We start from the raw sequence: 144,179 nt of genomic DNA on the forward strand, positions 1-144,179 counted from the left end.
TGGGATGGAGTCCCACATCGGGCTCCTCGCTCAGCCGGGAGCCTGCTTCTCCCTCTGCCTGCCACTCTCTCTGCTTGTGCTCTCTCTCTCTCTCTCTCCCTCTGACAAATAAATAAATAAAATCTTAAAAAAAAGAATTGTATAACTTTTGTGTTGATTATATATATAATATTTGTATTATTTACATGTGTAATACATAATTACATATACATTAGTATATATAATTAACACAAAAGTTATATGTCTTTCTCTATACACATGTATGTGGGTTATTAAGTCAGCTGTAATACATATTTCTTCCTGTGGTTGCATAAAAAATGTACAGTAATAGTGTAACTAGTTTACTACATCTTTTCATACAAGGTAGTACTTCAGGTGGACTTGGGAAATAAAATGAACCTATCCTATTTCACAGTTTTGCTTGGGGTTGTACAGGGTGAGTGAAAGGATAGTAAGTTCTAGAATAACCTGAATTTTCTTTTTCCTGTAAATAACAATAACAGTGTAGGAAATTCGTGAAACATCCTAAGAAATCATCACGTCTCTACACAAGGCTAAGGATGAGTCGGTGGCAGAATTACAAACTTAATTCTCAATCTGTTTGCCTTCTGTCAGTTTTAGACAGATAACTTTTTTTTAAATCGTTGTTTCAAGAAGTATCAATATACATGCATAGTATCAGTCCCGTCATCTGAAGTTCTTTATATAAGCAGGTGGTTTTGGACCTTGCCTACAGCAATAGCCTTTGATCATTTAGGGGCTACTGATGTACCCCAGGCAGCTCCAGTTAAACAGTTATTTGTAGTCATTTAGATATACACCTTTATACTATATCTTTAATCTTTTTGCACTTATAATAGACTCACAGTATGAGAATATTTGAAAAGATTTTTCCCCCACAGTTATACTTCACCTTTTTCTTTCTGGGGACATATGTAGTGTTTTTTTTTTTTTTTTTTTTTTTTTCCTGTATGAATGTAATTGAGATTATACATAAACATGAATATTTGTTAAATACAATTATAGACAAACCTAGTAAAATTATTTGAGATGGTTTCTACTAGAAGCTTAATGCAGCTGTTTCTATTCGGATTTAACTTTTGAACCTAAAATCTGGAGTTCTTAGGCATCCCGGAATGATAAAGATCTCTATTTCCCTCCATATATGGTTTATGAAAGATGGAACATAGGATATGAAGTGGTTAAGGAGGAGGAGAACACAAAACCAAAGGACTGGTTGGTTTGGTCGCCACTCTGTTTTCACATTAAGGCTCATATATTCCCAATTTGTAGAGATGGATAGCTACAGACCCAGTCATGCCACAACAATTTCCCAAGGAGTATCTTGAGTGTGGGGCAGATCTCAAGCACACCGCTGATTCTGGTGGGGGGAAGCAGGATGAGTTCACCGAGAAACTTCTAGTCTGGTGGCTGCATGAATTAGGAGAAAAACGTATCAGTTTTGGACACAAAGAGAACTGTTCTTGAATCCTGGCTCTGCCATTTATTCTAGCTACAACTGTAGGCTAATTATTTAGCTTTTCTACAAATTAATTTCTTCCTTGTAAAACCAGAATGATGATACTTTATCAGTCAGGAACGTTTATTGTCACTGACAGAGCTCAGATTGGCTTAAATAGAGATAGAGGTCGTTTGTTTGTTTGTTTGTTTGGCTCACCTAATAGAAAACCCAGAGGCATACCAAGCGTCAGAGGGGCTGTTTGATTTAAGGTCCTGTGTCTTCAAGGTTCCAGCTCCCTTTCTCTGCATTTCCCAGTTTTGCTGTTATCTTCTTTTGAGTTGGGACATCATACAAATTGTATTAATAGTAGCAAAAGTGAAAAGTGACTGGAAAACACATGGGTTACACAGTCGCACACTAAACAAAACAGAAAAGAGGACAGGTGAAAAAATCGTTCCCACAGAAGAGTAGAAAATGAACTAGAACTCTCCTATCAAAGGCTCTTCTTGCAATAAATTTGATCACATGACAGCCTCTGAACCAATCACAGTGGCCACATGAGTGGGGTAAGCTGTTAGGGTCCAACCCAGAAACGGAAGGTCAGGCTATCCTGCAAATAATTTCTGGCTGAGAAGTGGTTCTCCAAAAGAAATGCAGGTTTTGTTTAGAGAAAAATGCTGGGGAGGCCAGCATCTGCTAGCTACCACTTGACTACCCCACATCCCATGTGTTCTTCCCATGAAGGTACGCTGAGGACTATATCAAATGTTCCTGTCCCATCTCCCCTCCAAGTAGGCCATCCAAAGCCACATCCCTGAGTGGAAAAGAGTTAACAAAATGGGGGTGCCTGGGTGGCTCAGTCGGTTAAGCCTCTGCCTTCGGCTCAGGTCAGGTCCTGCAATCGAACCCTGTGTTGGGCTCCCTGCTCAGCCAGGGGTCTGCTTCTCCCTCTCCCTCTGCCCCTCCTCCCTACTTGGGTTCTCTCTTTCTCTCAAATAAATAAATAAATCTTAAAAAAAAAAAGTAACTCACACAATGGGCTTGGTTGTTCAATACTAGCATATCTTCAGGAGGATCTGCTGTGTGACTGACCCTTGGCCAACTCCTGGGAACAACCCCTGGGGATGTTACCTCTGTTACTAATGAATATAGTTGGTTGTTTTGCATACCTGGGGCACCCAGCCAGGCTATACCAACTTGGTAAGACAGACTGTGCAGACTTTTGGTGGACACCAGTTTCCTTCCAGGGGTCTTAGTTTCAGAAATCAAGGCTGGCCATGCAGGTAAATGAGCCCACATACCCAGGCCGCAATGAAAGTCCTATACTCAGGAGGGTCTCCTTGGTCAGAAGCACTGCTTGTGCCCCAGTTCTTTCTTGGAGGAACAGCGCATCCTGTGTGATTCCTTGAAAGAGAGCTTTAGGAACTTGTGCCTAGTTCCTGATTCACTCCTGACAGACTCCACTCAAATGCCTTTTCCCCCTTGCCGATCCTGCTTTGTATCTTTTTGCTCTAAGAAATATTAGTCCTGGATTTTGTAAGTCCTAGGGAATCCTTGAAAGTGTGAAACAATCACATTGCAGCATCCAGATCCAAAACTATAAACACTGTAGTTTGTTGACTGTTGCTACTGTAGGTCGTGGGCCATATTCTTGGCTTGTTCAAATCTAACTTCCTGTATGTGATCTGAGCAAATTTAACTTGGGAGTTTAGCTTTTTACAGTGCAATCAATATACAATGGGGGATAACAGATACAAATATATATTAATCAACGGTCTGTAATACACGTGTTTTCTGCTGGACCTGCATAACATAGACACCTTGACTGGGGAGTAGAGAAAATCCCAATCAGCCAATCTGGTGCTTCTATACCTCCTGGGAGGTATCTCTGTTATCCATCTCACTGCGATCACCTCTTGGGTAGGATTTGAGTGGTATTTACCTTTAGGGCTTCACACTGCACACTTTCTCTGGGTGTAGGCCTGAGAATTGCCTTGGGGGTAGAGCCATCAACATCCTTAATTTCTCATTAATTGATTGAAGGTTTTGTCCTCAAACTATTTCCTTAATACTTTAATTGAATTTTAAGCAGACTTTAAACTCCTTTTATTGAACTTCAAAGGATAGTAAACAAAACCAAGGATGTTACTAGATAATGGTCTTTGAGTGTATAACTTGGCCTGAGAAATCTATTTCCCAGAAATAGGTGTTGGTTAATGGCCTCTGCCTTCTCTTTTTGGGAGCAATTCAGAGCAATAGATTGATGTTTGGGGGGTTGGGGAGTCACTCATCTGCATCTTTGCAATGAGAGGGGATGGTCCCCTTTGCATGTAGTAAGGAACAAGAGTTTTCTTGGGAGATGCCTAAGCAATAAGATTTGCCTCAGTTTCAGTCTTATCACTTGGTAACAGCTCTTCTCCATGATTTTTACTGCCACTGACTTTGCATGGGCTGATCATTAATTTTTTTTTTTTTTCTACCCATGCAAAGTCAACTTCCAGTTAATTTTGATTGCTTGGAGCAAACCAAAAGGATCATTCAGAGAACAGTGAATCTTTTTTTTTTTTTGGACCAGATTATTCTCTTTTCTATCGGTCCTTATGGAAGAGTACTTTGGTCTCCTCATCAATGAAATAGAGATAAAATTGTAGCTGTGTTATTAGGTAGGATGTAATGGGAAGTTTCTTGTATTAGAGGGCTGAAAGCCATCAGTGGAAGGGAGTATGGGGAAGGGACAAAGGCAGGGAAGGAATAGGTTTTGTTTTGCAGAACCAGCAGTTCCTGCCATAAAGCCCTTTAGGCGTTTCACTTGATAGCCCCTTATGTGAGCCAGTTTCAGCTGGTTTGGAGCTGAGGACCTGCACAGAAACCCCCTGAATGGTCCTGAAGTTACCTTTAGCTCATTATAATACTAAGGTCAGGGCTTTCCACCATTTTTTTGAACATACGATATATGCACTAGCATGTTGACATGCTAGGCATGCACAACTGAACCAAAGTACCTAAGTAATAGAATATGTATAAGTTCCTTAATATGTATACAAGTTCTTGGGGCATCTGGGTGACTCAGTCATTGAGCATCTGACTCTTCATTTCAGCTCAGGTTGTGATCTTGGGGTCTGAGATTGAGCCCCGCATCAGGCTCTGTGCTCAGTGGGGAGTCTGCTTAAGATTCTCTCCCTCTCCCTCTGCGCCCACCCCCCGCTCGTTCTCTCTCTCTCTCTCTCTCAAATGAATAAATAAATCTTAAAAAAAATGTATGCAAGTTCCCTGTCCTCAACCCCAATACACTGAATGGCACAGCCTCCGGGGGAGATAGTATTTTGAGAGCTATCTCCCTGTCTCTTTACTTGTAACAAGTAATAAGTGTTGCTTTCAACACTTCCTTGGGTTGTGTTCAATTTAATGCACCCCAAGAAGCGAACCCTTGGAATTTGGTTACAGTGTCATCAGTTATTATGAATAGTTAAATGAGCAAATACAAGTAAACTGTTAGAAAAATGCCTGGTGTAAAATAGTTGATACATGATGGCAAAAAAAAGCCATAGGAGGCAGCCAACACACTGACGAGGGAGCAGAAGGCTATCGGAGGACAAAGCACGAGCTGACACCCTGCTACCCGCCCCCCCCAACTCCTGGGTGAGATTATGTGTCACCTTCTTCCAGGAAGCTCCCTACTATCTTAATGTTAATGCCTGGGTGGAGGGAAAAACAACCTCACTTGACAATGGCAAGGCCTCAGGTATCCTGTAGGTCCTCTTTAGCATATGAAAGTTCTTTTGAAAACCTCCCTTTTTCCTTACCTACCCAACCCCATAATATATAATCAGTTGCTCCTCACAACTCCAGTGCAGCTCTTTCTGCCCATGGGTCCTGTCCTCGTGCTTTAATAAAACCACCATTTTGCACCAAAGACGTCTCAAGAATTCTTTCCTGGTTTTCAGCTCTGGACGTCCCCCCTGACCAAACCTCACCTATATTCCAAAACCACGTCAACACTAATATCTTGAAAATTTCCTACTGAATCCTTTAATGCTCCAGCCTCATTGGATACATAGTCTGAGCCTAAAGCTACAACTGCCACCAGTTTTCATACAACAAAGGGTGCCAGTTTCTCAACTCCAGATAATGGAATCCTCATTACTTTTCTCCTTCCTTCAGGTTAGCCAATTCTGTATGTTAATTCTCTTTTGATACCCCATTCCTGGTTCTAAACTCTATGTGACTAAGAATCACTTGCAAAAGATGGAAAATACAAATCAAAATGGCTTAACCAAAAATAAAGAGCTGAGGACTCTGTTAGCTAACAGAGAAGTTCAAGGAACACAAAAGACATTGCTTGATCTAGAGGTTCCTGATATCATCAGAGCTTCAGGTATATATTTCTCTATGAATTCCTTGGCTCTACTCTTCTTCATTAATCAGTGTCATTTTTAGGTTGTCTTCCGTCCAGTTAAGATAGTTAAATGGCTAGGAGAAGTTAGAGCCTCACCTCTACTCACCACACTATCCAGAATATAGACCCATTCTGGTTACTCCTGTTAAGAGGATAAACTAAAGTATATTAAAACTTTTAAGAGTTTAGTTGAGCAAAAATCAGTTTGAATTAGGCAGCACCAGGTGCCTGGGTGGCTCAGTCGTTGAGCATCTGCCTTCGGCTCGGGTCATGATCCCAGGGTCCTGGGATCAAGCCCCGCATCGGGCTCCCTGCTCAGCGGGGAGCCTGCTTCTCTCTCTCCCTCTGCCCTTCCCCCTGTTTGTTCTCTCTCACTGACAAATAAATAAAATCTTTTTTTTTAAAAAAAGTAGTTTAACATTCTCAAAAAGAAGGGAGGCTCCTTATGAGGACATAAGCTCTTCACTTACCCAAATATTTTGGAAGACAAAAGATTCCATCTATCTCGTTGACTGCGTGGGACAGCTATTATATACTGAATGCAAAAGCTCCATTCTCATTTGTGTATAATATACTTTTCTTTGTTTCTGAGACTGAGGAGCTTAAGACAGTTTCTAGACTCCCTTTCAGATGACATATTTCTGCCAACAGAGGTACCAATGTAAGATTTGAAAGGTGGAAAGAAGCCAGGCTCCACTTTTGGTTTCAGCTGGTTCTGTAGGTAAAGCACAATTGTGGAGATTTTGTTTGTTTGCTTTTTCTTCATCAATGTTATTGGAGTTCCCAGTGCCCAATTTTTGTCTCATGAGTGTCAAGAGGCATGGAAATGGGGCTTGAATTTTAGCTGAGGCGATGTGATCTTGGGGCCAACAGCCTGGATCTTGGAGGAAACAATGATAGTGGAGTTAGCAGTTCAAGGCGCCATTTTCTGATCAAGCAGGTTTCTGGTAACAGGGAAAGCAACTGCCTTATTAGGGCCGTTCTTCTTTGGTGTTCTGGGAATCATTTCTAAAGACTGAGACTTCGTCTGGCTTCTTTAGCTCCTTCAATGATTTTGTGAGCACCCTGCCGTAAATGCCTTTGTGCTTAAGCTGTCTAGAATACTTTCTGTTGTCTGCACCTGAATCAGTGCCCTCCTATATTTTAAGTGACTAGAACAATAGTTGGCACGTTGTATACAAACAAAAATTAATTATTACCTGGCTGATATTTCCCCCAGACACCTCTACCCCCAAATTTCTTGTTTTTTATTGAGTGAAATTAGTCCCAGCAAGATACCAGTTATGGACTGAAATATTAGGATCAGGGTGATAGGCTAAGCTAGAGCACTGGATTTGAGGATGGAGTATAGTAAAGCATATGGCTGAGACTGAAGGAACAAAAATTCCCTAATATAATCTAGTTGTTATTTTTGGAGAGCAGGAAATAGCACCTGGGGAGGCAAACAATGACTATGTAGTAGAGAGGCCTACTTTTAAAGAATTGTGTGCATTCTAGAAGATGATGCTTGTTTATTGCAGCTAATTTTATTTGTGGGACAAAAATACCACATATGGGATACTGGGAGCCACAGTAAAAAGGAATTGTTTGAGACAATGCTATATACACCCCCTCTTCCCCCATTAGCCACTTACCCCTTCTTCAGTAGTATCAGAATCACAATTTTTAGTCTGGGGACATTGCTGTCCAAGTTAAAGATATACATATGTATATATATATATATATATATATATTTTTTTTTTTTTTTTTTTAAAGATTTTATTTATTTATTTGACAGAGAGAGACAACGAGAGAGGGAACACAAGCAGGGGGAGTGGGAGAGGGAGAAGGAGGCTTCCCGCCAAGCAGGGAGCCCTATGCGAGGCTCAATCCCAGGACCCTGGGATCATGACCTGAGTCGAAGACAGACACCCAAGGACTGAGCCACCCAGGTGTCCCAAAGATATATTTTCTAACTCTCTAGCTGCTAGGTATAAATAGGTGACTAAGTTACAGCCAGTGAGAGGTAAGCAAGTTTTGCATGTGACTTCTAAGAGATTTCCTTACTAGGGAAGAGGCAAACATCATTTTGGCCCTTCCACTTTTTCACTTTGCTGGCCTATAACACATGTGATATTTGGAGTTCTGGCAGCTATTTGGGACCATGAGGTAACCTTCATGGTGTAATGAAAGAAGAGAGTCTTGATCTCATTATAACTAATGATCCACCATAGCAATTTGGGGTAGCTGATTTCCAAAATCATTTTGTGAGGGCTAGGAAAACTATTTTGTTGAAACCAGTGCTGTTTTAAAGGCTTTCTGTCTTACACAGATGAATCTAATCATATCTAATACAGATATCGTCAAGTCTTAAGGGACAGGGATGTGACTTTAAATTCTGTAAGAGAAGGCACCTTATAGACTTATAAAAGAAAACAGAAAAGGAAAAATTGGACAAAATCAGAGGATAAGAGGCAAAGAATGCAGGGCAGGGGAGGGGGTTGGGAGGATGGGTTAGCCTGGTGATGGGTATTGAGGAGGGCACGTTCTGCATGGAGCACTGGGTGTTATGCACAAACAATGAATCATGGAACACTATATCTAAAACTAATGATGTAATGTATGGGGATTAACATAACAATAAAAAAATTAAAAAAAAAAAAGAATGCAGGGCAATTTTATCACAGTGTCAAACATTAATATTGTCTTTTTGCTAACATTTATCTTTAAAACGTTCTATACAGCATCTGAATTTTCTTCCATTTTGTGAGTATAATATATTGTGATCTAGACTACTAGAGCAATCAGACCATTCAGTAATCAGACCACTCACTTTGGACCTTAAATCAAAAGCAAATGGTGCCAGGCAGGGAGAACAGTAGAAACTCCTTGAATGTGGGGCTCATGGGTGGCTCAGTCGTTTAAGCATCTGCCTTCAGCTCCAGTCATGATCTCGGGGTCTTGGGATCGAGCCTCACATGGGGCTCCCTGTTCAGGGAGTCTGCTTCTCTCTCTCCCTCTGACCCTCCCGCTTGCTAGTGCATGCGCACGTGCTCTCTCTCTCTCTCAAATAAATAAAATCTTAAAACAAACAAACAAACAACAACAACAACAAGACAACTCCTTGGATGTGACAGTGAAAAGTGGTGTCACACAGCATCCAGCGTCTACAGTGTGGGAGAGTGAGATGTGGGATTGAGAAATTAGGGGCGTCCTTTTTGCCGAAGTTCTCTGGTTGGATTTTGGCTGTAGTTATTAACAAATGGAAACCTCATTTAAAATGCAGTCGGGAGGTCAGCACGGGGAGCTCTCATGCCCGACCGCTTGTGGTCGATGCAGACACAACAGAAAGAGACCACATCTTGCCAGTTGAGATACTTTAGCTACTACCTTACTTAGCTACTACCTTACTATCCCAGCAGGAGGAAGAAGCTTTTCTTTTGCCCTGGCAACAGCCCAGCCAATAAGAGACTATCACAACTCAGTCAGCGAAAAACCACTATACTTTGGACTCCCAGTTTACTCCAATGGACTTTTTGTTTATAACGGCCTCCCCAGTTTCCCCCCTTTCCTCTTTAGAAAAGCCTTCCTCTCCTTTGTTCTCTGAACTTGCCTATTGTTTTGCCTTAGCTTGCTTGTCTTGTGTTGCAATTCTTTGGTCTTCCTGAGTAAACCCCTTTTTGCTGGTAACATAACTGGGGGTTTTACTTTTAAGGTTAACAGTTCTGGCTATGTTGTTGCTACTTGATTCTTTTTCTCCAGTCTTCCTTTCCTGCAGTTTGGCTTTCCATGGTTTCAGTTACCTGCAGTCAAGTACAGGCTGGAAGCAGATGATCCTCCTTCTGATGTATTGTCGGACGGTCAGTAGTAGTCTAATGCGTCGCAATGCCTGGGTCACTCACCTCACTTCATCGCATCATGTGGACATTTTATTTATTTATTTGATTTTGTTTTTAAAAGATTTTATTTATTTATTAGAGAGAGAGAGAGAGAGCAGGGAGAGGGACAGAGGGACAAGCAGACTCCGGCTGGGCAGGGAGCCTGATGCGGGGCTCCATCCCTGACACCCAGATCATGACCAGAGCCAGAGTCAGATGCTCATCTGACTGACTGCCCCCCACATGGGCATTTTATCATCTCACATCATCCCAAGAAGTGTGAATACAGTCCAATAAGGTATTTTCAGAGACAGAGACTGCATTCACATAACTTTCACTGAGTATGTGTTACAGTTGTCCTATTTCATTATTCATTATTGTCATTAATCTCTTACTGTATCTAATTTATAAGTTAAACTTTATCATAGGCATGTATGTATAGGAAAAAACAGTATATATAGGGTTCAGTACTATTTGCAGTTTCAGGCATCCACTGGGGGTCTTGGAACATATCCCCCATGGATAAGGGGAGACTACTATAATTCAAATCTGGGAGCTCCTAACATCTTTTTAAAAATCCTTTTATTTGCTTACATTAGCCAGAGTCAGTTTATATTAATTGCTAAAGTGAACTCCATCTGATACTTATCTTCTAATAATCATGCAGTATATAATACTGCAAAGACAAGCTTTGATTTAAATAAGAAATTTCAACCTGTCAAAAAAAAAAAAAAAAAAAGAAATTTCAACCTGTCTTTTTTCTGAATTGATTTTAAATAACATCCATATGTTTCTCCAGGGGCAAGAAGTCTTAGGAGCCTCTTTGATTAGTCTTTTTGCCATTCTAAATTCATGTTTCAAAACCAATTCATTTAAACTTGAAAAAGATGAATTTGGATTGAAATAATTAACCCATATGTTTCAAATGAATTTTGAATTTACCAAGAATCAGACTCCTTAAATCCACACTTAATAAATACTCATCTAAACCTGTTACAAATGTGACTTTATTTAATGTGTGTTAAAGTAATGCAGAATGAATGGGACAGGGACGCCTGGGTGGCTCAGTCGTTAAGCGTCTGCCTTCGGCTCAGGTCATGATCCCAGGGTCCTGGGATCGAGCCCCACATCAGGCTCCCTGCTCCGCAGGAAGCCTGCTTCTCCCTCTCCCACTCCCCTGCTTGTGTTCCTGCTCTCGCTCGCTCTCTCTCTGTCAAATAAATAAATAAAAATCTTAAAAAAAAAAGAATGAATGGGACATAGTTTCTGTGTTCAATGAGGTCAATCTTCCCAAGATTTTGTCCATTTTTCAAGGAAACTTATATTAAGTGCCTGGCTCATAGTAGTTCCTTAATAAACATGTATTAATGATTGAATTTGGTAAGAATAATAGGATTACTTTCATGGGATTCTGTTTATGTAAGATTCTTGCACCTTAGAAAGATAGAAATAATTTAGCAGCAGGAGGGTTGATAGTAGTAGAAAATGGTATATGAGCTTTATATTATTATGCTGATTCAATGAGGGCTAGTAGATAATTTAAACAAAGCACAATTCTGCTTTCTGTTTGCACTTTACTTAACATTTCAGTGTTCGTTTCCAAGCACACAACAGTTTCTTTTCACTGCTCTAATCATTGAGCATTTTCTAAATAGGCATATGGACAAATTACCTTATCAGGTGTGCTTTCAGAATTTGCACCAAACATACTGTATTTCATCCCTTGAAGTACAATGCTTCCTGATGGGGTAACAAAGGAGATATCATTATTTATTTAATTTTACGCTTAATATCCCTCTGCCGCTGATGGTTTGTTATGTGGATTAAAATTTGCCCTTCTTTTCTTTGAGAGACATAGGTTACCCGTGGGTATAATAAATATCCTAAGATAGTAACAAAATAAAATTCGGGAATCACTGGCTTCAGAATTTTGTTACTGAGCAATCACCCGCTTTTTACATTTTTTGTTTTATCTTTTATTCTTTTTAACAAAACGTCCTTCATTCCCTTCGCTCCCCCATTGCCAAGGAAAAATCTGTAGTTTTAGACTGGGAGCTTCTCAAGGTCAGGGCTGATGGCATTTTTTTTCAGTAACCTTGTCTGGGATATATATGTAACATAATAGTCACTCAACAGAAGTCTACTGTGAAAATATAACAGATGGAGATGGACTCAGCTTTTTACTGTGTGAGATAGTGCACTTAAATGGAAAAAGCACAAACTTTGGGGTCAGAAGCATAGTTTCAAATTATTCCTCTATTCCTCATGTAATAAATTATGCTACTTTATTACTTATGTAATGAGTAATATTATTGGTTCTTATACTCTCTGCGTCTTCAGGAAAAAAAAAGATGGGTTATTGGAGGAGTAAAGCAGAGTAATTGTATAACTGATTTCGTTCAGTGCCAACTATATGATAGACACCAGTAATGTTGCCCCTCCCCTCCTTTTTTACTGGCATTGATACTGGGGAGTGTAAAGCATATCATTTTACTTTAGTAGTGAAAGCACTGGGTAAATAGTTAAGAAAACAGTTCTGGTATTCATTTTTATCTTGAGTAAGTTTGTATAAGATCTCTAAGACCTATCTCTGGGTCTTAGTTTCTTCCATCTTAAAATGAAAATAACCTCTATCAAAGGGTAGAAGGTAATAAAATAAACCAGAGAAAAGGCCTTAAAAATTTTAATAAATATACACTCAGTGGTATTACTAGTTTTTGTTTCTTTTAATTGTGCATAGTACAACATATTGCCATTTGTTACAATTAAAAATATATATTTGTTATTTGGTACAGGTACTTACTCTGAGGCTAAGACCATGTTACTAGAATGTCCCCAGGGGCTCACAGAAAATGTTGATTTAGACATAGTGATTACATTGAAAAGTAATCTTAAGGAAGAATGTACTGTGGTTAAAGAAGAAATTTTAAAGATGATTTGAACTAGAAGAGTTTGGACAGATTGAAAAGAGTGAAGACAGGTGGTGAGGAATGGGTTTTGGAATATCAGATGTGAAATGACAAGGACAGGAACAGAGATTTAACTGTGGGGGGAAAAAGTACTAGAAACATATAACTAATTTTCCAAAGGAAAACTGTTCAACTTGTCTTTGTGTGTAGAATTTTGCAATATGGTCTTTTATACACAGCTAACCCCTGATTAATAAAGCAGGGAGCAACTTGTTTATTTTTTCTTCATCTGGTAAGAAACCTGTTGTCTTATTTTGCTCCATTGCAGTCAAGCTCTCAAAGTTCTCCCAATTCTTCAGTGCCATTCTGCAAGAAATTGTTTTTTACTAAGTGCTTCATACAAGAAAAAAATATGTAAATGTTTGAAGAGGAATTTTATCTGCAAGAAGATCATTAACAACCCTCCATTAGAATTTACATTTAGAAATAAAAATTCAGGCAGAGAAATATTCAAGGCTAACTACAAGTTCCAATTTGTGGGGTCTACATCCTCAGCACATAAGTATCTGCCATCCGCATTGCCGTTTTTTAGAGGAAAATGCAGGCTATTAGGATTATCAGAAGCACTCTCGTTAAATCATGTGGATCATTTTGAAAAATGGACAGTAGCTTCTTGGTTTCTGCTGGGAACTCCTTCTGCCCACCTCTTCCTGGTTGGACTTGTTAAGGGTTTTTCTAAAGGCCCAAATTTCCTGGTCATGATCTGTCTGAGAGATATTGGCCATTCTCATGCCCCTAAGCTTTACTGAAGACTGCCGAATCATTGATGCTAATCTGAACTTTCACAGTTTCGTCTCCTATTCATCTGCCAACTAGATACCTCTACCTGGATGCCTTATGGGTGTTTCAATCTCAGCACTCCTAAATTGTTTCCTCTTATAACTTTTCCTTCCCCCTGTAGTCTCTCTATCTTATTTGATAGTGTTATTTTCTATCCAGCAGCCATACAGGAAATAGGGAAGTCGCTACAGATCCCACCCTTCTTATATACCATACCATAGATGTCACGAAATCTTACCAGTTTCCCCACCTAAACAGTGCTGCAATAGGTTCTCTTCTCTTTGTCCTTGTAACACTCTTTGGGTTAACCCTTAATCTCTTGTGTAATAGATTTCTACCTCCTCTGCCTGCCTCCAGGCTTATCCTGCTGTGATTAATTCTTCATTCTGACACCAGAGTGATCTCTTTAAAACTCAAATTTGACTGTGTCACCTATTGGTATATAACCCTTTGAAGGAGTCCTAACTCTTACAGGGTAAAATATCAAACTCTTTAATGTAGCATATAAGCAACTCCGTAATTTGGCACCAGCCTACTTCATCTCCCACCCTTTCTCCTATTGTCCCTTGTCTGGAATGCAGTTGCTACCCTCTTAACCCACTTGTCTTTGTGGAATTCCTGCTAATGGTAGGAGAGTCAGTTCAGGTCCCCTTCTTTAGGAAGTCTTTCTGGACTCTCCTACTTGCTCTCATTGTGATCCTCAGATAATGCCTTCTGAGCTTTTGTCGTAGTTTTGCATCTGTCTGTCATTGTCCTCACTGTGTTGCATTTTGATTATCTCTCTGTAACAGCTTCCAGGCTATATTGTGGGTGACTTGAGGACAGGAACCATAGATTGTTCTTCTTTGTATTCAACACAGAGAGTTTGTACAGAATAGTAACAAAAAGTATTTTTTCAATGAATGAATGAATATATAGAAGTTCAATGAAATTATAAAAAGAGGAATAACATTTTTTAAAACATTTCATCTACATCTTACTATTTGTTCTTCCTCAGTTTTACTAATAATGTGGCCAATAAGTCACAGTGAACAAAATCATAGGCTAAGAGGGAAAGGAAAGCTACTGGGCCTTCTAAGTCGAAGAGTCATTTCCTTGCATTCCTCTCTGTTTCTAGATCTAAGATCCAATTGGATCTCTAAAATTTAAGCCTGAGTAAGAGTAATTTGAAAGATAATGTATGTTTTTCTTAACTTCCCATTTTAATAATTTTACTACCATTTATTTTATTTTTTAAGGATTTTATTTAATGAGAGAGAGAGGCGAGAGAGAGAGCACAAGCAGGGAGAGCAGTGGAGAGGGAGAAGCAGGCTCCCCGCTGAGCAGGGAGCCTGACACGGGGCTTGATCCCAGGACCCCAGGATCATGACCTGAGCTGAAGGCAGCCACTTAACTGACTGAGCCACCCAGGAGTCCCATTTTACTACCATTTAAACAGTTCAAAATCACTGTAAAAATCTACATAAAATATTTAGGTCATAATCATTTGAATACCATTCTGATCTACTCTGTGGATGTGAGGATGGATGGCCTTATTGCCTTTCTATATTTTTTGCTTTGGTTTATTTTTTTTTTCCTCCAGAGAGTTAATTTGTTGTACTTAATCCCACACTTAATAATAAAACTAAGTTTAAGTCCTCTATGTAAGCATAATATATTTTAATGAAATAAACTCAAATATTAAAATAGGTAGTCAGATGCCACCTTCTGGCTCTTGAAGAAAAGGAGAAAGAAAATCAATACTTGTACACAGATTGGTATATTGAAGGTGACTGTCAGTTGCTTCAGGTTGATTTGTTTCCCGCCCTTAAACACATACGGTGCATCATGCTGAATCTTCAGGCTGTGTCAGCCAACACATAGTATAGCAATGGTAAGGAAGAAACACAAAATGCATGACTTTGATCTTCAAAGTTACCTAATTTCCCTTTGCTCAAAAGCAGTTGTTAGAGCTCCAGAGTTAAAAAGTCTTCTAAAGAAATGTAAATGGCCACCTGTGCAACTTTAGTCTCAGGCATAAATCTAGAGACCCAGGAAATATTGTCTCCATAAATCCAAGTAGCAACAAAGTCCACAGAGAGAAAAGAGAATCATGTTCCTTTGGTGACTACAAATTAAGCTAGTGGATTCCCCCAACTTCCAAGGGGTGGAAAGACTCTTTTACTTTCCTTCTTCTTTTCTAACTCTGGGTTCCGCAAACCCCTACCTTCAGGAAGGAGGTCAAAAGTGAATTCTATGAGGTGATAGAATAGCTACTTTTTAAAACTATGCTTTATGTATTCTCATCAGATTGATAATATGGCTGAACCATTAATAGAGTTTGTTAGTAAAATGGGTTTTTGATGATTGGGGAACAACTGTGATACCAGGTTTTTTGTTTTTTGTTTTTTTTTGCCTGTGTCTGTAGTTGTTGTAAGTTGATTTTCTGGAAAAATAAAATAAAACTCAGGACACGTAGGATCTTGCTGGAGACAGCTGGAGGGAACTTTTCTAAGAATTTGGAAACCAATTTCAAAGAGCCCTCAGGTGCTTTACTATTGAATGGTGGAAATATAAAGTCAATAGCCCTTTGTTTAGCAAGTCATCTTCATGAATTTCTGAGTATGCAAACCTGAGCCCAAACATTATTTGGGGTGAGGGATGGAGAGCTGAACTGCCCTTCACAAGAAATGAGCCAGAACAGTGAGCTGGAGACTATCTTGTAGAGATTGGAAAAGGACATAGAAAGTTACCAAAGTTGGCCATGATCAATGAGAAATTACTCATGGTAGGAAATGCCCAGTAGAGTGTGGAATTGTATCTGATAACTAATGTTAAGATTTTTAAAATATTGTTTATGTAATTTTCACACTTTGTTGCCAAAAATCGTTGGTAAATTAGGCTCTACAAGTACAGTCTTGTATTAGGCCTATTTGAGAAAAATGAAAGAAACCAGGAGAATGTTGTACGTGATTTGAAGTAATGCATAAGAGGAACAAGATAAAGTGAAACTAAACTTTTGACTGACACAAGAAAAAGAAGCCAGTGGTAACCAGAAAAAAGAAAATCAAGAATGCCCTTAGAAATTAACTAGTTGGGTTAAAGTCTTTTTTTTTTTTTTTTTTTTAAGATTTTATTCATTTATTTGACAGAGAGAGAGAGAGAAAGCAAGCAGGGGAAGCAGCAGGCAGAGGGAGAGGGAGAAGCAGACTCCTGGCTGAGCTGGGAGCCCAATGCGGGGCTCTATGCGGGGTTTCATGCGGGGCTCCATGTGGGGCTCTATCCCAGAACCCTGGGATCATGACCTGAGCTGAAGGCAGATGCCTAACTGCCTAACCAGCTGAAACACCCAGGCGCCCCTGGGTTAAAGTCTTTTTGTTGAAAAGTTAAATGGCAGGTAAGCTCAGAAGGTGGGAGAACTTTCAGTTTTGGGTAACTTTATGGAAGCCTATTGTCTCACATAAATAAATTCTTACAAACATTTCATGTAATGAGTGAATTCTATGGCATTCACAATAGTAACATTGAATGAAGCCTAGACAAATGAAAAATATTATCCACTTTGATTTGTAGTTTCCTCTATGTCGTATAAGTTCTTTGAGCATAACTATTTTACTTTTAAATTTTAAAATCCTGCATTTTTGTTTCTGACATTACTTTTGAATGGAATGTAATAGAATTATGCATTGATGCAAATCAATGGCTTACAAACATTTCCACTTGCAGAGTTAGTTTTCTCACAAAACCTTAAATGGGAAAAAATAAATTAAAAAAAAAAGATAAGCAAATAGAAATACTATGGCTGAAGTAAAGGGTAGGTGTCAAGTTACGGGTGAAATTGCATCAAATAGTCCTGCAGGGTGAGAGGAAAGAATAACTAATAACTTCTGGTGTGTCCTGGTCCTCTCCAAGCCCACCTTGTCATCCTATGGTTTTAAATGTGCTCAGAATAATAACCTCTTCAGAAAACTTTTGACATAATTAACCATGATCTTGTATCTCTTTTGTATTTGCTTTCTGGAATGTTAAAAAATTATTTTGCCACTTGTCTTTCTCTTAATAGACTTTCTTTACTCAATTTACTTTGTACCCTTGGTCTTTATTGCTCCTGTCGGGGAGGAAGACCTTCTTCTGCCCTTCCAGGTCCTTCTAGCTGGACTTAGAATCAAATTGTCATGAGACAGATTAACAGGAGAAAATAAAACTTAATAGTGTATATATGGGGAATCCACCACAGACATGAAATTTTAAAGACCATGAGGCAACATGAAGCTTATATGAGCTAAAGAGAGGTGTAGGGTCTAAGGATACAAAGGGGAGGAAGGCCATTGGTAGAAGGTGAAAGGAGATGTTTTGAAAAACAAAGTCTGCCCTATTATGCAGTTAAGTTTCTTAGGTAAAGGGGAATCTCTGTTAATAGCCCTCTTCCTGATACAGGCTCTTCTTTCCGAAGGAAATTTAGGCAATTGAGGACCAGGATGAGAGCTTTTCCTGCATCTGCTGGGTTCTGATTACTTTTAACTCAAAATAACATTCATGCCAAAGTGGCCCATCTTGTGGCAGCCTGCCCTTGGCCCCTCTACCTCTTACTCAAACTTTAATGATTCCCAAGTTGTAATGGAACCAGCATTGTCTGTCTTCCGCTATTCTTTTTTGAATCTTCCCCTTGTTTCTTTCTGTATGTTCTTCAGTTTGTCTGTACCATGTCCCCCATTCTCATTTTACTCTGCTTCCTCAATTCCTATAACTTACTCAAAATTCCTTTGCCATTTTCTTCTCCTATAATGACAAACTAACTTCCCATAGTTGCTCCATGAGGGAACGTTATTCATTTAATGAGCACTTTTGAAGAACTTCTTATGTGCTCAACCCAGTTTCAAGCAATACAGAAGTTACCTGAAAAATCATGTCATGGAAATAAACGAAATGAGTTAAGTCTAAATATAGAAAAAGAAAATCTGAGCTACATTTCCAACATAGAACCCTTCACTGAAGCCTAAAGTTTGCAGAGATTCGAGGTAAACTACATGCCAGTGTAGACTAGAGTTAGATTAGGAAAGATTCACAGAGTTAGAAAGAATACTTGACGACTGAATCAGCATAGTTTACCAAGAGCAAAATGTGGTAGTCTATCTCATTTCAAATTTTTGTCAGGTTTACTGGAATGAGGAATCCAAAAAATGATGTAAGCATAATGTACTTGGAATTTTGAAAGTATTTTACAAAACACCTGACAATTTTCATATGGATTAGATAAAATATGAAATGTATATGAGTATAACTAGATGGGCTTATTGAATGACAGAAGCCAAGGGATATGGATGATGGGTTTATATAACACATAGGGAAAATTCCATGGCTAGACCCTAAACTTCTCCCCTCTTCTCTTTTGTATTTATCATTTTAGTTATTGACTCAGATGGACATATGTAAAGCAAGCTCATTAGACGTGAAGATAATGCAAAGCTAGGAAGGTCTCCCTACCCCAAAGGTATGAAAATCCTGGAATAATGAATCAGATGCAAAAAAAAAACCCAGAACAAAACAAAAAAGCCACGAATATTGATTATTATAGTGGTCTGCACTGTTAACTTTAGAGCCACTGCCCAGATAAAGGATGAGAGTGAAGGGCTCAGCGGCAGCAAAATGTAAAAAGACGGGGCTTCACATTCCATTGAATTCAGGATGAATCAGCAGTGTAATGGGACTGCCAAAACAGTTAATTCTGCTTGTAGGTATGGACTGAGTTGTGTCCCCCAAAATTCATATGATGAAACCCAAACCCCCAGTGTGGTGGTATTTGGAGATGTGACCTTTGGGAAATTAGGTTTAGATGAGGTCATGAGGGTGGGGCTCTCATGATAGGATTAGTACCCTTGTAAGAAGAGAGACCAGAATGCTTGCTCTTTCTTTCTGCCCACCACCTGAGGACAGAGTGAGAAGTGCCTTCTGCAAGCCAGGAAGATAGCGCTCACCAGAACCCAAGTGTTGTTGGCACCCTGATCTTGGACTTCCAGCCTCCAGAACTCTGAGAAAGTGAACTTCTGTTATTTAAGCCACCCAATCTGTGGTATTTTTTTCATGGCACCCTGAACTGATAAATACATGTATCTTGCATGAATAGGATTCCTTGATCTTTTAAAAAATATATTTTTTGAAAGCCTCTGATTACATTCAATCAGTTCATTTTATTTTAAATATAATTTCAGTTGTTCTTGGCACATGATGTCCTTTTGAGATTAAGCCCCTCAGAAGAGATGCGGTTACTAATTCTATGGCAAGCTTGCCCTCAAACTTATTTTCCAGAGAGGAGAACGTATATTTTTAAAGGGCCACAAGTCAAATCAAATAATTTGATCTAAATATACAGGTCTAATGTGTCCTAGGAAACACAATTATGCTATTTATAGCTAATGAAACTTATATTCTAAGCCATGAAAATGAACATAGACACATCTTAAGTAGCCACAATAAAATAAGTATTGGGAACTGGAAGTTGAGGATAGAGTTGCATATGGAAAAATTAGGGAGGTTTACATGGATGCAGGGTCAATAATATGGTTCGAGTTTGGGACTTACATGTTAAAAATTCAAATTTTTTGTTTGATATACACACTTGGACTATGACTAATTTATAACACCCAGTGAACTAAATAAGTTGAAGAACTTAGTCTGAAATCTATTATCATATTCACTTCTTTAACACTTGTGAAAATGTCGCTGATGGCACTCCATTTAATTTCTGTGAATTCCCTTTTTTAGTACTTTAGTAAGGAAGTGTGAAAGAAAACATGATCAAATTAACGCTGAAACATTTCCATAGGCTAGGAAAAAATCTGCCTAGAAACCAGGCCTCGAGGAGGAACAAGCAGTCCGAAGTGAACTCTTGGTTACTGTTGAGTGTTTTTGTTTTTCTGAATGTGGGCCTGTGAAGAGGTGAGAAGCAGCACTGAGCCGTGGTGTCTCAGGAAATCCTTTGCCTCCCGCTATCTTGGAGCTTGAGTGTGGTAAATTGCTAGAGGTGATATACAACATATGGAAGAGGAAGGGATGTGATGAGACAGACATAATTAATCTGTCTTTCTCATTTCTCTGCTATTTTCCCACTCCTTCCTATTTATAAATATTGTCAAATTTCATCTACTTCCCCTCTCTTTCCTTCTGCATTTGATAACATTGACTTCTAATCCTTATTAATTCTGATTTAATTTTCAAACTTAGTTTGCTTTTGTGGAAAGAGGAAAGGAAACAAACTGGCTCACTAAAGCCCACTAAAGCCATGAAATAGTATAAAGAGGAAGGAAGAGTAAGAAGTAGACAGTGCTCGAGTAAGCTAAAGAGATAAATGGAAAGGAAGGGAAAAGCAAGGGATAAATGGAAAGGAAAGGAAAAGCATCAAGGTAATGAGATTTCTCATCAGACTTAATCTCCAGCTGTGTTTTGCAGTGCCCATTCAAGATTTTAAGAATAAATGTATAAGTGGGCATTTTATAGTATATGAAGACATGCACAAGAAAGTTTCCTTTGGCACATTCTCTGAAACCTCTATTCCACCATTGAGAATTTGACCTGAAGAGCACTGACCCACAAGACAGGTGACCTATAGGATTTCTACAAAGACTCACATAAGAGAGGTGGGAGGTTAATTTCCCCAGTACTTTAGAGAACCTCTGGTCATTGGCCACATAAAACCAATAGTGTAGGCAATGTTGGATCTCCTTACCCTAAATGCAAAATCTTTCTGTGCCTGACTCATTTTATACTTAAAACACATGTGCCATATATTCTTTAAGGAAAGCCAAGAAAGGAAAAACATTTAGTTTTTATGTAATAGGAACATAGGGGCTAATTTCTTAAAAGATAGTTTTAGACTTGGAGAAAAATTGCAAAGAATTCCCAAATATGCTCTACCGAGATTCCCCAAATGAAAACATTTTACCACATTTGCTTTATTATTTTCTGTCTCCCTAAACACACACACACACACACACACACACACACACACACACACACAGACACCACACTTCTTCCCTGAAATGTTCAAGAGTAATTTGTAGACAGGTTACTGTCTGCAACCTCGGAGCCTCTTCACTCATTAGGATGTAACTTCTGCTCAGGTTTATTCACATGACAAGGTTATTTAACGTACATGACAAATTGACAAATGAAATTTATAAGCAATTATTTTGTAAATAAGCTCTCAGGTACATTTCTATTGTGAAGTCCAAGTATACTTTATGTTTTTGTTTTATTCTAAATAAGCAAATAACAATGTTTGCATAGTAACTATCTGGAGAAATTTAGAAGGTACAGAATGTGATTTAAGACCATTTCTTGAATGCCTACCATAAGTGAGACACTTTACAAGAGGTGTGTGTGTCTATCAACAATGTGTCTAACAATAATGTCTTTTTTTCTTAATGACAGTGTCTTAAGGAAGGTATTATTATCCTCATTTCGCTTTTAAAGAAACGGTACCTTGAAGAAATTAAGTAACTTGCATATAGTTACACAACTAATAAATGCTGGAACTTTAATTTCCAGAAAGCATCTTTTCTTAATAGAGTAAATTTTATAAAAAATAAAGCCTACTTTATTGTTAATCTTTATCTCCCAAAAAATGAAGCCAGTCAATAGCAAAATTTAACATAAGTCTCTTCTTGAAGATGGCTTGGGATGAACTTTAATTTCCATCAGTAATTCATTACTAATTTGTATTAACTGATGCTTGGAGAAGTTAATGTCTCAAGGTCACACACTGTCTGGATGCTGGAGTTGGTAGAATATTCTGGAGAAATGGTCTCAGCTCATCATGTTTCTAGAGCAATTAAAAAATGGCTTTCTCATTTTGCATAATAAATGTGTATTCATGATTTCAAAATCACATTTTTAAAAAGATTTTATTTATTTATTTGAGAGAGAGAGAGAGCACCTGTGTACACAGAAGGGAGGAGGAAGGAGGTAAGAGGGAGGAGGAGGGAGGTAGGAGGAAGATGGAAGGAGGGAGGAGGGAGGAGGGGCAGAGGGAGAGGGAGAAGCAGACTCCCCGCTGAGCAGGGAGCTTGCCACAGCGCTAGATCCCAGGACCTGAGATCATGACCTGAGCTGAAGGCAGACACTTAACTGACTGAGCCACTCAGGCGCCCCACTGAGATCACATTTTGAGTCAGCTTTGAAAATTTGTATCTTTTTTTCTGGAAAATTAACTGTGATTTTGGTATTTTAAATTTCATTTAGCATAATAATTTTATATTTTCTTAGAAAAATTAGAGAATTTTTAATTATTTCTCTGGATCTGTTGTATGTTCTTTTTCTTTATTTCTTTTGTTTATGAACTTGGAACTTCTACTTTAAAAACAATCTATGTTGTTCGTCTTTTCTAAGAAACAGCTCTTGAATTTATTTATCACTCTACATTTTTCTTTTCCTAATTTTTTTTTTTGCTTTTATCTTATTTTTCTAGCTTCTTGAATTCAACTTCACCAATTAGGTTTTAGCTGCCAAAACCAATGTTTTTTCTTAGTTCCCATGCTACTTGATCTCTCTGTAGTATTTAATGTTTTTGGACAGAACTTTCTTCTTAAAATAATCTGCTCCCATAGATATTTTAACTCCATGGTTCTTTTTTTCCCCTTAACTTCTCAGTCTACTTTTTGTTTTCATCATTAGCTCATCTTCCTATTTTTCAAATGAAAATCCCTCCAAATGTAGCTCTTGGTTCTGAACTCTTATGTCTACTCTTGAGATTACAAAAACTTCTTGGACTTCAACCACCATTTTCAGGAAAATGATCTTTAACAATTTTACTGAAATATAACTTACACATCCAAAGGTTCATTCATTGTAAATGTACAGTTCAGTGATTTTTCGTAAATTGATAGAGTTGTGCAACCATTGCCACAATCCAGTATTTGAACATGTCCACCACCCCAAAAAGTGCTCTCTTGCCCATCTGGTGTTAATTTCTGCTCCCATCCACAGTTCAAGGCAAAGACTGACCTGCTTTCTATTTCTATAAACTTACCTTTTTTGGACATTTCATATAAATGGAATCAGGCAACAGGTAGTCTTTTGTGTTTGGCTTCATTCACTTAGCATAATGGTTTTGAGGTTCCTCCATGTATGGATAGTTTGTTCCTTTTTTTTATTGCGTAGTAGTACATTACATAGGTGCCCCATATTTTGTTTATCCACTAATAGTCTATGGACATTGTGATTTTTCCAATTTTGGCTTATTGTGAATAAAGCAGCTATGAGCACTCAAATCTTTGTGTGGGCATATGTTTTCATTTTTCTTGGGAGGCTTTCTAAGTGTGGAATGGTAAGTTTTTGTTGTGCTTTCAAAGAAACCTCCAAACTGTACCCCAGAGTGGCTGTTCTACTTTACATTCCCACCAGCAGCATAGGAGAGATCCAGTTTGTCTACAGCTTTGCCAATACAGAGTTTTTTTATGTCTTTTTTATTGTAGTCATCCCAGTGGGTGTGAAGTATCTTATTTTGCTTTTATATATATAATTTTTTAACTTAGTACCCTCAGTCCTGGCCTGCTCTTAATGATCTAGGTACATATTTCCAGCAACTTGCTACTATTTCCATTGGATATTTCACAATCACATTCATTTTAACATGGGAGAAACTAAATCTCTCTCTTGACTCCTAATATTGGTTTACTTTTAGAGGTCTATATTCTTTAACAATAGTAGCATTGTTTTCTCTCCCAGTTTTAAAGATTTCAAATCATCCTCTATGCGTCTTCTCTTGAGCTCCTCATATTTAATCAGCCAGCACATTCTACAAATTATTTCTTTTCTTTTTTTGAGAGAGAGTGAGATAGCTGGGGCCAGTGTGTGGGGGAATATCTTAGCAAGCTCTATGCCCAGCGCAGAGCCGGATGCAAGGCTCCATCTCACCACCCTGAGATCATGATCTGAGCCAAAATCAAGAGTCAGATGCTTAACTGACTGAGCCACCCGAGCACCCCTACAAATTATTTGTTAATATCATATATAACATTTTCTCCCTCTTTTCATTACCTTAATTCCAGTCTAAATTATTTCTAAATAATTATGTAAAACATTTTGCTCATTGTATTTCCACTGCTCTCTATTTTGGAACTATCAAGATGTAGTAGTTTTTATTTTATTGTATTTTTTGGCCACATCCCCTTAGGGACTCAAAATTATTTAATGCCCTTGTACTCTCTTTCATAGTGTGTTACTTCTTAGTGTTGACTCCGTAGGGCTCCAACCCAGCTTTTTCATCTGAAGAAATTCCTCAGCTCCAGTTACACGGAGACTCCTATGAACATGTCTGTGCATTTCAACCTGGAGGCTTTAGTAATAACTGCATCCCACCATCTAACTCGGAATTACCTTTCTTTGCCTGTCTCCCTTTTCACCAATCCTTAGCAACAAAATTGAAGTCTCATTTTCTGAGTGAAGACTTTACCAACTGCCCGTGCTTATATAAGCTAATCCAGTGTGGTCTTCCATTTATTTATTTTTTGAATACTTTGAGAACTTACTGGGAGCCAGGCTTTGTGCTGGGTGCTGAAATGCAAAGTGGATATATTACTTTTACTCAAGGAGAGTAATTCAGTGTGATGAAGCAGTATATAAAGAAGCAATTACAAGTAATATATTGCTATAGCAATTGAGCTGTGGACAGGATATTTTAATCCAAAACAAGGAGAGGCAAAAAGCCCATCTTGAGTTAGGCTGAGTGTGGGTGATAGTTGAACTGAATCTTGAATGATGATGAAGGTGATGAGGATGGGGGCAGGAAATTCTAGAAATGGAGGTAAAGGCATAGAGGTAAGAAGTAGCCCAGTGTGATTGGAAGTTGCCAGCAGAAAGGGTGTATGGACACATGTGGCATTGGGCAGAGATCAGTGAGAATGAATCTAGAGAAGAATTCAGAGACCAAGGCGTGAGAGGTCTTGTTTCTCGTGCTAACAATTCAGACTCTATGCTGTGGATAGTGTGACCCTACAGGACTTTAAATAGGGGGATGAAATGGTCAGTCTTGTGTTGTATGCTGTTCATTTTGAAAACTATGTGAGGGACGACTTTGATCAGGACCAGACCGTTGGAAGGGGGCTAGACTGGTGTCATGTCAGTGATGAGATAGTGAATGCTTAAGCTGATGGTGGTAATGGTTATAAAGAGAACAGGATGACTATGATAAACATTTTGTAGATATAATTGGCTGGATGTAGTAGATGTTTGAATGTGGCAGGGAGAGTGATAGAAAGAGTTGAGAGTAACTCCCAGATTACTGGCTTTGGTTATTAGATGATGACGTCATCATCAAATGACGTCAAATGAGCATATTTTGGATACCACTCATGGATCACTTAATACTTTGTAGCGCACCTTTTAATGGATATGATGGTTATCTTCCTATACCACTGATCAAAGTATTTGAGAAGAGAATCTAGCTTCTGTATATTTTGCAGAAATGAAAATGACAATGGCTTTATTATTTTTTTCTCTGTAAAAAAAAGTGCCTGTTCATTAACGTTCAAAACGTTAATAAATCGGGAGAAAAGTAAAAAAACAAAAAAAAACCCAAACCATTTCAGTATCATCTCAAAAATATTGCCACCTAACACTGGAAATAGAACTAGGATTCAGTGTAAAAGTGTTAAAACTTTCTCTTTTAACTCATCATATTATCAGGTACATATTTGTATGCTTGATTTATATAATGAATTTTAATTTTGCCTATAGCATGTTATTACACAGATGAACTATATACTTGAATCAGTGTTATCTTGGGGAATAAGTAGGATGCTTCCAACTTCTCAATAGAACAATCAATGCTGAAAATAGCCTTCCATATACATTTAGACTTTATTGTTAGTCTCATTTCTCCATTCCCTAAGAATAAAGTCTCCAAATACTGCATAACATAAGGATTCTTTCTGACCTGAACTGTGACTTTGTCTCCAGTCTTGTCTCCAGCTAGTTCTCAAGGTGCATCACTTTGTGGCAGAACCAACCTGTTTGCAACTCAAAATAAATCATGCTATGTCATGACTTTAAGCCTTTGACATCTTCTCTCTGCTAGGAACACCCTCACTCTAGTGAATTTCTCCCCTAGAAGTCTAAAGATCAGCTCAAAGTTATCTTTTCTTAATTCTCTTACAGAGAGTTGACCATCTTCTGATTTCTGCTGTGCACATTCCTATCAAATTTCCTACCACCCTGTATTGTAAATTTTGGTTTACGTGTCTGTGTTCCACACTAGAATATAAACTTTTTGCATTTAGGGACTGTATTTTAATTAGTTTCTAATCCCAGATTTTGGCACTGTTTTAGCACATAGTTAAGGCTCACTTTATGATTATTTAATTCAATTGACGTTGAGACATTTTCAATGGTCTAGTAGCTTAGATGACCAAACCTAATTTAAAGATTGAGGAATTTAGAAATCCTCCTGAAAGCAATAGTGCTCCTCCAAAAACCTTAATTTTATTCACATTGTTTGAATTTTTTAAAAAGATTTTTTATTTATTCACTTGAGAGAGAGAGAGCGAGTGTGAGAGCATGAGCAGGGGGTAGGGTCAGAGGGAGAGGGAGAAGCAGACTCCCCACTGGGCAGGGAGACTGACACAGGCTCTATCCCAGAACCGTGGAATCATGACCTGAGCAGAAGGCAGATGCTTAACCGACTGAGCCACCCAGGCGCCCCTGTTTGAATTTTTTGATATGGAGCATAGTTTAACTCTATAGACTTTATTATAATCTAAAGTAAGATCAGGTGTAACCTAAGAGAGTTTTGAAAAATCTCTTGATGCTCCTCATGTTTAGTTTGAAGGAAGAGAAAAAAAAGCATTTCAGTGACTCTTTGTTAATTATCTCAAGAAGGAGCAAGCAAATCACTGCAGAAGTGGGGAACATTTTTTCCCCCATTTTGGCACCAAAGTAGGGATGAGTGAGAAGCAGGAGTCAGTAGTCAATTATATAAATAATTAAAGAACAATGTTGTATGCACCCATGATTGCATTTTCAAAATTTTGCCCATGTGTAGATATATTCCTTAATTTTCTTGGAAGCAATAAAAAATTCTTAAATGTCGGGGCACCTGGGTGGCTCAGTCGTTAAGCGTCTGCCTTCGACTCAGGTCATGATCCCAGGGTCCTGGGATCGAGTCCCACATCCGGCTCCCCGCTCAGCGGGAAGCCTGCTTCTCCCCCTGCTTGTGTTCCTGCTCTCGCTATCTCTCTCTCTGTCAAATAAATAAATAAAATCTAAAAAAAAAAAAAATTCTTAAATGTCTTTTTAATATAAATTAAAACTTCTGTTTCTTTTTAAAATGTGTACCAATTTTCTGTAACAATCTCCAACACAGGAATCTCTATGCAAGTTAAAATTTCTCTTAAACTAATATCATAGCCAGTGCCTTCTAAGAGAGGTCTGTAGCTCGCAGAGATATTTTTATTTTGTAATTCCTAATTAATGAGACACAGATACTTGAGATGGTATCTTAAAGTCTTGATTTGTAATGCTCTTCATTCAGTCCTTAGAAAAGTCCTTGGAAAATAATTAACTGTAATCCAACTAGTTCTGTGTGTTTTAGTCAGGACACTTTTTGACTGCAAGTTACAGTGAGCAGATTTTTGGCTCACATAAATGGAAAATTCAGGGGGTGCAGCTGGAATCAGCTCTGTCTAGATCAAGCTATTCAGAGGATGTCTTCAAAGCTCACACTGTGTCTGTCTTTAGAATAAATCCTCTTCACAAGTGAGCCAATGGCCACTATCTTTGGCAAACATATAAAGATTTCACTGGGCTTAGTTTGGCTCACTTGTTTGGTTGACTGGGTTATTGTGATGGGTCAGAATGGAGTCATCCCTGCGCCTGGAGTGGGAGAAGGATCAGGCTTGCCTGAGCCATGTGGAGTGGGCTTTCCACAGACAAAAAGTTCTCTAGTACCAGACAAAGTGGGGGAGGTGTCCTGGAGAGACAAAACCAAGAGGTGACCACTATAATAATTTTTGTCACTATAGGAAGTTGAAGTATAGAATGAATGCCACGTTTTTTTCCTGGCAAATGAAATACTGGTAATTTGTAACATTACATATCCAACTATTTGGCCTTACTTTTTAGTACCTAGGAATGTGGAGTTTAGGGGAACACAGTTGAGCCTGAACTCCTAGATTTACTCTTATATTTGCCACTTTCACTTCCATATTTGCCAAATTACATATCCAGGAAGATTCTAAGAGCTGACCTTGACACATATTCCCAGAGAATCTACATTAAACGTGCTTTTGAAATACAAGATTCTCAGAAAGTGAACAGGGTATCTTTTAATGGGCCATCTATAAAACCATTTCTGAATGATAGAAGAAACTTTGTGAAACATAAAGATTTTCTATAAATTTTATCAGAATGGAAAGTATAATGTGTTCTCTGACCAGCTTCTTGGTAATATAAATGGGATAATAAATGGGAGCATGAATTTTTTGGGTTTGAGCTCTATAAAATAACTTTTATAATATGAACCTACAATGATGTAATTTAAAAGTTATCTGTTTTTCGTTGACCCCTTTACTGTATTCTCCTTTATTCACAGTCTCCCAATTTTCACCTCCCTGAAGCTAAATAATTGGTGAAATAAATCTAATTAGTATTTATTGCTGTTTGTCTAGTATAAAAAAAATCTATTCCCTAGGTTTTGAGGGATAATCCAAATGACAATGGAATATGGTGACAATCATTAGGAATTAAAGATACCACTTTAAAAATTTTAGTTTTTCTTAGAGTTCACTTTAATTACTAAATTTTGATATATTAAGCTAGATATTTTATTTTCAGAATAAAATTTTACAACACTATGTTTATGAGTATATCTTATATCAGTATATCGTCATCATCATCATCAGTATCAACCACATTTGTTTTGCACACTGAATATTTAAAATATGCTTAAAACATTATACTAATTTCATCCTTTATAAGAAACTGCATAAAGTGGTGAATAAAACAAAAAAAAAAGTTAAGGCTGGGTTGAGCCTTAGCCATTCCATTTGTTTATAGCCTCACAATATTTTTATAAATATTGAATAGGATAACCTATCTAAAAGCGACTAGCTCGCAGAGAGGAATTTTTGTAGATGTGCAAAATAATTTTCTTCCCCCTTCCAATTTTTATTTTCCTTTCCTTTTTCTTGTTCTTTTCTCTTTTTATCTTTTCCATCCCTCCTTTCTTTTCCATTTTTTTTCCTCCTTCCTTATAATTTCTTGCTTCTGAAGGGGAGCACAATTTGTCACCCCAAAATATATATCTTTCTTATAAGGATTATCTTGAGCTGGTCATTATTCTAATTTTTCATTATTTTTTAAATTGAAATGTAGTTGACATTGAGCTGGTTATATTTAAGAAACAGCACACACTGGAGTAAAAGTTACTCTTTTGTAAAAGACATTTACATTTTTAAGGAAAATCCCCATTTGTAAGTGTGTCCTTTCTGTATCAAGAAAGAAGGATGGGGACGCCTGGGTGGCTCAGTCAGTAAGCGGCTGCCTTTGGCTTAGGTCATGATCCCAGAGTCCTGGGATCGAGTCCCACATGGGGCTCCTTGCCTGCCAGGGAGCTTGCTTCCCCCTCTGCCTGCTACTCCCCCTGCTTGTGCTGGTTCTTTCTCTCTCTCTCTGACAAATGAATAAATAAAATCTTAAAAAAAAAAAAAGAAGAGAAGGATGACTCAAAATCTCTAGAAACTCTTATCAATGGAGAAGGCAGAGACTTAAATCTGCATAACAACCTACCTTCATTTACTGTGCTTTACCTGAAAACCTCCCATAAATGGTTATCCACCCCCAAATATCTTCATCTTTAGCTGGAAATTTAAGGTGGTGGCTTAGGCCATTTGGGGGAATAATTCAGTTTCCCTGGGTCTTTCCCATGTATAAGGGAGGTATATGTGTTATGAAACCTCTGTTTTTCTCCTGTCTTTTATTACATGGGGGCTATCAGCTAAGAACCTACAAGGGTAGAGGGAACATTATTTTTCTTCCCCCATATTTCTCTCAGATTATCCTTCTCTGTCTTGTTCTTAAGCTCCACGTAGTTCCTTTGAGAGCTTCAAGCTCATATCCTTCAAGGTTTAAGTCCAGTAGGTAAGGCAGTATCTCTGTGGAAGTTCTTCCCACACATTCAAGGATTCACCAGGACTACCTTGGCATCTACTCCTAAATCAGTGTTTCAAGAGATTTGGTGTACTGATTGATATGCACTGGGTCATGTAGTGCATGAGTAGAAATGTGTGGAGAGAGAATGAAATAGAGTATTTTCCTTAAAGGAAACTTTGGGTCCTTCTGCCAGAAGAAAATTATTGGATGCTGGATAATCAAAACCCAACAACCGTTCACTACATTTTTTTCCTTTAAGGAGCTCACAATTTAGTTGAAGAGACAAAATATCTAATGTATTATATATATAATGAAAATAATGTAACTGAACTTAAGTTTGTATGCCCAATACACAGCAAAGGCAATCACTGAGACATGAAGTTAAGTAGTAAGGAAAAGGTTTACTCGAGATGCAGCCAAACAAGAGACTGGAGGGCAGGTCACAAATCCACCTCCCTGAAGGGCTGAGGTTAGGATTATTTAAAGATAAGGGATTTTTTTTTTTTTTTTTTTTTTTTTTGACAGAGAGAGACACAGTGAGAGAGGGAACAGAAGCAGGGGGAGTGAGAGAGGGTGAGGGAGAAGCAGGCTTTCCATGGAGCAGGGAGCCCAATGCGGGGCTTGATCCCAGGACCCTGGGATCATGACCTGAGCTGAAATCAAAAGCTGGAGGCTCAACAGACTGAGCCACCCAGGAGCCCCAAGATAAGGGATTTAAAGATAAGTATGTCATGGGATATATAGGTTGAATGAAATATGCTGATTGGATGTAGAGAAAAGAGGGATGTCTTCCTTCTGAGCATGCACATTCAAGAATCATGTCTCCTCATGGGACACGTACAAAAATTGGCAATGTAAGCATGACAAATGGGGGGAGATCTCAGTGTGTGTCATCGCAGAGGTTACTCTCATTCATCTTGGTCCCTTCTGCATAGTTGAAAACATTCTCTGTGGTTTGCTTCAGTCCTAGCTAGCCTGCAAAACAGGCTCATAAATCAACCAGGTTAGCCAGAGTTTTCTTAAGGTAGAATGGTCGAGCACTTGTTAATGTATCGGTTTCAATGACTAATAAAAAATGTCAAGTAGAATTGCTGATAAATAAATTTATCTTTATGATGATTTCTGTAGAGCAGGCAATATCTGTAATGGTTATGAACGCAGTGTAGAGCCAGAGACCCTGGGTTTGATTCCATACCCCACCACTTGATAAGCTTAAATTCTTTAATGAATTTTACATTTATTCTAGTAATAGTATCTACCTTATATGGCTATGGATTAATGCCTGTAAAGCACATATAGAACCTTGCTGACATATAATAAGTAAATATAAGTGTTAGCCACTATTCTTATTATTTGAAAGGACATCTGTTTCAGTTGGAGTAAGACTAAGATAGATAAGCTGAGGGAAGTAGGAAGATCATTTCAAGTAGAAACAACCAGGTGACTAAAAGCATGAGGTAAGGTGCATCCATGTTTAAGGAACAAGTATCCACAGAGATCACAATATAAAAACATAAGAATGCACCCTCAGAATCTTTGCAAAGTGACTTTCTCACCCTAGTCCCTTTCCTTGGTATCTTTTCACTTTATGTTCTTGTTTCTTTAGATCACTTCCTTCCTCATCTTTTAAGACCCATACTACATTTTACCTCTTCTAAGTAGGGATGTCTTATTGAAGTGAGGTCATTATCTAAAATTGTTGCCAGCCTAGTCACCCAGATTTTGAATCAAAGATGTAATATCACCACAGGTCAAGTTGCAATCCTTCCACCACTTCATTAGTTCTCTCTTCCCAAGGGTTCTGATGACTCTGTGTTTAGGTCCATAGATATTCCTGAGTACTCATCTTGCTTGACGTCTTTGAATTATGTTATCTTGCTAATCACCCAGTCACTTTCTCTCAGAGATGTTCCTTTCTCAATGTCATGGTGAAATGACCTGTTGAGGTGTTGCTCCTGTATTGATGGTCATTCCTTCATAGTCTACTTTCATGAGCCTCCTCTTGTGCTCTTATATTAGTGCTCTTTAAGTTCTTTCCTGGGCCACTTTCTTTTACCACTCTACATAGTCACTCACTTTCTCCTGTGATTCCAAATATAACACATGGGCTAATGGCTCTCAGATCTATATTTCCAATACAGTTTTCTCTCCTGAGACAAAAATCTATGAAGACATCTGCCAACATCTCCTATCTGATGGGATATAAATATAATGGGAATATATAATATAATGGGATATAATGGGAAATAAAAATCATAGTAAACCTAAAATGGGACTATTTATCTTCCTAACAAACCTATCTGTCTTCCTGTGCTCATTACCATCTCCCCAGATGTCTGATCTCAAATTGGGTCTTCATCCTTACCTTCTCTGTATTACTAAACTTCTAAATGTCTTGGGTCTATTCACTTAACTTCCCTAGAGCCACAACCTTATCCTGACTATCTTCATCCCCCCTAATCCCCACTCCATTCTTGTAATTGCCTCCAAAATGGTCATTCTGACTCCAGGCTTATTCTTCTCTAACCTTATCCACAGCTTTTTTTTTTTTTTTTGTCTTCCTAGTGACCAAATTTGGTTAGACCATGCCCCTCTGTGAGGTTATTCAATTTTGGATTTTGCCTTTGAGCAAACTCCAAAATATTACAGGCTTCTTGATTTCATCTTTAGTCTCATTTTATATTACTTCCTCTATCTTGCCCTGTTTTTAGCTACTAAATCCCTTTTTTGCCCTCTAGGCTTCTATGCATGTTGTTCTCTCTCTAGATTATTTTTCTTCCCTTCTTTGGTTAAATCATTCTCTCTTTGACCCTCTCTAATCCTTTGTTTCCATTTCACTAAACACACTGGATTTTCCACATGCTTCTGGTACTGATTCATTTTTGTCCCCTGCGAGAGCTCTTTGTCTTCTAAGACCAAACACTTTGTTGTCCTGTCCTGGAATAATCAATAGAGACCTGAGGATTTCCCAACTAGTGGTCTTCATCATCCTCCCCATTCAACCTTCATCCTCTTTGGTACTCTCCATTTCAAATGATGAGCTTTCATCACCTTAGCTGTCCATGTTAAATTCTGGGAATTAGCCTTGATTCCTTCTTCTCTGTTTCACGCATAGTCAATGAATCTCCAGATTTTCCCGAAATTACTATCTAAGTATTTCTCAGGTGTCATCGTGTTTCCCTCCATTGCTGCTCCCGCTGTGTTTAGATCCTCATCATTTCTGATAACAATGACAAGAATAGCTAACGTTCATTTTTATGGGATGGTGCTCTTCAATGTTTTACATGCATTATTTTAGTTAATTCTCACAGAAAATTCCTTTGAAATAGAGACTACTATTTTTATCTTTATGTAGATCAGAAACTGGAGGGTCAGAGAAGTTTGGTAACTTGTCTGAAGTCACACAGCTCCACAGGATTCATGCATTCTTATAGGGGCTCTAAAATACAATGACAAAGAGTCCTTTGTTTTGTAATGGTTACTCTGAAAATCAGATACTTGTATATAAAATCTTCCTTGAATTTTGTCAGAATATGTCACATGGCCTACTTAAAATCCTGTGTTCTAGATTGAATCATTAAAAACTTTTTCTGTGACTCTTTCCTGCTGACATTGATGTTGCCTTTCAAAGGTCAAAAGAGTAGTAATCAGACACAGTTACTAAAGGCAGAACACTCTCTTGTCTCTCTTCCCTTTCTACAGTGGCGTGAGCTTCCTTAGAGCTTTGAATCCCCAAACTCTGGAAGGGTTTCAGCAGGCTTAATATTTTGTTTTTCAGCCCACCTAAAGGAGAACTCAAACAGTGCCTCCACTCCATAACCATGCTCTCATTTTCCACCTTATCCTCGCTAGCTCATTAGATGTCCACTGCTCGCCTCCCAAGCAGCTTTCCTAATTATGTCGGTGGCGCACAGCTTGTCTTCTTAAAGACTGTGTTTTTCACTCTGTTCATGCCATTTCACTGGAGAGGAAATCTGCATCTGAGCTCCTATGAAAGCCATAAGGTCACCACGTGAAAACTTGGAGGGCAAAAAAATGTTGTCACTAATGAGATCTCCGGCATTTGGAAAGTTCACAGGGTCCTTTGTACAACACTGAAGAATCCCTCTGTTTCCTCTGGTGTTGTTTCATGCTAATTTCAGACACCAGCCAGTATAAGGCATCTCAACTCAAACTTCAGTTCACAGTGGAGCCCCTTTCATCCTTTTTTGCAGCAAGGCAGTTAGATTTATCTTGTTGATCTGCAGAAAAAAAAGGAATAAAGAAACACAGTCACATGAATATAACAGATGGAACAAATTGAAGGGTTTGCTCCTGCCACTTTCTTCCTTATTAAAAGGAGAAGGGAAAATTGTTTTTCAATGGGGCACCGATTATTATGATTATTTAATGTTTGAAAATTATGTGACATTCTAGAAACTCTAAGAGTTGCTGATAGAGGCTGAATAACAGTTATACCAGATTAATTCTATCATGGTTACAGGGTTTTTGTCACCACTCTGCCATTGATTTTTGACTCTTGACTCCTCTGGTTATGTCCAGTGAAGGAGCAGAAAGCCAAATCTACCCATTCCCCTCTTTGTGACTTTTTTGATTCTGCTACACGGAGAAAGTCCCGGGGATGGCATAAAGGAAATAATTGACTCTCTGACCTCCTCCTGTGTGCTGTGGTGCCACTGCATCTTATTTAAACTGTGACATTTGATTAGTGTATTGATATGCTCAGGAAATTGTGGGATTGCACTCCCATAGAGTCACCTCATTATACTCCCCACTGTCTTAGTTTTCTAACACTGTGCGATTCTACCGCTAGGAATATGCCTTCACTGTACAGGAAAGAGAGAACACTAGTATACTTCATGATAGAATGGATTCTAACCCCCCAGCTCCAAGTGTTTGAATTACAGAATCAAAGAAATTCTAGCAAAATTATCTAGTCAAATCCCCCAACTTCAAGCTGCAGAGTAGCTAAGAGTCTTGCTCTTGCTTTTTCTTCATTAGTGTTTTTTTTTTTAAGTGTTTTTGTATTGAGAAGTGACTTATAAAATTAAATTTGCCAGTCTTACAAGTAGGAAATGAACATTAATACTATTATGTCCCCTAGGCCATCACATAAGGTGGTCAGCGAAGGGTCCTTTGTGACTTGAGAAGTTGTTGTATAGAGCACAAACTACCAAGTCCACTGTGCTGTGTTATTTTTATTTACTTATTTATTTTTTTAGAGAGGGAGAGAGAGGGGGTGGGGGAGGATGGGAGAAGGTCAGAGGGAGAGGGAGAGAGAATCTTAAGCAGGCTCCACACCCAGCCTGGAGCCCACTGAGGGGCTCGATCTCACAACCCTGAGATCATAACCCGAGCCAAAGTCAAGAGTTGGATGCCCAACCAACTGAGCCACCCAGACACCCCCTATGCTGTGTTATGATTTTGCAGTCATGTTGGTTTAAAACACCAGATCATCTATTTTTCAACTTGTTGGTGTCATCCTACAGAAGAGGTCTTAGTATAAAACCATTTGTGGAATTTTAGCATATAAAGGGTATATTAAATAATAGCTTGAAAAAAATGGTGATTTTTACTTAGCGATTATGATTTTGTCTAGTTTTTCATTTAATTATGTCATTTCAAGGGGAGCCTGGGTGGCTCACCCAGTTAAGCGTTGAACTCTTGATTTTGGCTTAGGTCACCATCTTAGGGTGGTGAGATTGAGCCCCACGTCAAGCTCCATGCTCAGCAGGCAGTCTGCTTGAGATTCTCTCCCTCTGCCTCTTCCCCCACTCGTGCTTCTTTTTCTCTCTCTAAAATAAATAAATAACTCTTTAAAAAATTATGTCATTTCACTACTATTGCAAGGTTAAATGATACAGGTTGCACTTTCTCCTCCTTGTACCTAACTACCTGACTTCTCACATTTTAGGTGCAGCATTACATGCTACTTCTTTGGGAAAACCTTCTCTGACTGGACCCTGATCTCCACCTTGTCCTGCTTATACCATTTTACACTCATCACATATTGTGCTTTCCTTTGTAGCCCCCATCAAAAGTGTAATTATATACAGACTTGCAAATTTACTGTCTGTCAGTAATTTAACGTCTGTCAGTCCCAGGAAACTCTGAGCATAACCAGAGTGGAGCCATGTTTATCTTGTTTGATAGTGTGGAGCAAACAATGTGTACATATAAACACTGAATTTATAAATGATTTCCAAAGATGTACTTAACATTTGACCCAATGCTTTATTTATTTATTTATTTAAAGATTTTATTTATTTATTTGTCAGAGAGTGAGAGAGAGAGAGAGAGACAACACAAGCAAGGGAAGGGGCAGGCAGAGGGCGAAGCAGGCTCCCCGCTGAGCAAGGACCCCGATGCGGGGTTCCATCCCAGGACCCTGGGATCATGACCTGAGCCAAAGGCAGACACTTAACTGACTGAGCCACCCGGGCATCCTGACCCAATGCTTCAATCATAATTGTAACAAGAAACTCTTTCACTCAATTCTAAAAATTTGGAGGGATAATGCAAAGGCTCCCTTAGAGAAGAAAAAGGTCATCTACAAAGGAACAAGAAACAAGAATGAGATTAACAACTGATTTATTAATGGACACCTGAGAAACTAGAAATAAATGGTACAATATTTTTTTAATTTTTATGTAAATGGTACAATATTTTTAAAGTTCTGCAGCAAAAATATTTTAAAGCTAGAATCCTATACCCAGCTAAAATTGCATTCAATTTTGAGGGTAAAAAAAGACATTTTTGGTTATTGATGAATTCAGGTAGTTTATCATTTGCAGATTTTTTCTACAAAGATCGTTGAAGGATATATTTTACTAATCCCAAATAACTATACACACACATACACACACAGAGTATGTCTTTCCCCTATGCCAACACATTTATTCCAAAATAAAAAGTTACACCAGAAAATAAAATCCAAGATCTATATCTGGAAGGTGTTTGAGCCAGACATGGGCAGCTATTGACATACTTGAGGATGGCGGGGAGGTATTACCCTGATGTTGATAATATTTTAATGAATTTGTTCAAAATGTAGTGGTAACCATTGTAACACATAAAGGAGGAAAATTTCTATACCAATTAAGAAGAAAGAAAAATCTGTCAATGTAACCGTAAAAAGAAAGAGTGGGGGAAAACAATAGAAAAACATAGGATAAAGGTGTCAAGATAAGTTCAAATATATTGGTAATTAAAATATTGAAAAGAAGACACAAAGGAGAAGGTGGTCATCTTGTTTTCCTATATTGACATCATTCTTTAATGGTGGAGGAACCGGTTTGAATTGACTTAAGCAGTTTGAATTTTTCCATTCACCACTTCCTCTCCCTTCCTAAACTGCTAGCCTATTATTCTAATTTTAAAATACTGATGGCATCAAAACTGAGGCTTTTGAATAACAAATCACCCTCTCTAATCATGAGTTAGTCCTTCGTTTAGAAAGGTACGGGGCAGCTTTTTTTTTTCCTAGATACTCACACGTTAACAATTTTTTTTTTTTAAGAGAGAGAGCAAGCTGAGAGCAAGTGGGGGGGTAGGGTGGGGCAGGGCAGAGGGAGAGGGAGAGAGAGAATAGTAAGCAGGAGCAGACTGCATGCTCAGCACTGAGCCCAATGTGGGGTTGGATCTCACAACCCTGAGATCATGACCTGAGCCGAAATCAGAGTTGGACGCTTAACCAACTGAGCCACCCAGGTGCCCCATGTAACCAATAACAGTGAATCATTAATTTACCATATAGATCATTTAGGGTGAAAGAATTCATTGTTGAATAGTACTAGGGCTAATTAAGGATGTTGATTACCACCTGTGTCAGTAGGCTACAGTTAAAAAAAAAATGAGGCACAGAAGTCCAAAACACTGACTATCTATAAATGAATGTTTCAGAAGTGGAAAGTATTAGGATCAGAGTTATGATAGAGATATATGATCCTGAGAGCAATACTTTGGAAGATTTTAAAAATAAAAAGATATAATTAAAGAATGGCTAGGGAGTCTGTATTTGAGATTATTTAACACTTAGTGAAAGTGTTAAGAAAATAATTTTTTGAGCCCGAGTTTCAAGATGATTTTAGAATTTAGTTTTTGAGTTTATGAGAAGTAAAGACAAATTCTTTCTATAGCACTTCTTTCTCATTTGACCTTCTGATCCATACAGAACACACACAAACTATTAAAACCACAAAATTTACAAAATATGAGATATTTCTGTAACTTTAAAAAATATAAATTAGAAAATTCTTCTCTACAATTCCTTTGCCTTTGCATTACATGGTGAAGTGTTCAGATTTTGCCAGATTAGTCGGCTGAAATAGGAATGCTGATTTATTTGAATGGACATGCGGCAACATTGTTTTGTAAGAGAGCAAGTTCTAGAGAGCTTTACATCTCCAAATGGAATGAAGTACAAAACTTAGTCAATTTTGGGATGATTTGAATGATATTCACACGCCCTGTCTTCTGCATGTTTTGTAGTGTATCTGCTACCTTTCTGAAAAAAAAGGAAGGGAAGGTTCGGTGTTTTTCTTGGTATATTTGAACTGGTTTCCTCTCTCAAATAAACCCAGCAGGTAACAGTTGATAAAGATGGAGAACCAAGTTTTAATTACTGTCAATAGCATCGCCTTCTCCACTTTGCCAAATGCTGCATGTTTCCGGCAGGCCACTCAGAGATTCTTCTCTTGGAGGCCTGCTTCTGCCTCGATCAGTGTGCATTCCCTTTGATATTCCCACAGTGTGTACTATGTACCCCGGAACACACATTGCTCAGGGTAATACGTCTCTAATGCGCTGAAATCAATGGGAACACAGCCTTTTTTGCCTGACAGTGTTGTCAGGGTGTATTATCTGGTTTAGGCTGTGGCTTCAGTTCATAGCAGTCGTCAGTTGAATTTCCCTTTCTGAAGCTGAGCAAAGTGTGGTAATGTCACAGCCACGGGCGACTGCCGTTCATAGGATGGTTACCGGAGAAGCAGAGCCTCCTGGCTTGTCACACTGTATATATCTCAGGGTCTTCTCTGCCTTCCTAGTCAGAGGTTTCCAAGAATGTTGCCTGGAGCAGTCATGGGATGCAAAAGAGAGAGATTTTTGTTCTGCACTTAGCAACATTACCACACTTCACACTCAGTTTCTGATAAGGGAAAATTTAACTGACTTGCTCTGAACTCCATCTATCAGATAATACACTCTGACAGGGCTGTGGATAAAGGCTAGAAAACCCACTAATTTATATTTCATTGTCTCTGCACTTGGCTTAATCTGTTATCTTTTGCTAGGTGTTACAAAGATGACAAGGAGAACTGAACTGAAAGGGGAGAGGGGAACCCTGACCCCACAGGGGAGGCAGGAAGGCACACCAGATAATTCAGCCTCCTATGGTAAGAAGCTGTATGCCGGGGGATAACCTTGGAGTCTGTGTCGAAGATTAGAAGAGACAGGGCAATCTTGTACAGGTGAAGAGTGGAGGGGCCATTTCTAGCATCTGCAGCTTCTTACCGTGCCTCGGAAAACAAAATAAGGATAACGGGAGTTATCTTGGTGCTCACGTACTTCCTAGCCCTGGTCTCCGGTGGTACACTTGAGAGCCGGAAGAAAATGACCTAGGCAGCACTTAGCCGTTGGTACTGAAAAAGACCCTTTTAAGTACTGAGGTATGTTCATTAGAACCAATGACCTGGGAGGGGTATATCTAAGGCTTAATTAATTCAGGGACAACTCTGCTTTCCTCCAGTGTAGAGGATGGCTAGTTGTCATAAACACTCCTGGTGATGGAAGAGTGGGGCTTCATGTCCAATGTCTCTACAGGAATGTAGCAGTTCAATTTGGAAGTTCTTTACCATAAGGATAAACCCACATTGGAATTGTCCTAGCTTTGAAAAGGAATTATACAACACAGATATTATAAAATAGAGATAATAAGTTTAAGGGACTCTCTGGAATTACGCTGAAGGATATTCCAGGCATTTGTTAATATTTATTTGTCAGGAACGAGGTCAGACGTTGGGAATCTGAACATTCGTACGACTTTCTTGGAGACTTTCCTTTTCTCTTTAAAAGAGAGCCATGCAGGCGTCTTTGAGAGACAGTCTCCTGATTCTCTTTTTGGTCTATGTTGATAAGATAGGAGGGTGGGTAAATGCATACAGAGTTCAGTTCATTGTTAGCTCTCTCTGTAAATTATTCTAAGAGGAATTATAGTTCTCTTGGGGACATGGGCAACGCAGAACATTATGAACTGTATATCTTCATTCTCAGGAAGACCAAACTGCACTTCTTAGTATGTAGTAAATGATTCCTATGCTTAGAGACTCTGCTTTCACGTCTGTAAAGTGGAGTGGTGAAGAGGAGTAAGGAGATATGCTCTAACCGTCCTTTAGGGATGAAAAGTGCCAAAAAGGAAGTTATTATAATGACAGAATTTTAGAGTTAAAAGGAACCACAGAGATATTTAGAAGAAAAGAACTGAACTAGGGGTGAGAATATGTGGACTCAGTCCTAGCTCTGCATTGACTCACTGTATGTCACTGGGCTTTCTTTCCCCTGAGGTCTCAGGGGCACCTTCTCTAAGATGAGAGTATGTCAATAGTTTATCTCTGAGAGTCCTTTCTACTTTAATTCCTTACCATGGTATCTACGGAAATGGACATCTGCCAGGGTTCCACAGGTGGTTAATGAGGCAACCAGTACCAGAGTCTCTGTTCTCTGACTCTCTTTCCAATGTTTCCTTCTTTCTCCCTTCCTTCCCTCCCTCCCTCCTTCCTTCCCACCCTCCTTTCCTTCCCTCCTTCTTCTTTGTGGTCTGTTTTTGTTTTCTAAGTTCATTCAAATTCTCGAAAAGCGTACGTTAAAGATTCAACATTGGGTTAGTAGTCACAATAAATACATACTAGTTATTATAGAGTAGCTTCTGATGGATTCTTTATTTAAACTTTAAGGCTGTGAAGCTGCTGCTGAAACAACCTATATACATTTCAAATTACGGTACTGAAGTGCTTATTTAGAATTCAAGAATAACTGCATGTTATCTTTAAAATATGTCTTTCCTTAATGATGCACTCCAAATGACCATGTAAAACTAACGTCAGCTCCCAAGTCTTTCTGTTCTCACAGATGTGGTGCCCTGATTTTAGGGCTTCTTGTGAAGCCCCTGGATGAGCTCTCACAACTCTGCCAAACTGCTTCTGACACAAGCCAGCTGAGACTCAACTCAGTTGTTTTGGCAACTTCTCCAGGGAATTCCTATAGTCCCCCAAGGGAGGTGGTGATGAGGACTTCATCATTTTGATTTTTCTTACCTCCTACACACAGCCAATTTTGGTTCCAGGGTGTTGTGTGTGTGTGTGTGTGTGTGTGTCTTTGAATGCAGACTGGGAAATGGCCTTCCTGCTGTTTTATAATTGATAGTTGCCCTTTCTATTAAATACTGCTATTTTGCTGTGCGCAACTTTCTTTTCCTCTGGGGAGCTCTCCTCTCAACATTAGCAAATAAAGTAGATCCTGCAATTTATCATTTAACTTCCAAGCTAACACAATTTTAAGGTATTGATGAAAGCCATATAATATTATTTGGGAACACTTCTCCATTTCTGATATGTTTCTTTTCTGTGAAGGGAGCTCTGTAACTACAAGTCTGTCTCCAACTCACTATTTATTTCATCTTTGGGGAGATGAAGAGGATTGTTTGGCTACTAGTATTGAGAGCAACTGCTGGGCATGTGTGGCTCAGGCCCACCTTTCCTTCCTCTCTTTCCTTCTGTTCCTCTAGTATCTCTGTTCCTTAGAGTTGGGAGTGGGAATGCGACGTCAGCTTGTGCCCAATCTTGCCTGTGCCCTAGGATGAACAATTCTGCCTAATTCTGGGATTCAGTTATGAGATCTTTGGGATTTCACACTAAAGGTCATCCTCCAACCTAGTCCTTTTCTGTAATAATGGTGTCCTTATCTTTCATATTGTTCAGACTTGGGTAGCAAAGAGGGCAGTTAGTTGTAGAAACCCTTGTAGAGAAACTACCTCCAATACAAAAAAGGATTAAATGATGAATTATCTTAACCAAGTGAACAAACCCTTAGGGATCATCTACTAAGTGCCTGGGCATGTTATTAGTCATTGAGAAAATAAAGATGAATTAAGCATAGTCCCTTTCTTAAAAGATTCCAGAGTTTCATGGGGTAGCTTTTATAGGGTAGACTAGAGACATCAGAAAGGAGGGGACATATTAAGATACACAGATGTTTATCTCTATCAACAATTTTAAATTATCTAGGAGTGTGGGATACTAGCAGGGAGAGGAAATGAAAGCAAAAGATAAAATACCTACTTATAAGTAGATTCCACTGGTAATTCATTTAGCCAACTATTTCACTTTTTCCTGGAGATATCTTTTAAAAAATTGTTTAAAAAAACATAACTCTTCATAAAAATATAACTTTTTCTGTGGACCAGGAAAGTTGAGTTTAAATATGTAGCAAGTAAAAAGAAAATAAATAAATGTGTAGCAAGTAGACAAATGAGAATTGAAGAATTAAAAATATAACTTTTAATTACATGTGCCAAATTGAATGTTTTGCTGGCTAATGAATGGGCAAACAAATTAACCTCATTTTCCTAATTTACAAAGTAGGGGTCACAGCAACCAACTTGTAAGGTTTTTGTAATGATTAGAGTTTAATGAATTAAGGGCCTTGGCATGAAGTCAATGAGTAATTAATAAATAGTAAATTATTATTTATATTATGGCTAACATCTGGTTTGGATTTGAGTAATTCCTTGAATCTGAAACTTATAAAGATGTGTGTGTCTTTTGCATAAGGAAATAACGTACACCTCTTAAGCTGTTTTTTAGTTGTTTTTGATATTACATAATCACAGCTGAATGTGATCAAAATTTAGATAGGAGTAGATTATATTGGGGTTGAGGTCAGAAGATGGAGTAAAATAAATTGAGGAAAAGGCAGAAAAAAAGAGAGTGTTAATTTATAGTTAATAATCAATTTTAAGACTTTTTAAGAGTAGACTTTTTTAAGAGTAGATTCTATTTAGACAAGCGTTTATCATTTACTTGACTATGTTTGTTGACTTGGAGCAAATTATCTTTGCCTCTGAAAGTTTTAGCAAAAATTATTACCTTCTTTATTTTTATTTGAAAAATTCTACAAAATACTAGGAGTTACAAAAACAAATGTTACCATATTTTTAAAAAATATTTTATTTATTTATTTGAGAGACAGAGAGAGCACAAGCAGGGTAGAGGGAGAGGAAGAAGCACACTCCCCTGCAGAGCAGGGAGCCCAGCGTGGGACTTGATCCCAGGACCCTGAGATCATGACCTGAGCCTAAGGCAGACGCTTAGCTGACTGAACCACCCAGGTGCCCCAACAAGTGTTACCATATTAATTATAATTCCTAGTAGACAAAATTTTCTCTATTCTATGGAATCCAAGGGAGGATTTGTTTTTTGAGTGACACAATTCAATATTAGAAAAAATAAGTATAAATTGCTAAACCCTAGTTAGAAGATTTTATTCATTGGTCATGATTCATGGTAAAGGCATATGCTGTGTTCATAGGAACATAAAGGGTGATGGAGGAGAGAGTAAAAGTGAGACAGAGAGAGAGTGAGAGAGAGGGAGAGAATATAACATTTACACTCTGAAGGAGCTATCACAATACTATTTCACTCTGCTTTCTTCTTTCTCTAACTTGCAAAATTAAGCAGTATTGTATTTTGGATCGCTTCACATTCTCTCCTAATTTTTAGATTAGCCCACAAAAAGCAGAGGTTAAGTTTTATTTCTGGTTAGGCTGATCATCTGTAGACAAGAGTTCTTGGGGTGCCTGTGTGGCTCAGTCAGTTGAGGGTCCAACTCTTGATTTCAGCTCAGGTCATGATCTCAGGGTTGTGAGATGGAGCCCTGAGCCTGCTGAAGATTCTCTCTCTCTCTCTCTCTCTCTCCCTCTGCCCCACCTTGTCCTCACCACTCATGTTCACTCTCACTCTCTCTCTCTCTCTCTCTCAAAAAAAAAAAAAAGTTCTTATCCGTGGACCCTGATGAAAACCTATCCCATTCATCATGATCCATTGTGGAGATTTGTGAGTACTGCAATCTTCAGCCCTATGTATGATGGTGAGGGTACCTCTAAGCAAGTGTCTGGTTCTAGGGAACAGCCCCATGTGCTCATTCAGGGTCAGTGAATTGCATATGATGTGTTGCATTTTTAGTCATGAGCTGTCTCCCTGAATGCCTTCTCTGGACTTTATAGAGAGAATTTAGTTGAGCATATATTGTGCTGGAAGTAAGAGTTACCCCTATTCTGTGAAGCCAAAATATACTCCTCAGGGAGCCTGCTACAGTAAATCTCCTGCAAATTCATAATTCAAGGAATGCAGCACTCTACAGAATAAAGAATTACTGAAGTACCAGAAAAGTTGGATGCATTTAATTCAGGGTTTTATGTTCTAGAGCATGCGTGCGTGCACACACACTTTAGATCTGCAGTTATCCATTCATGTGCAATCCATCTAATCACATTGTAAACATACATGTGTGCATGTGGGCATGCCCCTCTTCCCCCACAGTCATTCTCCACTCTCCTCTTCCCAGTAGGGAGGGGTCACAATTGCTCCAGCCTCCACTAAGCACTAGTTCTAAATTTTTCTGTTTATCCTATTATATTTTGGCAAAACAAGTTTTACAGACAACATATGTCTACATTGGGAAAACAAACAATCCCCAAATCTTAGTGGCCTAACCAAGAGAAATTTTTATACTCATGCCCATTATATCTCACTGGGGCATTCTACTCCATTCATACATTCAGGAGACATATTAATGCAAGTAACACCAGTTCTACTTGAGGCTTCAGCAGTCCCTGTGGAGGGGGAAGTGAGAGGGTAGGTGAAGGTTTCATACTGCTCTTCTGTTTCAGCTTCTAAATGACACAAAGGAGAGGTTCCACTCACTACCATTGGCCAGAACTAGTCACATGACCCCACCTAACTTCAAGAGGGTTGGGAAGTGTGATCTTCTGTGTAACTAGAAAGAGAAGGAAACCAGATGTTGGTGAGTGCTGGTAGTATCTACTATACAGGACAAGCTCATTTGGTTCTGGCTGTCTTTGGTTGAGTTTCAAAAGACAAAGCCACTTCAGTGACATCTCTATCCTTAAAGTTTTAAAACTTCACTCTTGTCAGGACTTCCATGGCTGGTCAGATTCAGAGACACTCATCCACATTGACTAAGGTCAAAAGAGACTGAAGTATCCCCACCAATGGTGTAAAAGGTTTCCCCTTTCTTCACATCCTCGCCAACATTTGTTGTTCCTTGTCTTGTTAATTTTACCCATTCCAACTGGTGTAAGGTGGTATCTCATTGTGGTTTTGATTTGTATTTCCCTGATGGCAAGTGAGGTGTAGCATTTTTTCATGTGTCTGTTGGCCATTTGTATGTCTTCTTTGGAGAAGTGTCTGTAGGAGCAGAGATGTCCTTCAGTGAATGAATGGATAAAGAAGATGTAGTTTATATATACAATAGAATATTACTCAGCCATCAGAAAGGATGGATATCTACCATTTACATCCACATGGATGGAACTGGAGGGTATTATGCTAAGTGAAATAAGTCACTCAGAGAAACACAATTATCATATGGTTTCACTCATATGTGGAATATAAGGAATAGTGCAGAGGACAATAGGGGAAGGGAGGGAAAACTGAATGGGAAGAAATCAGAGAGAGAGACAAACCATACGAAATTCTTGACTCAGGGAAACAAACTGAAGGTTGAGGAAAGGGAGGTGGGTGGGGGGGATAGGGTAACTGGGTAATGGGAATTAAAGAGGGCATGTGATATGATGAACGCTGGATGTCATATTCAACTAATGAATCATTGAACATTATATCAAAAACTAATGATGTACTATATACCTTGACTAGTTGAATTTAAATAAAAAAAAGAGACTGAAGTATAAATTATCTTTGTCATCATGATAGCCAAAAAAAATTTTAAAACCAAAACAAAAATACACTGATATATTTCGGATATTTGCTGCTAAATTTTATGGTCTCTCCATACAGTAGATACTAGCATATACAGGAGTGGGAACTGTGGCTTAGTTAAAATGTGCAACTTTCCTAGGTCTTTCTAATTGCCTGGGTCACTTTTTAGGACCAAACCATTTTTACCTATCCTTTAAGTAGTCCTTTTTTCAATATTAGAGTAACTAGAAAGCTGAGGTTACTTCTTTAGTAAAAATAGAATCTGAGCAAAAGGAGGTGAAAACTCATAAATTCCCAATCCCACTGTGACGAGGTCTGGTGAGTCACTCATACCCCACAGCAGAGTGTACATATCTCTCAAATGACTATATTCATGGCTGCTATACACAGCATTCCTCTCTTTCTCCCTCCCTCCCTGTCGCTTTCCCTCCCTCAGTATTGAATTACTTACTACAGCCCATGATCACATTTTTTTCCTCTTTGGGCATCTTCTTTTATGTTTCATGCTAGTGATATGATAATCCAAGCAGTTGATTAGATTAGGCTTGTTAATTTACCATTACATTCCAGTTCTGTCTTCCTGGACATTTCTATTAGAGTTTGGGGTATCCATCTAAGACCTTTACAGTCTGGGTAAAGATATCCATATATGATGGACTGATAAACATCTATGAATTTCTTATATGCACTTGGCATTATTCTAAGTACTACTGTCATATATCATTGGGAGAAAATGACACAGTTCATATTCTAATATGGGAAGATAGACAAGAAACAAACAGAATAAATCATATGACATAGCACATATTGATAAACAAAGCAGGCACTGGAGGGGCAGGTAGTTTGAGAGAAGACTTCACTTGAGAAAGTGATATCTGACTCCAAATGATGGATGCAAAGAAGCAGATCATGAAGAGGAAAAAGGGAAGAACTTTTTATATGGAGGGAACAGCAAATCGAGAGGCCTTCAGGTAGAACCAGAACTTGAGAGGGTCACAGAGTTAAGTAATGTCTTCAGAGGAGTTCAAGCTTCAGGTAGACCAGGGCTTCTTAATCTCAGCCTATTTACATTTTGAGTCATATAATTACTTGTTGTGGGAGATGATACTGTTCACCGTAAAATGTTTAGCAATATCCTTGGCCTCTACCCACCAGATCTATGCATCTATGCAGCTGTGAAAATAAAAAAATGTCTCCAGACATTGCCAAACATTCCCTGCGGGAGCAAAATAGCTCCTGGCTGAGAATTACTGAGTTAGAATGAAAAAATAAAGGGTGTGCAAAGCTCTATCTATCTATTTACCTATCTATCCATCACCTCTTGCCCTACTACCTAACTTAAAAAAGCAAAAGTGCTGTTTAGTAAAGAAGCTTCCATGTTGCCTTGCTTCTCACCAGCAGCCATGAGATAGAATGGTGAACCGCCTTCCCTCAGATCACTAGTTGCTAGAAATTAGGGACTTGAGGTACTCAGTCATCTCTAGATTGACTTTCCTGTTGTTAGCCTGTTGAGACTTTCTAAAGAAAGATTACAAGACATTTCTCCAACGCAAGAACCTCTGGAAAGCCCCTTTGGGACATCTCTGATATATATTATCTCCAGGTCTTCCAGGCACCAAAGTAGCCTGTAGTTCACAGCACAGTCCTTCAGGTCAGATATCTCATCTATTTCAGACATGCTAACTGTCAGAGACTGGCCTTTTTTCCTGCATTGCCAACCTCATGATTTTCTCCTTGGAATCCCTATGTTTTATTGCCCAAAGCAATATTGTAGAAAGTTTTCAACTGCCTGGTCTTCACTCATCACTCACCATTTTAACAAGATCATAATATGATCGACTGCTATTGATTTGCCTTTAGATCATGGTGTTCTAAGGAGACAGGCTGATTAGGTGTCCAGTGATTCATTGATTGTCAAATCTCAGGGTTGGTTCTCGGCTTTGGATGTTGTTTGATTCATCTTCCCAGTGTATCAATCCACTGTCCTTCCTGGGAGATTAGCCTCTTTGATTGGGTTTGAATATGGCTTTATGTTTGATTGGTTTTCATCTTCTTTTCTAAAACTGTTTTCCTTTATTTATAAAGGGAAGATCTTATCAGAAAGACAAAATGAATCGGTGATGCCCTATGGTTTCATCCTCATGTGTGCTTAATGCTCTCTTCATCTGTTCCCATTAGGAAATCTTGGAGATTTACAGATTTACTCTTCTGTCAAATACACTTTCAAGTAACATGGACAGAGAGATTAAGACCTTACTATTTACAGTCACTCAAAAAATGTTTTCAAATATTTTATCTGCCTTCTTGAAGATCTGCACCTGGTTTGTATTTCATTCAAATTATGTTTATAGGTGGGGAAATTTCGTTTGAATCCCAGTTTCTATGAAGCCTATTTAGCATTGTTTCATCACTTTCTCCTCTGGTAAAAAGTAATTATTGATCTCTACCCATTGTCATGTAACATGTGTGGGAAGAATATAGGTCTGTGCCTCACTGACTTTGTACTTGGCCTTGTGGTATGTAGGTGATATGTTTCACTCAATGGTCATATCTGAGAAGAAGATTTAGCAGGCATCTGCAGTTTTCTCCCAGCTCTTTTGGGTCTTTCCCTTTGACACAAAAATGGACACATCACACTAAAGGATTGCTGCTTTAGCCTGGAAGCCTGGACTGAAGAACACCTGGAAACAGACCCAAACTCAGTTGTTGTGGAGCAGAACTGTAGCTGTGGTCTCACATCTACTGACTTGTCACATGAAAAGAAAGAATGTTGGTTTTTGGAAGTCACTTAGCATTACTTGTTGTAGGCATCACCTAATGTGAGTTGAAAAATTCACACTCACTTCTGACAGAATAAAGAACAGACTCAAAAGTCTTTTTTTTTTTTAAGATTTCTTTTATTTATTTAACAGAGAGAGAGAGAGAGAGAGCACAAGCAGAGGGAGCCGTAGGCAGAGGGAGAAGGAGAAGCAGGCTCCTCTCTGAGCAGGGAGCCCAATGTGGGCCTTAATCCAGGAAGCTGAGATCATGACCTGAGCCAAAGGCAGATGCTTAACTGACTGAGCCACCCAGGTGCCCCAAGACTTAAAAGTCTTATAAAATAATTTAGAAAGTCTTGTAGTCTGCCTGTGCAGTAGACCACATCATAAGCTAGCATGAAATTAAAGCCATGATTAATCAAATGGATTGACTTTATATCTTAATTGTTGGTAATGATTATTTTCCCTCAATTATGAATAAATAAAGCATTTGGTCTTGTATAAGATATCCAATTATCTTTATATGTTGATTGTGTACCATTTGCTGATTGCCTTATGTATATGGAAATAAACTTTTTATGTGTTAAGACTTAAAAATACCACAACTCTCTTTGGATGTGAAAATTGCAGATTCAAATGAATCTAGAAAGCACAGGATAGACATAGTTTTACTGCTGAATAATGCTTGCTTATTTAATTGTTTGTTTTAATAGATGACCATTCACTGAGCACTTAACATGAGTGAGGTATGTTACTAAGTAATTTGTGTTACTTTTTTGGATCTTCATAATCACTGTAGAAGGTGGTTTCTGTTATTTTCTACATTTTCTAAGGAGAAAATTGGCTTTGTAAGGTCAAGTATCTGACCCAGTTTTATAAAATTATCAAGTAGTTAAGTCAGAAATGACTCATGAATTTTCTCAGATTTTAGAGCCCTGATCTCTTAACCACTACTGCAGTATATTAATTGTGAGAGATAGTAGCCAAGCCAAAATCTAGGAGCAGATTTTGACTTAGGATTTACATTGTATATCGAGAATATTACACTGTACATCTCTATTATTTCATCTCTCTTCATAAATAACCAAATATATTGAGCACCTAATATGAGGTAGACCTTTTTCCAAATGCTGAAGATATACCAGGGGACAAGAAAGCTAGAGAAATTGGCTTCGAGGAAGGGATTCTGCTGGATATTCAATATATATTCAAGAAAAGTTCACACTGCTTTGCAATGCACCAAAATTATTAAACGAGAAACATCATTTTTCTTACTTGAAACTCTCTCTCCTTATGTGGGTATATTCTATCATTCACAGCAGGACATTTCACTATGTGATTCAGATTGAAATGCTGTATTCTATCTAACACAGGGAAAAATGGAAAGTCATGCTTCTCCCCAGTGGTTGAGAAAATGCACCTGGCCTTGACCTGTGTTAGGAAGCCAGGCGGCTTTCTTCTACTGTATGTGTGTCCTCTTTCATCCTGATCTATTCTCAAGTTCATTTAAGAGCAATGGGGCAATCTTAGAGCAGATCTGAAGATCTTAATCTTTATAAGATCTCTTGCCCCCTCTTCTTAAATTATGTGATATTCCATTCTTCATTATAATAGAAATCTAAGGATTCTACATTTGGAGATTTATTTGCTTTTCAGGTTTTCTCTTTCAATATTAATAATATTAACTTTTTTAAAAAGAGAGTATGGTATGTGAGCATTCTTCATGCCCAATGTAGGGTCTGTCTATACCCTTATAGTAAAGCTGATGCTTTGCAAACTGCCTAAGAACAAGCCATTTATTCCATTAAACTATATGGTAATATGGAAGCATACATATAGTATATACATATATATGGATAATTCCATGAAGAATGACAAATATCCAGAAGCCAAATGTAGTATATTGTTATATACTATTGCTAAGATTGGAAACACAATTTAATTTTATCTAAGTGCCTATCATGTTCCAGAAAAACATTAATGAATTTGATAGAAAACCAACATTATTTAATTCTACTCATTTATAATTGAATTGTTAAGTCCTTAACATGAAGCTGTAGTTTTTTCTTAATAAAAAGTCTCATAGGATTCTCACATCTGTGTCATAATGAGGGCAGTTCTCTGGAGACTAATTATCAGTGACGTGGTTGCCATTTAAATATTTAGTACACATCTTAATTTTTGCTAAGTCATTGTTTAGCTCTATTTATTTTATCCTTTAGAACTTCAGTCTATTGTTCTCCATCTGAATAGCTATAAACAAGAACCTGGCAGATAAACGCAAAGCATCATCTGATTGATGTTAGCATGGCCTACAAGGCTTGGATTGACCTGGTTTCTGCCTAATGTTTCAACATCTTGTTATACCACCTTCTCTTAACTCCCTTATTCTTGCTACACTAGCCTGCTTTCTATTCCTAGGACCAATGCACTTCATTGCTTTAGGTATTTCTCACCAGCTGTTTCCTCTAAATGGAAAGACCTTCTCACTAGCTTTTCTCATGTCAGGCTTATTATCATCCTTGGTAGTTTCAGTGTCACCTTTGGTAGAGACCATTCTGCTTACTCTAATTAAAGTAACTATTTCCCTTTGCTTTCCCTGCCATTAACCTATTTGTGTTCACTTTGATGGATCTGTAATTACCTTCTCACTTTGTCTGCTTGCTTTCCATACATCTTCTTGATTAGAAAATGTCAGCATCCAAGAGCTCCAGTAAGGGTGACTCAGTAGGAATGTGACATTTGGGAGGACAGTCATAGCAGTCACGTATGTTTAGTAATCATGGATAATGGATTTAATCTGGCAATACAGAGCAAAGGATAAATCAGGTGGAAAAGCAGGCAGGGCCACCCAGTGCCCATTTTATGCCTCCTGTAGCCAGGGAGATGAGAGTTTCGCCAGGTCAGAGGGGGGCTGGGCCTCCTCTTTCTGGCTCTTATCCTCTGATAGCCCAGGTGGCCTCATCATCAACAACGTATCCTAAAACTTGCACCTTAAGTCTCACATCAAATGGACCCAAATGACTGGATTCCAAAGATTGAATGTCTATACATAGGACCTAAGATATTTTAACATGAAGCTTACATGAGACATCATTAATCAATGGCAGGGCTTTCATGCATACAAGATCCATGAGAATGAGGACTTTGTCTTTCTTTTCCACTTAATCACCAAAGACCACACATGCCTGACATTCAGTAGGTGGACAGCAAAATTAACTGCATGCCTGTATAAATGAATGAATGGACAGAATTAATGGAAAAGCAGCATCCTTCTTTGGGTATCATGTAGATATAGGTTTTAGCTTTTAGCATTCAAAAGATTAAATTTTGTCTTCCAACCTTAAATAATTATTTTCCTAACTGTGGAGGCTTCTTCACCTCTTCTTACATTCTTTCCAAGATTCGGGCATATGCTTAGTCAAGAAAAGAACACTTTGCCTCAGTGGGTGGGCTGTGTGCTCTCAAAGCTAAAACTGATGGTTTATAAGTATTGCAAAAAAGCAAATTATCAGAGTAACGGGAACAGACTCAAGGAATGCCTTCTGCCAGATTCTCTCCATATCTGGCCCCTGGGTAGGAGTATATGCCTGGGGGTGTGGAAGTGGGAATGTCTTGAATGCAATGGAGCTAAAGCAGCCTTTCACACAAGCACGGTAAGGAAAGGCATTCTTATACTTCTTCTATATCCTCCACACAAACCCAAAGAGGACTTCCCTCCATGGGTTTAATTAAGTGAAAACACTCTGACCTGTCAGTCAGGGACTGGGTTCATCCTAGGGCACTGAACTCCTTTTCTGAAGTGTCCCAGATGAAGCTGCCAAGTTTCATTCTGCTCTAATTAAAAGTTGTGGAAAGATTTTTTTTACGTTTATTATTTTTGTCTTGAATATATTTGTAATTTTATCTATTTAGGCATATTCTTGAATTGCCTTTGGAAACTGTTTCTTGAGATCGTAACTATTCATCATGTAGTAAGCTTATTTCTCAGTACTGGAATATTACAGTAAAGACCATGTTTTCACCAACAACTTAGAATTATAATTCAATATATTTTCTTTACTTTCCCCCACCAAATTAAGAATATAGTTTATCTTCACAGAATGTCAGAGGTAATTCTTTGCTTCAGTGTTTCCTTCTGCTTAGATCACTGTTTACTTCTGCTTAGATAAATAATGGTTTCTTTCTGCTTAAATCACTATTATCACCATTAGTCATCTTAGCTTGTGAATAAAATCTGTCAATACTAAATTGTACCTTCTTAGTATATGTCCCCAACTCCTATCCCAGCCCATTATGAAATAAAGCTAGAGTAAGTATTTTCCCATGTAACTGCTCTTATGCTGACAAATGTCATCCTCAAATTACGCTACAATATTAAAAAAAACACAATATATAGAAAGGAAATTTTCCATGTTGGTTAAAGTTCATATTTTTGGTGTCTTTTGTTTAACACCTCAAGAGACAGGTAAACAAGTCGTTGAGCTTCCAAGATTATAATTTCAAGCCTGATTGGTCATAGGTGGTTGAGTCAAGGCTTATGAGCTGCTTCTCACATATAAGATTTTCAGAATGGAAAGATTCTGAAGGGCCAATATGATGAAGTGACAGTGACTCATAAGGTAAAATTTATCAGCAGTGTGAAGAGTGAAGTTACTTGAACTACTACCAACTTCCTGGCAGTGTCTGTTGGAGTCTATTGGCATAACTATTACCTTTGTCTGCCTTACTCTGGGGATCAATCATACCTTAGTTGGACATTTCCAGAATTTTATCGGAATCAACATTGTTTTACGTTTTTCAGACTGGGCCCATAATCTGTCAACTAACAGCTCGTGTGTATTAGTATTGGAGTTTATGTTTTTCTTAATCTTTTATAATTTTATAGGTAACACAAAACCTCACCTATGCATAGAATGAATTTTGTCCATTTATTTCATATGAGAGCTTTGGGTAAGTCTCTCTCTACAGCCTTCCAGACAAGGAACTCAGTGGTCTATAAGACTTTCATCCTTGCATGCATTTCATGTAGATTTTCAGGCTCTTCTTTTTCCCCTTGTTTCCACATTCTTTCATTGACCAAGTTCTAGTATAATCAACTTTTTAATATCAAGACTTTGTGCTTTATCAGTTCAAATAATAAGTAAGATGTATTCATTTCTTAACTGCAGACTCTTACTACTATAAAATACTATCAAGTCTCTCATTCTTTCTTATTCTCCTAACATTGTGTATAATGATCACACTGAATAGAGATAAATGGCATAATTAGAGAATTTTTAAATTACATGGTAAATAAGTATTCTGATAAACATTTTGAGATTTAGAATTGTTAAAACAAACAAACAAAGAACTTGCCCAATCTTACAAAGAAGTAGAGAAAGGAGAAAAAGTCTAAGAATGTTGTTGAGATAAATGGTCAACTATGTAAGGATAACGCCCACCCCACTTTGCAGTGTCTCTTTATATAGTGCATCAAAAACAAATTCCAGAATTAAAAAATTTAACATAGCATTATCCACATTATAAATAATATCCTGAAAATAAGTAAGGAAAAAAATTAAAAATCTGATATTAAAGAGTATGGTAAAGTTTATTGGGTAGAGATGATAAATAAGTACAGTCCTAGGAAATTTAAATGGCTAAAAATTAATAAAGAAATGCGTCCAATTACTCTAGGGAGTCTGGTAACTAAAAATTATCCCAGTAATAAGGTATGTTTTTTTCTTTATCACACTGGTAAATTTTTAATAAGAGCTATCACATCTATTGGTGAGAATGTGGAGGAAAAGGCTGTATCAACTAACCTCCTTCGTTGCAAGCATCTCAGTGATTTATCAGAAAAAAGCAATTTACTGGAAAATTATTGAGTTTGTAAAGTATCCAAGAAGGCTGGCCAACCAAGCTCACATAATGAGCAAAACAAGAGAAACTAAGCAGCAGACCTAATCACAGATAAAATTACAGGAGAGGTCCTGTCTGGTGAGGCTACTACCTATCCTACAAGCTTAGCGACCACCTCTGACCCCTAGGTATAGCTGCTGTGGCCTCAAGAGTGGTTCTGCCATGGGTCCTCTCCTGTGTCATGAGGCTCCAGGTCCAAAGTGTAAGGTGAGTCCATGTGATTGATAAAATGTAGTCATATCTCCATGCCAGCTGCAGGAGAGGCTTGAAAAAATAGTTCTGGTTTGTTGGTGTGTTATATTGAAGATGAACTTTGTCTTTTGCCAACATCCATTTGGGGGAGAAATCTCCAAATAAATGAAAAGTTTCAGATGCTGCAAATTAAAAAAAATCCCTACTACATTGGCCTCTCATACTCTCTATTTGGGAACTGTGAATTGCCACAACCCCTTTTAATTCCCATATAAACATAAAGCTGGAAAATAATTTAGATGCATAAGGATTAATCTGATGTTCTAAGTTCAAAGGAAATGAGGTATTTCTGAAGCTGTATTTTTGTTTCTTCTTTATCAAAATCAGCAATATTAATTGTTAAGTGCCTTATAGTTGGATACCTAGATATGACCCTGACCCTGAAAGAGCTTAAAATCTTTTTCTAATTCATTCTCCCCGAGGGCTAGTCTCTATCGAAATTGTTGTCTCAGAGGAGGCACATTTTTCCTTTTTCTAGTTTGTACAAAAAGACATGTAGGCTAAGCAACAGCCATGTGCTTACATGAGAGATGTACAAAGAGATGGGAAAACACAAGATATATTTAGAGATTAGTAAACAAACCCTTTATAGCACGGGTTGGCAAATAACAGACCATTGACCAAGTCCAGCCCTCCACCTGTTTTTGTAAAGTTTTGTTGGAACACTTAACTCGCATTTGTTTACATACTGTCTGTGGCTACTTTCACCCTACAACAGAGACAGGATGGTACGCAAAGCCTAAAATATTTATTTGACCGTGTACTGAAAACATTTGCCATCTTCTGCTTTATTGCAGAATATGGAGAAAAATGGTAGGTTGGACTAGATGGTCCCTACTGAATCCTAATCTTAATGAGATAATTTATATAAAACTTCTTGGAAATACTGAGGCGGTTTACAAATGTGAGTTGCACTGTTGATTCTCTGGCCTCCTGCGGAGAATCAGTAGGAAAAGTCCTTTCTTGATGTTGTGATGAAGAAATCAGGGCGGGGCTCAAGTAACAAAGGTGAGATAAATGATTATGTATTGATTAGGTAACTTCCGATAAGAATAAAAGCATTACCATCTTTACCCTTGTTCATTTTAATTGGTACTATTGCCTGATTCAGGTTCTGTAGACATGTTTGAAAGAGGGTGTATTTGGGATATTTGGCTATTTAATTTGGGGTTCTGACCCACGTCAAAGGAAAGTAGAAAACTATCCACCCACAGGGGGTTTCCACAAATGACTGTAAGGTGAGAAAACTAAAAAGGAAAGAGTGAGCCACAGCAGCTGGTGAACATTCCAATGAGCAGTTCTTTTCTGCTCCATTATTTATTTATCTCTTTCTACCCAGCAATCCAGTCCATATGACAGAGGGAAGGAGAGGGCTGAGCTAGGGGGCATTTCAGTGGATGGTCCATCTGGGACAGAATGTCTGGATCATAGAGAAAAAAACTGCTTGGATATCAAACTGAAGAGGCAAGAAGTGATGGGGAAAGAAAAAGAATGGTAATTCTCTGGGGAAAGGTTAGAAAATGAGAACCTAACCTGTTTTAGTCCAGCTGTACATATTGAAAGCCCAGCAGAAGCCTTGTAGACCTGCATGGTTTGAACAGAAATTCTACTCATACACACCTTCCTCTGATCCTTGTCCATGAGACACCCAGGCGATTACATTGCAGGCACTCATTGCCTCTTTCCCTCAATGTCTCTCACACTCCTTAGGGCCTCTGGGCATTACTTAAACATTAACCTTGCTTCTGTGCCTCTACTTCTATTGCTCCGCAGTAAATTCTAATTTATTAAGCATATTGGATTTGAAACTGCTATTACAAACTTAGAGAGCCCCTCTAAGTAGAACCATTGCTTTATGTTTTGACGTGATTGCAAAATATTTTTTTTAAGATTTATTTATTTATTTGAGAGAAAAAGAGAGAGAGAACGTGGAGGGGAGGGGCAGCGAGAGCAGAAGAGAGAATCTCAAACAGACTCCTTACTGAGCGCAAGCCAGACTTGGGGCTCCATTCCATGACCCCAAGATCATGACCTGAGCCGAAACCAAGAGCTAGATGTCAACCCACTGAGCCACCCAGGTACCCCTGCAAAAACATTTTTAACAGTTTTCTCTCTTTCCACATCCTGGCTTCTGGAAATAGTTTTGGGAAGGGGTTTTTCCCAAACTGATGCTGTAGCTTTCGACTGGGTTTGTCCCCAGCAGGGCTTCTGTATGGTGTCCATGAGAAAAGGCTTGATTGCTTTTCTCTATTCTGTTGGCAATCCCATTCTGGCACATGCGGTAAACAATTCTAATCTGAGAAAATAATGCTGAATTATAAATGTGCTGCAATTTAGTTTTTCCTAAAAAACTCCTTGAGAGAGTGAATCAACAAAATACATCTATATTAACAGCACTCTAATTGGCCAAAGTCGATTTAAGGTTATGGCTTCTTGCTCCATAGTTCATGTAGTATGCTGTGTGTGTGTCTCTGTGTGTGTGTGTTTGTAAAGAGCTAAAGAAAAAAAAGTTACTTTTTAGGATTGCAGAAGAGCTATTCATTCAAACTTAGAAACACTGATTGGTTTGCAAATTATGTAACAGTTTATGAAAGGGGGAGTTTTTAATTATACTTTCCTGATATACTTAGAATTTGTCACCAAAATAAGAAAGACCCATACTAGATCCAGATATGTTTGGAGGAGGAACTCAAGTGTAGTGGTGAAAATATGGAAATTTATTATAGGAATCTTGAAATCAAATAAAAGTTAAAGTGCTAGAAAGTAAAACCAGCAGCAATTCAATCATCATGGAATTCAAATTTGTAGGTTTCACATTTTTTACATGTCAGACTCCATATAAAGGGTGATATAAAAAAGAATAAGAGATGGATCCTACTACCTACAAGATCCCCTATTTATTAACTCAACAAGCCAAAATTGTGGTTTATTCTATGCAAACCACTCTGCAAGGGAAGGAAGACAAATAACTCTAATTCATCTCTAATTCATGACTGATTATAATACCTTTTAAAACACGTTGGTCAAAAAAAAAAAAAAGACCTAGAATGTCAGATCCATAATGCCATTCAAGAAAAGTGGAATTTCTGCCCAGAGATGAGCTAGAGTTGAAGTGAATAAAATATCATTCATTTTACCTTTGTATGTCAGGTTTAAGAGTCCAGCACCAGTCACTTAAATACAGTCCTTTAATACCGTTTGCATTGAAATGACCAAATATTATGGGCTTGTAGATTCTGGATAGTTTCTCATTTTATTATCAGGGCCTTAGGATAGGTCTTCCCCATATACTGCACATTGTGCTCTCTGATGATTCCTACTATGTTTTTCCATATATATGTTTCTCCATATTGTTTTGACCTTGACCATCATTATGTATTTTCACAACCTGGGAGAGAAAAGAAAATGCAAGTGAATGGAATCCAAAGCTCTGCTTAGCTCTTACTTGACTATGGGCTTTAGAAATACTTATTTTCTTCTTACTTTGCCACAGATGTCTGTAGGAACTCAAAGTTCTTCTATGATATTATTAATGTCAAATTAAAAATATTAACAGGGGCACCTGAGTGGCACAGTCGGTTAAGGGTCAGACTCTTGGTTTCAGCTCAAGTCATGATCTCGGGGTCCTGGGATTGAGCCCTGTTTTGGGCTCCATGCTCAGTGCAGAGTCTGCTTGAGATTCTCTCTCTCTCTCTCTACCCCTCCTGCTCATGCTCGCTCGCTCTCTCTCAAATAAATAAATAAATCTTAAAAAAAATTTAACAACACCAGCTAACCATTTACTATTGCATACTTATCTATCCTAATTACTGTGTTTTGCACATTATGTACATTGCTATTTAATCTTATCATAAGCTGTGAGGTAAGGTGGATTATTATTTTCCAAATAAAGAACCCTAGGACTCTGAGATAAGTTAGGCAATTTGCCTAAAGTAGCATAAATAATAATTAGTGGAAATTGGTAGTAATATTCACATCCAAGTTTTATGCCTTCCATGCCTATAACTTACCTCTATTTATGTCCCAATCCTCCTTATTTTTACCAGTTCAGCATTCTTAATAATCTAAGGCCACCACCAGAAGTAACTGAGAGCTTCACACCAAAGTCTCAGTGAGTCCACTTGTGGTCTGCCCACTCCCTTCCTTCAGGTTCCATTCCCTTGTTCAGATAATCCTTGTTTCTGCCTTGTTTTGTAGCTTTCTCCCATCTTTCTGCTTTGCATTTTGATGCTTCAAGTGGACTATGATTGGATGTATTATGGCTCTCCTCCAAGGCTCTTTACTTTGTGAGGTGCTTGGCTCTACCCTGGCTTCAGCCCAGTGGCAGTTCTGCTGCCCTCATTCTGAGTCCTTGTAGCTTCCCCCCTGGATCCTTTTATTTCATCTTTGCCTTATTTCCGTCTCGTTGGCTTCTCAACCCAAGTCCAAGGAGGAACTCAGTTCTATAGGGAATGCTTTTTAGGCAAAGCTTCAAGTGGAAATGTTATCTGAGTAAGGGCCTAAAAAATAGGCCAGGAGAAATGCATAATAATTCATATTCTTGGGTTGAATATGCATAAATTATATCAATAAAAGCCAACAAATTAATGGGCTTAGATTTGAGATTCTTACTATTTATCTACTCTTTGGGAAAAGTACTCCAATAGCTGCATTGCTACTTACTTTTATTGGCTGAAAGTTGTTGTCCTTATATTAGGAGGAATTTTCCTGGCACAGAGCTGGGTTCAAAGTAGAGAATCACAAAGTTTTTCTTTAAGTAAAGGATGAATGAATGCACATGTACTCCAGAGCTCATTTGATGGGCTTCCCTATCTTGTAGATGGTGTAGTATGGGTTATAGCATTAGAATTTGGAGAGAAATTTAAAAGGGGTAAAAAACACCAATAAATGCATCATTTCTTATTCAGTAAGCTCTGTATGCAATAAGGATTCTTCACTTTCCACTACTGAAATAAAGAAAAAGTTGTGCTATAGAAAAGATACCTTATTTAACTTAGATATGCCCAATATTTACGAAGTTGTGTTTCTGTATATTCTTTTATTAATTGCAATGTCCTCAGTTTGTCTCTTTCAGAGTGAAAGCACCAAGTCAGTGATCATATTTAATTTCTTAATTTAACCAATGGAGTGTTTTGTACATAGAAGAGCTTGATGCATTATTTTGCATACCGGTGATTCCCCTTTGCAAAGAGATCTTTTTTTTTGGTGTGAGTGATGAACTTTGGAAGGTTGGCTATGAGAAAATAACTGAAGATACTAAGTGACATTGCTATACATAGCCTCATTAATTAATTTTGATGACTTCCCATTCTTTCTGTTGAGAACAGTGCTCCCTCTGAGCCTCCTCCCTCCTCATAACTGTGTCTTTATTACAATCTAGTAACTGCAGGGAAACTGCCTACTCTAAAATGCCTTTCCCTGTGGCTTAAAGTAAAGATTTTTTTAAATAAATAAATACAGTTTATGTTGGGCATCCACCACTTGAAGGGCTAATGATTATTGACTAGCCTCCAGCAGGCATCAGGGAGTCTTGCCTCAGGCCCTTCCAACTAGCCCCCAAACATGCCGAATGTTAACACATGTTTCTGGATTCTGGCTGGGATTGGACACAAACAAGGCAGTCAGAATGGACCATTTAGTGTACAAGTCAAGATGACAGATCTCTGCTTAATACAAGGAAGAGAAAAATTCGTATCTTATTGAAAACGGCAGAAGAGCCCCGGGTGCTTTCACTTTGTGATTGTGCAGCAAAAAAGTGGGTTGTGTCAATATAAGTCTATGTCACCAGCTCACAGCTGCCACACTGAATTGACCCTGTTCACAGCAGACATAAAGGCCTTCCATTTCCAAATTCTCTCTAATGCTCATCTGTGAATGGGAGCAGAATGTGGAAAAAAGCCAACAAGTCTTCTTAACTATAGTAGAGAGAGACAGAATTGCCTTAATGCAGCACAGCATCTCTGTTGTGATTTCCACCATTGGGCAGCCAAACCAGGAGTATGCAATCAGTTGAAGTCCTTGAAGGAGAATGCTCTGACAACACAAGCTTATGCAAATCATGAGCCAGAAATTCTTCATACCCCTCTAGATTCTTCTAGACTGCATAGGGCTAGATTAAATTGCACAGCCATATATTTCAGAAATGTATGCTTGGCAGCCTTTCTCAAAGTAAATGCTACAGAATGTTTGTGAAATATTAATAAGAATTCCTTGCAAAAGAGTTTCCAGGATTAAAATAATTTTTTTTGGGGGGGGGAAGCTTGGATAAAACAGTTAAACTGATTTCTTCATTTTAGGACATTTCAGTGACATTTTGGGCCAAAACTATGAATTGCTAAGAAAGATACTTAAATTTCATAGTTTATTTAAATGCAGAACCTTTTTTTTTTTTTTTGTAAGGAAAGGTATAAAGTGTTCTATGGAATATTCTTAAGGAATGCTGGACTGTGAGGAGAGGCAGCATTGAATTTCCATCATCTAATATTTTAGTGTTTCCAAATTAAAACATACTTCTCATCCCAATATTTTAAGCTAATATGTTCATTTCAGCAAAAATGAATTACATACCCAACTACATTATGGAATTATGTCAAAAATTGTGGCACAGGTTCAAAGAAAATAACATGGCATATATTTTTCCATGTGGAGCTAATGATCCAATGAAATGCTGAGTACGTTTGGAGTAAAACAAATATCCTCCAGATTATATACAGGTTTTACTGCTTCTTATTATCATTTTAGAATAACAGAACCATAAAAGAACTGAAAGGGAAAAGTTTTATCCCTATTAATTGTAGAGGACTCTCACTCTGTCACCCTCCTTGCAGACAGGGCTATTTATAAACCATCCTAAATATCTGCTGCTTCTAAAAAACTCATTGGACTTGTTCTTTTCCCTAGGTAATCTAAAAATCAACTTCTCTTAACATGTACATCTTTAATCATACAATGATACAAAATCATTGTATTTTGTTTGATAAAGGGCAAGGAAGAAAAACAACTGTCCAAAATTGACTATTGTGAATCATGTTAATGGTTTAGTTTGTTATAATATCTTCCCTAGCTGTACATAAAGCTATATAAACAGGTGTTTGTCTCAATTTCAATTGAATCATATACACACAGTTCCCACTTGTAAACCCCATGTATTCACAGAGCCTGATCAAGCATGGTGTCCAATCCTGACTTCATATGCAATGTGATTTAAGAGAGAGTCTCAAGAAGACTACCTGTTGAGCATGGAGCCCAACATGGGGCTGGAGCCCAACATGGGGCTCGATCCCATGACTCAGATCATGACCTGAGGCAAAATCAAGAGTGGGAAGCTTAACTGACTGAGCCACCCAGGCACCCCAAAAAGGAATAAGTTTTTAAGTGGCATCATTGAAATAACAAATCAGAGTACAAAATAGGCAACAACAGAAACAGATTATTTCTAAATGCTTCTAATGGAATTAATATAAGTTATGGCTAAAGAAATACTGTGCCTGGCAAATTAGTTAAAAAGAAAGATTTTGGAATTGGCATAAAAATCAACCTCTTTATTATTTTCATTCTTGTGTTTAAAATTGCTTTAATAAATTGATTACTAATATTATGCACCAAACTTATCTCATTATTGTTGGCTATTTTCAAAAAAGGAGAAGCCATCATCAAAAAAAGAAACACTTGCCATTATTAAAGACACTTGTTAGAGCCATAAATCAAAAATGGTTAAGCCAAAAATGTTTCTTTGTTCATTTAGTCATTTAAATTGACAGACCTACTATATACCAGGTACTGCATTATTTGTTATAGGTACTCATAGAAACAAGAAAACAAAAACAAAAACAACTTGATTTTAGATTTTTTTTGAATTTTCAAGTTTTATTTTCTATGTGTCAACATTCTTAATACAGACTTTGATAAAGTCTGTTGATTATTTCCATTTGTAACTGGTTAAATCAGAGAAAAAAATTTAATTTCAAATATATGACACCAAAAATAAATATTCACTTACTGCAGTCTTATCTGTTTTATATCAAAAGATTTTTCCTCCCCAAATAAAGATTCTAAGATAAATTCAAGATTCCTTTGAATGAAAAAAAAATACACCTTTTAAAACAGTGAGCTTACAAAACAATGCAAGGGACTGCTAAGCACACTTACTATAAGAGGAACGTATGTCCAATGAAAAGGAAATTTAAAACATGACCTTAAACTTTTACGAAAAATTTTAACAAGGCCTTTACTTCATTTACTTTTAGCTACTCCATAAATACCAGAAGAGAAATCAGACCGTTTGTAATGAAACTTAGAAAAATTTCTTTTTTCATAAAGCAGACTTGTAAATCTTCCCCTTTGGCTCCTTCTTCCAATCCTCTTTCACTGTGCTGAAGAGCTATTGAGTTCTTCCAGATTTTTGGTTAAGTAGGTGGTTTCCAAGCTGACTGGGCTTTCCAGGTAGGTAGGGTTTTCTTGTCAATGGATCTATGACTTGTCTAACTTTGAAAATGATCTCGGCCAGTTCATGTTTCATGTGCTTTGTTCGTGGAACAGGTAGAGCTTTGAGAAGCACCATATCCCCAACTGTGCACTGCTGAAGAGCATCGTGAGCAAAGGTTTTTCGCTTATTAAAGTACTTTAATAAATAGGGATCCAAAACACTTTAGCTATTTTTTTGCATTGCTGTTCCAGTCACCTTCCCCATGATCCATTTGGCATGGACGGAAGAACGAACTATTGACATGATGTGGCTTTAGTCACAGGAGTGCTTTGAGGGTTTAACCTAGAAGGTGCTCAATAGTGCTAAATGTGGGTCTTTACTGGCGTTCCTTATTTCTTTCTTTCCTCTGGGCTTGCTTGTGTGCCTGTCCCCGAAAGACTCACAGCCCTGATACTCACGCGCGCAAGGCCTTGGAGGAACAGCCGGGGAGTCCTCCCCACTGGGGGAGACCTTCACGTGGGACTGCTTTCTTGATCAGTTCCGGCAGACCTGGGGTAGGTTGCGGTGATCGATCCACCCGCCCCACACTACCCAGGAATCAGGCCATTCCCCTCACCTCCAGGCTCTCACGGGGCAGCGTCTCGCTCCTCCGAAAGCACCCCCTGCAATGGCAGGGCGCGACTGGCGCTCACCTCCCGGCTCTACTTTCCTGGTGTGTGTCCTACAGAGGGCGGGCCAAGAGAGTCGGCTGGTTGTTTCAGATTATTCACAAATATTAGAATAGTGGTAACATTGTTAGGTTAAATGTAGAACTTTCCAACCTGGCTACTGTGAAAGGGTTAAAATTAATCAGATGTGTCAACTACCTTCAGTAAAAAAAAAGCTTACATATTAAAAAATAAAATTAATCAGATGGATAAGTTCTCAGTGACAGTATAATAATCATCATTATCTGAGATCCTCTTGAATAAATTCATTTTTATATAAATATGAATGTTAAATGTGCTTGGTTAGGCATCATGATATAAATAAAATAATATCCACCCTCAAGGAGTAGAAGAACTGAAATGTGTATACCGACAACCTTATAATATATTATTTAACTGTGACATGCAGATGATACAAACAAGTGTTATGAGGGTTGAGAGAGAAATCGATTCCAGTTTATAGAACGAGGAGCAGCTCCATCCATTTGAGAATGTTCTTGAATGATAGAGAAAATTTCATTAAGCAAGAGATAAGGAGCAAGTATCTATATGGAGGTGACAACATATACATAGGTGTGCAAGTGGAACACATCCTTTGATACATAATGGAATGTTGATAGAGAAAAATCTGTTTTGGATGAGAAGGTAAAGGTAGCTTGAAGTCTGAGTCTGAACTTATCTCTTCCTTCATCCCTCTCTCCCTTCCATTTCTCTCTCCCTGTCTCTTTCTTTCCATAGGTTTTGGGGCAGGGACTGCAGAGAGGGTCATAATCCAACTGTACTTAAGGAAGAATATTCTGTCAATATTATGTAGAAGAGTGAGGGAGACTAAAAGCAGGAGACAATTCAGGGTATTATTTATAGGTGTAAGAGAAAATGATAAAGAATTACAGATGTTGGAGAGGTAGACTCAAAGGGACTTGTCAGCTGATAGTGTGGAAGCTTAAAAGAGAAATGAATCAAGGAAATGAGTCAAGGATAACTGACACTTGAAACCTGGAACCACAGGAGTAAATGAAAACACCAACAAGGAATATGTAGACAGAAGTCAGAGGTTCCAAGGAAAGATAAAGAAAAATATATGGGAAAGCTTTAATGCGATGGAAGGAAACAAGGAACCATCAAAGAAGCAATTAAGGAGTGATCAGTGAGACTAGAACAAGAAGTATAATAGAGATACCCAGGGAAAGAGACAGTAAAAGAGAGCCATTTTTGGATCAGAGCAAACAACAACAAGCCCCAGAGGGAGAAGAACAGTATCTACAAATGGCAGCTACAATGTATTATCTAAAATGTCCAATTTCAACAACATCAAAAATGAGATATTTACAAAGAAACAGGAAAGTGTGACCCATTCAAAGTAAAAAAAAAAAAATCAGGCAATATAAATTGCCTTTTAGAGAACCATATGTTGGATTTACCAGACAAAGACTTGAAAGCAGCTTACAAATATGCTCATTTTATAAAGGATTATAGGAACTTGATGATAATACCATATCTAAGAAAATATCAATAAATAGAAAAAACTTTAAAAAAATGGAAATTCTGGAGTTGAAAAGTCTGATAACTGAAATGAAAAATTCACATCTCAAAAGTAGATTTGAGCATGAGTAGAAAGAGTGAATCAATTTGAATATAGATCATACAATGTAAAGAACATAGAGAAGGAATAATTAAGAAATATGTTCAAGACCTCTGAGAAACATAATACACCATAAATATACCAATAAGTGTGTACTGAGAATACCAGGAGAGAAGAAAAAGGAGGAGAAAAAAATTAAAAAAAAAATTATAGCTGAAGACTTCCAAAATTTGATTAAAAGAAACATTAATCCACATATCCAAAAACTCAGTGAACTCCAATTCAAAAAATTCAGTCCAATTTTGGATAAACACAGAGATCCACACCCAAACCCAGCATAGTCAATATGTTGAAAGAAAAAGAGAAAGAGGAAATCTTGAAAAGAGAAAAAGTGACTCATCATATATATATATAAGAGGACTCTCAATAATAGAACAGCTGATTTTCTATCAGAAACAATGGTGGCCAAAGGCAGTGGTAAGACATATACAAGATCCTGAGGGCAGAGAGTGGGGAACTATCAATCATCTTTCAACAGTCTTTCAAAAATGAAGGTGATATTTTCAATAAAATAAATACATTTTCAAATAAACAGAAACTGGGAAACTTTGTTTCTAGTAGACCTATCTTACAAGAAATATTGAAATTCTTCAGGCTGAAAGAAAGTAACCAAACAGTACTTTGAATAAATCCACCTGAAAAAATGAGGAGCTCTGAAAAAATAAGTATGTAGTAATTATAAAAGACAAATCAATTTGATTACTTTTTCTTTTTATTGACTTAAAAAACAATTTAATGAATTGTGGGGTTTATAATATGTAGAAACGTATTTTTGAAAATAACATGACAAAAGAGACAGGTGGCAACAAGATGTAAAGCTCTATTGTAGTAAGAGAATGACACTAGAAAATATCCATAATAAGAAATGAAGAGAACTAAAAAGGGTAATTAAGAAAATCAATGTAATAAATTCTATAAATATGTTATTGCTCTGCTTTCTTTTTTTAGCTTTTTAAAAAGATATGATTATATAAAGTAAGAATAAAAGTTTGCTTTTGAATTCTTCATAGATGTAGATGCAATATGTATACAATAATAGCACCAAAAGGGAAGAGAAACTAGGAGTAAAATTTCTAAATCTTTCTGAAATTAGTATAAATATAGTGTGATAAGTAGATGAACATTTTTTTAAAGATTTATTCATTTATTTTAGAGAGAGAGAGCAAGTTCACAGGCAGGGGGGAGTTGTAGTGGGGGGGTAGGGAGAGAATCTCCAGCAGACTCACTGCTGAGCAAGGAGCCCAATGGGGGCAGATCCCAGGACCCTGAGATCATGACCTGAGCTGAAATCAAGAGTCAGACACCTAACCAACTGAGCCACCCAGGTGCCCCAGTAGATGAACATTTTAAGCCCAAGAGCAACCACCAAGAAAATAACTCAAAAAGTAAATATCGTTAATAATCATTAAAGTAACTAAAATTTTATGCTACCAAATATTCACTTAGTGCAAAAGAAAGCTGTAAAAGAAAGGCACAGAAACATTTTGATGTCTTTTTAGACATCAGACACATGGGAATAAAAGCAAAATGTCAGTGGTATATCCAACTATATAAATAATAACACTAACTATAAATGGATTAAACAATCCAATTAAAAGAGATTGTAAGACTGATGTTATGCTGTCTACAAGAGACACACTTAGATTTAAACATACAAATAGGTTGAGAGTAAAAGCATGGAAAAAGATATACCATGCAAAAAGTAACCATAAGAGTTGTAGAGCCTATAGTAGTAGTGTGAGACAAAACTAATGTTTTAACATTATCTCTAATGTTTCTAGAGATAAAAAGGGATATTTTACAAGGATAAAAGGGTCGTTTCATCTGGAAACCATTGTAATTGTAAACAGATATGTACCTATCATAGCAGAATTATTTATAATACTTACAAATTGCAAACCACTCAAATATCCATCAACTAATGAATGCGTAAAGAAAATATGGAATATCTATACAATGAATTTTGGGAGGGGGAACAATAAAAAAAAAGAATGAAGTACTCATGTGTATGAACCTTGAAAACACTGAAGTGAAAGGAGCCAGACACAAAATACCATAAATTTAATGTGCATACTTTTATATAGTTATATACATTTATATAACAAGCAAATACATAGAAGCAGGAAATAGATTAGTCACTGCCTAGAACTTGGGAAGGAGGGAGTGAGGAAGAGAATGGGGAATGCTAATGAATAAAACGTTTTCTTTAAGTGAGATGAAAATATTCTAAATTTAGATTGTGCTGATGGTGGCACAACTCTGAATAAACAAAAACCATCAAATTGTACACACAAATGGGCAAACTGTACGGTATCTGAAATATATCTCAAAGCTGTTAGAAAAAAGATGAGGCAATGGCCATGAATCTGCTGGTAACCAATATCTTTAGTAAGACTTAACTTCAGAAAAATTGTGAAGGAGGCAGCTAGCCTTCTCCTTTCCTGGGCATATCCTTAAGAACTATCCAGGGAGCGATTGCTTCTCTGGTCTCTGGTTTACTCAAGACCCCTGATGGAGTGTCCCACCCCATAATTCAGAAGAACAAGAAAAGCAATATATTTGGGCGCCTGGGTGGCTTAGTCATTAAGTGTCTGCCTTTGGCTCAGGTCATGATCCCAGGGTCTTGGGATCGAGCTCTGCATCGGGCTCCCTGCTCTGCGGGAAACCTGCTTCTCCCTCTCCCACTCCCCCTGCTTGTGTTGTCTCTCTCGCTGTGCCTCTCTCTGTCAAATAAATAAATAAAATCTTAAAAAAAAAAAAAAAAGAAAAGCCATATATTTAATAAGCAAATGCATGCAGCATGAATGGTGCAATTGCCTTACATGTATTATTCAATGTTAATCTCAGAAAATCATATGAAGTAGTTATTCTCACTTCATTTTATTCTTACAGATAAGGAGACTGAATACAGAGATGTGTTAAAATAACTTACCTAAGTTTATGGGATAATAGGGCCAGAGTCAGTAATCAAATTCAACTCAAATATGAATGCAACATGTTATACAGCTTTACTAAATGTAGTATAATTTGAAACTTCTTAACCCATGAAATCAACCTCCTCATCTTTTGTGATAATTGCTTCAATTTACTGAGCATTTACTATGTACTGAGCCCTAATCATTCACATATGTCACCTCGTTGGTATTCCCAATGACCTTATGAGATAGGCGTTATATACACTTTCTTATTTTATTTTATTTTGTTTTATTTTATTTTATTTATTTTTTCAAAGATTTTATTTATTTACTTATTTGAGAGAGAGAGAGAGAGAAACAGCATGAGAGGGGAGAGGGTCAGAGGGAGAAGCAGGCTCCCCGCTGAGCTGGGAGCCCAATGTGGGACTCGATCCCAGGACTCCGGGATCATGACCTGAGCCGAAGGCAGTCACTTAACCAACTGAGCCACCCAGGCACCCCTATTATACACTATTTTAGCAATAAGCAAACTAAGGCTCAGAGGGTTTAAGGAACTTACCCAATGGGTAAGTGATGTAATACACTTGAAACATTAGCACTATTTTTTCTTTGACTTGACACTGGATCATTTTTCTGTATGTTACTCAGCTAGTGTTCTTGGAATAAACTAGAGGGATCAGTGGAGAGGTGGAAAGAATAAATCATGAGAAGTGGACTTTTGTCTTATCTCTTATCTTGGGCAGAGTTTCTCTTCAGGGAATATGGTTACTCCCTTGTGTGGGTGTTAGACTCAAACAAGCAAATTATATAAAATGTCTTTGAACACCATAAAGTGCTATAAGAATATAAGGCATTATTAATGTAAACTAGGTCAGAATCAGTAAGTTCATAAAGTTTTATAACACCCTCCTGGCTCATTAAGGTAGCAATGAGGTTTTAAATCAATAATTTACAGGGTAGTGAGGCAGTATGGATTGGCGTGGGAGAACAGAAGGTCAGGGTCTGAAAACTCTGATCTGTAACTGCTACCAGTGTGCAGTATAACCTTAGGCAGGTCCCTTAGCATCTGCATTTGCAAAATTATGAACTTATTACTGACCTATTTTATAGAACTTTTATTAAGAGGCTCTGATAACAAGTGATTATAAAGCACCTTGCAAGTAGAATTGTATGTAAAAATGTTCTAGCCTAGTTCATGAGTTTTACTTAAACATTTATTTCAATAGCTAGAATTTTTTAAATTCCAAAGTTTAAACTCAAAAAGTTTGAAAATTGATTACTGCAATTAAGAGAAGCTTTGGGCTGATTTTTAGAACGACATTTTTACCTTTTCAATTATCTGGCACCATGGCTCTAAAAGTAATTCGGTAATAAAGATCTTACGATTCATATATGACCAGATATTTTATGGCATTTAAAATAAAATAATGGGGCCATACTTCATAGTGACTCATATCTACATAGTGGGGTTAAACAAGTTACCGTGTTTATAGAACAAAATTCTGAAAGAAAATATATTTACTTATGAATCTTCCAGTGAGAGTGGGTAATAAATATACCTTGAAATAAGGTTTTCTGTTGACTCTACAATTCAAATGATCTATACTGCTAATTTTTTGTATAAATGGCTATGATAATAATGGTGGCTATAACGTAGTGGGAACTCTGTGTGCTCCAGCTGAAGGCACCTTCCTTACATTTCATCCCCATTTTAATGATGAGATATCCAAGGCATATGGCAAAATACTCAGATGAATATGGGTGTCTTGTGTGAGTACAGATTTTGGTTTTTCTAAGTTAAGGCAATGCTACCATCCTTTGTCAACCTCTGTGTTTCATCATTTAACAGATCCTTCTGGCGATAATATGAATTTCATCTAATCCTACAGTAATGGTTCTCAAAATGTGGTCTCTGGACCAGTAACATCAGCATCAATTAGGAATTTGTTAGAAATGCAAAATTTCAGGCCCCACCCTGGACCTACTAATTCAGAAACTGCCTATTAATATGCCTTCCCAGTAATCCTGGTGCAAGTTAATGATTGAGAAGCACTGTCATAGAAAAACTGAGGTTCCAGGTTTTCATTCCTTCATCAAGTATTTAAAGCACCTAGTAGAGGCCAAGCACATAGTAGTTTGGGGAGAGTGATTTTGGTATTTTTCTGATCAATTGATTGGTCTGGGCGTAAAGGAAGATTCAAACAAGAGCCTAGGTATGAGGAATTTGAACTTAATGTTTTAAGAACCAATGGCTTACAAGGAGACATCAAGAAACAGTCCAAGGCAAACACTAAGGATGGAGTTCCCATTGGCAATCATATAGCTTCCTGGAGACACTGGTGCCTACTGGGATGAGAGGGGATGACACTGTGGGGAATGCAGACTTTCTCAACTATAGGGCATATTTTAAAAAGTAGAATTTTAAGCTAAGAGGGAGATATCCTCATCCCAGAACTCAAGAGATAAGAGGTATCATAATATCAATAAAATGTTTTCAGCTGTATAAACCAGGCTAGTCATCTATTTCCTCTTACCTTGCTCCAGGATCATACAAGTCCAGAACTATTAAGTTTTGTCTTGGTTCTGTTAGCAATAATATATGTGAAAAGTGAGATTAACACTGTCTTCTTCATAGGGTTGTCAAAGTCAGATAGAAAAGGGTCTGACTTGTAAAGTTGTGGCAGACACTGCCGATTACTGATTGATGTTGATTTTCTCTTCTTCTTTTTAAACAATGGGACTTCAGTGGTTAGAGGGGCACACCTCACCTCACCTAAAACCGCATTATGTCTACATTGTGGTAGGTGTAACCGTGTTCATGAGGTCTGGACATAAATTGTGGCACTTCTGGTCATACTACTAAGAGAAAGAAGTGAGCCTGGATTGCTCTTGCCTTTACTCCTCCCCCTGGATGGAAACTGACAAAAACAGCCGCAGATACTTTAGACCCAGAGATGGAAGCTGGGTTTTGTGTGCTGCAGAACCTCCTTACCTCCCCTAGCCTGCTCCCTTCATTGGACTGTTCAGTGAGAGAAGCACGAATTCCTGTGTTGTTTAAGCCTTTGTGTTTTTAATTTTATTGCAACAATTTAGGCTGTACCCTACTTCAGCATCACCAGGGACTCCCGTTAATATGTAGTTTGCAGTTCAGTATGTCTGGGGTGGGGCCAAAGATTATGCATTTCTAATAAGTTCCTAAGTGGTGTTGATGGTGCTTGTCTGTGGACTATACTTTGAGTAGCATGACCTTGAATAACGCACTTGGCATTTAATTTTCCTTTTCTCTTTGTCTTACTTCAGGCTACTATAATAAAGTACCATAGACCGGGTGGCTTATAAACAACAGAAGTTAGTTTCTCATAGTTGCGGAGGCTGGAAGTCCCACACCAAGTTTCTAGCAAGCTTTGGTTCTGGTGAGGGTCTTCTTCCTGGTTCCAGACTGTTGACTTCTCACTGTATCCTCTCCGGATGGAAAGAAAGTGAGAGGTAGTTCTCTGACCTCTTCTTATAAGGGCACTAATCTTATTCATGAGGATTTTACCCTCCTAAAGGCCTCACCTCCAAATACTGTGTATTGGGGATTGGATTTCAACTTTGAATATTTGGGGGAGGGGGACATTCAGTCCAAATCACTCTCCTTTCTGAGGTCTTATCAAGTAGGTGGCTCTTTTACATTTCAATTAAAATGTCACCAAGTTGTCCTCATAATGTAAAGAGAGATCGCCATAAACCAAGAAACGTTGTATTACTGGGTCCTAATTTCCTATAACTAGTTAGTGTTCTGTGCTAGTGAACTGGCCTACATAGTAATACATATTCCATAACTTACTATAAAACTATAATATAGCTTCATGATAACATTGTATTCAAATTTTGCTTAGCCAAAGCTCACATGTGGGCTTGAGGTCAAAAGAGGGAATGGTGGATCATCACTTCTCCCCTACCCCCACCCCTGAGAGCAGCTCACAGCATGCTCTTTGCTAGTGTTGGATCTCTGGCATGATCATATGTGAGAAAGCACAAATAGGTGGTCTTATTGGACCTCCTCCCAAAGAAGAAGGATTTCCTTGCTCTTCCTCATGCCTCCCTCCCACTCCAGCCATGTAGCTTGGTGCCCCAGCAGTGTTTTGATCTTATCTGAACAGACCTTAAACTGGTTTTGGATTTGCCATCCCTGACCACAAGACTTCTGCCCAAAGCGTCATTCGTGGAGAGACAGAATGACTTATTTATTATCATAGATTTCTGTACAATATTGCTTTTGACCAAGAACTGATTTTATAATCAGTTAGATCTGCTTATGGAATTCACCGGCTATGGTAACATGTTTCCCAATACTTAAAACAGATAACTTTATAAAATAGTGGAATAGCTTTTATTAAGGCTCAGTTATGGCACCAGCTGGATGGTGACATCTTTTAGGACTGGGAAAATATCCTGGAATCGTGGCTTTGAGATACAGGGATGGAAATAGGAATGTCCTCTCTCACTGTTACATTTAATTATCCACTAGTAAAATTTTTGCTTCCTATCCTTATAACCTTGGGTTCTTTTTTCATTGTCTTAAATTCCAAGAGAGAACATAGCAATGGTTCTATTAAAATGGGAGCTAGGACTACTATCTGAACTCATAGTAGTGATCCAGTATTCAAAGAAGGGGGTTATTTTATTGAGTGGGATGTTTGGTTGACCTATGAAGGGGAAATCAGGTCGCTAGTCCACATCAGGGCAGATAGGAGTATATATAGATTGCATATATTCCACTAGGGCACTTCTTAATACTTTCATGTTCTGGGATAAAAGGTAATGCATAAATGTAATATCACAATGCAGGCTGAAGGGCTAATGGCCCAAGAATGAAGGTTGGAGTCACTCCACCTGCAAAGGAACCGTGACCAGCTGGCATGGTTCGGAACCAGTGTGAGTCAAGTGAGGCACCCACCGTACAACTCAAGGGAGCACCACAAAATTCAGGAATACAGATAAACCATAATTTAATCCAATATTTAAGAAAAAAAGTCCAAATTACTATAAGAAGTCCATGATGAAAAAAAAAAATCAACATTTTAAATAAAGATAGGATCTGACCCTAACCTTGCCGAACTCATCTCACTGACAGCACCCTGCCAGTTCTCATGCAGAGTCGTGCTGGGTTGTTCTATTGCCATCTTGCATAAGCTGGGAATTATGCTTTCTGTATCCCTTTCCCTGTAGGATGTCAGGTAAGAGTTGGTCAGGAAGGATTTGATTAAGATTTGGGAGGCAGAAGTGAAGCATGAACCATTATTTCCGGAAGGTATTTGCTCTCAGGACAGATGAAGAAGGAGCTGGTGGCTTGTAGCTTGTTTCTTTCTTCTCCTCCTCCAGCAGCCCTTCTTTCTGTCTACAGCCCTAAGTGTGACACCTGACGTTCACCCTTAGAGCTGCAGAAATCTGTCTACCCAGAAGCACTTCCTATAGACCTCTCAGTGAGCTTCCTTTTCTCAAAATGAGCACGGAGCTTTAGGAGGACTAGTTAGTGCCTTTCTTTTTGAAACTGGAACTCTATCTTCCAAACCTTTGTTTTCCCAGCAACACCCTCAATTACATAAGGTCTTATTATTTTAATAATTCCCTTATTCCTTTGCATTGAAAGTGACTCTGCTTATCTGTCTAAACACTGACGGATAACATGTGATTTTCTCAGAAGTACCACAAGTCCAAAGTTCATTCTCTGAAAAACTTGGAGCCAGACATGTTCTGGCATTCAGATTGGTTTGCCTTTTAGAAAGACAGTATGGTACATGCATCATGTGATATTTAACAGCTTTATAGTGGCATGTAGAAAAGTACCTCAAATTCGAACTCAGTCATCTATGAACCTCTCCATGTCTCAGTTTCCGTATCGGTAAAATTGAGATGGTAGTACCTTCCTCTAAAGTGTTACTATGAATCTCTTGCTTATACAATGCTTTCAAAGCATTTAGCACAGTGCCTGCCTGTATTTAGTACTTAGTATGTCATAGCTGTGATTATTATTTTGCTGTATCCCTATCTAATTAGACCCTTATCTAATGGAGTCCTACTTTATGGTAAATGCTGAAAACATTCAGAAGATACCAGTTTTATGTAGCTTGATATTTTTAAGAGGAATTCTGATTTGGGGTATAAAAATCTAGAGAAATTCATAAATGTTGCATGAAAAACTCCTTGCTCTGCTCCTTTTCTGGGTGGGTCCCAGTCTCTTGGGCATTCTTAAGGATTAAGAAAACAATCTAAGAATTCTAGATTGCACCAACCCAAAGCAAACTCAAATAGACAACCTGGAGAGTAAGACCCTAACTTCCCAAGTATTACTGAACACCCTCAGTGAGATGAATTTAATTTGTGGATAAGCCAATAAATGAGGCAAAGAAACCTTGGTTCCTGTACTTGGGGAATTTATAGTCTAATACTGGCATAACAAGTATGTTGCATTGGACCAAAGTGTCTACTCTAAATGCTTTATTAAGAAGGCTTCTAAAGCAGAGTTCAGAGTCAATAAAAACAATTCTGTGATGAATTAGCAATGCCAGCCAAAAATGAACATAGAAATGGGAGTGGCAGCAAGGATGACTCATACTTGCTGTTATCCATCTAATCTCTAAGATTCAGTGACCTCACTACACATTTCTAAAGATTAGCCACTCAATTCTCTATAACACTGGATTGAGAAAAATAGAAGAACAAACCATGTCAGCAAGCAAGGTTTTTTTACCTTTATAATAATAGTTAAGTATATCAGCTATTGATAAACATATGTTAGCATTTACCTATTCATTCTGTTGGGGGAAAACTGGATAATTCTTAAGTGTTTTGCCCTCCAGGCTTACATTAAAAGTTAATTATCACCACGTGGGACAGGCCTCCAGAGGCCATGGCAGCCTTGAACTAATATCAGCAAAATGTGCATCTCACATTAGCTCCTGAGTTGCTTACCTCTCACATTAGAATGCTTTCTCCTTGAGTGAATGCTTGCGAGTTAAAACCACATCACTTTCTGAGTAGTGAGTTGAAGAAGGACAACTTCTAGCTGAAGAAGGGCCCTGCATTATGTAGTTAAGGACAAGGGCACCACAAGAGAGATTGGGCATCAGATATAAATGTAGAGCTGTAATTAGCTACACTGGATAATCCAAAATTGTGTGTGTGTGTGTGTGTGTGTGTGTGTGTATCTCTGTCTGTCTCTCTCTTATAAATATATTTCTTCATATTGGTTCTCTATGCACACTTGCCATGTGTACTGTGAGTACTATGGTCTAAGTGTAGCTGTCAGGAACACAGTTTAAGTAGAGATGCAAAAAAAGATGCTTTATTAGGCCCTGGATCACTCTTGTCCCTAAATCCCTCTTTGACTTGCTTGCAAAAGACCCTTGATTTTTACTATCAAATATTAATTTCTCAATCCATGAAATGGAAGTAGCCTGTGCATGGACCAATGATGGGCGTATTTCAAGACCAATTCTAGTTTATGCATCTGAGGTCAACAATTAAATTTAAAATAGAGAAGACCAAAGTTGGGACTGCTTTGGAGCCTACCAAAACCACAACATACCATCCACTGTTACTGTACATACACATGGGTCTCATTGATTCATCATTTATTTAGATTTCAGGTTATTTTTTGATGTGTTTTTTTTCCCCCCAATTTGACTATAAATCCTTTGAGGGCAGGAACTTTTTCTTCATAGATCTATAGTAGTGCACAGGGTAGTATTTTATATTTGGGATATTGCAGAGAATGTTGTCTCCTATAATCCCTGGAAACTCATTTAGTAATCTGGAACTCTATGGATTATGCAGTTGCTCTCCTGAGAGTCTATGTTTTCCTACACTGGCTGCTGGTTGAGATTCTTTGAGATATCTGCATCTTCTTTGTATGGGCCAATGGTTATAATCTCTGTAAAAATAAAACTACTGACAGAGAACAATCAGATGATCACTAGAGGGGAGGTAAGTGGGGAGATGGGTGCAAGAGGTGAAGGAGATTAAAAATATACTATCTTGATGACAATATATGGAACTGTGGAATCACTATATTGTATACCCGAAACTAACATAACAGTGTATGTTAACTACCCAGGAATTAAAATTTTAAAAAAGGGGAGGAACAATATGGGACTGCAAACACTTTATTTATTTATTTATTTTTAAAGATTTTATTTATTTGACAGAGAGAGACACAGCGAGAGAGGGAACACAAGCAGGGGGAGTGGGAGAGGGAGAAGCAGGCTTCCCGCAGAGCAGGGGGCCCGATGCGGGGCTCAATCCCAGCACCCTGGGATCATGACCTGAGCTGAAGGCAGACGCTTAACGATTGAGCCACCCAGGTGCCCCTTTATTTATTTTTTTAAAATTTTTTTAGTAAATCTGAAAAATTTATTTTATTTTTTAAGCATTTTTTAATTTAAATTCAATTAATTAACATGTAACGTATTATTGGTTTCAGAGGTACAGGCCTGTGATTCATCAGTCTTACATAATATCCAGTGCTCATTACATCACAAGCCCTCCTTTAATGTCCATCACCCAGTTACCCCATCCCTCCACCCACGTCCCCTCCAGCAGCCCTCAGTTTGTTTCCTATGATTAAGAGTCTCCTTATGGTTTGTCTCCCTCTCTGGTTTTGTCTTGTTTTATTTTTTCCTCTCTTCCCCCATGATTCTCTGTTTTGTTTCTTAAAATCCACATATCAGTGAGATCATATGATAATTGTCTTTCTCTGATTGACTTATTTCACTTAGTATAATACAGTCTAGTTCCATCCACATCATTGCAAATGGCAAAATTTCATTTTTTTTGATGGCTGCATAATATTCCATTGTGTGTGTGTGTGTGTGTGTGTGTGTGTGTGTGTGTGTGTTTGTATGCGTGTGTATCACATCTTCTTTATCCATTCATCTGTCAATGGACATCTGGGCTCTTCCCATAGTTTGGCTATTGTGGACATTGCTGTTACAAGCACTGGGGTGCAGGTGCCCCTTCGGATTACTACATTTGTATGCAGTAATTGGGGTAAATACCCAGTAATGCAATTGCTGGGTCATAGGGTAGCTCTATTTTCAACTCTTTGAGGGACTTCCATACTGTTTTCCAGAGAGGCTGCACCAGCTTGCATTCCCACCAACAGTGTGGGAGGGTTCCCCTTTCTCTGCATCCTCCCTAACATCTGTCATTTCCTGACTTGTTAATTTTAGCCATTCTGACTGGTGTGAGGTGGTATTGCATTGTGGGCAAACACTTTATTTTGCCAAGTGAGAACTTTCAAAAAAAATCATCTATTTTGGAAAAGGATACTTTAATATTAAAAAAGAATGACAATGAATAAATTTGGCTTTATGCAAAAAAAAAAAATAACACTACTGAAATGCATTTATAAAAGGTTGTCTTTGTTTTTGAACTAAAAGAGAGGTCTACCTGGGTTGAAAATATTAGTAACAGTCTTCCGCTAGTGAAGTAAGTTTTCATACTAAAGTTTATACTTTAATATAAAGCAACTTGAATTTATATGCTCATGAACCAAAGATACAGAATAATATAATACAACTTAATAATTAAGGAGAATGGGACCTAATTACCATCATTTTCACCCTATAAAGAATATGTAATGTCCATACTTCTGTTTTCACTTACAGCTCCTTTGAATTTACTTAAACCTTTATAAGCATAATATTTAATGAATGCATGTGTTAAATGATACTTATTAAGTCTGTACAAACATTCTATGAATGGTTCAGTATTTTTTTTGTCTTAAATTTTATGTGAGTTGGGGACCAGGGATCATACCTGTTTAATTCACTAGGTTCATTATCTGTTTAATGAACATACCCGGGATCATACCTGTTTAATTCACTAGGTTCATTATCAAGTGTATGGAGGGCCTTGATAAATGTTTTGATGAAGATGCTACATTCCCAGAATGAGGGAACACGACCATTAAGGCATTTCAAAGGGAGACATTGGATAACTGTAGTGGAGAAAGATGGTAATGATGGCTATATGTGTAGGAGAATAAAATGAGATATGAGAAAACAAAGAGGATAAGAAAATAACTCATACAAGGAATTGAATTGGACCAGTAAACATCTGAAAATCTACTACTCTCATCAATGTCAAAAATTCCGAAGTGAACAGGTGATCTGAGCATGCTGCTGACATCCATCTTCACACCCTCTTGGTCTATAAAATACTTCTTTAGCTTCCTTGAACAAAGACACCACAGTGGGCTACACAAGGTGTAGCAAAGGAAAGGAAAGCTGTTCCGTCTCCTCTGTATGCATTAGTCATTTTCTTCCTCTGAGTCTGTGTCTTAATTGCCTTGCCTGTCTTATTAGATTGAAAACCCACTGGGTTGGGACCATCGCTACTAAGGTGTGCAACACTGAGCTTGGCAGGTGATCAGCACTCAATAAATGTCTATTGCTACCATAAACCAATGTATAAATCTCAGAAATAGGCATAATAATGGACCTGACAGATTAATGCCCAGGGCTATTTTTGTACAGCAGCATGGGCTAACCAAATCAAAATCTGACATCTCAGATTCAATTCTTCTCTGTTTTGCATGTAATTCTCAGCCTTTCACATTTTTGTCCTGTGACAGACAGGAAGAAATGAGTCAACTTTTCAACATAATTGAATTAAGAAGCATTCTTCCCTCCCCACCTTTTTTTGTTTGTTTGTTTCTCAAATGCTATTGACCCATTATGTAGATGGCATTGCTTTTTAAAATTATTGATAGAGTGGTTCCAAATGCTACAGCAGATGTTTTATATGGCATTTATACTCAATATTTCAAGTCCTCTTCTTTGTGGGGATTTTCTCCAGAAGCAAGAAACTACTTAAGGAAACCATGTAACTGATACTCTAATGCATTCTCTGAGGTGACTAAGAAAGAGTTATTATCAGTTTTTCTCTTTGGATAACAAAATGAACATGTGAAGAAATTGAGTGACTTAAGCAAGATCCCCCAGAGAAGCAGTAGTGACACTCTGAGTAGAATTCCCCTGAAATAAGAGATCTTCACAGGAAAAATAGGGCTGTTTCTGGGGGTCATTGAAGCTTTTTACAATCATAACAAAATAGAACAAGCTTCAAATTCCACTTTTTCCTTACATGAACTAGCAGCTTTGTCTACCTGTGAGATAAGACTTTTTTCCCCCATCTTTGTGAACTCCACTGTAGCTGCAATCTACTATTAGTTTCCTTTTCTTAGTTGGATATTTTTATATTTCTATTCTTGGCCAATGTGTAAAAAGTCATCCAAATTAGATCATTCAAATACATAATATGATCATGAAATTATTTAAAAATTGCAATAAATTCTTTAATCACCATAACTTCTTTCTGTGGCAAGATGATCATAAGTAAAAAAAAAAATCAATTAAATAATCTGTACTCAGATCTAGTCTTTTTGAAGATAAGTATGAAAATAAAGCCAGGGTTGACCATATGACCCATCAAGGTTAATAAGAGAAAGCTGGGTATTGAGGGTAGGGACTGAATGCATAATTAGATCCTACACTGACATAAAAGGAAGAGTCTAGGGTTCAAATTTACACTACATAAACCAAGAGGGATAAAAGAGGCAATTGTTTATGTAACTTAGAGACAAAAAATGCCATTGTCTCTATTGTTAAGATATTTCAGGTGTTTCTAGAATATTGCCAGCAAATATACCCACCCATATAGAACACTCTGCTAAACACTTGAAATTCTTTGGGTAGAATAGCAAAGGCAAGGAAAATATTTTCATGTAAATATTATTTTACAAAATATATTTGCATAAAAATAAAATTTTGATTCATCACTTATTTTTTCATGGATTTTCCCAGATGAAAGTCTTAAACTAGCAGTATCTTTAAATGAGAGTTCCTGAGTTGTGCCATGCCATCAAAAAGACTTGAGTTCTCTTCCAAATTATGCCACTCCTTAACTATGTGGCTTAGACAAAGCACACTTAGCTCTTTGTAAGTTTTGGTGTCCTCCTATATAAAATCAAGTAACAAAGGTACTATGAGGTTTGTTATGAGTATTAAATGAAATATGGAAAAGTGACTTAGTTCCATAGTAGAACATACAGGCAACCAATAGGATATTATTATTGTTACAACTAACCTTTACTTGTGCAGGCAAAATTTTATAAAGGGAGATGGTGAAATTGGTGCAAAAAAAGACTGGTAAAAAGAAGAGGTACAAATGATGGGAAAATAATGAATCTGGTAGTGGTCAGTCAGAGTTCCTGTGTGATGTCACTCCTTGGTTTTGTCACTCTTTTTCCCTTTTCCTGATCAAGTCCTGGTTCTGTCAGTAGCTAACTGCCTGCCCTTTTTTGGCCTGTGACCTTCAATAGGTTACTTTAGGCACATTTTTACTTTTTGAAATTATGTAAATGAATCCAATGTTGTTTCTGGTTCTGGAATTTTAATTTGAGTATGTTGTCCTCTTTGTAATCATTCTGAAATTCAGTTATGAGAAGATTATCTGCTGCTTACTAATCTGAGCAGACTGTGGTGTACACTGAGTTCAAAAGACCCTCCAGCCTCCTTTTTTTTTGCTTCCTCTCCCTCCCTTGCTTCCACGTATTCTGGTGTCCAGGCACACCATTACATCATGATGGTTTTATGTTAGGTCTTTACACATGTTTTTTGATCAATCTGGTAGTTCCTTGGGTCTTTCAAGAATTCTACTTTTCTGCTAAAGCCTTACTAATCCAGTGAAATGAAATAAGTTGTTATTCCTCACTTCTTACCACCACTAGGCCTTTTACAGAGCCCTATTGTTGCATTAATCATACCGTATTGTAATTATATGTTAGCTTACTTATTTACTATGATATGACCTACGTAAAGAACCTGAGTTGTAAGGGTTAAGAAGAGAGAAATGTTAAATGAAAAATGCCCACAAATCAATTGATATCTGCTTGCCATTAATTCCTACTCAATAAATGTTTGATGACTTAATTACACAGTTGACCTTTGAACAAGTTGGGTTTGAACTACAAGGGTCTGCTTATATGCAGATTGTTTTCATAAATACTATACAGTACTGTAAATGAATTTTCTCTTCCTTATGATGTTCTTAATAACATTTTTTTCTCTAGTTTTCTCCATTGTAAGAATACACTATATAATACATATAACATCCAAAATATGTGTTAATGTGTTATGTTATCAATAAGGCTTCCAATCAACAGGAAGATATTAGTAGTTAATTTTTCAGGGAGTCAAAAGCTATATGAAGATTTCAATTACACAGAGAGTCAGTGCCCCTCACTTTGCATTGTTCAAGGGTCAACTGTATATCCTCAAATGCTTTGAAAGCTCCTTGATATGACCAACATCACAGTTTCCCTATTATAATCTAGGAATAGTTGCTTAATAACCATGTAACTGTTTGGAGTAAGTTGAATTTTTTAACAGGATTTTCTATTTTAAAGTTAATTTTTCCAGAAGCATAGGCCTTTATTTGTGGAGTTAGTAATGTCTAATGGAATGCCCTTCAGCCATCCCTGTTATGACCAAATAATAACAGCTAACAGAGATTGAGGATTTATCATGTTCCAAGCACTTTGTCAAGGTTTATACAATTTAATTGTCACAACAAACCCACCACGTAGCTAACATTTTCATTCTCACGGACTAGTGAAGGTGCATAGATTTTAATTTGCTCAAAGTCACACAGTAATTGGTAGAGTTAGGATTTAAACTAAGAAAATCTGCCGGTGAAGACAGTACTCTTACCGACTGTGTTATATTGCACTAAGGCAAGCCGGACTATAGTAACCTGAATAAGGAGAGCTTGCAACAGCTTTATAGCCAGTCACCATTAATACCACACTTTTTCTTCTCCGACACAACCAAGAAATCCCTCCCTATTTTTTATGGGTTATCTCCCACATTCCTCAATACGTTTATCTAGAAAGGAGACTCCCAGAATCTAAGCAATATGTTTTGCATATGCAAATTGTCAAATATTCTATCCAGCATTCTTTAAATGATTTGCTTCAATGTTTGTTGCTGTCTTTAAAAATTAGCACAGAAATAATGTTTATATTCATTGCCACCAGCTAAAAGCGTTGGAGTCCTACAGTGCAGCTTGAGGGATTTTGTAGGTTTTCTTTTTTCCATTAATATTTAAGCTTCAGCTAAGTCAGACAAAACTGAATACATAACAAATAACCATCAAGGTTACTCTTTATGGGTCAAACATAACGACAGTCTCAATTATTAAAATTCACGGCAACTGAAGGCAATGATTTTTACTGTGAATACATCATTGCAAGTTCTTCCTCAAACTTGCTGGTTTTTCAGTTTTAATAAGCCAAACTTGGGATAGTATTCAGCAATTGGCTAAAGTTGGATTTTTACCTTTTCTCTTTCTTAAAAGATTTCTAATCCTCTATGTTAATAGCAAATAAGTTCTAGATTCTTCTACTCATTTGTATGTCAAAATGAATTAGAAGCAACAAATCCTGAGATTCAAGTAGTGTGGTCAGGGTCTCTTCTCTGTGGAGGAAACACCATGGACGTTTGGGGTCACTTGAAATTAACTTACGTTGAACTAAAGTGATATCTGTTCATGGTATGTCCCAGATACTTCTGCATTCCTTGAGTATCCCAGAGTGAATAATCCTGTCTATGAAATCTGCTGGAATTTCCAAATATATGACAGGGACTCTACCTTCTCTTTATCCAAACCCAGCCACATTTCTTTTTTTTTTGTTTTCACCTTCCTGTTTTTTCTCGTTTCTAACAACTCTGACAGCTCTCTGTCATCCTCTGATTTTTTTGGAGACAAGCATGTCCTCTTTCCTGAAGGCAAAAGCAGGTTACCATTGTCTCCAGGAGTTCACACCCCCACACAAGCCTGGCCATTCTTCTCAGTGAAACCATGGGTCTGAATTTTGAACACGGAGGCCCTTTCTTATACTCTCTCAACCTCAGAGCCTTTATTTCTTCATGTGGTGCTTTATCCCTTGATACCCTGTTCCACAGCGAGTTCCCCTGCATGCATGCTTAGCCCGCCAAAAGATGGAAAATATTGTCATCTGGATTAATAGCTAAGATGGAGGGTCACCTGAACATGGGATTTGCCCTTATTCTGACCACGTGTCACTTGCTGAGGTTCTTGAGGGAACTATACAGAGAAGAAAAGGCTAGAAAACCTAGCAAGAAAACTTGGGCTGGGATCCTCTGGTGCACCAGCCTGTTGATGGGGAACATTGCCTCTAGCTGCATCCGAAACAGGCCTAAGATCTGGAACACAGCAGACAAGGGCTGAATTTTCTTCTTTTTCCTTAAACTCACATTCAAATTTCAGAAATCACCTCAGCGATGGTGCATAAAGGGCTAGTCCGTGGAAGAAGCAAAGGCAAGAGCAGGAGAATCAAGGGAAGGGAGAATGACTCTTGTTGCCTGTGCTGAGATTTCTTGGCATTTCAGAAGGAACAATAAACCATCTCCTCTCAGGAAAAGTATCCTCAGAGAGAGGATGAGAGGTAACTATCTGTCTTTCAAGTTTTATCAGTTAATTTTCATAACAAAACTGTAACATGGCTACCCTTATTATTTTCATTGAAACGTTGAGGAACGTGGATTTTAGCTTGTCTTCCAATTAAAGAGAGAGAGAGGTGAGAGAGGAGAGAGAGGAGAGAGAGAGAGAAATTCTTCTTATATTGAGAGGGTGGTGTGGAGGTGATAGTTAAAGAGACAGGAATACCATCCAAGTCAAACTCCCAAACCTCACAAGCTTACCTCAGGTTGGTTTGGTGGGTGTATAATCCGCATGCTGCCTTTGGACAGTCAGTGAGAAGTGCAGAGTGCCAAGGAAATGCTTTTGAAGTCATAGTGGTAGGTCAGACAGGTCACCCCTGAAGGACTACACAGGAGGAAGTGGAGTGGACTTCTCACCCTCTGCATTCAGGGCTGTCGGGAAACTGTAGAAAGAACATGAGTAGGATGTTAGCGGGTGATCCCACCACCTGCTAATGCAGCTTGGTGGTTTCTTTGGGCTTTTTATTTCAGTTTGTAATGGCTCCACCTGGGGCTGTGTAGTGTTTCAATTCACCTACATTTCTCTTAGTTTCTGGGTAGAAATACCAGAAACGTGTCTGGTAGTTGGAGTTCATCTAATGTCAGAATATGAGATAGATGGAAGATTACATTCAAGGAAAGAAAAGAAACATCCAAGTGTTCAGGTCTGCACATTGAGCCAGTGCTGATTCTGGTGCTCCCCGCCTCTGCTTGAGCTTTGCTAAGAATGCCTTTTGTTCAGTACACTCTAAATTATAAGGGAAACATGAGGGCTTTTGGATTTGTATCAATCTTAAGAGCTTTCTGCTACCTAATCTTTACCAATTCAGTTTTTCACAAACCTGAGAACAACAGAAAATGATGGCGATGAAGTTCTGTGGATCTGTCTGTCTGTCTACCTACTTATTTACTTAGAAAAAGCAAATGCTAAATAACCTCCTGTGTGCAGGGTATTTACTGCTTTAGGGCACAATCTGTTGCCGAACAGTTAAAACTGTTGCTAAGGCATCTATTGTCGTAATATATGCCTCGGCAGCCCTGTGTTCTGTCTTGCTCCGCATCTGTGAGCACAGTGATTTATTGGTAATACTAATCTTCTTTGAAAGTCCTAGTGCTGCGAAGTCAAACATATTTGAAGAGGGGACAAACAGTTTCATTTTCTGTTGTTTGTTTCCATGGAATTTCTTATGACTGCTTGAGAAAACATTTTATTTTGAAAGAGGATACGTACTTATGTAGTTGAGTAAGAAGGAAGGAGTGGCATCTACTTTAGGATTCTGTTATTCAGATGAGATTTGCTCTGCTGCTTTCATCTTCTTAGGACATAGTATTCCAGGGGATTATACCTTCATCATCATCACTGCGGTTGAGCCTTACTGAACATTCTTTACTTGCAGAGTATTTAAGAAAAAAAGAAATTTGAAAAAGAGACCCTACATAAACATACGAGCTGACTCTTCCCTTCAAAGAGGAAAGTTCTAGGAAGAGAGTTCCCACCGTCATTCCACCTTCTTTTTCTGTCTTCCAGCAGAGTGTTAGCAAAATGAAGAGGGCTCAACATTGATTGGACTGCAATGAACAGTGGGTTGGGCCATTGCATTGAAACGCAGATATTGCAATGGTCAATTGGGAGGAGGCTTAGTGTCTTGCGGGCAGCTACTAGGCAAAGGGTACTTGGGTCTGCACACTCAACTGTAACCTAGATTGATCCCAAGGTGAAAATTGGAGTGTGGACAAAAGCAAGCAGGAAATTTGACTCTTGTTTGAAAAATATATTGTGTCTTTCATCCCAGGAGACACACACACACACACACACACACACACACACACACACACTCCTCAACATTTTCTTTTTCTTTGTGCTCTACTCCTTCACTGTACCAAATGCTGTCTTCACCTCCTTATCCACCCTAAGGAAAAAGTGAGTGATAACTGCTCCCAGAGGTAATTGCTCTTAGTTAGATATAAACTGTCTGTCAAATAAATACAGTTGTGAATTGAGGACATCACTCATCCAGTGGAAAATAATGGTTTGGTTTGTGTGAAGAAAGTCAGCAAAGATAAGGCACGGCCTTCTGACGCTAGCTTGGAACGGGAGTATAATTATTAACATTGTGAATCCCAAAGACAGATTGACCTGAATTTAAAGTCAGCCTCATCACTTACTTGCTGTGCTAACATTGGGCAAGTTTGTCAATCTCTCTAAGAGCCAATTTCCATTAAAATAGAGATAATAGTAGTTAATACATTCTCAGGTATAGTGCATTTTAGAGGACATAATGAGTATAAAATGCAAGCCACTATCTGGCCACAAGCTAGTGCTTATGGTTATTTATATGATATGGATGATAGCATGCCTTTGTGTAAGATAGTAATGAATGGTTCCATTAACTGAATCTGCAGACTCCACTGATTTGAGTTCTTCTCACTAAAATGAAATATTTCTTTCTTTTTCTTCTGGTTAGGCTTAGGTATTGAACAATGAACACAAAAGGAAGCATTAAAAATAAATGTATACAGAAATTAATATGAGAGATTATCTACCAAGTAAGTTAGTTGAATGTGCACTTAAAATAGCAGTGATCACAAATGTACAATGATTTGATCCCTTTTTATTAAATATAAAAGATCCCATCAAACTGTCAGGTCAGAATTCAAGACACAAAAAAAGTGAATAGCTGGATTTTAATAATCTGATTAAAAAAAGATTTATTTATTTATTTTAGAGAGAGAGAACATGAGGGGAAAGGAAAGTGGGAGAGAATCTGAATCAGACCCCACGCTAAATGCAGGGCCAGACATCTGGTTTGATCTCCTGACCCTGAGGTCACGACCTGAGCTGAAATCGAGTCTGAGGTTTGACCAACTGCGCCACCCAGGCGCCCCTTAATAATCTGATTTTTTAAAATCCAAGACTATATACCAAATAGTCATATACGAGGGATAGCAATTTTGATGAAACTCTGCATAGTTTTTCAAACCATTGAGGCATTGAAACATTTTGCAAACTCTGTGGACTTTATAATACTCTGGAATCATAGTTTTAGTAGTGTTTTAGCAGACTGAACATGCCCGACGCTTACAGTCGAAGTTTCCTCATCTATTGCATGCATCATTGATTTTAGGCTTAAAAAGAACATATTCAGAAGGTGCTAGATACTGGGAAATAATCAGTCCCTGGTAGATGTTGTGATTATAATTGAACACTTACTAGGTACAAGGTGCAGTTTCTTCAAAGAACCCATATTTGGTGATAACCTGCTTAGCAACACTTTCCTTCTGTAAAGCACCTCTTTAATTTTATGTTTACTGTTAAGACAGAATCAAGTAAATAAAAGTTTGAGCGTGTTTTTAGTCACCCAGAAAACAACCAACAAACCAAAGCAAGCGGCGTACTCCACAGTACCTTATACAATAAGGAACAGCCTTTGCCTACCTATTTTGTCTCTGTTAACATTTGAAGGGCAAGGAATTAATTCTCTACAACCTGTAAATGTTTCATTTGTGGACTTTGTACCTCTGGATGAATAATGAATGTTAATTAATGATGACAATGACAACGGCATTCCGTGTGTTACTTTTTTGCATTTTACCCATCTCTAAGTCTTCTCCTCCTGAAGTGGGTTCCCTATTATTTTATTCATTATTTTATTCCTGGAAACTTGTGCTTTGTTAAAATACAGCAGATATCTTCTTGTGTGTTACCATAGCAAATTGCATAAGAATTTACACCATAAATTATTCATTACAGCCAATTTAGTATAATTATTAATTCCAGCATACATTGGTGCCTGATTACATCTCAGTGCTCATTGCTGGATCTTGACCATGTTCTGCTGAAAATAATGATCTGTCATGCCTAATCAGGATCTAACAAGTCCCACTAAAAGGTAAAAATGTTTAATTAATATCGGTTTAATAAAACAATGATTGATCCAATTGTTACAATCTGTCAGAGAGTCTTCCGAAGGTAATCCAAAATCTACCTGGTAATAAATTTAGGAGCTAGCAGTGGTGTACAAGCAATCAACGTGCTTTCCAATTCAAGGGCAAATTGGGACGTACTCTTCCCTTGGTATCTTTCTGCAAAAGTAAATCAGCTCTCCTTTCACTGGGAAGCTTTGCTCCCAACATCAGTTCTGGTATTTCAAGCTTTCATGCCTTCCGCTCCCACTGAGCCCTTTCCTTGCATTAAAGATGCATCCTGTATTGTATGTGAATGTTCCAAGCTGCACTGCTTCCCACGCGGATCTCATTTTAACTCTAAGTTGAGCTGAGCAAAGTTTGCAGTTGCATTTCCCACTGGAATTAACTGTGGAGAATATGGCCAGGAATTCAGTTCCAAAGCCCTTTGGCTGCAAAGCCATGTAGTCTAAATACCCATGGAGTATCACTGAATAGATATGACCCAATTTTGATATGATTTTTTGGGGGGGGGCTCTTGAAATGTAGAGCAGAAATCAGACCTATGTGCAATACGATCAATTTTATTATGTTAACTTACTGTGTATATTTTGAACCATTTCCTTTTTGTTTTTTTTTTTGTTGTTGTGTGTCCTCAGGATCAAGAGTGAGACAGTATTAATTAATTATTTTAAAATCCACAGAATAAATTCAGTGCCTTATTTTTTTAATCATAGAGGAGGAAATAAGCTAAAGTGATAACATCTCTCTTACTGAGGGCCAATATTACATCTGCTAGGCACTGTGTCTATATTTGCTTTTATACTCACAATGGCCGTTAGAAATAGGTAATTTGTTCCTCAGTTTCAAGACGAGAAAGCTGAAGCTGGAGGTCGTCATCGAGTAAATTGATGAGTAGGGGTATAAACCCAGGTCTGCCTGATCTCCTACTACTTCTTTCAGCGTGGCTTCCTGGAGTACAGCTCTAGACCAGGGACTAAGGCAGGGCCTGTTTGAATCACTAAACTTAATAGCTTTTGAGTCTTTCCTTGTTAGACCAAGGGTGAATTTTGAAACACAACGTGGATGAGACGAATGAGGGGAAAGAGGCAGAACTTAAATACTTGCTACCAATTCAATATCAGGTTCTGATTAAATTGGCTGTGTATTTGGCTCTCTTTCAAGGGACATAAGCTTGTAGATACCAGACCCATGTACTGTAGAGATGAGTTATATTACAAAACTGTACATCCATTGCATTTCAATTCTCACAGCTCTCCTACCAATGCCCTGTGTGTTTTCCCAAGAAAACATTCAGAAATCACTTCTAAGGCTACTTTTTTGTGTGAATTTTGTTTAAAGTTACCTTCCCAGAGCTTGTTAGGATTGGGACTTTCAGAAACTGTCAGTTGTTTGCCTTGAAGCCTCAGGGGCAGTGGATAGCTCAGTAGCACTTTGAGGGGCCACCTTAGAAAACCACAGATGGACACATGCTATCATCTTTGCCTGCAGTTCCATGCACACAAATTGAAGGTGGTCTGTACCACCTGAGAATTCACTAATGTCTTCAGGGCTAATCCCATGTGTTCCACATTCAGCTCACCCCGGAGTTCTTCTAACACTGCAAATGTAACTTACATGTAAGAGGAGAGGTTATGGCTGTGTTTATATAGAACCATTCTGCTTGCTTCTGGGATTTCATTATACTTAGTGGTATAGCATGCGATGTTAGAGTCTTTGCTGGAACTACTCAGGGAAGTCCTTTAGCATTGCTAAAGCTTGTTACAGTTTTCTCTTATTTTCACAAGTTTATTGGGTCGCTATAAAGCTGAGAGAGAAACTCCCGGGAGAAAGAATGTGAAGGATAGCTAGTGTGGGAACAAAGACTAGATGAACCAAGCGGAATAAGGAAAGAGAAGCCATAGGAGTAGACAGTAAAAACTGCAAAAAGAATCTAGTTCCACTAATCTGTCCCTTCTTTATAAACATAATTTATATCAATATTTTTCACTAAAGAGCCAAGTAAACTGTTTGATTATTTATTTACTAGTGAGTCAATAGCATAATTCTTATTCTTACCCTCTAGGAACAGACAATTGGATAATACAAAAGAATTATTATCTCTCTTTTAATTTAACTTTGATTTATTGGATGCCAGAAGGAAGTTTCAGGAAATGCTTATTTGTGGTTTTTACACCTATAGCTGGATAAAAGAAGGAAAAGATTTATTCCTAATCTAGGCATATTCCAGTTTTCATGAAAGCCCACTAAACAATGTAGAAACAGGAACATGATTTAAGATTACCTAATATAACATGACCACCATATTTCTATACCTTGAAAATGCTATTCATTTTTGGAAGGTGACTTTAGGAGATAGAGGAAATGGTTCTCACCTTTTGGGAGATTTCTCCAACTTTCCCTAACCTTATCCTATCTAGTCATCAGAAAAGGAGATATCAGTGTTAGGTGTGTATGTGTAGTATTTTGACAAAGTATTGATGTGTTTTTCTCTCCTGTATTTTTGCACATAGCACATTTATAATCAGGCCAAGATAGCCCTCGATTTCAAGAGTAAGATTCAGGGTGTTACAGCAGGAATGGAAAGAGAAAGATTTAGTTTTCATTTTCTGACATTCAATGTATGATTTGGTATAAAATCTTCTTCAGCGTATCAAGACCCAGCTTGGATTTTAGACAACAGTTTTTTTTTTTTTTTTCCTCACTGTGCATGAGGCTGATTTTAGGAAAAAAGACAAAGAGAAGATGATTGAAAGGAGTTCAACTCTTGCACATGGGGGGTTGAAGAATCAAGAGAAGAGGGAGAAGAAGACATTAGATGGTCAAATGTGTGGACGATTCGGACCTGGAATGAGAAGATATGTTATGGAACACAGACATGAGAAGCTCTAGCCTTCCCCTGCTTTGGGGCTATGAAGGAAGGTAGCTGTGCAGAGTCGTTCAGCACCCAACAGTGGACAGGCCAACTTAGTTAAGAGTCTGGAATTATCTTGCTAAGAATGGAGAGGTCAAGTTTAAAATTCCAAGCTTGCTGCTAATTCTTGTATGGATAACGAGTGTGCTTGCTATGGGGAAAGCTGTGGTGAAAGGGACATAATGCCAAAGCAGAGGCTGAGGTAGGCTATTTTAGGACAGAAGACAAGATGGACTACAGGACAGAAATCTTCAGCACTGGAAAATGGTAAAGCCCAGAGACATGACTATGAATGCTCTTGTCTACAAATAATGGTAACCCGCACTGGAAGATGCCCAGAAATCGGACCAGTTATCCCTCAAAGGTTACCAGTTTGTATACATGAGGTAACCAGCAACTTTCTCCCAATGTCGTAAGGTCATAATATAATATCTTCTTCCTATACCCAGACTTCATGGTGGAGAGGTACCAGGGAAAATGATGGTGGAAATAGGACACTGAAGCTGAAAAAAAGATCTCAAAAGTCTGAATGATACCTAAATATCATTATTTAATCATACATTAGTTAATAATCATAAATTGTTGTATGAGACTTTTGAAAACTAGGGTTTGATAAAAAGTCAATAAAAGCAATATACACACAAATTCCAAAGTTTCTAGCAAATCTATTTGTGGGGAAATTTGTAACTCTGTTTGAAAAAAAGAATGATTTGGGTCATAGCAGTGATGCATAACTTGATGTGAGTGATTCTATTGGATCTTTTTTTAAGAGTGAATTGAATGGGTTGAGGGGATAAACATTGGTATAGGAGAAAGAACAAAAGGCTGCTGACCAAAGCAGGCAAGACTTCACTGCTCTCTTTCTTCCCCTTGAGGATGCTTTATCCCTACCCTCAGTGTTTATTTTAATTAATGCTATATTAGTAAGATGATAACAGAAATTATGATAGTTATTACTAATAGTAAGTTATAATCACAATCGATAAAGGAGATATTTTGCTAGCAAAGCCTAACATCAGATCTTAATAGTGATTAGGCAAAAGGTTTCTGACAATCACATCTGTGCTTTTTACCAGTCAGGGCAATGAGAGGAACAAAGGCTCAAACTGCTGAAAAGTAATGACATTAAAAATATTGAACCAAACAGACGGACACAGGCTGTAAACCACAAGTATGGGCATACAAGTGCACAGCAGCAAACGTAGTTCTTTTTTTCAGGCTTCTGAGAACTCAAATTGCATTTGTTTCCTAGAAAACAAATCAGGATAAAGGCAGTTAAAAATAGGGAGTGCATCTAGATAGGGAATTCCTTAGATTTTAAAGCTGCTCAAAGATTGATTGATATCACATTAGCAACACAATTAAAATAGTTTCAAACGGGCATTGTTTTCATAATTGTAGCCTTTTGAAAAATTTAGAGCACATGAAAAAAGGTTATCTACAGTTCTGTCTTCCAAAGATGATGACCAACTATTAACAGTTGTATCTTGCGTTTTTTTTTTTGTCCTAAACAGATACTTTTACATTTCCTTAACTTTTATACTAGAGGTATTATTGTTTGTGACTATACATTAAAAAAATGAAACAAAACAAAACACGTAGATAGATCATTTTTGTTTGTTTCAAAAACACACAAAACCGAAGTATCATTCTGCCTTCCTGTGATCAGACAGGCACTTTGAGAAATTATTGTCACCAAAATATTTGTATGAATTAAGGAAGGGGTGTTTGCACGTGTGCATCTGTATCTGTAGTGTGTGTATGTGAAGACATAGGGCTTATCTGAACCTAGAAGCTTGAAGAAGTGGCTCTGCATGGTTGACACTCAGACCTCTAAGGGGGGTGTGCCCTGCTGAGGGGCACAGTAAGGTTTATCGGGGGGGAGCTGGAAGGAGCTGGAAGCTGGAAGGAACAGCCACTGTTGGAGCAGGGCCCTGTTGCTGAGGAATGCTGGCAGTAACAGTTGCCAAAAGAGAAATGAAGAGCCTCCTTTTCCTCTTCCAGCCTTGCAACCTGTGTTCAGTGCCCCCTATTAGAAGACCTTACAGAAAGCCAGCTGGCAAAACCGAAATGTAATTTACAAAATCCCAGCCCTAGCACCGTGCATAGAGTCCAAAAAGGAAGGCTTGGAGCTGAAGGATTATATATAATATAATATAATGTAATGTAATACGTAATATATAATTTTATATAGTTAGTATATATTTTATATATATATGCATGCAGAGGCTCAGTTGACCTGGCACACAAGTCAGAGAACTGTACCACTTATGAATCATTTATAGAGAGATCACATCTGCCCCATCTTGGAAAAGAAACATCCATACTCGCAGCTCCCTCTTTAGGGCTAACGTGAGTTTGGCATTTCATTACTTTACCTCTTTTTAGGTTTTCTAATTTTTGCTCTCTAGCTTCCCTAGAGAAGTCTAGGGAAATCTACATTTAGACAAGTATTTATTATGCCCATGTATATTCCTCATACCCCTGCTAGGAGCTAAGAACCAAACAACAGATTTTCTATGTCTTTTCCAAAATATTCGGTGTACTTTTCATTGTAGAATATTATTTATGAGTAAAACACATTTTTAATAACTCTTCTCCCCAAAACACCATCATACTATTTCCTTTCAGCATTTTTTTTAAAGATTTCATTTATTTTTTTGACAGAGAGAGAGACACAGCGAAAGAGGGAATACAAGCAGGGCGAGTGGGAGAGGGAGAACAGGCTTCCTGCTGAGCAGGGAGCCCAATGCGGGGCTCGATCCCATGACCCCAGGATCATGACTTGAGCCGAAGGCAGATGCTTAACCGATTGAGCCACCCAGGCACCCCTCCTTTTGGTATTTTTAAAGATGCTACTTAACTTTGTTCTAGATTTCCTTCTTTCTATTGAGAAGTCAGCTGTCAGTCTTGTTGTTCCTTTGAAGATAATGTATCTTTGGCAGTTTTTAAGATTTTACTGAGTTTTTAGCAGTTTGGGATATATTTAGGCTTGATTTCTTTGAATTTATTCTTTTTGGAGTTTGTAGACCTTCCCGAACCTGGAAACTGATTTTTAAAAAAATCAGTATTGTAAAACACTTGATCATTACTTATTGTTTTTTTCTCTTTTCTTCCTATTAAAGTCATTAAACACGTTATACTATTTGTATGTGTCTAATATATTCTGTTGTGTTTTAGTGTAAGTGTTTTCTGTTGTCCATTCTCTCAGTTTTCTAATTCTGTTGTGTCCAATCTGCTGTTAAAGATTTTCATTCAGATCAGATACTATGTTTTTTCTTCTGGCACGTCCATTCGATTCTTTTTATAGATTATAATTCTAAGTGAAATTTTATAACTTCTGTCTATTTTTGCCCATCATTTTCTCTGTTCTCATGAACAAATTAATCGTATTTTAAAAAAGTTTTTTGAGAATTCCAATAACTCTATCAATTTGTAGATCTGTTCTCTTATCTATTATCTTGGTTATCTGCCAGATAGTCCCGTATGCCTAGAGGTTTTATTGCACCTGGACATTGTGTTAAAGAAGTTCCAGATAATGTTATCTTCCATAAAAGAGGATTTTCTCTTTCCTTTGCCAGCCAGTTAGAATGGAAATCTGATCACTTTTATCCAACTATGCACTGCCTGGGTTAAGGCTTGAGCTGTAGGTTAGTGAGATGTAGCCAATTGTTCATTCAAGTTCCTAGGGTATAGTTGTCAAGGGCTCTCAACAGAGATCTGGGAATTTCTTCCTGCTTTTAAGAGACTTTTATTTCAGTTTTTTAATATCATACTATGCACAGGTTTACAGTTTGGCAGATACCTTCTGGGGTAGACCACCTTGATGACCAAGGCCCCTCAAAGTGTACAATTTTGTCATTCCAGATCCGTGCAGTGCTCGAAAATACAGCTGGAAGCTTCACATCTCTCTTCCTGGGGACAAGAATGGATTCTCAACCTCTAATTGTGCTCAGATTGTCAAATATTCCCAGGTGGAAAGTCTTGAAGGTAGCCCTGTGCCAGCAGGAACACATTCTACTTGCCCAAGAACAAAGCAAAAATGCTCTTTTAACTTCACATTACTTTTGGAGATTTGGGTTTTTAATAACCTTTTGTCTTGTTATTGTTTTGATTTCTGAGAAAGAAAGAAGAAGCAAGTGGAATGCCATTGCACACTGTTTTCTTGTCTCCCGTATTACCTAAGTCTGAAACGTCTAAACCACAGATGTGGAGATTAGGCCTTACAGCATCCTTGTTATTCTCTTTTTGTATGCAAATGGTATACTAATAGTCCAGAAAATTGAGGATTCTGGAGCTATTGGCTGTATTTCTTTGCAAAACAGTGTTTTGGGCAAAGCAAATAAATATTTAGCTGTAGTGCTAGGGAAGCTTCTCACAACACCTTTGCTATTAAAAAGGGGACACTATATGATAAAATATAGGGGACATTAAGAAGAGACCCAGATATCCAATCAGGTATTACCACACCTAATAACGCAGCATGAACATGTTACAAAGTTTTATATATTCTTGTGAACAAGTTAAATGTACCTTCTTTCATTTTTCCTTGCCAATCATATAGCATGGCTCACATAAAGTAACTGCAATTTGGATTATGCAAACTTTATAAATACACATTCCCTATTTTTATATTTTATATCAGCTTTGGTAATTTTCTGCTTCTTGCTAGTCTTTTTTTTTTTTTTTTTAAAGATTTTATTTATTTATTTATTTATTTATTAGAGAGAGAGAGAGTGAGACAGCGAGCACAAGCGGGGTGGAGGGACAGAGGGAGAGAGAGAAGCAGGTTCTCCGCTGAGCAGGGATCTTGACGTGGGGCTCAATCCCAGGACCCTGAGATCATGACCTGAGCTGAAGGCAGATACTGAGATCGACTGAGCCACCCAGGCACCCCCTTGCTAGTCTTCTTGAGAAGGGGCAAAAATCGTTAAACTTCCTGGCTCCTGAGGAAGATTTTTCTGGGATCCAACTAAAAAAGGGTCTTTGTTTGGCAGAGAGGGTCATATGTTCCCTACTATAAATTTAGTTTTGCTCATGGTGACTATACGCGTGAGCACACACACACATACACACCCCAACAATAACCATGAATGTTCTGATTATAACACAGATGTGTAGATATGGTTTCACCCTCTGGAAGGTTATAGCCTATAGCCTATTAGGGACAGTAAATGAAATGAAATCTGACAACATTCATTTAAGACATATGCTAAGTGACCAAAGTAATGGAGAGGGCAAAACCTCTTTAGGGGTAGAAATGACTCATGGTCATAGCAAGTCAATTAATACACCTGGTCCTCAGTTGTGGAACGAAGAGCCTGGATGAGTTAATTTAATTAATAATCATCTGACAACCACAAATTGAATACCTACTCTACATCAGGCATTTTATTAGATTTAAATCATCTTAATTTCTTCTGCTCTAAAAGTTGAAGGCTAATTGAATTTAAATTAAAAAAAATAAAAGTTGAAGGGACTGTGGATTCAGACGACTGAGTAATATTTGTGGGCTTAGATCTGTAGGTTAAGGAATGCTTCGTAGAGCCAGAGGAAAAGGGAAACCAGCCATGCCTTGAATGATGGGTGTGGCATACTATAGGAGATGGGGCTGTGAGTCTAGAAACTATCTCCCAAGCACAGTCTAGGGGAAACACTTCTTAAAGGGGACTGGAGCACAGATTTTTGACAAAACTTTGATGGCTCACACATCCTGTGCCAATAGGCATCTGGAGAGGCATGTGGTCTTGTGTGGCCCCTATGTGCTTGTCCTTTGCAAAAAAAAAATCAACTATACAGCAAAGTGACACTGTGCCGTTTACTATTACTTTTAAGAGGGGTAAGTCCAAACATTATACACACACACATATGTATATATTTATACATACATATACATGTATATTTATATGTACATATGTTTATTAGCAACATGGTGAATGTTTGAATCTTTCAGACTACATAAGGAAATAGCCAGTCATAGAGTTATGACAATTTTGTTTCATTTGTGGATGTTAGTATTGGGATGTATGAACAGAATCAGGCTTTTATTGGAGATGTTTGTACAAGTTTGGGTAAAGTCTAAACATTTTAAAGAAAATGAGCATTTGGTTACAAGATATTTATTTTATTTTATTTATTTTTTATTTTTTAAAATTTATTAAAAAATTTTTTTTATTAACATATAATGTATTATTTGTTTCAGGGTACAGGTTTGTGATTCATCAGTCTTACACAATTCACAGTGCTCACCTTAGCACATACCCTCCCCAATGTCTATCACCCAGCCACCCCATCCCTCCCACCCCCCCCTCCACTCCAGCAACCCTCAGTTTGTTTCCTGAGATTAAGAGTCTCTTATGGTTTGTCTCCCTCTCTGGTTTCGTCTTGTTTCATTTTTCCCTCCCTTCCCCTATGATCCTCTGTCTTGTTTCTCAAAATCCTCATATCTGTGAGATCATGTGATACTTATCTTTCTCTGATTGACTTATTTTGCTTAGCATAATACCCTCTAGTTTCATTCATGTCGTTGCAAATGGCAAGATTTCATTTTTTTTGATGACTGCATAATATTCCATGTATATATATATATACACCACATCTTCTTTATTCATTCATTTGCTGATGGACATCTAGGCTCTTTCCATAGTTTGGCTATTGTGGACATTGCTGCTATAAACATTGGGGTGAACGTGCCCCTTCGGGTCACTACATTTGTATCTTTGAGGTAGATACCCAGTAGTGCAATTGCTGGGTCATAGGGTAGCTCTATTTTCAACTTTTGAGGAACCTCCATACTGTTTTCCAGAGTGGCTGCACCAGCTTGCATTCCCACCAACAATGTGGGAGGGTTCCCCTTTCTCTGCATCCTCGCCAACATCTGTCATTTCCTGACTTGTTAATTTTAGCCATTCTGACTGGCGTGAGGTGGTATCTCATTGAAGTTTTGATTTGTATTTCCCTGATGCCGAGTGATGTTGAGCACTTTTTCATGTGTCTGTTGGCCATTTGGATGTTTTCTTTGCAGAAATGTCTGTTCATGTCTTCTGCCCATTTCTTGATTGGATTAGTTGTTTTGTGGGTGTTGAGTTTGATAAGTTCTTTATAGATTTTGGATACTAGCCGTTTATCTGATATGTCATTCGCAAATAACAAGATTTATTTTAAAAGACTTGTGGAATATTTCTTATAAAGGAAAATAAATGTACCATTCTTTACTAAGCCATACCCAAAGAGATGCTGCCTGTGCCCATATCCTTGGTAAATAAATAGAGGCTATCATCTATCTATCTGTCTATCTATCTATCTATCATCTATCTAATCATTATCTACCTATATATATCATTTACTAACTACTTAACAATCTTAATCATCTTCTTACCTATGTCATTTATATACATGTTTATATTTTTGGCTCTTGGTAATTTTGGATGATAGTAAAAATTATCAGTGCATCCGAGGAGAACAGTACAGTGAGGAGAGAGAATGTAGAAGAAAAAAAGTGTATCCTTGCTAATAGAAGAGACATTTCAGTTGTTACATTGCTACTATTTAACTAAAAAGAAAAAATATTAGCAGATGAAGCCTGATGCTTGAAAAAGAAGGGAAAAATAGTCATAATTCAATAGCATTTACAATCAAGTTTCAAATAACTGTCAAAAGTTTCCTTCAAATGCTAATAAATAAGTTAGTTATTCTCTTCTCATATCAAGGGACTGTGCTCTATGACACACAATAAACGCTCTCTAAAAGGAAGTTCACATACCTTTAGGATATGCCCGACTGTAAGCAAAATGGGAAAAGAAGGAATAAGAGATGAAGCATTTGCCGAAGTTATCATGCACTTGAAGCTTCTTTGTGTCCTGGGCTCTGAGAATTTTATCAACAGAGTGAGTGAAAACAGAACCCACCATAGCCCCTGAGAGAGTGCCTCAGGGAACTGCCTGACCTGTGGCATTAGGGACTGATGGAGGTAGCCCTAGTGCAAATTCTCCAGCTCAGCTTTCTGGAATCTGCAGATTCTGTTTGAGAAAAACAAAACAACACCAAACAAAACACCACTACCACCGCTGTCAGTACTGTGATGCCAGTCTAAGCACTTTCTGAATTATCCATTTGTACCTGTCCCCCTCCGAGCTGCCCCTCAGCAGACCCGACTCATAGTCAGCCTTCTTCGTGGTACCCTTCAAAAACAGGTTCCTGCAGAGAAATATGTACACAGAAGAGTCATGTATCATAAAAGTGTCAACCGATGGATTTTGATAAACAATTTTCTCCACATAATGGCAGTTTAGATCGAGCAGCAGAACATTACTGGGATCCCAGAAGCCTCCCTGTACCCGCTTCGTGTCACTACCTCCAAGGGTACGCCCATCTCAATTTGAACACCATAGATTAATCTGCCTGTTTTTGTTCAGTATGGAATTATATAGTCTGTGCTCTTTTGAACCTGGTTTCTTTTACCAAACAGTATGTTGGTGTATTCAGCCATTTTGCCGTATGTGGTTGTAGATTTTTCATTTTTCCTGCTGTATTCCATTATGTGAATATACCACAATTTAGTTATTATTGCAACTCTTGATGAGCATTTTGGAATTTTGAAATGGTAATTTTTGAAGGGCTACCAAGGAACCCCTCTGCCCAAATATGCCTTTACTCAGAACCCTCCATGCTGAAATTCCTTATTGAAATATTCCTTTAGCTCTCTCGGCCTTAGCGCCATCTTCTTGGAAACCTCTGCACCATGAAAGCCAAGTGGAGGAAGAAGCGAATGGGCAGTCTGAAGCGTAAAAGAAGAAAGAGAGGCAGAGGTCCGAGTAAACCGCTAGCTTGTGCACCCATGGACCCATAGGAGCAGAAATGAGAAAGCCAGAGGCCAGGGACACTGGTACCAATTGTTGGACTGCATGCCTACTTTCTAGAACTTGATGCAAGGGCTCTAGACCATCCATCGCCATCTGATCACAATGACCACCTTTGAAGAGACCTGCCTTGTTAGTACCAAAACAGTCCCTTTTGGTCCTTTGCCCTGGACCTGTGACTTTTGGGACTAATTCTGTTTTCATTTGTGGCTGGATGTAACACGTGTACAATAAATCATCTCTTCTGCTGTCTTAGCTGAAGAAAAAAAAAAAAGAAATATTCCTTTAACTAACACATTAACTGTAAGCTCATTAATGGGGCTTATTCTTTCCTGTATAAGTTGGCTTCTATTCCTTCTCTACCTCTTCTCCATTGCCACTTTCCTTTGATGTCTCTGCCAAAGCTACACGGAACTACTTTCATCTTTTTTCCTCTGTGTGGTTTCATTCTGGATACTTTCTATTGCTGAGTTTTAAAGATCATTGTTTTCTTGTTACTATAGTGTCTAATCTGCTGTTATTTTCATCCATTGATTTTTTTTAATCTAAGTATTGTATTTTTCACCTCTAGGAATTCATTTTTTAAAAATATCTTTCATTTCTTGCCTCATTATATGTATACTGTCTTCCCTTCTAGAATGTATGGCATACATTTATGATAGCTCTTTTAAAGTCTTTATGTTATTTCTTATGTGTTTCTATTAACTGGTAGTCCCCTGTTTATGAATAATATTTTTCTGCTTCTTTTCATCTGCCTGTTAATTTCTGATTGGTTGCTAGGCATTGTGACTCTTATATTGGTTGCTGGATTTTTTTTTTTTTTTTTAATTCTTACAATACTTAGGGCTTTGTTCTGGGTTGGAGCTAAGTTTGATCTTTTTGAGGCTTGTTTATGAGCTTTGCTAAGAAGGACAAGAGAGCTTGTAGTCTAGGGCTTCTTTAGCCCCACTAATGAGGCAACGCCCTTCTGCATTCTGCACATGATTCTCTGTGTGTGGGGATGGCTCATCACTCCAGCTGGTGGATACACGAACTCTTCCTTGCCCTGTATGAACTCCAGTGACAGTTTCACCTGCTTCAGTCTGATGATTCTTTCCCCAGTCTCACTAGTTTGCTCATATATAGGTGCAGTTAAGTACCCAGGGGACCCAGTGAAGGTCTACAGAGTTTTGTTTGTGCAGCTTTCTGTTCCATGTACTCTACTGTGCAAATTCTAACCACCTTGACCTCCCAGAGTTCCATATTTTGCCTCCCCCACTCAGGGAGCCTGCCATGATCTATTTGGCTTGCCCCACCAGGCGCTGTGATCTGGAAAGTCTCTCAAAGCAGTGAGGTGGGGCACTTGCAGGGCTGACCTCACCTTACCGGTTTCTCTTCTTCCAGGGTCACTGTCCAGGGCTGCCTACTGTCTAATGATGAGAAAATATCATTTCATATATTTTTCCAGTATTTAATTGTTTAAAATCAGAAGGTAATTCCTCATTATGCCATCACAGCAAGAAGCAGAAATCACCACTCTGACCTACTTTAATTTGTCAGCAAATCCTGCATTCTAGTTTTAAGGTTGACATGTACTATTCTCTTTGTCTAGCTCTCTTCCCTCATTTGCCTTAGCTCACTTGACTCCTCCTCATTTTTATGGTCTTAACTTAATAATAGTAATTTATATTTCTGCATATGCCATATGCCAGTTGTGAGTACTATTTCATTTCATTTTCTTCTAAGCAGTTGTGTGTATTGTTTCATTTAAATCTTCACAACAGTCCTGTGAGTTTAGTGCGGCCACTATTATTTTCATTTTACAGAGAGGTAACGAGGATCAAAGACATGGAGTCCCTTGTTGGAGGTCACATGACTCACAGGTGACAGCTGTGGATTTGAGCTCAGCTGGCCAGGCTTTAAGCCTTTGAACCCCTAACGATCACTCTGTACCTTCTTTCCTAGATATACTTATTCTGGAATGATTTGTTGATCCTTAAATTCCGTGTAATTTTGGTTTTTTAGATGTGTTGCTGTAACACCTAAACTTTCCAAAATTAAACTTGTCATTCCATATTAAAACCACCTGTTTGTTTGCCTGCATCCTCTGTTTGATTGTATGCTCTGGGAGGGCAGAGACTGTTGTCTTAATAATCATCACATCAGTGTCATCTAGAACATGAAAGACATTCAATAAATGCTTATTGAGTGAATGAATCAAAGAATAGTATCTTGATGAGATGATACAATCATTTTTATCAAGGTCTTTATTAGAAATGGATTCAATTGTTGAGTTTAGTGAGCTAAATTGTATTTCCTATATTCCCCAGAGAAGGAGTAGCAGAAAAAAAATGTTTAGACATGAGTTTGGAGGTTAAGAGAAAAGCGTGTCTTGAGGCCTGGCCCCTTGACATTGAGCCTGTCGTCTGTATACCATAGCAGGGGCTCAAAATGACAACCCTGTTATTTTGCCTAGGGCTGGCCTGCTTACTGAAAAAGAGTCCTTGATCACATCCTATTCTAAACCCATGATCTCTTAAGTTTGGGAGTCATTTTGCTTATTGGGCATGGGTAGATAATTATTCTATCAGTCTAAGTAAATTACTTAGTCAATAAAGTTGCATTTTTAATGAGAAGAAAACTGATATTCTTTTGAGAATGGTTGATCTTTCCTATGATGTAAAAGAGCACAGAATAAGTGAACGTAGTCAAATGTGAAAGTGGTTGTATTTCATGGTTTATATTAGGCTGGGTAAATAATGGTTGTTGATTATTGTTGCCTTTTCTCTTCTTACCCAGACTGCACCAGAATGAGGGTATTATTATGAATATTACCTTTACCTTTTCTGATCGCAGTATCCTTTGTATATGTGATTCCCCCTTTTAGTTTACAAAAAACTCTCTCATATCATTCTATGTGATCAAAACAGCAATAACAGAATGGGAATTAAGCAGTTATTACTACCTTGCTTTATATTTCTGCACTTGATCTTAGCCAAAAGGCCAAGAAGTGATTGCTTTATATTTCTGAGCCTCAAATACTCATACATAAAGTTATTGTATCTTTCATTAATATTGTAACTCCATTGATTTTCATATTGTGCTTCATGGAAACTCAAGATTTTACAGATGCACCATAGAGTAAAATGTGGAGGGAACGGTAGGGGAGACCAAGCAGGGCTCTAGGACTCCTCACCTTTACACCAACTAGGAATGCTTTGCTTCTTCTCTTTTATCTGTGAAGGAGGATTTGCATTAAACCATCCTCACTCCCTCCCCTGGTACCATTATAATGAACTGACCTGAAAATAAGTGCATTAAGTGGCCATAGAAGATAAAGACACTAATTAGTTCACTTGGGGATCAAATCCATGATAACAGACTTATTCATGCTTTTCTCTATCCCCAAAACTATTCAGATAAAAGCAAAGGGGGGAAATAAATCTATCATATATATGACAATCCTCAAGAACAAACACTTGAAGTTTCAAATATGATGTGGTTGATTCTGTCACAGGGAAAGAATCTTATCACTAGTTAAGAATAAGTAATAATTGAGTCTGGACCCATAGCAAATAATATTTTACAGCAAAAGAAATGCAAATAGCCAATAAACATTAAAAAGGTTTAGCCTCTCTGATGATCAAAGGAATTTACAGTAATATTCTGAGACACAATTTTAGATTTTTAAATTGACAAGTGTTTTAAAAATTATATACAGTGGTGATGAGGGAGGCTGGAGTCCTCTCTTCATGTGCTGTTGGTGGTGGTTCACATTAGCAACATTATTTCTGGAGAGCAATTTGACATTATGCAAAAGCTTTCAACATATTCTTGTATTTTGACCAATATATTCTATTTCCAGAACCATCTTAAGGATATAATCACAGATGTGACAAGAGTATATACTCATTTTATTTTAGTGGTGTATATAACTTAGGCTCTTTTACTTTATAAGGAACAGATGCAAGTTGGCCCCCAGGTGTTATGGGTTTGTTGTAAAGCTACAAGGGTAGATAAGGAAAAGAGAAAAACTTGTCCAGCCAGCCTTAAGTGAGAGTGGCATGCAATTTGGAATTAAGGGCAGGGAGAGGGAGTCATGCAGGATATGTTGAAGCTTCTTCAGGAAGATCGTCTTGTCCCGTCCATAGTAGCATGTGCCCATTGCTCTTTCCTCTTATAAATTGTCACTTCAGTTAAGTTGCTGTCTTTGTTTATTGATGCTTCTGACTCTTCCCTGAGTATTTTCTTACTACATCATGACTGCCACTGCTAGATTCAGCTTCATTGCTTTCTCTCTATATTTTGGTTTCTGCCTTTACAAGGAGACTCTGACTTCTTTGAATGCCTTTAGTATACCCTCATTCATTCATAAATTAATAAATAAGAATGAAAGAGTAAATGAGCTTCTGCCAGAAATCTCATAGATTGTTGTCCAGTCCATAGATTGGTTGCTCTTTTGTGTGGTTCCCAGTAGTGCTCCAAACATGTGTTGTTTCCAGAGGGGGCCACAGTGGTTGGTTTCTGTAGAATGGGTTGTGATTTTGCCTGTATTTGGAGGAAAACAAATTTCTACCCAACACACAGTATCATTGGTAAAGGCCCAAGTGGGAAACAATTTAGCCATTCAGAAATAGGATAACTGGCACACATATCACACATACAAATGATAACATTGTGCAATTGTGTAACACATGTTTTGATGACATTGTGATTAAGGGAGACTGTGTAGATACAATTTAAACTGAAAAGATATTCAGAACTGTACTGAGTAGTGTCAATTTCAGAAAATATAAGCATAGAATAAAAACATGGGGGTAAAATACACTAGACTGTTGAGCAATTACCCAGTGGTGAGATATGGTGATCTCTATTTTCCCCTTCATATATTTGTTTTCTAATGTTTTCTAGATGTTTTCATCTTAGTCTATTTTACTTTTATAATAGTGATATTTTATAAAATAGAAATAAAGAATGATTGATTTGAAAAATCAAAAAATTTAAAATCAGATGAAAGAAATGTTTATAAAATTGCCCACGAGGCAGATTTTCCTGTGATGCTTGTATTTATGCAGATAGGAGCTGAGAGTCATTAACTTACCTCGCAGAGTACATCCCTTAGGAAAATGACTGCACATCCAGAGTTACTCTATGCTCCTCTAGGGTTTTCTCTAAAGTATTACAAGGAACTTAGCTCTTGTTTCTCATCCACTCTTGGGCAACCCTTCTTATCATTTCCAACCAAGTAACCAATGAATAACCAAGATGGCGCAAATGTTTATATATTTGTCCCTTAGAGAAATAGTGCATTTGTCATTTTCTGCAAACCTTCTCAGTGCTTCCCAAAAGGGTGTTGGAATAAACATAGAGCCAGCCATGTCTTTGGGGGACTATTTACTCATATTTAAAGATCCCCAATAAAAAAGTGGTCTAGTTATTTATGTATATCTCTCTTGGTAGATGGTGAGCTTCTGGGACCTAGGAACAGCACTTGAGTCTTCTTTGTATCATCTCAGCAAATAGTCCATAAATAGATCATAGAAAAGCTGAATTTTAGATCTGCAAAGATATTAGAAATCATTTGGTCCTCTTCTATAGTTGAGGAAACTGCAGCCCCTAGCAAATAAGTGGTTCTCTCAAGATCAAACAACTTAATAGAACAACTGACACTAAAACCAATATTTTCTGATATTCATTTGTATAAGAAAGAAGAAAGACAGAAGTTGAATTTTTTGGTTTAGAGAAGATGACTTTTTTTTTTTTCTGAAATGAAACCACATAGAATCAAATGTGATAAAAATGGAGAGTAATACAATAGCTAATCGTGTAGGTTAGGTTTTGGGATAGGCTGCTGTCGCGATAGGGTGAAATGTGCAAGATATTTTTTTGGAAAAATAGCTGTGAAAGATCAAAGAGAGAGTGATGGAGGAAAGGTGGGCATTCAGATCACAGTGCAGGTCAGATCCATGAAGGAGATAGGGCAGGAAGAAGGGTTAGATAGGAAACATCTCAGACTGAAGCACAGTTCCAGGAAATTTTCAGCGAGGGTGTTGGAGCGTACTCAAGCCAAATTCAACCATTAAAGGAGCTCCATGTTTTGTGAGAATGGCCTTCATTAGCAGCATTGCATTGTTCAGTCATTGAGCAGCTTACTGGGGACTTACTACGTGCCAGGCACCATTATTAAATATTTATATGCATTATCTCATTTCATCATCCAAACAACTTTAGGGCATGGATATTATTATTTCCATTTTACAAAGGAAGAAATTGGGACTGAGAAAAAGTTAATAACTTGTGTGAGATCCCATATTTGGTAACTGAATTAGTATCAAAACATTGGTAGTTTGACACGTGAGCTTACCCCCTCACACAGCACTATTTTGTCTGTTATGGTTCTGGAATTTTGCATGAAGATGGTGACTCCAATGCTGAGTATCCCATATCTATTAGTATTAACTCACACCCAACTAATCTGAGAACAAAAAATATACCATACTTAGTAGTCAGGAATTTCCCAACCTATAGTATTCAAAACACAGTATTAGAGAAAGATAAATAACTGAAAAATTATAACAAAAATTAAATTTGATAACTAGAATTAAAAGTTAGGGATCCTACAAAATTCTTGTTTTCTCAAATGTCTTTGTGTGTTACCCTCTTTCTATATGAAAGTAGAAGAAATCTTGCTCTTTCCGAGACGAGAAGCCTCTACTGTCATCTGCACCTGAACTACCTGTAGTGAGCATCTCGAGATAAAAATGATTAAGTGGTTTGGGATTCCAATGAGATGGTTCTTGATTTTCTTCTTTCCAGTTCTTTCTCTTCTGCCTCTTTATATATGTAGGGAATGAAAAGACGGGTAGTAAAATTTTTGCTAAAATACATTACTACGATCACATTCAAATGGTGTTTCAGAAATAGACAGTCATCTTAAGAAATAGACTTACATGAAAAACAGATTAATCAATGAAAAGATCATGGAATTAACCAATCACATGAAGAAAAAGCAAAAAATTACAAATAACAAACAACAAATTTTCAAAACCTGACTACCCATATAGGCCATTTTAATGTCAAGTGGTCTATAAGATAAAATAAAAAAAAATATGGGTGATGTGTATCAAATTTCATACAGAAGCGGAAGAAGGTTTGCAAACATGTGTAACAAAGGTAACTAGAATCAAGCAGCTTAGGCAATAAGGGTGGTCCAGGACTCCAAAGGACTTCACATGTCATAAATGCCTGTGTAAGGAAGCAGTTTGCCAAGCAGAATTTGGTCCTTGAAGTAGGCATCTCTGTAGAACGAGGGGGATGGGGTGTTACTGGGGACGGCTGTTTTAAAAAGCTCTAACTTTAGGGGCGCCTGGGTGGCTCAGTAGTTAAGCGTCTGCCTTCGGCTCAGGTCATGATCCCAGTGTCCTGGGATGGAGCCCCGAATCAGGCTCCCTGCTCAGCGGGAAGCCTGCTTCTCCCTCTCCCACTCCCCCTGCTTGTGTTCCCTCTCTCTCTGTGTCTCTCTGTCAAATAAATAAATAAAATCTTTTAAAAAAATAAATAAAAAAAATAAAAAGCTCTAACTTTAAAATGTTGCTGTGTGATAAATTAGATTCAAATTTAAATGATTAGAGAGAGTGACCCTCCAAATGATTAACATGATAATCTAATAGGGTCCCTATCTTCTGATATTTTTATGAGATAATCATAGTCATAATCATTTGAAGACCTCATGCACTATTAATAAAATATTTGCAATGTGCATTCAGTTTTTGAGAACTTATTTTGAAGAGAGGGTTGTTTCTATTTTATACAGAAATCTGACAGAGTTTTACTAATGACTTGATCAAGCATCCCAAGAAACTATAACAGGGCACATATTCCCAATGATGAAAATTGTACTCAATTTAAATACAAGATGAATATTAATAGGATGCTTTGTTCCCTTTCAAATACCTTCCCTGTTTTACTTTCTTTCTTAGGTCAGTGGTCTTTAAGCTGAGTTCTGAATAGTTGGCACAGCCTTACCTTTTATAAAATTATGCATGAAATCCATACATATCCTGTGAGACCCTCTAGAATAAATTGTATTAATTCTTATTAATTCTTGTATTTGTTAAATGTTCTTCCTCTTGCTATGCTGAATGCATTCAATTATGGGAAATGGGAATGCTTTAAAATACCACATTCTGGTGTGAAGTGTTTTGAAAAATCTTTGGGGGACATTAGCTTGCCTTTAATAACAAGTCCAAAATTGTGCCTAGTGGGCCTCTCCAGTGGAAACAAAATCTGCACATTGCTATGAAAAACAGTGTTGTCATATGGCTGATAGCTGTCAAATGGAGAATAGCTTTGTAGCTCGGGAGAGAGGAATGCGAGGAGGAGGAAGAGAAAATAGGCATTCAAAGGTGAGAACTACTTCTTTCCCCCCCTGAAAGATATTTTTTTAAGGCAACAAGAAGAAAGTATTTTATTTTTTTGGTCCCTCTCTCCCCAGGCTTTACAAAACGTAGATGCTCTGTTGTCAAGTTGGAAAATTAGAGCTATGATTACCTTAAAAAAGTTTTACTTGTCAGAATTTCTTCCCAGCATGTAAAACACCTCTTTGTAGTGTCTCACGCCACGTTTTCACTTCTATAAGACATACCGTGGAGAACACCTTGTCCAAAAGAGTCAGCATCAATGCTTTTCATACCATGCCAATTGATTCTAAGAACTTTCTACTTCATTTTCCACTGGGTAAATCTTTGCTACTTTTTGGAGTATGACAAATGTAATTTTATTCTGAAATAACCAAAGAGAAACAGAGAACCAAAGGGATTTGGGATTGGTTCTACAAAATAAACTGAAATTCAGTGGGCACAAGTGCCTGGTAATGTGTTCAAGGGTGTATCAATAAAGTACAGTTTATAAAAGGTCTGGCTACAAAGGAATGGATAGAAAAGTATTCCAAGATTAATAGTCGATAATGAATGAAAAAATGACTATCAATTTGGCAATGTGTTAATAGAAAAAAAGAGCAAAACATGAAATAGGGGAGGTTTTTATCCAGCAGCTCTCAGTAGCTCTAAAAGTTTTCCCTTTTAGAAGTACCTGAGCAAAGCCAGCTTCTCATGCAATTCATTGTCTCTGTCTTTTACTCACTATTAAAATCTGATTACAAAAATGCAGTATAATATAGTATAAAGACCCTGAAAACTGGGATAAGAAGTAGCCATTAGTTCAAGACCTGGTTCTACTTCTTACTGGTTGTGTGTCCTTGGACCAGTGGTTTGCTAAATATCTAACTTCTGAGCTTCAGGGGGAAAAAAAAAGTTTGAAATGTATGATTTCCTTGATTATATAATCCTACCATGGCCAATTTCAAGCTAGCAACATGATGTCACTTAGAGTTGAGGAGAAATGTGGACAATTGGCTCTCAGAACCTGTAGGAGCTGGCTTCATCACATTCTTGCCTTGGACAGACATATCACTGTTCTAACTCTCTTTTTTATTTTGTAACATTGAAATAATGTGTATCTCACAGGTAGTTGAGAAGATTAAATGAACAAAATAGTAGTACCTTTAGATCATCAGAAAAATGTATTAAGAGTAAAGGTCAATGCTGAAAGTCCCTTAAATTCCTAGTCCACATTTCCATAATGTCCAGATAAAGAAGAAAGACATCCATTGCATTTAGGAGTAGACAAAACTAGGAAGAACAGTTGACAGAATGGAAGACAGATTGTGAATAAAAAAATATTTTTAAAGATTTGAGGAATAGCTATCTAACAATAGAAAATTTACCAGTAACACTTAATACATACACATGCATCTAAAAAATAAAACACATAAACAAAAGGAGGTGCTCATGTTAAACACAGGGTTAAGGGTTTTATAAGACAATTATTTTGTGTATGCAGTTGACATGGTGTTAGCAAAACTTGCAAACTCAGGCTAAATTGGAAAGCAGCTTAATTCAATTAAGGAAGTAAGAATTTATGTCTAATTAATAGTGGCCAGTCCACACCTGGAAAATCCTGTTTTGGTTCTAATGCTCAACATTAAGAATATAACAAACACCAAACACATGAGGAGTAGATTGACCAGATCCAGACAAGACTTAAAATATATATAATTTGAAGAAAGTACAAATGTCTGTCTTGGGAACATGAAGATGTAATGAAAATGTGAATGCTGACACAAAATTTGTGCAAGTTCACCTTATATATGGTTCCATAGATCAAAACCAGTGCTAAAAAGTTTCAGGAAGGTGCACCTGGGTGGCTTAGTCAGTTAAGCATCCGACTCTTGGTTTCTGCTCAAGTCATCATCTTGCAGTTGTGGGATCAAGCCCCAGGTCAGCTCCGTGCTCAGGGATGAGTCTGCTTCAGATTCTTTCTCCCTCCCCCTCTGCTCCTCCTTCCTTGCACTCGCTCTCTCTCTCAAATAAATAAATAAAATCTTTTAAAAAAGGCCTGTTTTGGGGTGCCTGGGTGCTCAGTTGGTTAAGTGTCTGCCTTTGGCTCAGGTCATGATCTCAGGGTCCTTGGATGGAGCCCCGCATCGGGTTCCCTGCTTAGTGGGGAGTCTTCTTCTCCTTCTCCCTCTCCCTTTGTGTGCGCTCTCTCTCTCTAGTTCTCATTCTTTCTCAAAAAAAAAAAAAAATAAATAAAATCTTAAAAAAAATTAAAAAGCCCTGTTTTTTTATCCACACACAACTGTGTGGTCAAGATTAAGAGCCATTTCAACACACACATTCAGATCTCAGAAGAACGATGCCTGTTTGTTGGCTGTTTCCTTGTCCTTCCTTATGAGGATTATTTTAAATTTGCCCAATGTGTGTTCGCAGTTTGAGTAGTCCCTGATCTGGGGAAATATTTATGAGCCTCTGATTTTTAATCATCCATTACATATTTCAAAGAAACTTACATTTTCTATTATTGCTCTACTTTACATTCATACAGTTCTTGACTTCTTTCTTTCCCTAAATGGACATTGACATCAGCTGGGATTCTCAGAATGAAGCGTTGGTACTCATAGAACAAAGATACTTTTTTCCCATTATCTTTCAATACCGTATACATTAGTTTTGGCCTAAGTCAATATTAAATTCAATTATTGGTTTCCTGAGGAAGAGGCTATGGAAATCCACAACTAGAATTGTGAAGATTTTTTATTTACTAATCCTTTGACTCTGGTGTCTGCTTATTGTGCTGTGCCCAAGTCCTCAGCAACTACCCTGAAGGGACATGTACGTTTGTCTAAAACCACTGTAGGTATGGTCTTTGGGGGACTGCCGTGAATTTTTTAGTAAGTTATTAAGGATGTGTCCCAATTCCTGGAAGTTCTAAATGTCTAAATGAATGCTTTTATTTTTTTTAAGTTTTTATTTTCATTTCAGTTAGTTAATATATAGTGTTATATTATTTTCGGGTGTACAACATAGTAATTCAACACTTCCATAAATCACAAGCACCCTTCTTAATCCCCATCACCTATTTCACCCATCCCCCCAACTCACATCTCCTCTGGTAACAATCAATTTTTTCTCTATAGTTAAGAGTCTGTTTCTTGATTTGTGTGTGTGTCTCTCTCCCTCTCTTATTTTTTTCCCTTTGCTTGTTTGTTTTGTTTCTTAAATTCCACATGTGAGCGCTTAATCAGAACCTCTTTCAGGCCCTGTGTTTGAGGGTGTTGGAAAAGATCATCAGCATCCTTGATGCTTGCTGATCCCGGATATGTAGGAAGCCGGAAAATTATAATAAAAATTATACAGCCATTAACCACTGGTTGCTTGTTGCCATCAATTTGGTGTTGATGAGCATGTAGTTGAGAAGGTTTTTGTCCAAATTTATTGCTGGGATGTCTTTCTGATTGGCCTATTTACATTGACAAATGGTAAACTTCTGAGCAAACAGCTTTTGGCAAAAGCTAAAGACTCCTTTCCTGCATCTTTCTGTTAGACTAGAGCTTCTAATCCCTGTTATCAGTGTTTAATGTGAAAGATTTGAGGGATCACCAGTTGTGAGCACACATACCTGAACCAAGTGAAGTATCAAAACCCTGAACTTAAATTCTATTCCTTAAAGCCTTGCAGGAGTCCTTTATCTGACAAGCCAGCTTTTATCTGATGGGTTAAGCTTCCAACTATACTAGTTTCCAAAGCCCTAATGGATGTTTTTCCAATTGTTCTGGGTCTCTCTTTCTTGCCAAGTTTGGAAGCTTCTTTCTCCTGATGGATAAAGCTTTCATTAATTGAAATGGGCTGGGGAGCGGTGCTTGAGCTGGCAATCATAACTCCAGCAAAACTCTTTAGTCTATTTTCCCATTACTTTTCTAGAAGCCTTTTTATATCAGTGACTATACTTTCTGGTGACCAGTAACCCTATTACTAAGAAATACTTGCTTGAAAGTCTTTAATATTTCAGGTAGTTACCAAATCATTGTTTGCCTTGATAAGGATGCTTCAAAGTTACTAGGTGGTAGTTTATATCAGCCTCAGTGTCTTCCCCTCATTCTATTCATGCCTTTGACAGAATCTTAGGGTTGGGTTCAGCCAGATTTTAAAAAACTTCTGGTCCCAGTGATAAACAACATTCTCTAGGATAAATCTCAGAAAATAATATATATTTATTGAATGAATGAATGAATGGATCAATGATGAGTAAATTGTACACTTTTTAAAAATTAGCATGCTCTATAGAACATTCTTAAATTGTGTTCTACAGATCACATGCAAATGAATCTTCATAGGTGCTTACTAAAGTACACTATAGTGCCTGTGGAAGGCAGCTTCAAAGATGATCCCCAGTGATCCTTGCCTCCTGGTATTGACACTCTTGTGTTGTTCCCTCCCACATTCTGTCAGGATTGATCATATTCAATAGAATACAGCAGAAGTGATGATAGGTCACTTCTGAGAATTAGATGTAAAAGGCACAATGGTACCCATCTTGGTCACTTAGCCTCTCTCTCTTGGATGACTCACTTTGGCAAAAGCCAGCTGCCATGTAGAAGAGCCCTGTGGAAAACCACATGTGGGAAGGAACTGAAGTCTTCTGGAAATAACTAATGAGGACTGAGGTTACCTGCTAACAGCCACATGAGTACCTCATCTTGGAAAGAGCTCCTCTGGCTCCACTCAGTTCTTCCAGTGATAAAGTCCTAGCTGACAGCGTCAGTGTAACGTTATGAAAGACCCTACACCAGAACTACCTTGCCAAGTCACTTCTAGATTTCCGACCTCAGAAACTGTGAGATAACAAAAATTTGTTACTTTATACTGCTATTTTTGGGAGTAGTTTATAATGTCACAATTGATAACAAATATGGGTCCCATTATATATCAACTGAATCAGAATATCCAGACAGTAGGGCCCAGGAAATTTCAGTTAGCAAACACCACAAGGTGATGATATCTTCGCATAATGATATTGAAGAACTATGGTGTTCTTAGTGTTCTCTTAAGCTCTAAATAACTATAGACTTGCATTCTTTACTAATTCACTACTAAATACCCCTGATCTGTTAACATGTGAATAGTTCCAGTTCCTACTCAATGCTATCTATACAGTGCCTAAGGACTTTAATAGTTGTGTTTGTTGTAACCATTCTGCATTTCTCAATCTAGCTTTTGACAACGAAACCATACTGAGTTGGTCCGATTTAGACATTTGTAGGTTAATGTGGTTTTTTTGAATGACTCCTGAAAGGATGATTACAACTACTTGCTCTGTACCTTTAAGTATAACCACCGAAATCAAAGAAAACTCACTTCACCATCATTACTTGGAGGAATAGGAAATGCTCACATTCCCTTCTCTTCAGTCCATTTTTCTTTACCAAAGCATAGGACCTAACTCTCTAAGATCAAAGAACATCTTTTCTTTTTTTTTTCAAAGCTAGCAAGCCATTAATATCCATCTCTGTAAAGTAATCCAAATGAATATTTCAAAAGTGACTTGTATAATTAGCAGAATTTCCCAACAGTGTCAGCATTCATCTGAGGCCTGTCTGTAGGGGAGTAAGAAGAGCCTGGGGTGGGAGCCATAGGCAGTAGTGATTCAGTAGAGTTGCCTTCATTCCTCTGAATTGAGGCTGCTTTATTTCTGAATTGAACATGCTTTTTTTCTTTATAAAACAGGAATTAATTAGAAACTATAAAGAGTCACTTTGTAAATTTTGAGCATTTTGAGAATGAATATTATCACCATCACCTTGGGTTTATAACCACACTGTAGAAGTTGAAAGTCCTACTTTATTACCCCCTTCCCCTCATATCAGTCAGGGTTCACTCATGAAAGCAGAACTAATAGGAGAATAATAGAATAAGAGATTTATTATAGGATCCCACACTTTTGTGGAAGGCACTAGAGATGCAAGGGTCCACAAATAAAAATTAAAACATCTAAAAGATGTTGTTAACCAACACTCTCCTAGTACTGGTATAAGTTGACAAGTCAGAGTGGGCTGCTACAGTGAGACGAGGAGGGAGGATCCATGGAAAATTCCACAGAAGGTTGGTGGCTTCTTGTACCTACTGCCCCTGTGAGTTCACAGCTAAGTGTCTGTGATAGGCTTATGGTTGCTGTTGGTCAATAATGCTAGAAGTTAGGAAGAAAGCTGGATATGAAGTGAGGAGAGAGAGAATAAGGCAGAATATTCTAGTATTTATGCATCTGCTTGTCACTGCATCTGACCCCCAAATCTTCAGAGTCATGTAACTGCTTCACTCCAGCCGACCTCGTCTCACACAACTTCCATTTTGGCTGATTTTAATCTAGTCCCACATAGGGAAAGAGATTCTGGGAAACATAGTTCCCAAGGTCATCAAAATGACAATAGAACAATCCAATACCACCACCTCCCCACCAAAATAATGAAATCATTATGTTTATTTTGAAATTTGTCATGTAACATGTAAAGTAGGAGTAACACTGGCTTTAGTGTCAAGAGACTTAGACTATAATGTTACCTCTTTCTTAACTAATTTCATGAATTTAGTGTCCTTACCTTCCTTCACTAGGCCTCAGTGTTCTCATTTTTTTTAAATTTATTTATTTGACAGAGAGAAAGACAGTGAGAGAGGGAACACAAGCAGGGGGAGTGGGAGAGGGAGAAGCAGGCTTCCCGCCCAACAGGGAGCCCGATGCGGGGCTCCATCCCAGGACCTTGAGATCATGACCTGAGCCAAAGGCAGACGCTTAACGACTGAGCCACCCAGGCACCCCATGTTCTCATTTTTTTAAAAAATAGGTAATGTTAAGGTAGGGATGTAGTGAACTATGAAACTTTAAAATAGCATCTATCCATGATGCTCTACTGTTTCTAACTAGACACTCTTTTTCAGTTCGGCTAGCTCTTAAATTCTATGGTTCAAAAAAGCAATTCGTATCTAATAGAGTTCTCCTTATTTCTTTTTTTTTTTTTTTTTTCAAAGATTTTTATTTATTTATTTGAGAGACACAGCGAGAGAGGGAACACAAGCAGGGGGAGTGGGAGAGGGAGAAGCAGGCTTCCCACGGAGCAGGGAGCCCGATGCGGGGCTCGATCCCAGGACACTGAGATCACGACCCGAGCCGAAGGCAGACGCTTAACCGACTGAGCCACCCAGGCGCCCCGAGTTCTCCTTATTTCTAAAGTACTTATCTTCCATTAAATTTTGCTCTATAAATCCCTATAAAAACCATCTGCTTTTAGTTATATACCTAGAAGCAAAGCTACATTGAAGGCTGCTCTCTTTTATTGTGTCTTAAACATATTGTGAGACCAGAATTAGATGTCTCAAAGAATTGTGTGTGACTCAGAAGTCTAGAGAGGTATTCATCTGGTCTATATATTGTAATCATATGAGGACATTTTAAAAAATACTGATTCCTGAATTTTACCACCAGAGATTTTGATTTAATTGGTCTGGAGTAAAATTCTGGCATTATTACTTTGCTATCCAGGCAATTCTAGTGTCTAGTCAGCACTGAGAAACACTAAATTACATGCTCTGATAGAAATAAAATATAAGACTCATTTTACCTCTCCATAGCTATTTATCAAAACATCCTTTTTCAGAATCAAGCTATATGATTCACCTCTGTGGAACAGGAGCTCTGAGATTCTTAGGGGAGAACATTCTTGCCACTCAGATTCTCCTAAGAATCTCAGAGCTCCTGTTCCACAGAGGTGAATCATATAGCTTGATTCTGAAAAAATCAGTGGGTCTGCTTTATGCTTTCCACATTGTAGTATACCTGAGTAGAATTCTTTAACAATAGATTTATTTTATTTTTTATTATTTTTAAAGATTTTTATTTATTTATTTGACAGAGAGAGATACAGCGAAAGAGGGAACACAAGCAGGGGGAGTGGGAGAGGGAGAAGCAGGCCTCCTGCTGAGCAGAGAGCCCGATGCGGGGCTCGATCCCAGGACCCTAGAACCATGACCTGAGCCAAAGGCAGACGCTTAAAGACTGAGCCACCCAGGTGCCCCTAATAATAGATTTAATACACAGTGGAATTGAGAGGACCCAGATCAACAGTATGAGTAAATCAAGTATTAATTTTTTTTAATCACTAGAAAAACAATTGTAGGATTCTTACCCCTGCATTCTGTAAGGTCTGCTGCTGCTATTCTTTTGTCTTCAGACTATTTTTGTGCCATTGTATTTGCACATTCATGCCTTGGAGAACACTACTGAATGGGAAGCTTGTAGTTCTTCCATACTCTTTCTTAAGTACCCATTGATAATCTGCAGATGTTTCAGTACTGAGATGCTACAATGAACTGGGCACCATTTTCTGCCCTTCCATTTTAGCTGTTAGTGTCCATAAAGACAAATCTCTTGTCTCATAATACTTTATTTTATCTTAGTCAATCCAAATCACGAGGATCTTGATCTTAATGGCAGTACTGGCCTTCTTGGTTCAAGTGACCATACTTTCAATAACTAGTCTAGCCTTAACTTAGGTTTTAGTAATTCTTCTAGTCTTGACTCTCTGCAAATATGAGGATATTAATCTTGACAGCATAAGCTTGAGGAGGAAGAAGTAATTTCTTGGTATATGGTTAGATGTTCTTTGAGAAATAACAAGTTCATTTTATTCTTTTTCTTTTCGTTGGCTTTATTTTAAAAATTCTGTCTTTTCTCATAGTGATGTGGAGAAAACAAAATATGCAAAAACTTATGGGATTCAAATTGATATTGTTCATGTATGGAAAACTTTTCATTCCTTCCAAGTGTATTTGTATTTAACTAGATACACCAAGTAGTAGTTTACCGAATTATTCTTAAGCTCTTAAAGGTCTGAAAATTTAGAGCTTGAATTATGAGATGATCAAATATATTACCTACCCAATGTGTCACAACTTTGCTGGCAACAATGAAGATGGTTATTACAATAACAATATCTCTTCTGTTTACCCCTCCAGGGACTCATACCTAGCAGGGTCATCTGGTCAGTACCTATGATTCTATCTTATATCTGACTCTATGCTGGGCCAATTGGCCAGCCCATCAGAAGCATTTGGCAAAGTGAAACAGAGCAAATGATTATAATTGCTAATAATTAACAGATATTATGATCTGTCAAGCATGGGTTCAAGAACTTAAAAAATATTTTGTAATTTAAAGTTTAAAACAATCCTATGATGTAGATGCTCTCATTATTCTCTTTTTACATATTGAGGAACCTATCCAAGACACATTTAAAAGTGGGGTGGCTGCAACGTGAATCTGGAAAGACTGCATTTAGTGTCCAAGTTCTCAATCAGTTCACACCACCATTAATCCATCTCTCCATCCATCCATCTATCCATAAAAAGATAGACTGCCCTGGAAGTAATGATACACAGTCTACTAAAATATGCAGGATATTTTTTATTTGCACTTCCAGATTCTTTATCCTTCTCTGCTCTCCTTCTTGTCACAGGAGGTCAAACAGGGCAGTTTATATCACCTAGGTTCCCTTGCTCAGTAGTCTTAGATTAAGCCAATGAAAAGTTCTAGCAGCTGAGACAATGGAAGACAGGAAGTGCCAAGTATTTCTTCCCCACTCACCCTACTTTGATGCCTTGTTTCTGGCCACAGCAGTATTCTCCCATGACTACTGCTTTTGTCTGGTGGTTTCCTCATCTACAGTTCCAATTCTCAGCTAATATCTGTTGGCACAGGGACTTGCATAGTTTAGTCTGAACTGTATTATTTAAAAATTGCTAGCATTGGGCGCCTGGGTGGCTCAGTCGTTAAGCGTCTGCCTTCGGCTCAGGTCGTGATCCCGGGGTCCTGGGATCGAGCCCCGCATCGGGGTCCCTGCACCGCGGGGAAGCCTGCTTCTCCCTCTTCCACTCCCCCTGCTTGTGTTCCCTCTCTCGCTATGTCTCTCTCTGTCAAATAAATAAATAAAATCTTTAAAAAAAAAAAAAATTGCTAGCATTTTAAAATTGGGTGATTTGACACACACACACAAATTAGAATTCTTGCTTCTCTTGAAAAATGAAAGTTCTGGCAATACAAAGTCCGACATTACCTTAAGGTAAAAAAGCAGCGGGGCTGATTTGGAGCCATGTTCTCTCCCTCTGCTCCACCTACTTTGTCAGGGCCTAATAGCTAGAGTCATTTGGGATTGCCAGCATGCTCTCATCAGTTGGATTGGCCACTTGAATTGCAGAGCCAGAGTGGCCATTGTTCAGTTCTGATGCTAGGAAGCGGAAGGAGGGAACGTTGAAGTTGGCAGGGAAGAATATGGGCTAGAGACCATGAAGTTCTCCAGAGATGGAGAGAAAAGCTTTCCTCCCTGGGTTTCTAGTTTCCAGTTCCAATTCACCCTGTTATAAAATCAACCCCCCCCCAGCAGTCCAATGGGAAACACAAGGTTTTAGAACCACAAGGAATTCAACAGTTTTGAGGAGAGTTTGCTTTTTATTGAAGTGAAGTGTTGGGTTTGGAGAATGGAAATTGAGAACAAAGTTATGAATACAGAATCATGGTTTCTGAGTTGTATAAACAAAAGCCTTAAATTTAAACATTTAAAAATATTCCTTCGGAGATAAATATTTTTGTCCTGGGTACCGGAAATTTGTTAGATTAGGTATTTACAATAATACTTTAAAGTCCAACACTTAGTAGATTCTTAGATGCATTTTGTCCTGCTAGTTTCCAGGCTTTGTAGGTTCCCGTTAGTATTTTTCATTAACCTGTACTTGCCTTTCTTTGTTTGATAAGTAAGCGACAGTAATATTCATCTTCTTTATAAGATTAAGGCATGGATTTCAGTTGTGTAAAAAAAAGAAAGAAAGGCAAAACAAAATCTCAACATGTGATTTTGCATCAGAGATGGAACACCAATTACTGCAAAGCAAGATTCTTACCAACATGTTCCTTCTAAATATATTCTTCATGGGGGGAAAAACGCAAGAAAAATAGGGCATAGGAAGAGAGTATAAAATTCGCTTCACTTTTAGCTTTACTTATGTTTTGTCTCCCTCTAAAGACGGTAGAATTTGAAGATACTCTGAATTCCCATAATTCCTGAAAATGAAAATTTGTTTGACATTTTTCTTTTTGGGAGGTCTTTCCTAATCTAGCAGCTTTTAATGAAATGAGCACCGAACAGCAGACTTGGGTGTTGATTTGTTTTGATTAGCACATTCTCCCCATTACAACTTCTTGCTGCCTTTCATTTCATGGTAAACACTTACACAAATGACTCCTATCTAACATTTCAAACCTCAGAGCTGATAGGAAAAGCAAGGGAAGTGAGTGACATGCTAAGTAAGCCAGAGTAGGCTAAATAATTTGCCGTAGATATGATAAAGGAAAAAACTTTGCTTTGTTCTTAGGTACCTCTCAATTCTTTAGAGCAGGGTAAATATTATGTGAACAATACCATGAAATGGAATGAGGTGTGATGACTGGAGTCCCAGCAGAAGAACTGTGTGAAATAAACTATATGACAAGAGTCCTTAAAAATAAGAGTGAAACTGACATGGCCGTTTTTGGGACCTGCTCATTGGTGAATGTTTCTCTTCATTACATTTGTCTTTTATCATTAGCGTTATTATTATTTACATAATCATTTGTCTATTAGTGTAATTTTTCAGTTGAAGAAAATTAATGTCAGAAACCAGAATGCCTTCCTTAATTTGTACCCAAGCCAGTGCCAGTCAATATTCACAGAATTCCCAGTGCCCTGTCAATGCACTTCAACCCTTCCTTGTTGAGTCTTTCTTAATTGACTCCACTGAAGCAAATCCAATTTCTGCTCTCAGTCCTTGTACACATATGGGAAGACTGCTAAATTTAAACTATTTCTGCTCAATTTTGTGCTGTCAACTCTTGACACACCAGACAGAATGAGATCACCTGAATTTGCTTTATGTCTTATTTTAAGATCATTTAATTGGAATGATTTTGTGCCATTGTTTCAGGATAGTATTAAACTGATATCCTAGAGGTGAAAAACAAATACATTATTCGACTCCATCATCCAGTCTCTCTGAAACCACCTCCTTTGCTTTGCCTGATTTGATTTATATGTGAGATATAAGTGTCAATAACTTGTTTTTGATGGGTGCAATACTGCCAGGAAAATGGATATAGTTGAACATTAGGCTATAAAGAGGGGCATGAAATATAATTCAGATGGGCTTCATGACACTTGTCCCTCATATGACACACATTCTTTTCATTTCCAATTTCACTGGAACAAGCAGAAAGAACGGTTTCCAATCTGTCCCACCTCATAAAAATAGACCTGTGTTTAATTCTTCAGGACCTAAAATTATCCTTTGGATATTGTCAACCAATCATCCAAGGAAAACGTTCCTAGCCAAAGGAATAGAAATCTTCTAGATATTGAGATGGCTAAAATATTACTGTTATCTTGCTTTTAATGATTGCACAAAATATTACAGAAACCAAATGTGATGACAATAGTGAGATAGCCTGGCATTTTTATCTTTTTGTTATTATTATTATTAAATTGTGCCATTTTCTCAGTAGTATACTGCAGTTTGCAAATGTTAACATTTTTGAATAGGAGAAATTTCATCACAGACCTTGATTTTTTTTTTTTAAATACAGTAAAGGAACTGTGTTTGTTAAAGCCCAAAGCCTCATTATTTGTAACCAAAAATCTTACATGAAAGATGTTAGCTTTATTTCTGACTATAGTTGATAATGGCTCAGCAAGTTGGATTATAAATGTTATATCTCTAAAACACAGCAGTTTGATAGAAAGTTAGCTGCTTAAATTTCAGACATTTGGATATTTTCTAGAACCTATTGATTATGTCACATCAAGATTGTTATAAATAAGCTAAATGTCCTTACAGAAATTACAGTATGCTTTTCAAAAACTTAGGCATTGAGTCAAGAATGATTTTTAGTTTAAGCTTACTGGGAAAAAAATTACATGTCATCTGTTTCCTCAAAAAGTCTATTGGAGAGATAGTAAAGTTTATAATTTTTCTGTCCTAGGCTTTAGAAAATCTGAACCTGCATCATCTCATGCATGTTCTATATATACTAATTAGCAAGTACATAATTTATAATCTTGCAAACAGCAAAAGAATCCAATATGAAGCACATTCTTTTGGGCTTACTCAGAGGTGAGTTACTTTATGTTTACATTAAAATTTTTATCTTTTTCTTTTTCAGTTCACGAGTGACTTCTGTGAAGGTGCACGCTATGGATTAGGGTCAGTGGACCACATATATGATTCTGTGTGATCAAAGAGCCCTATTTGGTAGTGTCATTGGACTAAAAACAAATCATCACCAACATTAAGAGGATTGTTAACTAATGACTAATGTCAATGGAATTATGTGATTGTTGATGGATTGTAAAAATATGTTTTACTTAGAAAAAATTATTTGAATCACACTTTTGTCCCTTTTATTTATTTTTTATTATTTTTTAAAGATTTATTTATTTCTTTTAGTGAGAGAGAGCACACGAGTTGGGGGTGGGGACAGGCAGATGGAGAGGGAGAGAGAATCCTGAACAGATTTTGCACTGAGCCCAGAGCCCAACACGGGCATGATCTCATGACCCCGAGATCACGACCTAATCAAAACCAAGAGTCGGTCACTTAACTGACTGCGCCACCCAGGTGCCCCACTTTTCTCCCTTTTAAACTGCTCAACCATCAATAAGGGAAACACAGAGCTGGGATTAATATTTACATAAATTTTGTTCTTGCATAAACATAGTAGCTGTTGAGATCAGAAATGTTTTAGACTCAGATATTTCCTAACAGGTATTTGGGTTGATTCCCTCTATCAGTTAGGTTAAAGATCAACTCTGGCTTTTGAACATGACCAATTGCAACATCTAGGAGGTGAATTTGTGTCTCCCTAAGGGAGACTCCTCATAGTTAATTTTTCCCCCTGAATTACTTCTTCCTGATGGCAGCTTGATTGATGCTAAACATAAGCAGTTTATTTATCTGTATTCTCAGAGGTTCCTTGAACAAACGGATAACATCATAGCGAGGAAGTCTTAGTTCCGCCAGGCTTGGAAGCCTAATGCAGACAAAAAGAATCTGTTTCCACAAAGTCCTAGAAATCTTAGCAGACAAGAAAGGATTAATATAAAGAGAAGTGAAGGGAGTAAGAGGCTACTGGTATTTCTCAAGCATCTACAATGAGGCAGACATTATGTTGGAAGATTTATGTATACGGTTTGATTTCATTTTCAGCAGAATCATATGAGTTAAGTTTTACTAGTTTCATTGTGCAAGTGAATGAAGTGAAGCTCAGAGGGGCTAAATAATTTTCTCAAGGCAATACAGTGAGTAACCAAAATTTATGTGACTCTATTCACAAGAATAGTGTCCATGAATTTTTTCCATTATACCATGCCATCATAAAATTTATGAAGATAAAAAAATCATGAAGATATACCTGTTTCTCAAACTGTAGTGTGAAGAAACTGCAAACTAGCACATTTTATAAAAATGTAAGATAGTTTGCTTTATCAGATCAGTGTGAATACTTTCTGCACTGGGCACTTCCTCCCTGTACCCATTTCCTTCATTTGTCTTAGAGTCAGTGTCCTTCTCATTTGAATATATTGCTTTAGCTCTTTTTGTGTTAATATTCACTAACATTTTTCTTTTTCTCCACTTCTGTCTTTTGTTTACCTACTTTTTGGCTCTTGTTAACAACTGTTACAGAACATTTAAAAATTAGCAATGTAGAATAGTGTTATTTAATGCTAGAGAAAAGGGGCTGGGGATTGAAAACAATACCATCATTAATGGATAACTTTTGTCTGTAGATTTCTTTCTCTCTAGCAAATTTGAATTTAGAGTGGGATTCCTTTGGGGTTCAACACCATAAGTGTGTCATCTATATGTTTTAAAATTTATCCCACGTACTTATGTTTATAATCTTCAAAGTTTTTGCAAGTCTAACAGTAGGTTGTGTTAGTCCCCAAGGCACATTAAGATTGAAATGGAACTTTTCTCAAAATGGCTTTTTTTGGTACTGACATACAAAATCAACAAAGGTTGCATGAGGGTTCCTCAAGCTCCAGCTTGATAGGCTGTCACGCTCACAAAAATACTTTAGATAATTGGTTCCTAACCTACTTGTGCTTATGAGCCATCAGATGAAGCACCATTGTGTATCTAGAAGTCAGAATGCTTCACTGTCTGATTTCTCTTGTTGAAAGAGCAGCTGGATAATCACTCTTTGTGATTCAAGATTTTGACAATCACTATTAGATTAAAAAATGTACCATGCAGTGCACAAAAGCAAGTGTAGGTATAGTATATAAGTAGCTACAAACTTTTAATATCAGTAATTATGGTAACGGAAGAATTTGCTGTCAACACTACTCACATGTTAAATGTATTATTAACAGATGGATCTATTGGAATCTTGACATGAGTTTCTTATGAGTGTTGAAACTCTCAAAGGCCAAATTAGACTCTACATAATTACAAATCTCCCTCTTCCATTGCTTCATTAACTTCATGATGAACAGTGACATTTATTATCTGGAAATAGGTTCTTTTTTAAAGAGAGACAAAATGAGAGAGAGAGAGGTAGAGACCTCTACTTTCCCTCTTCTTCCTTTCCTTTATTTTTTCAGCAATCACCTTTCAAAAGAAGGAGGAAAGGAGGAGGGGTAGAAGGAGGAGGAGGAGGAAGAGGAAGAGGGAACATGTTTAGTTTCCATAATTTATAAAGATATGCAACCATCCAGGAATTACAGAGTTTCATAAGGTCAGAAATCAAGCATTTTGAAAGTCTTTTTATAGCAGTTCTTTACTTATTTTTTTAAGTCTAGTGACTAAAAGGAATTTTTTCCCTTCTACAGAATATTTCAGAATCTGACCTTCTCCCCCCACCCAAAAAAAGAGAGCGCATTTCTTTCATGAGTTTTTTAAACCATCTGCTTCATATGAAATGATCCATTTGTATCTACTATGAGGTACCCACCTTAATTCGCAACTGGAACAAGAGGAGAGAAGGTGAGCTCAATGAGGTAGTGGTCCATTATTTATCAAGTGCTGTAAGTAATCAAAAGAAATTATGGAGACCAAGGATAGAGAAGTAATACATTTTTAATAAATAAATAAATATTGTGCTTTGATGTGGCACATGAAGTGGGGAGAAACTATAGCTTTTTTGACCTGGAATAGGTGTGCCATTTCAGTGTTATGTTTGAAATGTAATAACAATTCAAGAATAGGAAGAAAACTCAGTTTTTATTTTGTCCAAAGTCCATGGATGAATGCACTTCAGGGCATCACAATGATTTCTGAGTAAACCTGCTTCTAGATAAATCTAACCAAATTAGACAACCTTCCACTTTTGGATGGCTTTGATTATTACAAAGTTCTTTTTATGGTGAACTCAACTCTTGCCTGTCTGATACATTGCCTGTGGGCTAAAAGACATATAGAATAAATCTAGTCCCTCTATATCTTGCAGTCCAATGGTTTCTGAAGATATATGACATTCCTCTTGAGTTGTACCTGAGGTTCAAGGATACAGGTGCCTTTGGGATTATTTGTAATATATTAGACTACTGACAAACTAGAAATACATTTTTATCTGCTGCTAACATATAGGTTATTTTAAATTTCTACTTTGGAATGTTTTTGAAGTTGATGATATCAAGTATCTTGGCCATTTTCATGTTGCTCTAAAACCAGGGACATAGCTTAACTAATTTTTGGTACAGGTAGTTAAACAATTGTCTTTCAGGAAAAGTTTAAATCTGGTATTTTAGGGACAGGGAATAACCTTTGTCTAGAGACTCAGTTGCCATGTTCATGCTAATGGATGCATATAAAATCAGTTTCAATGGCCACTTGTTCCCCTAAAGGTTATTTTCTTTTCATTAGAATCACACAATGAATTCTTAATTATTCCCTATATTTTCTGGATGCATTTCCTTTTACAACCAAAAGACTCATATTTTTTAGTGTACAAAATAATGAAAATTTATGCTTTGCTTCATCCTGGAATTAATTGCCCCTTCCATTAGCATGTATCAGTTCAATGTGGCTATTTGAGATTTTATGGTTTTCTAATGCATGTATATTTGTTGATATGTAGTGTTAGCACATATTGAGTGTTTGTTATCATTTTGACACCTTAAATACTATGCTGCTGATTTATGTAACTACGAAATTAGCAATAGCCAGGTCTTATTCTAGCATAAATTTATATTTTTAAATTAGTTAAATATAAAGATGATAAAGGCCAAAAATGTTAATGAAAATTTCACTTTTCCTGCACTAAGAAAATATAATTAAACTAAAATTCAAATTCAGATGGACTTAGCACTGGAATGCCTTCTGCTTGAATGGCCTTTTTCCTTAATTTAATTGACAACAGTCAAAGTATTTAAAATGACTGATTTAACATGCTCGGTTACTTTCTTTTGTTATTATTTTCCTTTCTCTTCCTTCTCCTCTTTTGTGCTCAAAAAAGTATTAAGAATATTACTCATTAATGCTTGTATTCATTCTTTTAGTTATCCATTCATATATTCAAATAATCACTTATTGAGTAGCTACTACATGCTAGGCATTAGGTGACACAGCATCTTCCCTATCCCCAGAGAGCTACCAACTCATTCTCCTGTAGCATGTACAGATAGGGGCCAGGCCTGAGCCACCGCTTCTGTGAGCCAAGATTTGCTTTAGAACAGGGCTTCTTAGATTGTAATGTGTTCACCAGCCACCAGGGGATTTAATTAACATTCAGATTCTGATTCAGTAGTTTTGAGGTGGGGCCTGAGACTTTGCATTTCTAATAAATGCCCAGATGAATGCAGATGCTCTTGGGCGGGAGAACACACTTTGAGGATCAGAGCTTTTGATTAGAGAATAGATCTGGTTCCTTTGAACTGATTTGTCTGTCCACTGCAGAATCAAGACATTTGCTTTTGCAAATAAAGGTAATTTTGACAGGACCTACGCACAGGACACAGTATTTTTGCATTTATGGATTTATCCTCTGCTCTTATGGCACTTATCACACTGTAATATCATTGACTACTGGTGCCTCATTTGCTATATTTAATTTCCTGGAGAGTTGGCATTAAATTATATTTAGGTTTGCATTTCTACCATCTATCATAGTGTTTACTGCTCGATAATTATTTGATGAATAAATGTAGTAGTGGTTAACACTGTCAGAGTAACAACTGTTCTTACTTTTGACTTTTTTTCCTTACTCCCTAAGGGTAAGAAAGAGCTTTTTTCCCAATGCATTTTTATTAGGTTCATTTCTCCACTCTGGCATAAATTCAGCTAGCCATCCCAAGAAGTGGAATGTTCAAAACTGAACTAGCCAGTGTTAGTTTTGATGTCAGGTGAAGAGATTGTCAGGATTTTAAGAAAGAGACATAAAGAAAATCTTATGTCCCAGGTAAGATAATCTTGGAAATGAGAGAAATATTAGAATTGCCAAGTGTCTGCAGTGGGGTGACTGAAAGCAAAGACCAGAGCCAGTGGAAGTTGGGCCAGGTAAGAAGGTGTGTTACCTGACATAGTCCCCCGGGGAAACAACACAATGAAGAGGCCATCAGCTTTGCTAGAGGGATCCAACCTTAGCCTTATTTTCCAGTCCTGAATTGCAGCGATAGCCCTGGTATGGAAGCCAGCATGGTGGGAGCTGTGGAAAGTATGTGGGTGGGTATATAGGTTTCCACTTGACCTTGAATATTCAGAGCCCCAGACAGATTCCCTCACCAAATAGACAATGGCCTTATAAATTCCTTATGGGTGAGCTTACAAGAGTAGTCCAGCAATCATTTCAGCTTTATTAGAAAGATAATAATAATGGTAAACATTTATGTACTGCTTCATTAGGTAGAAGTATGGGACTGTGGAAGTATAAGAAGTCTTAGGAGTCAGTAATAAATGCATTCTTTGTAAGGCACAGAACTAAATGATTTAAGAAAAATAGCAACATGTCAGAATTGTTTATAGTTAATGTAATGCCATATTTCTCCTTTGAAAATGTCATAATAATATTAGTAGTTACACTTATTTACAGCTTACTAGGCTCCAGCTGTTTTTCCTAATTCTTTGTATATATTAACTCATTTAATCCCTTTGACAGACACTATTATGACCATTTCATAGATAAGGCCATAAAGGCACAGCATGTTTGGATAATTTGCTCAAGGTCGCATAATATTGAGTAGTAGAACTGAGTTTTTGAACTTGAGTAGCTTTAGTTCTAGGATCTGTGCTTTTAACTACTACATGCCACTGTCAATCACATAAGTGATTGTTTCTCGTAAAGTTTACATGTAAGAAACATATACCTAAAATTGATTTATTTAAATAGAATTGAGAAGATAATACAGTTCTCACTGAAATCATGTAAACAAGTTTCTATTCCTTTATGCCTAACAGTGTATCATGTATGCAAATTGTAAATTAATTTCTGAGAAATGCCACAGAAATCTTATCTGTATTTGTGCAATACATTCCATGATGATTCTCTTAATATTCTTAAGGAAAAGAAAATGTGAACAATCTATTAATTCATAAGTAAGTGAGCAATTATCCAAAGAGTATCTAGTAATGGAATGATCCAAACTCTGTGGAGATCTCTGGAATTGGGATTCCCTATTTGACTCTCTTTTGTTCAACAGTTTGATCAATGAAAGAAGAAATGCTTAGCAGTCTTGCAGGTAATGCAAAGCTAGAAAGGGTGGCTATTAGTTTAGATGATAGTTGTGTATCTGAAAAAAATCATTCCAGGTGGGAACTATGGTCTGGAACTAATAAAATGAAAATTAACTGGGTTGTTGTAAACTCTTGTTTATTGCACATTTACAGGATAGAGAAATTTATGGCAAAATTCCTGTGGTTTTATTTGACTACCTGCTCAATATGAGCCAATATGGTGTTAACAGATGCTTAAAAAAGTTAATGCATTCTTAAACTGCATTAATAGAGGTAGAGAGTCAAGTTCAAGGTGGTATTAGTTTCACTATAATCTGAACTGCTCAGACCGTGTCTTGAATATTATATTCAGTTCTGTAGGCTGCATTTTAAGAGCTGCTGAAAAGGTGGATTACACCTAGAGGCTGACTAGAATGTTGAAGAGATTGGAAACCACAGTGTTTAAGAAATTGGGCTCATCTAACCTGAAGAAGAAAATGATAAGATTTAGAATGTGAAAGTTCACATTCTAAAATTCTTTCTTTTTCTTGAAGAGAGATGATAATATGGGATAATTCTATAGAGAAGTAGATCCAATAGTTTAGGAGTTGAGGGATTAGGTGTATCCTTACAGTTGTGGCCGAGAAAATGTGGAATAAGACACCTTGAAAATGATGTGGGGTGGGGCAGAGTAAGTGATCATTGCATGATTCTTTTTTAAATAGGAGTTTTTATTGTAAATATAATAGTGCTCAACACAAAACCGTAAAACGATTTGGAGAGTATTAAATAAAAATTAAAAGTTCTCTTCCCCCTCAGAATCCCTTTCATATCACACGGATGACATAACCACTGTTAACACTTTCTTGTACATATTCTTAAAAAATATCTTTGCTTATAAAAGATCACATAGATAGACAAAAAAGAATAGAGATACATACGTGTACAAGTTTTTTTTTTTAACACTAAAGGGATCATACTGTACATAGTTTTCTGGAGCTTATATTTTGAATATATCTTTTCTTATTAAGTGAAATGGGACCTGTCTTACTCTTTTAAATTGCTTAGGATTTTTTCATTATCCAAAATCATATTGATAAATATTTAGGTGTTTTTCTTTTCCATCATAGTGATTATAAGCTTGAGTATAATAACCAACCTTTTACATATATTATTTCTTTAGTCCTAATTGTTAGAATTGTTAGTCTAATTGCTAGAGAAGCTAAGTATGAGTTGTTTAAGGCTTTTGAGAAATTTTATGAAAATACAATCTCAACAAAGATTGTAAAATTTGACTTCTACCAACAATGTATGAATAATTCCATATATCTCCACCTGACCAATCCGAGACCAATATGACTAATGAGTTTTATCATTATATTTATGGTTTCCAATCTGATGGATGAAATAGGGCATTTTGTTTTGATTTCTATTAATAGTGAAGTTAAACATCATTTAATGTGCTTATTATTCACTTGTGTTTGTTCTTGTGTTTATTCTTTTGTGACTTCTTATTCATGTCCTCGGCCCATTTTTCTAATGGATTGTTCTATTTTCAAAATGTTGAATACAGTTTCTTTAAATATTAAGAATTCTGGCACTCTTTTATAAATGATGCACATAATTTTTCTCTCCTAATATCTACCTTTTAATTAATATGTAGTTGTCATATTAGAGGCCTCCATTCTCTATTATATATTGGTTTGATTATTAGAAAAAAGGAAGAAAAGCTGAAAGTAATATTCCATTAAGGAAGCCAACAGATTGGGGAAGCCATATTCCTCCTTGGTTTCTCAATAATACCTACTCTTTCCTGGGTATCAAAATATATGAAGAAAGTGAGCTTATAAAAATAATGGTTCCAGTTTTTAAATATATTTGATAAAAAGAAATTCAATAAAATTCTTTAAAATTATTCTAGATATTAAGGAGAACTTAACAAAATGAAATTCTGTAAGTTGTTTTTAAGAATTTAAAACTATTATCATCCCTTCATTCATTAAAAGTGAACTTGAGACTTATTTTAAAATCATAACTTTAACCATAGACAAAAAGTGTATGAGTTGATATTTTTTCAGTTTAAAATTTATGCCAGTAATTTTATGTTGATGTGTCTGCATGAGTGTGAGTGTGTGTGTATGTGGGTTGGCTTACATGTATGAATTTTAATTTATTTTGACTATCTTATCATGTGCCTCTGGGTTGATATCTGTTGGGTGTTAGAACATCAAGGCACAATTGTAAAAGTCAGCCTTTGTGTGCAGCCTAATTTATGTGTGATCGCTAATATATGTACCTGAAGTTTCTGGTGGATTGTGGCCAAAGAATGATGTATAAACTGAAAGGATTGCATTAAACTCCTAAGGAATAAGACAGCGCCAATGGGAGCATTTTGTTCTCTGTTCTCCATACTAATGCTGTAATACAGAAAGAAATCAAGCATCTCACTGAATAATATTTCTTTGTAACACTTTTTATAAGCAAGATTTCACTGGAGTTGAATTTTCACTATTTGGCTATCTCATTATAAGCTTATATTTTAGTAATTGCATTATTAGTATAAAAATAATGTGCTTATCATTAAAAAGTGCTGAAATATAAAAATATGGAGGATGGTGAAAATTTAATTTCTCTTGTATGAGTTTAGAACAAAAGGAAATGCCGGTAAACTAATCAAACTATAAATACTACATAGACAAGACTGACAAACACCAAAACTGGATCCCTGGATTTGGGGTTGGGGGTTTGAATAGCAGATGTTCAACCTGTTTCCATGGAAAGATATAGAGAATAAAACCAAACATTCTTTTCTCTTTAGGTATTGATACAGAAGCTAAAATTCATACATAAACCAAACACTAATTTTCTCAAAAAACTAGTGGTCTCCTATTTTGGGTCCCATTCCCAAAGCTGTCTTGCTTAACTTTACAGACATTGAAAAACTATTTTCTACCTTCATTTCCAATAACTAAATGAAAATTAAAAGAGCAAAAAACCAACATTCTTCAGGTATCAGCTCAGCAATTATTAAAATGCCTGATGACATCCAATGCTGACAAGAGAATACAGAAGCTACAGCTTTGTACAATTTTAGTAGAACTATAAATTGATACAACCACTTTGGAAAGGTATCTAGTAAAATTATCAAAATCTAAAATATGCATATTGGACCAGCAATAATAATAATAATAATTTATTTTATAGAAACACTATAACTGTGAAGACAGACGCTTGAGAATATTGATTGTATTATTGCAGGTAATAGTAGTTAGTTATTTCAAATAATGGTTACTAAGAGTGTTAACAGTGGCTATTGTAATTTCTTTATAGTTTCTGTATTGTCTGAAGGTTTTACAATAGGAGTAGATGTAAATTTATCCTGGAATCATTATCACGACATTCCATTTAAAAATTAAAAAACAAACTATGATATAGAAAATGTGTTATTTAATTTAAAAACTAAAAACCAAAACAGTAATACAGAAATCCATAAATTGGGAATTTAAGTGGTTTTTGTATCTAGGAATTGGGTCTCTTCAAGCTAAAGATCTGGAACATTGGCACCTGATGGGCTAATATTACTTTGTAAAATTGACATATGGTTGTTGAGTAGGTGAGATTCTTGGACTGCCACCACTTGGAATAAAAACAGTATGCTGCTTGGTAGGGGAATGTGATATAAGTAACATCTCTATGTGTTGTCACATGATTTATACAACCAAGAAATCCCCTGAATTAATTTTGACACTAAGTAATCAAGCAAACAATAAAATGAAGAGAAGAAATCTTTGTAATGCCATTGGGGTTATTGAAGACTGTGTGAGATTGAAAGTTAAATGAATGGTGATGGATGAATAACTTATGCTGAAAAATATCTAAATAAAACATATATTAATAAAACAACTGTTTGCATCCTTCTAGAAAACTTGCCATAAAAATGATTTTTTTTCTAAAGTGCATTATTTTTCCTACACAGTGACTTTTATTATAAACTTTAAAATGGCTATAAAATTGAATTTAGTATAACAATTTAAATATCTTCTCATGACACATGAGCTTTTTATCATATAGGAGAAGGCATACTTATTTACAATAAGACTAGTAAGTATATCAGCTATTTATTTAAATGCTTCTTTTTAAAATCATTATAATATCAACAGGAGGGTCTCCTTTTATAAATTAAAAAATGAGAAAAAATTCATTAAAAATGTCTAAGACAAGAATAAATTCTTTCTGTTTAATTTCCACAAAATACTAGCAGAATCACCATGTATTCCAAAAGAGGTACTATGGTTTATAGTCTTCAAACCCAAGATTTCCTCAGGGCTTTAGCACAGAGGAGAATGTGGGCTCAACCTCCTTGTGCCCCTCTTGCTCCACACCCACAGAGTTGAATTTTCCGCTCTGTCTGAAATAGGAGATAGGCAGATCTGGACAGAGATACGACGGAGGTCACCACAGGCTCCACAAGAGTCCTGTTCCATCTTCCTCTTCCTTGTAGACATGAATTATTTCCACTTACCTCTAGAGAATGAGTTCAGGCAATATTTCGCTTGGGAGGGAAAATTTGAGTTGCTAGTAGCAGGGCACATCCTCCCAGGAAAGGAGGTGTGGAATTCTGTGGTTTTCTTCAGTTTTCACAAAGGTGCTTAGAGAAAAGCTGGTAGAGGAGAAAATCTGACTAACATGCTGAGAACTGTGTAACTTGGAAAATGCATTGGGTGACAGTACTTCTCTGGGTTATGTATAATGAATCAGAGGCTTAGGGTGTAAGTTTTATTGGACCAATTGGGAGTAGCTCCTATATAGTCTAGGGCCTCAAGGTAAGATTTTGTTTATAGAAGAAAAAAGGATATGTGTAGTGTGTAGGCATCTGGGCAGCTGACCCTACTGCTCCAGATGTGCCACGGTGAGTCTATTGGAAGGAGGTGACTTCTGCCTGTTGGGTATCTTATTTTCCAAAAGAGAGGCCAGTTCTACTTTCACCCTTCGGAAGAACAGGCTGAGAGAGTAACCCATCCCCCTGCTCCATACTAATAGGGAGAGCTTGAGCAAAGGAGGCTAAATCCTGATACTGAAGAAAGAATGAGATAGCCTTGTTCAGAGATGACCCTGGGGGAGAAGCCCTCCCAAATTCTGGAGCACGAGCTAATCTCAGGTCTCAGGTCATCACAATTAGTGACAGAGTCCACATTATTTAGCATCTTTAAATATCCAGGGTCAACTTTGAGGCATGCGCTGATTTTTACTTTACTGAATCTGTAATATTGACTAAAATGACAGGAACTTATTAGCAAAAACAATAATAGATTATTTTGATTTAGAAAGTTAGATTTTTGTCAAATTAGTATAGTCTTAAATCAAATATGGGATTATCAAGCTAATATATTCTATTTTCCCTCTATAATTGCAACTTAATTACTTACTTAATTTATGTTGGGTTGAATTTTCTTGCATTTCCAGACATGGTGCTCCCTCCCCTCCCCCAATGAAAAGGTTATGCAGAATCCAAACCTCTTTTTTTAACCTGATATTGTTTAATTAAATAGATTAACATTCGTCAGATCTCTGTGTGTGTGTGTGTGTGTGTGTGTGTGTGTGCGTGTGCGTGTATGTGTGTGGATATATAGTCAATCCTTATTATTTGTAGATTCTGTATTTGTGAATTATCTAACTAGCTAAAATTTATTTGTGACCTCAGAATCCATATTCATGGCTTTAATGGTCATTTGTGTGTTTTTAGCGCAGAGCAGTGAAATATTTGGTTGCCCGAAGCACTCACTCTCAGCGGAGGTAGAACAGTGCTATGCTCTGCCTCTTTGTTCCACCTCTCATACTGCAAACAAGTATCCCTTTAAAGGCCTATTTAGTGCCATATTTTTCACATTTGTGTGCTTTTTGCTAGTGATTTTGCTGTTACAATGGTATCCAAGTCTTGTGCTGAAGAGCTCTCTGATGTTTAAGTGCAGAAGGCTGTGATGTGCCTTACTGAAAAAATATGTAAGCTAGATAAGCTTTGTTCAGGCATAAGTTACGGTGCTATTGGCTGACAAAGACTCTTTGACTAAACTTTAGTCAAGTTCCTTTGAGCCCTCTCCCAGAGTAGGTGTCGACCTTGACCCTTGCCCTGTCTTTGACCTGCCCAGTCCAGTCTTAGCAAAGAATTTTGTTAAGTCAGGTTGGAGAGAATCCCTTCACCCTAATATCTGATCATTTTTGATATCTAAGTTCCTCATCCCCTAGCTTTGATGTTTATGTCCTTGGCCTGCCTTTGGCAAGAACCCTATTAGTTCAGTTTAGTAAGACTTCCCCTACTGTTGATGTCTCCTCTGAGTAATTTTCTATCCACTGACTCTCTCACTCTCCTTGTTGGCTATAAATCTCCACATGTCCATGTTGCATTCAGAGTTGATTCTTATCTTGCTCCTATTATAATACCCCTATTGCAATAATCTTGAACAAAATCTTCTTTACCATTTTAATATATATCAGAATAATTTTTCTTTAATATGGCCATGAATTCAATGTTAAAGAATCAATAATATATATTAACTAAGGTGTCATTAAGTAGAAATACACAAATAACAAGGTTATGTATTGATCGGCCGATGAAAATGTTGTGCCCAGAGGCTCAAAGGAACATAACCCTGTATTTTTCCTAGGAGCAATGATCCAGTATTTGCTTATTCAGTGTTTATAGTGACTTTATAGAACAGAAATATCATGAATAATGAGAATTGAATGTGTATATTTTACACACACACACACACACACACAGATCAAAATGAATATTTTGCTTTTAAGCAAGGGATAATTTTGAGAAGTAAAATAACAGTCCCTTCTTTTTTTTTTTGATGTGCTACTTCTGTTCAGTAACTTGTCTTCCAAAATACTGAAAATATTTTTGTTTCTCAATCCAAGTCAAGACAGATAGGGAGAGAAAGCAAAAAAGAGACAGAGAATTAAATACTTGACAGTTGAGAACAGTGTCTCATGTGCCTATGACACAAACCATCTCAATGGTTTGCCTAGCAGAACACAGGAAGAAAATATGACAAATAGAAAGGAAGTAGAACACCCCTTAACAGCAAAGGGAAGCTTGGGAGGAGGGAGGAGACAAGGAATTGGCCCTCTGAAGCAACTAAAATCTGTCTTCCAGTGATACTTAAAGTAGCTGACCTATTCTTCTGTTTTATATTCTGCTTTGACAGCAAGTCTGCTCTGTGGAGAGAGAGAGAGAAAGAGGGAGAGAGAGATCATTTATTGATGCTGAATAGAGCAGAGGAGTAGTTAAAATCATGAATAATTTTAATGGGGGGGAAATCCTTGACAAGAAGTAAAAATAAAAGTAAACCATGCTTCTCCATTCTGTTTTCATTTCAGCTTATTTTGCTGTTTTAGGTAAATTGAATAACTTGTTTTGATGGACAAAGTAGTTTCAGAAGATGTTCTTAAGACTCATAGTAAATAATAGTGACTTCCAATTTTCAACCCTAAATCTTACAAAATGTCGTTCCGTAAAATTCACTTAACATCATACCAACCTGTACAAATATAGCCTGTAAAAATACAATATAAAGATTGGCCCCAAGTTGGCAGTCGCTAATGAAACATATTTCCCCTTTCTGGTTCTGGGGATACAAACAGCCCAAATGTGGTAAACAAACTTTGTTCCACAGCTTTGAAGTCTTCCTGCTAGTTTCCCCCAACTTAGAAAAATTATACTATTTATAAAAGTGCATAAATTGTAATTTAAGTTAAAAAAAAGCCTTGAAATTTTTATCAAAAGCATTCAAATTACTCTCTCCCCAGGTCAGCTAATGAGTTGTCGGGAGCTGGCCCCTTACTGTAGTGCACCTCCTGCAGACTAAGACAGTGAACCATGTTTTCATCAAAGGAAATGCTCATTAGTAGAGCTTTCAGAAACTGATTTGATTATAGTTTCACTTGTTAAAGTGAAATATTTTGAGCTCATTAGGATGATTATGATTCAAGGTCATCGTTTGAAGCTAGTCCTGTCAATATAAGATAAATGGGCCCTCATCTTTTTCCCTTCTTTACGTCTGTGCTTTTTAAACTCTTCTGTGTAAAAGTTCCATAGCCATAATTAATTTTTAGTTCTTCTGTTACAAAGCTGCTTAAAAAAAAGAACAAAGATTTTGGCTACCAAAAGGGCCTTGAAGAACTATTAAGAGGAGGAGGAGGCTATCTTGTTTTAGAAAAATCAGAGAAAAACCTTGAAAAGTTCAGCTTTTGAAATCCAGCTATTTTCTCCTTGACCTTTCCAAAGTTTCTAAAAGGTGCTTTGTACATAATTTTGCATGTACCCTTTCATCTCAAAAGTATAAAACTAAACTGAAAACCACCCAAGAACTACCAGTGGCTTAATTAAACATCTCCCCTTTTATGGCACAAGATGAAGTTAACACCTTTTAAAGTTCTTTCCTTTCTTTTTCTAAATCCAGCACTTAAATTTCTGAGAGTTAAAAAGCCACTTAGGCATTAAAGGGAGTGATGTTAACTTCTATCAGCCAGTCATTCTAACATGAATCTGCCCCTTGAAGTTCGTTGGTCAAATATTACCTTTTCCTCTAACATTAGGAGAGGTTACAATGAAAGTACTGAGAGCATTTTTTTTCACCTCTTGTATATTCTATTTTGGAAAAATGTTTTGATCTTTAAGGCGATTAAATCTCCAAAACCCTTCACTTTAATTCAAGTCTACACTGAACTTGAACAGTAGATGATATTTGAAAAGTTACAACAGACTATTGACCTTTCTAGTTGATGACTTATCCTTATTTTTTCCTTACTCTGGAGGCAACAGATGATTAAAATTTACTTTGTTTTTTTTCACTAATACATATTTAAATGACTTTTCAACCCTTGACTTTACCATTTAAGATATTGCTTATTAATCAAAAAGACTAGTGTCCACACGTGCAATTCTGTGAAGTTGGATTAAAGTGTGGTCAACAGATAAGTATTGGAGAACAGACATGAGCACTGTACTTTGAAGCACATAGTTTTTTATTCTCACATGGACGTAAGGGCTCCTTTGACCATGAAATTGAGAATTATGAAATTAAGTTTCAGTCCTTGGGATCCTTGCATGAAAGTCTCTTAAGTGCTAAATTAATCTAGATTTATTTTTAAACAAAAAAAACAGAAAGACAAAACTAAGTGAAGGCATATAGCATGTAGACTGTGATGGAGGAAGGGTATTTACTTCAATGGTCTTAAAGTGCCAGGGCGTACATGTGGTTGGATATGCATAAGATAGCATGAATTTTTTGATGTCCTTCGAAATGTTATGGGAAAATGATATATTAAGAACTGAGGGGTCCAGAGATACCTATAGTGAAAAGAAGAGTGCTTAATTAAAATTACTTCCCCAAATTGCTTGTGAAGACTAGTTTTGTCTCTACCTTTTCTCCCCATCCCCACTTTTAATTGTTGCATCAGATTGTTTCCTAATTAGCCTCTAATTATTTTATTTCCTTGTTTATCATGTACCTATCTCAAGTAGGATTTCAACACCCTGTGGGCAGAGAAATTGTCCCTTGGTCACTGACAAATCCCCCTTGCTCAGTACCAAGTCTATTCAAAGTAGGCACTCAGAGGCATTTGTTAAATGAATGAATAAATAAAACCACAGATCAATTATATATCATTCATTCTTTGCATCTTGAGTATCTTTGCCTCTTGCATTAAAATGAATTTTCTTGAATGAAACTAAGAGCTGGTTCTTTGAAAAGACAAACAAAATTGATAAACCTTTGGCCAAACTCATCAAGAAAAAAAGGAGAGAGGATCCCAAGAAATCAAATCAGAAATGAAAGAGGAGAAGTAAAAAATGACACCACAGCATAGAAAGGATTATAAGAGACAACTATAAAAAATTATATGCCAAAAAATTGAACTACTTAAAAGAAATGGATAAATTCTCAGCAACATGCAATCTTCTAAAACTGAATCAGGAATAATTAGAAAATTTGACTAGACCAAAAATTAGTAACGAAATTGAATCAGTAATCCCAAAACTCCCAACAAACAAAAGTTCAGGACCAGATGGATTCACAGGTGAATTCTACCAAACATTTAATAAAGAGTTAATATCTATTCCCCTCAAACTATACGAAAAAATAGAAGAGGAAGGAAAGCTTCCAAATATATTCTACGAGGCCAGCATTACCCTGATACCAAAACCAGATAAAGACACTACAAAAAAAGAGAACTACAGGCCAATATCTTTTATGAATATAGATGCAAAAATCTTCAACAAAATATTAGCAAACTGCATTCAACAATACATTAAAAAGATCATTCCCCCAAAAAAGAAAGTAAATAAATAAAAAATAAAAGGATCATTCACCATGATCAGGTGGAATTTATTCCTGGGATACAAACAAGTTTCAATATTTGAAAATCAATCAACATGATAACACCACATTAACAAAATGAAGTCTAAAAATCATTATAATCTCAATAGATGCAGAAAAGCATTTTGCAAAATTTAACATCTGTTAATGATAAAACAAACTCTCAAAAAGTGGGTTTAGAGGGAATATACCTCAACATAATAAAGGCCATATATGACAAACCCACAGGTAACGTACTCAATAGTGAAAAACAGAGCTTTTTCTTGAAGATCAGGAACAAAACAAGGATGTCCACTCTCACCACTTTTAGGCAACATAGTACTGAAAGTCCCAGCCACAGTAATCAGACAAGAAAAAGAAATAAAAGACACCTAAAGAAGTAAAGAAGTAAAATTGTCCTTATTTGCAGATGGCATAATACTATACATAGAAAACCCTAAAGAGTCACTAAAAAACTATTAGAGGTAAGAAATGAATTCAGCAAGTTGCAGGATACAAAACTAATATACAGGAATCTTTTGTATCTCTGTATACTAATAATGAAGTAGCAGAAAGAAAAATTAAGATAACATTTCTATTTACAATTGCACCAAAAAGGATTAAATACCTAGGAATAAACTTAAACATGGAAATGGAAGACCTGTACTCTCAAAACTGTAAAACATTAATGAAAGAAATTGGAGATGACACAAACAAATGGAAAGACAAACCATGCTTGCCCACAGATTGGAAGAATTAATATTGTTAAAATGTCCATACTACACAAAGCAATCTACAGAGTCAATGCAATCTCTACCCAAATACCAATAATATTTTTTTCACAGAACTAGAACAAATAATCATAAAATTAGTACAGAACAAGAAAAGACCCTGAATAGCCAAAGCAATCTTGAGAAAGAAGAACAAAGTTGGAGATATCACAATCCCAGATTTCAAGATATACTACAAAACTGTAGTAATCAAAACCATATGGTACTGGCACAAAAATAGACACATAGATCAACAAAACAGAATAGAGAGCCCAGAAATAAACCCATGCTTATATGGTTAATTAATCTATGACAGAAAAGGCAAGAATATACAATTGGGAAAAGACAATCTCTTCAATAAGGAATGCTGGGAAAACTGGACACCTACAAGCAAAAGAATGAAACTGGACCCCTTTCTTACACCATACACAAAAATAATCTCAAAATGGATTAAAGACCCAAATGTGAGACCTGAAACTATAAAATTCCTAGAAGAAAACATAGGCAGTAATATTTTTGACATCAGCTTTAGCAACGTTTTTCTAGGTATGTCTTCACAGGCAGAGGATATAAAAGCAAAAATAAACATTGGGACTACACTAAAATAAAAAAGTTTTTGCACAGCAAAGGAAACCATCAACAAGAGGAAAAAGCAACCTACTGAATTGGGGAAGATATTTGTAAATTATATATCTGATAAGAGGTTAATATCCAAAATACATAAAGAACATACACAACTCAACACTTAAAAAAAAAAAATCTGATTAAAAAGTGGGCAGAGGACCTGAATAGACATTTTTCCAAAGAAGACATGCAGATGGCCAATAGACACATGAAAACATGCTCAACATCACTAATCATCACGGATATGCAAATCAAAACCACAATGAGATATCACTTTATACCTGTCAGAAAAGCTAGAATCAAAAAGATAAGAAATAGCAAGTGTTGGCAAGGATGTGGAGAAAAGGGAACCTTCTTGCACTATTTTTGGGAATGTAAATTGATGCAGCCACTGTGGAAAACAGTATAGAGTTTCCTCAAAAAATTGAAAATAGAAATACGATATGATCTAGTAATTCCACTACTGAGTATTTACCCAAAGAGAATGAAAACACGAATTCTAAAACACACATGTACCTCTATGTTTATTGCAGCAGTATTTACACTAGACAAGGTATGGAAACAACCAAAGTGCCCATTGATAGATGAATGGATAGAGAAGATGTGGTATATATGCACACTGGAATATTACTCAGCTGTTAAAAAAGAATGAGTTGCTATTTGTGACAACATTGATGAATCCAGAGGGTATTATGGTAAGTGAAACAAGTCAGACAGAAAGACAAATACTATATAATTTCACTTACATATGGAATCTAAAAAACAAAACAAATAAAAGCAGAAATGGACCTATGAATACAGAAAACAAACTGATGGGTGCCAGAGGGGTGTAGGTACATGTTTCTAGTTATGAAATGAACAAGACACAAGGGATAAAAGGTACAGTAAAGGGGATATGGTCAATGGTATTTTGATAGTGCTGTACAGTGACAGATGGTAGCTACGCTTGTGGTGAACATAGAAGTTGTCAAAACACTATGTTGTACACCTGAAACTAATGTGTGTCAACAATATTTCAGTAAAAAAAAATTTCCTTGAGTTGATGGATTCAATTGACTTCTAATTTAAATACTCCAGACCAGGCATGATGAAAGCTTGCTCCAAGGTAGGAACTGCAAAAGAGGGGGATATGCAAGAGATAATTAAAAGGAGCACCAACAAATTTTGAGAAACCATTGACTAGTAACTTGAGGGAGAGTAAAGAGAAGAGGACAAATCCCAGTTTTCTACCTTGGCCTACTGCTTAGAAAAAAACCCACTGACAAAAAGCATGAAGAACAGCCAAAAGTTTATCGGTAGGGGTGTGTGGCCACATAAGAGAATTTGTTCTACTTCAGACATACAGTGAGTTGAGGTGTTTCTAGAATTCCAAATTAGAGGTTTTATTTTGTAATATAGTGGGGGCGACTCTCACATGTGTCTTAAAAAGTTAGGTATTCTGAGCAAAAGACAGAATATTTACTTTTAGGAAGATAAAACCATGTGGTAAACCGGGGAGGAAATAAAAGAGGAGGAAGAAAGAATGGGAAATACGCAAAAATAACTTGTATTTATTACTTAGAATAATGGTTACCCGTAGGTATTATTTTGAAGTAGCTGAGTTTGTCCTCATAATTGTCCCACCTCATTTTCTATATTTTAATTTTGTGTTTTGTACTCTTCATCCAGGACAACTAGTTTTATCATGCTATAATAAGTATCCTCACACATACTCTTTCTCATCCTGCTATTTTATCAGAACTTTCTGGCTCCCAGGCATTTTCTGCTTCTCATACAACTAAACATCTCATTAGCTAACTTCTTTCAATTAGTTGCTAGCATAGCAGTCCTGTTCAGTAACCCATCCTAATATGTGCATTACCATTTTCTATAATTTCTTTATAAATTAAGAAAAAAAATCACAAAAAACCACTACCTGTCAAATAAGGTGACATCACCGGGAAAACTCCCTTGGCTATCTCCTAAGTGACTTCACTGGGCAGCTAACTTTGCCACAGTCTGAAGCCAGCTTTGCAGCCAAGTGAGTATATAACTTAAATCTGGACTCCCATAATTAAGGTCACTAGATTGAGACATATGTTCAAAATATCAACAATATATAACTGTAATGCAAGTGGGTTTCCTTGGGCTGGGCTGGCCAGCATATTTTCTGTCTGGCACTTAGACATACATTGAAATCTGAATTACAGAAGATTGTTTGGAAGCTAAGGGATCATGAAGGAGGCTAAAAAGCGATTTTTAGCTTAATTGAATGTTAAATGACATCAAGTTACAAGAGCTCAATGTGTTATTTTTTTCCCAATATATCATTTATCTTAGATTTCTAAGTGTTATACTATCCAAAAATTCTCTGAATAAACATTGAAAAAATCTGGCTGTAGAGGGGAAAACATCTCTGAGCAGCAGAGGTACAAGGAAGGTGGGCCCTGCTGCTTGATGGTGATTCCTACCCCACCTCATCCCTGCTGGGTCAGCTCTCCAATTTACCTTCCTGAGACCTTGGAGGCGTTCACTTCTTCTGCCCATTAGACTGACAGCTTCCATCACATGTTGTGTTCTCCTTCTGCTGTCTGGCTGTCCTCAAAGTTTTCCATTAATACTTGTGGACAGAATTAATCTCTCATCTTTGTTTCTGAGGACAACATATGGATTGATTATTAACTCTTTAGTATCATTGGCAATTAATTCATATCCTTTAGTATTTTTGTTTCCCCTACATAAACAGTCAAATCTGAAAATTGTTTATTTAATCAAGATAGTGTGATAAAATTTAAACTCTAAGTTAATGTGTCTATGCACTTTTTAATTATTCTTTTCAAATTGTTAAAGAAGATAGTATGCTTTCTCTTTTTTTTATTTTGAGTTTAGATAAATGATATGATAGACTCTTGGTCATTGTCTTGGTAATGTGTGAGGATGCTGTTATTTACACAATGATAGATCTATTAAAATTATTTAGCATTAACTATGAAAATGAAAGTTAGTATCAATACCTGGGACAAATAGGCAAAGATAATGGGTGATGGGCAAGGGAAAAGCAATTCAAGAAAACAATATGGGGGTGCTTTGTTGACTCAGTCAGTTAAGGGGCCAACTCTTGATTTTGGTTCAGGTCATGATCTCAGGGTTGTGAGATTGATCCCCGTGTCAGGCTCTGTGCTCAGCGGGAAGTCTGCTTGAGATTCTCTCTCCCTCTGTCCCTCCCCCTGTGCATGTTCTCTCTCTCTCTTTCTCTCTCTCAAATAAATAAATCTTAAAAAAAAAAGAAAACAGCATGTACAAGGTTTGGAGTAGGAGAGAGCATATTCAATGGGCAATGGGAGTTAGCTTGAGTGGGTTGGAGAAGATGAGTTGTACAGAGGGGGCTAAAGAGACAGGCAGGGTCAGGTCATAGGAGGAAATCCATTATTTTAGGAAAGGAAGAGCCACTTAATATTTCCCAAGAGAAAAATAAATCTCTCCCTTTCTTCTTTCTCTTCCTTCATTTTTTTTAAAGATTTTATTTACTTATTTATTTATTTGAGAGAGAGAGAGAGAGTGCGCACAAGCAGGTGGAGTAGCAGGCAGAGGGAGAGGGAGAAGCAGACTCCCCACTGAGCAACCTGATGTGGGGCTCAGTCCCAGGACCCCAAGATCATGACCTGAGTGGAAGGGACCCCAAGATCATGACCTGAGCTGAAGGCAGATGCTTAACCAACTGAGCCTCCCAGGTGCCCCTCTCCTCCTTCATTTGTTTCTTCTCTCCCTTCCTTGCTTCCTTCCCTCTTGCTCTCGTTCTTCATTCCTTTCTAGCTGTTTTTTCCCTTCCTTTCTTTCACTTATTGGATTGCTTTTTTTCCTTTTTTACAGTCTCCTTTTTTTTTTTTGGTAGCTTGTGAAAG

General features: G+C 37.3%; 1 pseudogene; it reads right to left on the bottom strand.

Moving 5' to 3' along the window:
• Positions 1-63,874: 63,874 nt before the first annotated feature.
• LOC116635724 lies at positions 63,875-64,238 on the bottom strand (annotated as a pseudogene).
• Between the last annotated feature and the right edge of the window lie 79,941 nt (positions 64,239-144,179).

Source organism: Phoca vitulina, unplaced genomic scaffold (genome assembly GCF_004348235.1).
Source record: "Phoca vitulina isolate PV1807 unplaced genomic scaffold, GSC_HSeal_1.0 scaffold11, whole genome shotgun sequence".
NCBI classification, from domain to species: domain Eukaryota; kingdom Metazoa; phylum Chordata; class Mammalia; order Carnivora; family Phocidae; genus Phoca; species Phoca vitulina.